At 32.3% G+C, this 142,378-nt stretch overlaps 14 protein-coding genes, 1 long non-coding RNA gene, 2 other non-coding genes and 3 pseudogenes across 22 annotated transcripts; 7 read left to right on the forward strand and 13 right to left on the reverse strand.

Annotated features, from left to right (window-relative positions):
- Positions 1 to 5,376: 5,376 nt before the first annotated feature.
- LOC118050291 (EG45-like domain containing protein) lies at positions 5,377 to 6,382 on the forward strand. Its single transcript, XM_035060605.2, has 3 exons — positions 5,377 to 5,618; positions 5,724 to 6,003; positions 6,081 to 6,382. Exons 1-3 carry the CDS (start codon positions 5,510 to 5,512, stop codon positions 6,085 to 6,087), a joined length of 396 nt encoding a protein of 131 aa, XP_034916496.1. The 5' UTR covers positions 5,377 to 5,509; the 3' UTR covers positions 6,088 to 6,382.
- A 4,681-nt stretch (positions 6,383 to 11,063) lies between these two features.
- On the reverse strand, positions 11,064 to 18,217 carry LOC118050290 (uncharacterized). 3 transcript variants are annotated; one of them, XM_035060603.2, is made up of 12 exons: positions 17,685 to 18,214; positions 17,264 to 17,409; positions 17,056 to 17,135; positions 16,526 to 16,783; positions 16,045 to 16,155; positions 15,664 to 15,786; positions 14,948 to 15,069; positions 14,801 to 14,870; positions 14,153 to 14,245; positions 13,511 to 13,638; positions 12,057 to 12,198; positions 11,064 to 11,339 (listed from the first exon to the last, which is right to left on the reverse strand). In XM_035060603.2, the coding sequence occupies exons 1-12, from the start codon at positions 18,083 to 18,085 to the stop codon at positions 11,205 to 11,207; spliced, it is 1,809 nt and encodes a 602-aa protein (XP_034916494.1). In that variant the 5' UTR covers positions 18,086 to 18,214; the 3' UTR covers positions 11,064 to 11,204. The 3 variants fall into 3 exon arrangements, with proteins under 3 accessions (XP_034916494.1, XP_073266277.1, XP_034916495.1); XM_073410176.1 differs by having other exon boundaries at positions 17,264 to 17,402; positions 17,685 to 17,971; XM_035060604.2 differs by lacking the exons at positions 11,064 to 11,339; positions 12,057 to 12,198 and adding an exon at positions 12,665 to 12,868 and having other exon boundaries at positions 17,685 to 18,217.
- Positions 18,169 to 23,643, forward strand: LOC118050154 (pentatricopeptide repeat-containing protein At4g21065). The gene is made up of 2 exons (XM_035060397.2): positions 18,169 to 18,192; positions 21,290 to 23,643. The coding sequence occupies exons 1-2, from the start codon at positions 18,169 to 18,171 to the stop codon at positions 23,084 to 23,086; spliced, it is 1,821 nt and encodes a 606-aa protein (XP_034916288.1). The 3' UTR covers positions 23,087 to 23,643.
- A 2,971-nt stretch (positions 23,644 to 26,614) lies between these two features.
- Positions 26,615 to 28,188, reverse strand: LOC118050289 (probable sugar phosphate/phosphate translocator At5g25400). Its single transcript, XM_035060602.2, has one exon. The coding sequence runs from the start codon at positions 28,039 to 28,041 to the stop codon at positions 26,992 to 26,994; it is 1,050 nt and encodes a 349-aa protein (XP_034916493.1). The 5' UTR covers positions 28,042 to 28,188; the 3' UTR covers positions 26,615 to 26,991.
- A 10,835-nt stretch (positions 28,189 to 39,023) lies between these two features.
- Positions 39,024 to 46,854, reverse strand: LOC140955707 (lysM domain receptor-like kinase 3; annotated as a pseudogene).
- A 570-nt stretch (positions 46,855 to 47,424) lies between these two features.
- TRNAG-UCC (transfer RNA glycine (anticodon UCC)) lies at positions 47,425 to 47,496 on the forward strand. Its single transcript has one exon. It is a non-coding gene; the product is annotated as a tRNA-Gly (tRNA).
- Positions 47,497 to 48,272: 776 nt separating this feature from the next.
- Positions 48,273 to 50,514, reverse strand: LOC118050153 (uncharacterized; annotated as a pseudogene).
- On the reverse strand, positions 49,851 to 55,658 carry LOC118050288 (uncharacterized). Its single transcript, XM_073409808.1, has 2 exons — positions 50,264 to 55,658; positions 49,851 to 50,027 (listed from the first exon to the last, which is right to left on the reverse strand). Exon 1 carries the CDS (start codon positions 53,712 to 53,714, stop codon positions 52,875 to 52,877), a length of 840 nt encoding a protein of 279 aa, XP_073265909.1. The 5' UTR covers positions 53,715 to 55,658; the 3' UTR covers positions 49,851 to 50,027; positions 50,264 to 52,874.
- Positions 55,659 to 59,885: 4,227 nt separating this feature from the next.
- LOC118050151 (probable polygalacturonase At3g15720) lies at positions 59,886 to 67,245 on the reverse strand. The gene is made up of 9 exons (XM_035060396.2): positions 67,129 to 67,245; positions 66,887 to 67,042; positions 64,072 to 64,200; positions 63,820 to 63,957; positions 63,583 to 63,729; positions 61,665 to 61,872; positions 61,403 to 61,484; positions 60,605 to 60,713; positions 59,886 to 60,493 (listed from the first exon to the last, which is right to left on the reverse strand). The coding sequence occupies exons 1-9, from the start codon at positions 67,243 to 67,245 to the stop codon at positions 60,365 to 60,367; spliced, it is 1,215 nt and encodes a 404-aa protein (XP_034916287.1). The 3' UTR covers positions 59,886 to 60,364.
- Positions 67,246 to 69,513: 2,268 nt separating this feature from the next.
- LOC118050287 (DEAD-box ATP-dependent RNA helicase 15) lies at positions 69,514 to 75,165 on the reverse strand. Its single transcript, XM_035060597.2, has 12 exons — positions 75,005 to 75,165; positions 74,742 to 74,862; positions 74,493 to 74,593; positions 73,714 to 73,886; positions 73,372 to 73,603; positions 73,152 to 73,270; positions 72,198 to 72,254; positions 71,548 to 71,732; positions 70,676 to 70,820; positions 70,473 to 70,556; positions 70,324 to 70,387; positions 69,514 to 69,906 (listed from the first exon to the last, which is right to left on the reverse strand). Exons 2-12 carry the CDS (start codon positions 74,855 to 74,857, stop codon positions 69,896 to 69,898), a joined length of 1,287 nt encoding a protein of 428 aa, XP_034916488.1. The 5' UTR covers positions 74,858 to 74,862; positions 75,005 to 75,165; the 3' UTR covers positions 69,514 to 69,895.
- A 1,542-nt stretch (positions 75,166 to 76,707) lies between these two features.
- On the reverse strand, positions 76,708 to 77,506 carry LOC118050150 (probable carboxylesterase 17; annotated as a pseudogene).
- Positions 77,507 to 79,605: 2,099 nt separating this feature from the next.
- Positions 79,606 to 79,678, reverse strand: TRNAR-CCU (transfer RNA arginine (anticodon CCU)). Its single transcript has one exon. It is a non-coding gene; the product is annotated as a tRNA-Arg (tRNA).
- Positions 79,679 to 79,877: 199 nt separating this feature from the next.
- Positions 79,878 to 82,103, reverse strand: LOC118050286 (SPX domain-containing protein 1). Its single transcript, XM_035060596.2, has 3 exons — positions 81,606 to 82,103; positions 80,963 to 81,089; positions 79,878 to 80,522 (listed from the first exon to the last, which is right to left on the reverse strand). The coding sequence occupies exons 1-3, from the start codon at positions 81,900 to 81,902 to the stop codon at positions 80,083 to 80,085; spliced, it is 864 nt and encodes a 287-aa protein (XP_034916487.1). The 5' UTR covers positions 81,903 to 82,103; the 3' UTR covers positions 79,878 to 80,082.
- A 6,787-nt stretch (positions 82,104 to 88,890) lies between these two features.
- Positions 88,891 to 94,765, forward strand: LOC118050284 (RNA-dependent RNA polymerase 6). The gene is made up of 3 exons (XM_035060594.2): positions 88,891 to 89,028; positions 90,114 to 92,888; positions 93,684 to 94,765. Exons 2-3 carry the CDS (start codon positions 90,171 to 90,173, stop codon positions 94,563 to 94,565), a joined length of 3,600 nt encoding a protein of 1,199 aa, XP_034916485.1. The 5' UTR covers positions 88,891 to 89,028; positions 90,114 to 90,170; the 3' UTR covers positions 94,566 to 94,765.
- A 704-nt stretch (positions 94,766 to 95,469) lies between these two features.
- LOC118050149 (uncharacterized) lies at positions 95,470 to 96,495 on the reverse strand. The gene is made up of 3 exons (XR_012170089.1): positions 96,214 to 96,495; positions 95,806 to 95,930; positions 95,470 to 95,667 (listed from the first exon to the last, which is right to left on the reverse strand). It is a non-coding gene; the product is annotated as an uncharacterized lncRNA (long non-coding RNA).
- A 4,096-nt stretch (positions 96,496 to 100,591) lies between these two features.
- On the reverse strand, positions 100,592 to 102,273 carry LOC118050283 (ethylene-responsive transcription factor SHINE 2). The gene is made up of 2 exons (XM_035060592.2): positions 101,876 to 102,273; positions 100,592 to 101,590 (listed from the first exon to the last, which is right to left on the reverse strand). Exons 1-2 carry the CDS (start codon positions 101,998 to 102,000, stop codon positions 101,095 to 101,097), a joined length of 621 nt encoding a protein of 206 aa, XP_034916483.1. The 5' UTR covers positions 102,001 to 102,273; the 3' UTR covers positions 100,592 to 101,094.
- A 3,182-nt stretch (positions 102,274 to 105,455) lies between these two features.
- LOC118050282 (phospholipase D alpha 1) lies at positions 105,456 to 112,839 on the forward strand. 2 transcript variants are annotated; one of them, XM_035060590.2, is made up of 6 exons: positions 105,456 to 105,555; positions 105,716 to 105,854; positions 109,845 to 109,916; positions 110,031 to 111,897; positions 112,033 to 112,470; positions 112,575 to 112,839. In XM_035060590.2, exons 2-5 carry the CDS (start codon positions 105,765 to 105,767, stop codon positions 112,467 to 112,469), a joined length of 2,466 nt encoding a protein of 821 aa, XP_034916481.1. In that variant the 5' UTR covers positions 105,456 to 105,555; positions 105,716 to 105,764; the 3' UTR covers position 112,470; positions 112,575 to 112,839. The 2 variants fall into 2 exon arrangements, with proteins under 2 accessions (XP_034916481.1, XP_034916480.1); XM_035060589.2 differs by lacking the exon at positions 105,456 to 105,555 and having other exon boundaries at positions 105,646 to 105,854.
- A 4,764-nt stretch (positions 112,840 to 117,603) lies between these two features.
- On the forward strand, positions 117,604 to 121,221 carry LOC118050281 (uncharacterized). 3 transcript variants are annotated; one of them, XM_073409741.1, is made up of 7 exons: positions 117,604 to 117,805; positions 117,906 to 118,028; positions 119,094 to 119,191; positions 119,522 to 119,778; positions 120,104 to 120,191; positions 120,612 to 120,678; positions 120,770 to 121,221. In XM_073409741.1, exons 2-7 carry the CDS (start codon positions 118,020 to 118,022, stop codon positions 120,821 to 120,823), a joined length of 573 nt encoding a protein of 190 aa, XP_073265842.1. In that variant the 5' UTR covers positions 117,604 to 117,805; positions 117,906 to 118,019; the 3' UTR covers positions 120,824 to 121,221. The 3 variants fall into 3 exon arrangements, with proteins under 3 accessions (XP_073265842.1, XP_034916478.1, XP_034916477.1); XM_035060587.2 differs by lacking the exon at positions 119,094 to 119,191 and having other exon boundaries at positions 117,609 to 117,805; positions 119,517 to 119,778; XM_035060586.2 differs by lacking the exon at positions 119,094 to 119,191 and having other exon boundaries at positions 117,610 to 117,805.
- An 11,044-nt stretch (positions 121,222 to 132,265) lies between these two features.
- On the forward strand, positions 132,266 to 136,201 carry LOC118050280 (EIN3-binding F-box protein 1). The gene is made up of 2 exons (XM_035060583.2): positions 132,266 to 132,528; positions 133,514 to 136,201. Exons 1-2 carry the CDS (start codon positions 132,504 to 132,506, stop codon positions 135,427 to 135,429), a joined length of 1,941 nt encoding a protein of 646 aa, XP_034916474.1. The 5' UTR covers positions 132,266 to 132,503; the 3' UTR covers positions 135,430 to 136,201.
- Positions 136,202 to 140,381: 4,180 nt separating this feature from the next.
- On the reverse strand, positions 140,382 to 141,237 carry LOC118050279 (photosystem I reaction center subunit psaK, chloroplastic). The gene is made up of 3 exons (XM_035060582.2): positions 141,017 to 141,237; positions 140,832 to 140,912; positions 140,382 to 140,722 (listed from the first exon to the last, which is right to left on the reverse strand). The coding sequence occupies exons 1-3, from the start codon at positions 141,098 to 141,100 to the stop codon at positions 140,495 to 140,497; spliced, it is 393 nt and encodes a 130-aa protein (XP_034916473.1). The 5' UTR covers positions 141,101 to 141,237; the 3' UTR covers positions 140,382 to 140,494.
- Positions 141,238 to 142,378: the final 1,141 nt, after the last annotated feature.

The raw sequence follows: 142,378 nt of genomic DNA on the forward strand, positions 1-142,378 counted from the left end.
ATTTTTAGTGTTGTTAGATTATTTTCATGTATCAATATTAAAAACATATTTTAAAAAATAAAATTATATTATGTGAATGCATTTTTTAAATAATAAATATTTTTAAAAAATAATCTTCTTACCAAACACACTTTTTAAAGTTTCTTCTAGTTTGTCCAAAGTATGTTTTAATTGCCATAATATCATTCCAAACATTTATTTGTAGATTAAGATAAAGCTCTTTTCCAACCATATTCCAAATATTCCATTCCTTTTTTTTTTTGTTAATGATATATTTTTATTTTATTTTATTATTTTAAATTAATAATTTTTTTTATTTTTACAAATCATTTTAATGCGTTGATGTCAAAAATATTTTTTTAAAAATTAAAAAATATTATTTTAAATATTTTCAAGTAAAAATTAAACAAGGTTAGAGTTGTATTTTGTTTGTGTTTATTGAAATCATTGAATTAATTCCGAGTAGAACAATGAAGAAAAACAATTGATTTAATTCAGACCAGACCTTTATATATATATATATATATATATATATATATATATATATATAAAATCCAACTTGCGTAGCTTTCTCTGCTTAAAAAACAGTTTTAAATGATGAAGAATAAAGGGCCTGGTGTTCATACATGAAAGAAAAAGGGGGACCTATTTAAAGATTTGTCAGTACCTCAAAAGGGTCCAATGAATTTGTTACTCCCAAAAAAAACAAAATATAAATATTTATTTTGAAAATCCCATCGAGACCCCAAACCCAAAGCATAAACTACAGAGCAATGCGGCCCTGCTGCCTCCTGTCACCTGCAACTAGTTTCTTTCTTTCTTTTCCTTGTTCGAGGCATTGTTTTAAGATCCGTATAAATTTATTGGGTTGATTCAGATTCAATTAATCTCGGTTTGGGTTTAAAAAGACTCATTTAGCTCGATTATAAATTTGAATTGATTTAATTAACTCGAGTTTTACATGATCAGAACCGGCTATACTTTAATCTATCAGCTTTTTTTATTAGTTTTTTTTTTTTAAATAATATCGTTTTGATTCTTTAGTAAGTTTGCAATTTTAATAAAAAAATTAATGTTAAAATTAATTTTTTAAAATATTAATTAATTATATTTTTTTTGAAAAACAAGATAGTAGTTATAAGAGTAGTGTGGAAAATAAAATAAAATGAATTTTATTTTGTTTAAATATGTAAATTCAATTTATTTATCAATTGAATTCAAATTAAATATTATAATTAAATTTAATTATAATAAAAAAATTAACTTCAAACGACCTATAAAAAAAATAAAATTAACCACCATTTCAAATCACAATTCAAACCTTGCCCGGAGTTAGCTTGAGGCATTTAAATCAGAGTTTAGAAATTCCATAATAATAATAAAATAAAATAAAAACTGGGCTGGTCAATTATTTTAGTTTAAAATCTTTGAGATAAGCAGAGAGGCCTTGAAGACGAACTCTTGGTGAATAAAATATTTAAAGCGTGAATGATCACCTACCTTGAAAATGACTTGGACTCGGAACGCAAGCACTCACCTAACAGAAACCCTACTGGGAGAAGGAAAATTAGCCTTCAATAAAATATTGTTTCTGATTTCAAGGCTAAGTTATGGGAAAGTAATTTTTGGAAAATTATTAGATAGGTGAAAATAATTTCATAATTAATAGTTTTTCTAACATATGCTCCAAGGTCGACCTTTTAATTAATGTATTTCGAAAGCTCCATTTATATAATCAATAATAGATTTGTTTTTATAGCTTCATAATTTAATATTGTTCGACATGGAAATTAAAATTATTTTAATTGCATCAATTAATTAACGTGTGCTCCTGTGACATGTACAATGTGACCTTGTAAATTAATAATCTTGATTAAATAATATTTTTGACTACTCCCAACTCAAGATCAATAGGGTAGAGGAAATTAACGATTCATCACTAAATTTATAAGATAATATATTTTGAAAAAACACACACATGTCCCCCTAGATATATAAATCAACTTTCTATATAACATAACCTTGATAAATTAATAACATGGATCACCTGATTTAAATAATATCTTTTATATCTCAATGATTAGATTTTTATTATATGCATTTATTCCATAAAAAAAACGAAACCCAACCATTCATTAAAAAAATACATCATAAATTATTTTTTCAAACAATATCAATTCAATGAGGTAATCAAGTAATTTATAAATAAAATAAACTAATCCAAAATGGGTAATTTGAGATAAATAACTATTCAGAAATATCTCTATGTCAAAACCAAAGTAAATTTAAAAAAAAAACTCAGAAATTGCATGTCAACCGAGACCATTGAGCTCACACTTGATTCAATTTTCTTTTCAAATATGTGATTAGAAATGTGGTAGTTTTTGTTTTTTAATACATTTTAAAAACAAATATGATATGAAAAAACATTAAATTAATTTTTTAGTGTTTTTTGATAGATTTAACATGTTAATGTTAAAAATAAAAAAATCATCTTAACATAATTTCAAATAAAAAACATTTTTAAAAAGAATCCTACACTACCATACCAAGTATTTACTAAGTGATTGAAAGTTAGGTATCCTGCCCAGTTGCCACCAACCCTACTTGCTCAAGCATGTGTTCATTCTGATTCTCGACAGATTTTCCATGTTTTCTCCTTTTCCTTCTCTCTTTTATACCTCATCTAATTTTTCGAAGATGGACATTTGTTGCGTCTGAAGCACAGATGCAGTGAGCTGTGGCCAGCAAAAGGGAGCCATGCAAGTATATAAAAACGAAGAGACACCGGTTTACTGCTGGTGACTCAGGACATCCAACTCAACGCAGTGAAATAGAAGCTCGAATATGATGAGAGATTATCTCCTGACTGTATAGAATCACAGATAATCACTGTATCTTCCATTAGAGACTTTCTGAGACCTCTCTTGAGTTCATGGCGTCAATCCAGAGCTTTAAGTTTACGATAGAGGGATGAGGGCTAGGGTGGGCTTGAAAATGGGAGCAGAACAAGGAAAGGGACAGCTAAGTACCCAATATATCATTTCAAGCCCAGAGTAAGGCAATGAGCTCTTTACCTTAGAAAGAAGCAGCCCACGTTTGTATATGTAAATGTAGACCCAGCTTCAATACTACAGAGCCACCCTTCTTCTTCTCAGTAAAAAAACCTATTTATTTTTATGTTGTAAAAGAATTTTTTTAAAAATTAAATTAAAATTTATTTTTTATTTTAAATTATTTTTTTATATACTTTCAGATATTTTGATGTACTAATATTAAAAATATATTTTTTTAAAATACATATATAAATTATTTTAATATATTTTTGAGTAAAAAATACACTTAAAAAAATAACTATTACCATATTTTTTAAACACTTTTTTTTTTTTTTTTATCTTAGTTGAGGAAGTAATGAATAACGTAGTCCAACTATATCTATAATGATGACAATTTCACCTTAAACCGATGAATATAATCAACCTGAGCGAATAGAAACGCTTGATTAGATTTCGAGTAAAATTCAAAAATAAAAAATCAAGTTTTGAGTTGATTATGAGTATTAATTTATTTTAGGAGTGAGAAAAAAAAAAAAAAAAACTGTTTAAACCAAGAAAATTAGAAAACAATAACCGAAAAAACCAAACTGTGAAAAAAAACCAATTATAATTTTAAAAAAACTGACCAGTTTGGTTTTATAAGCCTGAAATCAAAAAAAACTGAACCAAATCTAAAAAAAAAAAAACTAGAAAAAAACCGAGCCATTCTAGAAAAAACTGAGCCATACTGGTAAAAATTAAGCCAAACTAATTTGGATCGTTTTTTTCTCAAAATAACCGAACTGAAACCAGTCAGTTTGAACTAGTTTCGGTTTTGTAAAAAAAAAAAAACTGGTTTTAATTATTTTTTTTTGATAAAAATAAAACAAAACCGAAAATAATCACCCATAATCTACCTTAATTAACTCGAACTCTAAATAAATAAATAACTTTAAAGTATGGAAAAAAAAAGTATATGTATACCAAGCTAATTAATACTAATAATTGTAAATTATAACATTTAGATTTAGATTCAAGTAATTATTTAAGATTCAGACATGGATAATATAAAACTCAATCCATAGATATGCATTGAGATCCCCAAAAGAGATAGAGATGAATATTGCCATCCCCAGAAGAGATAGAGATGAACTTCAAACTTTTCTTATTATAACTTTCCACCAATTAGGAACCGTGTTTATGCAGGCAAAAGACAGCTTGCTTTCAACATTGCTTATTTTATACGCACTCACTTAACTCTAGATAATCTTCCATATTAATGCTAGAAAAATTATAATTCAGACAGATTCACAAGCTTATTATCTCGAATTTGAATTTCAAGATATTAGAAATAATCATTTTTATAAATATATCAATTGATATATGTTGAATGATCCATCTAAAACCATGTTAGAAAGAGGTGAGATGATCTCCCATAATAATAGGAAAAATCATCAGAAAATACTAATCTCTTTGAAACTTTTTAATTAATTACAAATATGTATATTTTAGCTTGAAAAGTTTAAATTCGACTCTTGATCATTTATAGCATTCCTTTTAGTTTTTATGATTGTTATTAAATTTAATCTAACTTAACAAGTTAATTCAATCAAATCTAATTGATTTAATAAATTTGTAATTAGTAATATGATTAAATTTATATGGTGTGAAAAAAAAAAACTATACTATTATTTTAATAAAAATAATTGAAACTTGATTACACAAGATTGTTGTAGTTGCAAAAGAGAGAACAATTAATTAACTAGTTCATGAGAAAGTGAAATTCATCATGTCGGCTTGATTAGTATTTGGAAATGTTGATTGATTTTTAAAATATTTTTTTAAAAAAATTATTTTTAATAATAATATATTAAAATTATTTAAAAACATCATAAAATTAAATTAATTTAAAACTAAAAAAAGTTCAAGAATTTTCAAAAATATTTTTAAAACGAAATAGAAAACTTTCCAACCCATAATTTTTATTGCATCACACTATATATTTAGGGGGTGTTTAGGAGTATAATAATCGTTACAATTTAAAGTGTTTTTTACTTGAAAATATATCAAAATAATAATTTTTATTAAAAAAAACTATTTTTAAAATTAACAAATCAAAAATAATCTAAAAGTATTAATTTTTATAAAACACGAGTTAAACTACTTTCCCGACCAATTAATTAAACCCCTAATTGCTTCGTATCTCAGCAATGAAAGAATCCGGCGACAAATATACAGTCTTATGCTCATCTAGAAAAAGAATTTAACTGATCAACACGTGATTAATCTTATTGGTGGTAGACGATGATAAATGTATCGTCTTTCTCTTAACTTTACAATAATATTGTGGCTACCCTTGTCAGCTACAGCCCCCCGAGGAGAGAAAGAGCTATAAATTGGGCAACTGGCATGCAGAGGGGAGCAAGTACTAAGCAAAGTTTATAGTTTCTCTTCCTCAATTAGCTCTTGTAACCATGGTACTCATAGCCATAACAATAATAGTCGTCAGCTTGCTCAGCAATGAAATACGCTTTGTTCTTGGGGACATTGGGACTGCTAGTTCTTATGAACCGCCATATTTACGTAAGTAAATTCTCCTCTTTTCCCTTTACCATTGTTGTCTGCAAGTTTCTTCTTCAAGCTTGGTTTTCCTCAATTATGGGTTTATATATGCTAATCTTTGTGCAGCTACTAAGTGTAATGGGAACAGACAAGATCAATTCCCACCGGGGAACTTGTTTGTTTCTGTGAGTGAAGGTTTGTGGGATAATGGTGCTGCTTGTGGGAGGCGTTACAGGTTGCGGTGCCTAAGTGGAAATAATAAGCCATGCAAGGATGGGACCATTGACGTTAGGGTGGTGGATTTCTGCAGAAAATCACCATGTCCTTCTACTATTCTCTTGTCAAATGATGCCTTTTCTTCTGTATCATACTCTCCATCCGCAAAAATCAACGTTGAATACATCCAGTACGTAGACTCCTCCCCCTCCTCCTGATCTTATATATGTGCTTTCTTTTTCACTCACATCAAAACTGTTCTTGCAGGATATGATGGAACAATTAAGATATATATGTTCCCGAACTGTATCAAGCGCAATCCGACAGATAGAAGCTGAAAATGGCGTTTCTCTAATCTTAGAAGTAGCTGCAGCTTTGTACTCCCATTTCTGACTGTTCCATGCTGTAATATGAATATCTATCTCAGATAGATGTCACATATAATTATACTAATAACTATTCTCAAGCAAAGATTGTAGAGCAAATCAATAGAATTACGCACCCTTCCTCTGTATGAACAGCCTCCAAGGCCTAGAAATTAAGACTAAAATATCATTTCCCCTATGCCAGATCCATAAAAGTTGTCTAAGATAAGACTTGAACCATGTCTAAATCACTAACAGTAACTCTCGTGATTGCATGTTGCTTCGACTTAATGAAGGTAGAAAACGTCATGATCAGGAAACTTGCAAGTATCTGCTCTTGGACTCTTTCCTTTCTTCTAACAAATTAAAAACCAAAAGCAATGGCTAACCTACAATTAAGGGTTAGCACAGATGATATTAGCTTAGCTCGTGAATTTCTATTTTTTTGGAAATATTATGCATGGGAATTCTTCCCAAGAAAATAAGGTGGACTCCCGTGAATACAAAAGTTCACATGACTTGTCGTTAGGGCAGCCAATCTTGAATAATGGAGATATTAATTCCACAGTTTGTTAATGGTCATCAAAAAAAGAAGAAAAACCCTTAAAACAATGGCTGCTTTCCATCTTCTCCCCTAACATTTCCCATCAAGCACCAGACATGAAACTATGCTGTTAGAATATTTCTTAGACTAAACCATGTAAACACTGTTTTTAATATTGTAGCTAGTACAAAGTCATAACATTGTCAAGAATTAATTTTTTAATAATAATTTTATGATAATGTAAAGGATGCTTTATAATATCAATAATTAGTACGTACTTCGCCGGTGTCCATAGAATTGTGAGCTCTGCTTTCCACTGACCCACGAGTGGAATATGTTTTGGCACACAGAATGATAACACTGTCAAAACAAAGCAGAGGTGACGATCCTTAAAAGGAATAAACTTAGTCATCCAAAACAAATCCCCGCCATAACTTTAATATTAGAAGAACTTATGAGTGCGCACCATCATCTTTGTCATGTTCTCGCATGCTTACTACTTAACTTCAAGGGCTGTTCTTCTGGCTAGTGTTTGGCTGTAATTTCAGCATCAATAAAAATATATCATTCAAACCTTGCCACCCATCCATAGAGCCGTCAAATCTTTGGCTTTATATAGATTAATTATGGGTACCAAGAGGCCCAAGTGACTCTTCAATCTTTAGTTATATCACGGTAATTAGTGCTAGAGTAGATACACTGATGGAGACAAGGATTTTGTAAATGAGGAGATAAATTATTAACAAATATTTATTTATGCTATATAAATATGTATTATATAAAAAAATCAATTTAAAATATATGTACCAACTCAAAGCAAATGCATAAAGCTAGCATAATGCTTTGGGTAGTGATATCCATCATTCCAAATTAGCGGTCATTTAAATCAAAGCAAATGCATCATCCTAGTGGGGTTTCCTTTCTGGTTAAGGCATATTAATATGCACAACATCAGCTATATAAAATGGCATACTTCAGGAGCGAGACAAATAAAAAACCTGCACGAGGGTTGAAAGAATGCCTTAAAAGCTGCAGAAGATCAGGAGGGTTGCTGGGAAGAAGATTAGCCGGAAGATTTCTACTTGAAAACCAAGTCTTTGAGAATAAATTATGTTATTATTTTGCTATGTAATTAGCAGATTTGATTGTTTTTCTGTTAAACAAAAACTCTATTTAAGAGAATTATGCAATCAATAAAATATTATCTTCTACACAACTTGTCTTTCCTTACGTTTTGTAATTCTGCACAATCTGTTATAGGATTCAACAAGTGCTTTAAGCTGATGTAGAGTGGCGCATGATCCTGAAGCTGGCGCGCAAGTGTTCTTCGGGAACTGACAATAATAACAACAGTAAAAGTTCAATAAAAGATTGAGGTAAACAATCATAAAATTATTTTGGAATTCGATTCATCTTTAGCGGTTGATTTAATTACTAAAAATAAGGTTATTATTGACAAAAATTATAATCTAATCAATGCAAGCGATAGATTTATTAGCAAAAAAATAGAATATCCAAGTGATCCATGTCTACAAAAAAACAAATTCAGTAATAAATTAGCTAACTAATTATGATTTGACCAAGTGTTGTTTTGATAGATTTTATATTTCCCTTAATAACTTTCTTGTGAATCTTTACTGTAATTTAATTTAATTTAATAAGGAATTTAGCCTTTATTTCAACCAAAAAAAACAAAACAAAGAGTTGACAGTGGAATATTGAAGGGCTAGGTGAAGGGTGTCTCAGCTTTTCAACAATGAACAAGTTGAGGGCCCAGAACAGATTGACTTTGGACAAAAAAACAGGTTAAAAAGCTAAAAGGAACGAGCACAAATCAGAGATACCAACGTGATTTATGGAGCTCGCTTTCAGACCAACCATGGAGAAATTAAGGACGAATCCCCCGAAAGAATCGATCCTTGCTAGTTAGCTCTAGAAAAACTGACCTCCTTCGGAATCTGCAACCAACCCTATCTCTTATTCTATCGCCATTTCTCTGCATGATAACCTCTTAACGGGTCTAATTGCGGTTACAATATATATATCCACATTCTCAAATAAACACTAATACTTTACATTCTCAGCATAAAAAGTTTTTTGTGCTAGTGAGATTAGCGTAGCATTAGAAGATGTGTTGTTTATTTTTTTTTATTTTTTTCTTAGTATACTATTTTTCCAAATAAATTTACTGACTGTGCTAATTTTAAAGAAATTTTAGAGTTCATAATTTTCATGCTAGTAATCATGTTGGGGACAGGTAATAAATGTTCTGATATGTCTGATTTTCCCGGTAGCTTGGAAGTAAAATCATTAATTCATCTTGATCGTTTTAAGATAATATCCACCATGGTTATTTGGTAAACCTCTAATACCATATGCCCTTCAAGTTAACGAGTTACTCAATTTTCAAATCTTCTTTTGTGCAGAATGTAACCATCTGCATTTGTTGGGAAGTGTTTGCGTGGAGTTTTCAAGTGGTAAAGAATCAATTCAATTTAGTAGTTTTTTAAGCTAGAAATTTATACATCTATATTGTATTTAATTTTTATTAAATAAATAGAAATAATAAAATTTAAACTCGTGACCACTTAATTATTAAAACTCTGATATCATATTAAAAAATCAATTCGATCTAAGATTTTAATATATAATTTATATTATTCTTTAACATCACCATATATAAACTTCAAGTTTACGATGAAGAGAGTGGCCTATACGAATCATTAGTCATGGCTCCAAGTCATCGAAGGGTTGGATTGCATTCTGCAAGGAAAATGGTTTAAAGGAAGGAGACGTTGGTGTGTTTGAGCAGATAGAGGGCAAGAACAACGTACTAAACCAATGCCTTAGGCTTAATTAACACGATTTGATAGGTGTCGAACGAAACAGGTTTTAAGGGTTTTTTCACGTTGTAAACGGGTTTTGGCCTCAATTAAAGGGGAGATCAAACGTTTATGTACCTCTAGATTTTTTGCAGCTGGCACCAATATTCAAGAAACTTTAATTAGCAGATTATGAGCTAGCTACAATATTCAACTAGCCAGGCCTACGCACAGGCATTCGAGGAATAAAACTGTGCTAAACTGGAGGTGGGGATCACAAAATGTAGCGGCCGGTTCATGGTTAGCAGGCATTTTAAAGTGATGCTAAATGAAGGAGAATTGCCAAAATTAACAAACAGAAGCGTAAGCACAATTTCTGCAATAATCTTGGCGGATATTGGATGCTCCCATGCTCATCAGAGTTTGTTTTTACCATTTTCTTCCCAGCTGGTACCAAATACTTTTCAAGGGGCCAATCACGCTGGTCTGCACATCATCATTTTTAGGGATGGTAATGGAACCCACACGGAGGATTCCTCGAGTATTACCGATCAATAATGCCCCGATCAGTGGCGGTGGGTGCCCGTTTGTCTAATATTCCTGTAGCTGGAAGGTGAGGCTATATACCTAGAGAGAGATGAATAATTAAAGCTTCTTTTTTATGAGTAAAAAAAACAATCAACTTGTCCCTTCTAATCCAGAGGTAAAATAAAAAATTCAGATGAGGTTATTCCTGTCAGGTCGATTTAGTAACTAGATGAGAGGTAAAATAAAAAATTAAAATGAGCAAAAACTTGATAAAATTTAATTGACTTGTTTATTCATTTATGATTTAAGTGACTCGATAAAATCTGATTAAATATTTTAAAAAAATATAAATTTTTTTTAATTAATATTGATTTATGGATAGAATTTTCTATGACTCAAGTAACCGACAAAACCTGATTAAAATTTTTTTAAAAATAATATATTTTTTCTTAATTGATATTGATTTGTGGATATAATTTTTTGGGAGTCATCAAATATTATTCTTCAATAAAATAACAAACAAGATTGATATATGAATTTAATATAACTCATTGTCCCATGAACTACTATTTAAATTTTTATTTGGAGTAATAATACACACAAATATTCTTTCTCTTTGGCCAAAACCAAGAGTAATATGAAGAAAGACACAAAAACAAAACTTTTATTGACAAGTACTTGTAAATTATCAATTATCATTATTTTTCATTTTAGTTGAAAATCCATTTTCTTATAAAATGTCAAATATAATAGAATAATAAAACGGGTTAATGCATATATATATATAATGCAACAAAATCATTAAAACCTAAGAAAAAACAATTCCTAAGACTTTCATATATATATTCGTATGGATTGTTTTTTAATTTTTTTCGGGTAAAATATTATAACTTTCAATTTTTTTAAAAAAAATTACAGATTGATTCGAGTCAATCTATATAATTTAGGATCTGGTTTCTTGACCGGGTTGGATTGAATCTGATAACTATACTTACATGAAAAATAGTCGGTGCTTATTCCTTAATAAAAAATAATCAAATGAATTGGAGATGAGGTACAGACGCCATTATTACAATATCACATATATATGTGTTAGAAGGGCTAATGTATTGCAAGTACGATTAATTTGTTCTCAAGATGAAGCTCGAGCTTGCAGGTTGCTTGAAAGAATATTTCCAAATCCTTGGTGTTGCTTCTGGAAATAAGGATGAAGACTACGAACTCCTTCCAAGTACAGAGGTGTCTGCATTTCGATCAAACGAGAAGCCTGCATAGGCAGCTTGTCTTTTAACATGATATCCACTTACTTGTATAGCAAATCTAAATAGTTATAATATTATAGACCCCAAATGATATGATCCCTGATCATTTTTCATAAATAAAGGGCGTAGCATCCGAAAATAACAGTAAGATGAACGTGGCTTGCAGACACCATTCAATTTAATCCTGGCTTCTCTAAACATCATGTATGCATGCTGATAGACGAATTAGATCATGACCTAATGATAACTGCAATACAGTGCGGCTTTGAATTTCAAACTCATGCCCTGCCTGCTATGATAGTATCATGTTCAATTTTCAGGTAAGATTTCACATCTGTGAGCAAAAAGCTAGCAACCCTGCATGCATTCATAGTACACCAAATGTTGCGCTCAAGATAACCAACCCGTTATGTTTCATTTTTGCAAGTCTCATTAAGATTTCAATTTCCATTTTATTTGGATCAATTTGGACCCCGTTACCCAGCAGCTTGCTCATGCTACTCGTCAGCAATACAGGAACGAGGCAACTATTGGTATTTTCTGGCATGTGGAAGGGCTCATTAAGTTTCCCAACTTTTATGTTCTAATGATTCATCTCCAAGCATACCTATTATTTCAACTCATAGATTTATATATCTACTAACAGTGTTTCTTTATGCAGAGAGAGGATGGGAGCATGACAAAGTGGAATTTGTGTTGAAAACAAGTGGAACAAAACTTACTGCTCTGCGGAAGGCAAACATCTCTTCTTGTCCAGAAAGCATAGAAACTATCCCAGATGGTACACCTCCCGAGCCTACATTGCCTTCAGCTAAAACATTTGTGCGAAGTTTGCCACCTTCTGTCTCTGTTTCAAATTGGAAACTGGAAGCCATAAAAGTAACTTGTTCAAATAATCATGAAGACATCTTAATTAATAATACTTCTTGTTATGAAGTCAACTGAACATTAATCAATAGAGGTTGGTGGCCGGGGTTGATACAAGCATGGTATCATATTTTCAGTATTTCTCAAGGAATCATATTTTCACCATTTCTCAAGGAAATAATCAATGAACGTCACAAACAACCCTGTATCTGGTGACCACCAAAGGGCAATTCAATTCCTTGAATTGATTCTCATTCCATTTCATGTTTCAAATAACACAAAATCCCATTATGTTGGCATATGTTGTGCGTTGCTTTTGATTTGTTTTTTTCTGCATGTCATTACAGTCCCTTTCATTACCTAGTCCTCTTCTATGATATAGTGTTGATTTTCAGTCAAGCTGTGCATCACTTTTAATTTCCAATTTAGCAATATGACCTCCAAATATAATGTACTTCCAGCATTGTATAAACCCTATCACCAATTTCAATAATATGGACTCCACATAATGTTATGAGGTGAATCTCACTTCCATATATGGAGTTCAGAAGAGTCTTTTTGATACTCAGTAAGAACAAACATATAAAAGCATCAAAATATTCTTTTGAAATTCTACAGCAGAGCTCTTTTTAGCTGCGGATAGTGGCAAGTGGCAACCATGTTGCACCTGAAACTTATTGTAAATAAAAAAATATAATCAGGGGACTTCAATCAATTTGTCAACAATTTTTGCACCATCACAGCCTCCATGAAAATTTCAAGAAATCACATCATCAGCTTTTTGCATGACGAGCAAAACATATAGTATTATATTGTCAAAGATACGGCAAACATGTGTAATTCATAAGGTACATATAAAATAGGTGCACTAGGTTTAGAACTTTCAAAACATCCATAATCCATAACTAATATAAAAGCACAAACTCTGGATCAAAACATTTGATTCGACTAAAATACCCTTGAAATTTTATTAACTTTATGGTTAAATTAGGAATTTTAATACTTATTTTTCTTCCTTTCTAATAATAAAGCTAATTATTAGTAGTTGTATTAAATTTTCTTTTTCTGTAAAAAGCTAATTATTAGTAGTTTTTATTCAACCCATCTCTAATTAAGAAAGAGACTGAGACAATAATATATATAATTTCTAAAAAATAGTTAATCCCATTTTTCTATTTTCTGCCTATTTTAAACTCATGAAAAATATTTTCACTGTCTTAGAATTAGTTTTAACATTTTTATATCACTTTTATTGATACACATGCAACGCATATGCTAGAAATACTAGTAAAAAGAAAAGAAAAACTACCTTTCCAAGTCAAAAAGTGCACCCTCTTCAGTTCCTTGAAACAAGTCATCAATAGAAGAAGCTGCAGAACAAAATAGGCAGCAATGATGATTGTACAACTCATCAATGAGAGTGATAAATCTGCGTGCCTGAAAAGAAAAGTTAAGATTTGTTATTAATGATGATAAAAACAGTAGAACAGATGAGATATTGCACCATTGTAATCTTATATGATTGTGCAGCTCAATAAAAAAAAATCTCATCTCTGCAACACAGCATTAGATTTCGGGATCCCATAATAACAGTACATGTTTTGTATGAAAGCATGCATATTTTATGGGTTTATGTACATGATTCAGCAAATGTGGAAGGAAGCATGAACATTAAACCAAATAGCTACAATTCCAGTAAAGGTAAAATGTTTTCAAGAAACAAATATATGTCTAAATCTCTCTCTCTCTCTCTCTTAATAATCCAAATTTGAATCAAATATTAACCACATAAAAATTAAAGCAGTATATATGTATTACTTGACCACGCACAAAGCCTTTGCTAGGTCTTGCCTAATCATAAAACATGTTTGGCATCATATTGAATTATATGAGTCTTATATGCACTGCAAACACAATTTTTACATCTTGTGTTGAAAATTAACAGTGGTACCTTGTCACGGTTTTCCATGCTCATCAATGGAATATCAGAAATGAAGACAGTGTGATAATTTTTTGCTAGTGCAATATAATCTGCTGCACCTACCTGCATGTAATCAGGCAGCAAGGTATGTGACCAACAAAAGGGTGAAAAGTAACAATAAGAAATAGAGAACCAATCACTAATGATCTCAAACCAGAAGAGGCATGAAACATCTAGGCTGTCTTTCCACCATACAAGATTGACATTAGAAAAGGAAATAGAGTTTTAAGATCTAAATTGACATTAATGAGCAGCGAGAAAATAGTTAAATCAGTTGCTAGCTTCACAAGGGAATTTCATAGAAAACCTATTTGTCTTTCAGATGTTTTTAAATCATGGCTATGTTTCCTTTTTGAGAACCTCTGTGTAACATTTGGGCATGCCTAACTCTCTTGCATGAAGGAAATAAATCTCCATAGTATCATAATAAGATGGTTTCAAATTTTTGAGGAACTCTTTTGCTTTTCATCTTTCATTCATTATAATTCCTGGTGTTCTTCTTCCAGCTCAGTTGTTGAGGGGTTACATTGATTTGCAAATGTGAATGCCTCACTGAACTCATATCAAGCAACATGAGGAGGAGAGGGGTGCACTGAGTATAAATGGCAATTTCCATACCGTCCGGCCACATAGATCCTCGAATGTGAATTTTGTCACTCCATTACAGCTTTCAGGAACATCCAACACTCTGGTTTCAAAACAAAATCGCAACATTAAATTAGATAAGAGCAGTGGACAGATGAATACAGCATATTTGGGAAGTACCTCCCAAACATAACTGGGATAGTCTCAGAGGTGATTTGTCCTCCCAACTGATTTGTGACCTGACACCACATTTTCTCAAACTCCCTCAGAGCGCTGCTTTCCAAAGGCCAGAAGTAGTTAGCCTGCATCATGCATCTATAATTTCAACCACTGGATACATAAAAAAGCTGAAAAACAGACAGACAATTTCTACTGAACTTTTCATTTCAAAGTAGTTTCCAGAAGAGACCATCATTGATATTGTAACCTGAACTAGTATAAGTACAAAAGATACTAAAAAGAGTCATTGAGCTGCTAAGCAAAGACCATTCATTTATTGCGAAGGGGAATGTGGTCCTAAAAAGTGACGAACAGCCATAGATGAAGTACAAAAAAGGTGGGAGTTTAAACTCATATGAAGAGAAGAAAACCAAAATATATAATAAATCAGAGGGTGATGGAAAACCAGGATTCACCTAGCTAACCACAGGCTTCATTAAGCACTTGGTCTTCTTGAACATGGCAGAACAAGTGAACAAGTAGAGGGGGAAAGTGATATTTGTGGTAATTACTGAAACTTCCTAGTTAGAAAACAGGTATCTGGTATTTTCTATGTTTCTATTTTAGAATTCAAAGAATGTCAAATGGATTATTTGATGAAGCAGAACTAGATGACAGATAAATTAGGACTAAATAATCATCCGAGCAATTAGAATTAGAACTGATTACCATCTTACCTGGTCATTAGATCTTTGTGCTATGAAACGGCGATAATCAATCTCACTTCCAATCAGAATTATCTCACAGTGCTCCTCCAGCTTTGAAACCAATTTTTGAAAGATATCTCGCTGCATGCCATCCTAAGAAGCAACAGGTGCAGATAAAGTTAGCAAATGGTGAACAAAATTTCCAATGCTTTAAAACAGTATTTGATTTTTGCATAGAAGTTTGGAAAAAATCACAGGAGGATCTCACAATAAAAAGAAGATTCCAGCTGCAATCCAGAAATATGTCAGGCAATCATTATTAAGCTACATAAACCTTAAGAGGTTCTCACCCAGAAAACAAAATTTAGAGGAATGAATATGCAGAAAAGAAAGGAAAAAAGAAAAAAAAACCTGATTTAATTCCCTTGGTGCTCGATTACTGGTGGCCACAAGAACTGTTCCAGTAGTCAGCAATCTGCTTAGAATTCCGGATAAGGCCACAATAGCAAATACATCAACAGTCTGTAATATCAAAGCAGAAATTTTCATTCATAAAATGAGTTGCAAATTCAATCAGCCATTTTGTTTGTAACAGCTTCTTGCGGAAGATAAATACCAACTTTCAATACACCCATATTGCCATATTGGACTTGTTGCTAAAATCTAGATAGGCAATCCAAGTAGAAATTTGAAGAAAGTTAACCACAGACTGCCGGAACATTCTACAAGATGCAACAAGATTCTCAACCAATGCCATACCATAAATTGATTCAATCTAGTTATGGAAGCTAAAAAACAAGTTCATAATGATAGGATAGAAGGATGAAAGCATCAACACTTTATGACTGAAAAGGAAATAAAAATTATTATTTTAATAGATTTCTCAGATTACCTGTATTTCATCAAAGCAAAGAATGCTAGCCCCTCTTTCATCTGCTTGCTGGTCCATGAGAAACTCATCTGCTACAGCAAGAAGAATGTTTTTCATCTGCACATCTTGCTTATATCTCTCTTCAGCAGCTAACCACTCCTTGACTTTCATATCAAAGGGCAGATTTATAATCCAACTAGATATGTTTGACTGCAAAGTTTTTCCCTCTACTTGATTCTTCCAAATCTTATGCATATGTGCATTTATATTTAGCATAGCCTGCAAAAAAAAAAAGCACAGTAAAATAAAACTGTTCTTTCCACAGAGTAGCATTAATGAACAGCTCATAAAAATACCAGTAATTAGTCTCCCATTAAACATGCAATACATCCAATCGCTTTAAGGAAAATTACAGGCTTATTATTGATATCTGAACAAAGTGAAAATCTAACACATTAAACTCTCCAAGCTCTCCTTTTCGCTCTCTATCCCAATACACAAGTGATCATAAGAAATTTCACAACATCATGAAAGCAAAACAAGAAAATCACCTCATGAAAGTGAAACCTTCGCCGATGTTTCACCATTCCTTCAGTCACACTATAAAACATGTCCATCAGCATCGTCTTCCCTGTACCAAAGAAATCATCTTCTTAAGTTTATTGCATTCATATGAACAAACAAACAAACAAACTACAAGCACATACTACTTCAAACTCCCAACACAAAACCAGATGAATAACCTTAGCAGCAACATACCACTTCCAACATTGCCGTAAATGTACAATCCTTTCGGAGCTGGAGGAACAATCGGCCTACGACCAACAAGTGAATCCAATTTCCTCTCTCTATTTAAGTATGAAACCCACCTACCCACTCCAGGTTCTATTTCTGCTCCCTTTTTCCTAATTCAAAACATATTCCATTACAAAAATTCACATAATTTACTATAACAAATTCCAAAAATTCTATATCTAAACAAAACAGAATTTACTGGGGAAAAAAATTACCCAAAAATTCTATTCCTCTAAACATCACAGAATTTACAGAAAAATATTTAAAAAATCCGAAAATTCAATCCCTCTAAAAATAACAGAATTTACTGAAAAGCTAATAAAAAAATTTCCAAAAATTCTATTCCTCCAAAAATAACAGAATTTACTGGAAACAAATTCCTCACCCGAAAATAGCAAATTTTTCCAAAATTCGATTCCTCTGCTTGTTCACCGACGTCCAGATTCCTCCTCCGCCAGTTTCTTGCTTCTCCTTCGCTTCTTTGACCAAAAGCTTCAGCCTCTCCTCCTCCCTCTTCTCCTCCCATTCCGCCAACTTTACGTAATAATCCCCCATATCTTTCTCGTATTGCTGTAATCTAGAAAGCAATTTCTCTAATTCAAAAGCTACTCTTTCCTGGTACGGATCATGCTGTACCTTCCCTTGCTCAACCAAATTCTTGTAATTCTCCAATAGACTAGGAGGAGAATTAGAGTGAAAGCGAAGGGCAATCGAGAAGATTTTGTTTGAGATTGTTGATTTTTTAACAAACCCTAGGGATTTTAGTGAAGAAATTCCTCTCCTCATTTTCTTCTAGCGGTTAATTTTAACCAAATTTTGATTTGATTTCCGTGTGAAGGAAGGGAGTGGGAAAGAAGTGTAGAGCGGTCATGGAGAAGGGGAAGGAGAAGGAGGTGGCGACGTGGATGTCAAAAAGGTTAGAAACGTGGATGAAATATGGTGGTTTCTTTTTAGTTTTTACTAGTTAATGCCCTACGCTATGTCAATTATTTTTTTATTAAAAAAAAAATTAAAATATAAAAGTATTAGGTTTTTTTTTTTAAAGTTATACTCAAGAGTCTTAGGTTTGATTGCAAACGCCTAAACCCAAGAATATTATTAATAATAACATTAAACTTGGGTTAACCCTTAGCATAAAAGTGTAATAATTAAATAGATTAGTTAAAAAGAAAAAAAACCAACAAGAAAAAAAAAACTAATAAAAAAAAGAAAAAAAATATGAATTAATTAGGTTAACTCTTCAAACCAGGTTAACCCGTCATACCTTGAATTCGCATCGTGAAAGTTTGATAATTAAAAAGAAAAAAACAAATTAATGGGTTAGCCCAAAATTAACTAGGCTAACTCGTCAAATTAAGTTAACCTGTTAAACCCGGAATCCGTGTCATGAAAGTTTGATAATTAAATAGAAAAAAATTTAACATTAACAATTTAAATTAAACAAAAAAAATTAATTAAAAAAAAAAAACAAAAGGCATCCAGCCTTTTCATTGTGGACTGCACTGTGCAGTCCACTGTCAAAAGCATAAAAACAAAAGGAAAAACTAAAGGTATTAGCCGAGAACTACTTAAAAAAAAAAATTAATATTAATAAACTAAATTAATTAAAAAAATTAATTAAAAAAATAAAATAAAAAAAACCTCTAAAAAAGAAAAAAAAACTAAGATAGAAAGAAATTTAACATTAACAAAATAAACTAAACAAAAAAAATAATTAAAAAAAAAAAAGCAAAAAAAAAATTCAGGTTAACTCGTCAAACCAAGTTAACTCGTTAAACCTGAGATCCGTGTCATAAATGTTTGGTAACTAAATAACAAAAAAATTGAACATTAACAAATTGAACTAAACAAAAAAATTAATTAAAAACAAAAAATCAAAAAAAAATTCGGGTTAACTCGTCAAACCATGTTAACTCGTTAAACCCTGAATCTGTGTCATGAAAGTCTGATAATTAAATAAAAAAAAATTTAACATTAACAAACTAAATTAAACAAAAAAATTTATGAAAAAAAAAATTGACGAGTCAACCTAGAATTAACTGGGTTCACCCATGAAACCAGGTTAACCTGTGAAATTCAAAATATGTGTCATGAAAGTCTAATAAATAAATTGAAAGAAATTTAACATTAACAAACTAAACTAAACAAAAAAAAATTAATTAAAAAGAATAAAAGGCAAAAAAAAAAATTATATAGGTTAACTTGTCAAATCAGGTTAACCCGTTAAATCCGGAAAACATGTCATGAAAATCTGATAACTAAATAAAAAAAATTAACATTAATAAACTAAATTAAACAAAAAAAATTTGTTAAAAGAAAAAAAAAAAAAGTAAAAAAAATCCAAAAGGCATAAAAAAAATAAAAAAAATAAAAAAAACTCACTTAAAGCATCAGTGTTAAAGGAGTCTGTTTTACTGTGGACTGCACAGTGCAGTCCACGGTAAAACACTGACTTGTTTTAGTTATAGTTTAATATCTTAGTCCTGTTGATTTAAAACATGTTCAATTGTATCTCTATAGTTTAACATTTGTACAATGTCAACCTCGAGTTTCAAAGAAGTTCTAATGTGGTATGTTTTCGTTAAATAACAAATGGAAACCAAGACAACCCACCTTTTGATTTTGATTTTTGATGAGTTTTTTTTTTAGGGGTTTTTGAGATTAAATTGTTCAGGTATTTTTTATGATTATTTACTAATTAAAATCTAATAAAAAATCATGCAATGAAGAATGAGAAGCAAAAACAAAAAAATTCAAAACATGTATATATGTAATATATTTTTATATTATAAATGCATATTGAATTTAGTTTTTAATTATTCTTGTTTTTTTAAAATATATATATGTGTGTGTGTATAATAATGTCATATAAATGTTTCTTATTTTATAAAAGAGTGTTTTAGTAATAAAGATTTTTTTCGCTTTGGTTTTTATTTATTTTTCTTCAAATGTAATCCTCTATATTTATCTTAAATATCTATGGAATTATGAATTTCACTTTATATTCATTCTATATCAATAAATCTAAGAAAAGTAATTTATAAAAATAATAAATATATGATAAAAAAAATGATTAAGAGTCATGCGTTAAAGATATTTTTTTTAGCCTTCCTCTCCTAGCTGGGTAATGGGGCTCATTTTATATTATAAGTTTTGAGTTAGTTTCTCTTTAAGATATTTTTATTGTCACTTACCCTTTCTAGTTTTAACATTATATATCTTGATAACCCTAGTTAATTTTTATAAATTATCTTTATATTTAAACTAAGATATATAATAGTTATTCATTTATATAATTGTTATGATAGTTTTTTAAACTCAAATCGGGACAAGTTTCGAGTCACGGGTCAGATGGATTGACCTAAATTAACCTTGTTTTTTTACGTTATAGAAAAAGTTACAAAAAATATTTTTTTAAAAAAAGAAGAAAATAATAAGTTTTGATTGACTTTTTCCTTAGGTATCTAAGTTATAGGTCAGCTTGAATTTTTTATCAAGTCATACCAAGTTAATTTTTTTTATTATTTTTGTTGAAATCTTGCTCAGTTTTAAGGCTGTCAGGTGTCAACTTATAAGGCTAGGTTAGTTTTTAAAATCATGCTTGATATATTTTATTTTTAATTTATATTTTTAAAAATAAAATATTAAAAACCTCATATGGTGCCTGTCAATTAAATATGAAATAATCCTCTCTTGTCGTAGCACATTTTTTTTTAAGTATTTTGCACTTTAATGTTAACGGTTTTCATTTTTGTGTGGATATGATGACATTTATAAGGGTTGAAGGGGAAAACTTGGAAAGGCAAGAGAAAAAAATAAAAGCACAAGTCATCATTAGAAAATTTAACCTGTGGGGTCAAAATAAAATATTTGATATTTTACAAGGACTAAAATAAAGTTTGCCCCGACTATTAGAAGCTTCGAAGCAAATTAATACTTTCAAATGCAAATCTAAACCGCCAAAACCGAGCTGCTAATCCACACAACTAGCAGCACCCCCACCCACCATCCACCACGGCGGCCGGAAACACAAGAGCGGCGGAGCAGAGCTGTCTGGCTCTACTTCAAGCCTGCAACACGTTCTCAAAACTAACCCAGATACACACTCACATTCTCAAATCAGGTCTCCAAAACAACCCATTAGTCCTCACCAAATTCACTGCCGCATCCTCTGATCTTGAAGTCATTAACTATGCTACTTCCTTCCTGTTCTCACCGGAATCCGATACTCGTTTGTATGATACATTTTTGTACAATACTATCACCAGGGCTTATGCCCAAACTAATAATTTAAAGGCAAAAGCTATTGGTGTGTATAAGCTCATGCTTGAAAGAAAAAAATTGCCCAATAAATTTACTTACCCTTTTGTTCTTAAGGCTTGTGCAGGTATCGGGGACTTGAATTTGGGGAAGTCGGTTCATGGATCAGTGATGAAATTTGGGTTTGGTGATGAAGTTAACGTGCAGAATACTTTGGTGCATATGTACTGTTGTTGTAGAGGCGGGGAAGGAGGGATTGAGTTTGCACGGAAGGTGTTTGATGAGATGTATAAGTCGGATTCTGTTTCTTGGAGTGCAATGATTGGTGGGTACGTGCGGGTGGGGAGGTCTAGCGATGCCATTAATTTGTTTAGGGAAATGCAAATCAAGGGGGTTTGTCCTGATGAGATTACTATGGTTTCGGTTTTGAGTGCGTGTACAGGTTTAGGTGCGCTCGAGTTAGGGAAGTGGGTGGAGTCTTATGTTGAGAAGGAGAGGATACAGAAGAATGTTGAGCTTAGCAATGCGTTGATTGATATGTTTGCAAAGTGTGGTGATGTTGATAAAGCAACAAACTTGTTTAGAAGTCTGAGAGAGAGGAACATTGTTTCGTGGACTTCGGTAATTGGTGGTTTAGCAATGCATGGTCGTGGTGTAGAGGCTGTTGCTGTGTTCGAGGAGATGTTAAGAAGTGGAGTGACCCCAGATGATGTTGTGTTTATCGGACTGCTCTCTGCTTGTAGTCATTCCGGGTTAGTTGATAAAGGGAAAAGATATTTTGATTCAATGAGAAAGGATTTTGGCATTGTACCTAAGATTGAACACTATGGATGCATGGTAGATATGTTATGCAGGGCAGGACTGGTAAAAGAAGCACTGGAGTTTGTTCAAGAAATGCCTATTGATCCTAACCCTGTTGTTTGGCGTACTCTGATTAATGCTTGTCGTGCTCATGGTGAGCTCAAGCTTGGAGAGAAAATTACCAGACAGCTAATCAGAAACGAGCCCATGCATGAATCCAATTATGTGTTACTGTCCAACATCTATGCAAAAATGTCCGATTGGGAAAAGAAAACCAGGATTAGAGAGGCGATGGACGTGAAAGGGATGAAGAAGATCCCTGGGAGCACTATGATTGAGTTGGACAACGAAATTTATGAATTTGTGGCTGGAGATAAATCACATGCGCAGTCGAAAGAAATATATGAGATGGTGGATGAGATGGGGAAGGAGATGAAGAGGGCTGGATATATTCCAACCACTACAGAGGTGTTGCTTGATATCGATGATGAAGATAAGGAAGATACTTTAAATAGGCATAGTGAAAAGCTGGCTATTGCTTTTGCCCTTCTGAATACACCACCTGGAACTCTTATTCGGATTGTGAAGAACTTGCGAGTTTGTGATGATTGCCACTCTGCTACCAAGTTTATCTCCAAGATTTATAACCGAGAAATAGTAGTGAGAGATCGAAACCGGTTTCATCATTTTAAGAATGGTCTGTGCTCATGTAGAGATTTCTGGTGATGATCTGGGCTCGGAGATTCGTGATTATTGATGGTTGGCTAGAATCTCACAACAATTTTGGAACATTCTAACATGCAATCATTCTGTCTCGTGGCCATTTGCTGGATCCCACACCTGGCACAAAAAATGACCCAGCAAGATATTTGAACAAATTCTGTGGAACACTTGATGAGATTGTTTGGACCAAAACCTGATCCATTTTTAAATTCCATGACAACAGTCAAGGGACCATAACAACCAGGTGTCGGAGGTGCTTATGGTTTGCAGCATCAGGATGAAAATGGTGCTGGCACGAGTTCATCATTTTGCAGTCATGTTTCTGCATTCTTCTCATTGTAACTTCCAGATTGGGGTTTGGTTTAGACAGGGAAAAAAGATTGTAGTCGTTAAAAACGTACCTTTGTTGTGAATGCCATTTATGTATAATTCAGAGAATAATCAAACAGAATTGATCTTTTATTCTGTAGTATGCACAGAAAAAGGCCTTGATTCTTATTTATTTATTAGCTTTTCTTGGAGCCAACTTCAAAGACAGATAGGGTTATTTCTATCCGAGTAATACTTTAATTTTCTACAAATTAGAGTCAGAGGATAAAGAAAAATTGAATCTTCTTGTTTAAATCTAATATTTTTCCATACAGAAAATTGAAAAATAGAATTTAATGTTTTTCCACTTTTTGTTTATAAATTTTCGAATGTTTTCCAAATGAAAAAAAAAAAAAAAAAACATGAGCAATACAATTTGTTTAGTTTACATACAAGTATTTTTTAGCAATGCAGAATATTAAAGTTATTTTTTATATATATTTTGTTAGTGTCATAAATTTAATTTCTATTATATATCTAATATAAAGATTTTTTTAGAGTTCACAATATATAGTTTCAAGATGATTTTTAATATGAATGAAATAAAATTAATATTCTAATATTAGATTACAATGAATATAAACTATTAAGATGATTATTATAAATTGTGGTTCTGGTTTTTTATAAAAAAATAGTTGTAATTTTGATGTATATTTTTTTCTGAAAAAAATCATATCAAGAACACATTTTTTCAATTTTTTATTAGAAAAAAAAATGAAAATGAAAATGAAAAAAAGAAGAAGTTTTGTGTGAGTAAACAGACCTATAATTATATATCGTTTCTTGGTGATAACGCTCAGGACAAAGATTTACTCCCACTACAAAAAATTACCAGTACTTTTTAAGGCAATGATCTCCACTTATCATGAGCATTTGTGTTTGTGGGGTCTCTCAAAGAAAGCAAAGTTTAGAGAAGAAAATATTCGCAATGAACAGAGCTGAGAATCAAGAAAGTCCTTTCACTATCTTACCTAGCATCTGCTAAGTGCTAATCTATACGAGGAGAATTAGCCATCTGTACAATTGTGATTAGATTGGAAACCCATTATGACACTAAGTTAATGCCCTTTAAGCATTAGGTTTGTAGCTAATCAGCTAGAGAGGAAGTGAGGCATTCTGATCCAGAGTGGTCATCGCTGTCATCATTATTTTACATGCTAGGTTTGAAGTTGTTAATGGTTTAACCTTTTCGATCGTCGTATGTATGAGTTGAGAGAGATCAGATAAAAGAACCTTGAAAGCCCTGGGCATTTTTCTTTCAGAATCCCATTTCCCATGTGCATCTTGTTGACAGCAAATGCCGTGTCCCTTGTTCTAGCATGGCAATCTCTCTCTCTCTCGCTCTCTCTCTCTCTCTCTCTCTCTAAGCTTAATGTGTTTGGACTGCTAGATTGATCCTCTTGTCTCCTTCTCCTGAGTGGGATATGTACAGAAACAGGACAAATTCTCCAATGTAGAACATGAGAGCATCTCTGGTTTTCATGAATAGCAAAAGGGTGTCCTCTTTTCTCATAGAAGACACTTCAAAAACCAACCATTATGACAATGGATAGGGCCTGGGATGTCAAAAACTAGCAGAAATTCTGAAATTTTGTCAAAAGATATGTTATTCTCGAACTGTTGGCAAAGCACTAGGTGTGATTTAGTCAGAAACTTGAAGGAAGACTCCATATCTTGATTTCCACTAGCAACTGATTTTTGCAACACTAGAATGAAGAAGTCAACAATCAAGAGAAATATCAATAATTAGAACCAGTAAACACGCAAGCCTTGTCGGGGAGCAAGTTCAGGCCAAGGAACGGGCATGCGTCTTTGCCGTGGACAGGTGAATTATTTTTTCACCTGCGTTGTCACCTTCACATATTTAGCTTGTACTTTCTCTTCTTTTTTTAATAAAAAGTATAATTTTTTTAACTTTTAAAGATACAGTTTATATTTAAAAGATGTTGCCCTTTAAAAAAAAAAATCAACCACCTCCAAGCCAAACACTCTGCTTTTTATGAAAGCAATTTTCCCCTGAAGTTCTTTCAGAAACAAAATCAAGTGAGTAGGCTGTTGTTGTACGTGTTTTTTCCGTAAAAGGCTGAGAAAAGTGATTGAACAAGCCTTTGCTTTTCCTTGAGCCAATTGACCAAAGGATCATGACATACAGGCTCTTTCTGAAAAAAGGTTAAATTGCTTGGAAAATTCACATTGCTAGGGAGCTCTTGCCACATCGACGAGCACCTATGTCATTGGCTTGACAATTCATCGGCTTGTCCTGTAGAACATTAATGACCTTGCACTTAACAAGATAACGAGGGATTTTTAGTATCAAGGGCTCAAGTTGAGGCCCCTAGGGTTGGAAGGTTCAGGGTTATGGATAGGAATGTGCAAATTGTTCATCATCAAATCCATTTCTTTAAGATGCGTAGCAGATGGTTCTTAGGGATATAAAAACTCTTCGAAATTCCATTAACTAAGCAACTTAGGGTCAGAGTAAAGATGCAGATCAGATCCTCAATCGATGGGAACAGCACATGTCATGCTTTGTAATGATCTGGGATTTTACCAGGACTAGCTTCTAAGTTCCAGGAGAAGGGAAAAACTCATTGACAGAAAGGACAATTTACAGAGCACACTCCTGCGAATAGCTCTATAAGCAAATACAAGAAAGGTGGCTTGATATTTGCCTACAAGGACTAGCATCATCTGCTTGTGACACTATGGTTAGAGCTGCCATTTTGCATGGATGATTTCAGCAAGATATAGCAAGACTAGAGAACCAGTGTTGTCGATTTAAGTATCTAATCAAGCAAGAATTACAGGGATCGGCTTTGGATCAGGTTTGGTTCGTTGTCAATTCTAAATGAAGTAGATGCCACAAGAGAAGTTGCAATGGTAGATCCACATGCAATTGACTTAAACAATGATTTGTCTCTATCAATCAGTTACCAACTCGTTTCCTTTCCAGATCACAGTTTAGAAAGATTGCATTTTCCTGTTTCGGAGAACCCTTCTCTATACCTGAAAGAGGCTCAACTTGAACTGGCAAAATGGCACAGATCAAAGCACAATAAATCAAACAGAAAGCAAAACGCGATTCAAACCACAATAGAATACACCTGTGATGTAAAAATTGCATCTCCACAACAGCATTGCATTGAGAAAAATCCACATAAGTAATGAGAATAAATATGCGCTAAAACTTCATCAATGAAAGATGTTCCTACATGGACACCAATTATATAAATAAATAAATAAAGTAAAAAAAAGGTAAAATACAGGCATTTGAGATTTTTACTCTGTTAAAAGACAACTCGGCAAAGCCGATTGCACAGATCTCAAATCCCTAACATTCAACTAACTAAAACCCATAACTAGCATATGACAAAGCATAAAACTAGAACCAGCATGCCCACTGAGCAAAAGCAAACAGAAGCACAAAACTCCCCGTGCGTCAACACCAATCCTTGGTGGTCCATATGTCCCTTCCGCTCTTATTTCCATGCTCTCTCCATCCAATCTTTATAGCTAGATAAACTCTTAATAGTAAAAAGTTAGTCTTCTGATTCAGTTCTCTTCGTGTTTCCCTCTCCTTCCCTGCCTTCCAACAACCTTCCAGCCTCCTCATCAGCCTGCTGAGCCTTCTTCTGTGCCTCCTTCGCCTTCAAAGCCTGCAACTTTGCATGATTGTAATACGCGACACCCAAAAATGCAAGCCCATAGCCAAACAAATTAATGGGGGTCACAGTATCCTTAATAACCGACCAAGAAAAGGCGATCAACAACCAATCCTTAACCACACCAGCCACATTCATGGTCAAGGCCGAAGTCTTTCCCACAAGCAAGAACACGGCGAGATTCAAGGCAAAAGCACATAAAGAATTGGTCCCGAAGATGACAAAATCAAAATGGAAACTTGAAGACTCCTTCAACACAGGGTATTCCACAAAAATCCAAGGGATAGACAAGAATGCCAAACAGCAAGGCGCGACATAATAAAGAGAGGTAATTGGATTCAATGTAATCCCTTTAGAAGTAAGCAAGATTTGAATCATTACCAATCTTGTAGCCTCAAAAGCAACAGCACCAAGCTGAAGAATAACCCCCCAGGTATCAAATCTAGCCTCTCCATAAGCAGCAATCCCAACACCAACAGAGATTGATATCATATTAGCCATAGTATTAGACTTAAAGCTCTCTTTTTTAAGCAAAACCCCAATAGAATAAACAGCAACAGGCATCAGGGCTTTTAACATCTGAATAAAAGAAACAGATAAGTAAATATAAGCAGAGTTAGAAAGCCAAAGACTCAGAGAATATAAAGCACCAATGGGAACAACAGATTTGAGATAAACATCTCTAGACATGGAAACAGGTTCAACAAATTTGAAAACTTTAATGAGAAGGATGGCAAGAGTGGCACAAAAAGACATGTGGATCATGGTTAGAGATATTGGGAATGGCCAATTATACATCTTTTTGTCAAGGATGTATTTGTTGTAAACGATAACAGTGAAGGAAAGGAAGATCCAGATGGCTACATAGGTGTAGGAAAGCAAGATCTTTTTCAGAACACTGTCACTTAGAGATCCACCCTTGCCCATTTTGGCTGATCTGGTGGAACTGCCCTGGGACGGTGGGGGTGGAGAGATTTGGGAGATAGGGGTTTGCCAAAGGCGAGGAAATAAAGAGGAGAGATGGTGGTCGAGATGGAGAGGAAGAGGGTTTGGACTTTGGAGTTGTTGATGTAGGGGAGAGGTGGCGATATTTGAGTGGACTTTTCTAACATCCAGTTGTTTTCCTGTGCAATTTTACTTGTCAGATTTATGGGCTTGGTTTTTTTCTTATTTTTTTATTTGCATTCCATTGTTTTTTAGTACTCTTTTTTTCTTTAATGTTAAAATAGGACTAGAGGAGTTTTTTTTTTTAAAAAAATATATATTTTTTGATGTGTTTTATAAGTGTTTTTAATTTAGGGAGTGTTTAGAAGTATAGTAGTTGTTATTTTTTTAAGTGATTTTTTTAAATATATTAAAAGAATAATTTTAAAAAAAATTATCTTTAACAATAACATATCAAAACGATTCAAAAAATTTTAAAAAACAAATTCTAATATTATCAAAAAAGCAAGTTGAAAATTAATATCAAACACCCGCTTAAATATTTTATGATGATTTTAAGAAGTTGATATAAGAACAAATACTAAAAAAAAAATTAATATATTTTTAAATGAAAAATACTTTTAAAAAGTACAATTTACATACCAAAAACACACTTAGAGTGTGTTTGAGATTGTAAGTAAATATTGTTTTTCAATTTGATTTTTGCTTGAAAATTCATCATTCAAAAATTTATTTTTACATCAATACATCAAAACAATTTAAAAAATAAAAAAATAACATGAAGCAAATCAAAAATTTTCAAAAACATGGTCGAATCACAAAAATAAATATTATTCTTATTTATTAATTTTTTTTTATCATTGATGACTTTTAAATTCATAAATTTGTGGAAGTAGTCAACTAATTATTTTTTTAAAAAATGGGTTTCTATATATTAATTCTTTCATTTAACTAGTTTTTTTATGGTAAAAAGTATAAAATAAATAGAGATACAAATATAAAAATTATATATTTATAAAAAAAATATGTGATTTTTTTTATTTTAAAATATGAAGTAGAGAGATACCTTTTGTTTCCATTATCTAATCAAATACAAAGACTGTTTTAGTAATGATAATATAATTATATATGTCTAAAAGCAAGTTTTTAATGAAATATGTGTAAAATCGCCTTGAATGTAAACCGAAAATGATAAATTTTAATAAAAATGACTCAAGGGAAGCAATATCAGTTACATAATTAAAATCATTGAGAAATTATTATAATTATGGGATTGAATTTTTAATGGTTTTTTTAACAAACAAGATCTAACTACGAAATCAATACATTAAAAGTTATATAACCTCTTGAAATTGATTAAAGTTAAATGACACTTTTTTTTCATTCTTAGCTCAAAAAATAATATTTTAAATCATAATTTTGAAACCCGATTTAGCAAATCAACTTGAACTCGGCATATGTTGGAACCGGGCCGGATTAAAAAAAACAAAAAAAAAACCTAGTTAACCTAGCAAAACCCGATTAAGAATTTGGTTGCAACTTGTTGATTTATACTTTATTTATTTATTAAAATGATGTCGTTTTTTTTTTTAAAAAATAATTTGACCCAAATAGTTTGTTCAAAATTTAAAATCTAAACCTTGGACCGGATTGGATTGGATTTGAAAACTATGCTTTAAATGCACTTTATACCCGAAAAACAAAATGTTTGCAACATTTGCTAGCGTTGTATATATTAAAAAAATATATCCGCCACAGATCCGTTCGTCCTATCTATCCATGCAAGAGTGGACAACATTCACGAGTTCTAGGAGGATTTATCTATAATTATAAAATTATTTTTCTTGACCATTTTTAGAAGAAAAAAAAAATCTTGATCACATATTTATTTTTACAACGAGCCCATTATTTGCAAAAGGCCATTGTACTAGACCCTGATATTTTTTTGTCACAAGATTCCCATCAAAGATTAATTCAGAAAAAAAAAAACTGCATTGTCATATAAATTCAAATTAGTTATTTATATTAAAAATTATAGTATCCTGTTCTTTATAAATAAATAAATAATCTTAGTATTGACCAAGCAAGATTTAACTTGATTAATCAAATTATTAAAAATCCAGTTAAATCAATGAAGGGGTTCTAAATTATAATTTTTGTGAATTAACTTAACTAAAATTAACATTTATATGTTTTTATTATTTGGTATGTAGCCTGTTTGAGATTATGATTGAGGTTACTTTTAAAAATGTTTTTCACTAAAAAATGTATAAAAATAATGTTTTCAATGCTCATAGACTACTTCAGCACATTTTTTATTTTTTTAAAAATTATTATTAATATTAACACATTAAAATGATCTACAAACATCAAAACATATTAATTTAAAGTAAATAAAAAAAATAATTTTTTTTCAAAAACACTTTTAAAACATAAAAACAAACAAATTTTTAGGTAATGTTTATTTTCCGAAAAGTGGTTTCCGAAAAATCACTTTCCAAACTTTTCTGTGTTTATTTGTCATTAGAAAAGTTAGTTGACGAAAAACTTTTTTTGGTCAACGAAAAATACTTTCCATTCAAAGGAAAAATTGGCTTGGTTTTCAGAAAAGTGTTTTTTTTTTTTTTTGTGCAGAAAACACTTTCTAGAAGTTATGAAAAATTTAGAAATGTCATTATTTGCTGAATATATCAAATTTGATCCTCAAACTTTTGAATTGCTATATATATTTTGTTTTGAATATTTTTTTTTAATTTCATCTCTTAAATTTTAATTTTTATATTAAATTTGGTTCTTATTTTTATAATTGTTATTTGTTTTTTTCTTATATTTTTTTATTTAAATTTTTTATCTATCAAATTTTATCCTCATTATTTTGATTGTTACTTATTTTATTTGAAATAATTGATGAAATGTTAATTATTATTATTTTATTTTTTTATCTTTTTAATTTTTAATTTTTTAGATTTGATTTCTATCATTTTGATTATTATTTATTTTATTTGAAATAATTTATGAAATTATATTTTTTTTTTAATTTCATTCTCATTTAACTTTTTAATTTGTAAGATTTGTTTCTCATTATTTTAATAAACTTGAAAAAAAACATTAATAAATTATTTTTCAGCTCATTTTTCTATGACATAACCAAATACTATAAAATATTTTTCAATTTATTTTTTATTATGCACTAAACATAAAAAAATAATTTATTTTTCTAAACAAAAATATTTTTCAGCAAATAAATGTGCCTCGATGGAAAACGCTTTTATTGTAGGAAACAATGGTTCCAAAAAGAAAAAACGAGGAATCACGTGAGACAGCTATCGTGTTTGGTGCTGTGGTGTTGACTGTTCTTGCAAACTACCGTGAAGTGCGGGTGTCAAGCAATTGCCCCTTTAGTGCTATTTTATTTCCTAATAAACCCTCATCTTTCCAGTAATTACCAACCTGTTTTTCTCACAAAAAATAAAAATAAAAATAAAAATGATGATACAAGTTACAACCTTTGGTTAACACAAGGCACGCTTGTATCTAAACATGTGCCATCTAATGCCGGTGCTGGCTCTGATCAATGGTTTAATTGTATAATTTTAAGCTTAATTGTGTGAAGATTAAGCAAGGTTTAGCTTCAAATCCGGCACAGTTTCTTGTCTCAAAACCAAATGAAGTTGATTCAAAAGCAAGTCATATTTCTATTCACATTTTGGATACCAATACGCAACATTTCTTACTGTGAAGGAGAAATTTAGTTAAAAATAATAAAAAAATATCAACTAGTAAATTATCATTAGTTACTTCATGTGATTCACTTTAAAAGTCAAGGTGAATAAAATAATAGATTTAAAAAAATACTTTTGTTTGTGATTTAAAAAATACTCACTTGGTTAAAATAAATTTAAAAAATAATAGATTATTTTTAGTATGTGTTTGATATCATAGTAGTTTTTATGTTCTTAGATTACTTCATTATGTTCTTAGTATGTGTTTGATATCATAGTAGTTTTTATTGTTATGATTTAAAATAAAAAAATACTTTTGTTTGTGATTTTAAAAATACTCACTTGGTTAAAATTGTTGTGAGATGAAAAACAATCATGTATGGTATTTAGTATGAAGCTATTTTAGCTAATTAAGCAATTTTTTTGCATATAAAATTAAAAAAAACATGTTATTTTAGTTTTTACAAAACCAATGTATAATTATTTTAGCTTTTATAAAATTAAGATTTGAAAAAATAATTATATGTGGTATCTGGTACGGAACTATTTAGCTAATTAAGCAAATGTTTCTCTTTAATTTGACAAAAAATACAAACTGCCACAGAAATATTTTAGTACTTATTATCGTTTGAAATGTTTGCTTTAGGTACATAGAAAAGGATGTAGTAGAATGACTGGTTTGGTGGTTATGTTTTCTTTCTCAATAGGAAGATGCATTTTTAAAATTATATAAAAAGATAATTTAATTCCAAGCAATGCGTAAATTGATTTAAGGATATTCTCTACAATAATATATATATATATATATATATATATATATATATATATATATATATATATATATCAGTAAATTTTAGTGAGTCAAGAGCGTGGACCGGCGATGACTGGGGGTTAAGTATTATCTTATCAGTTCGGTAAGGAACGATATTGACAGCAAAATCATGGGGTCCTTCGAAAAATGTTGATTAGACGGTGCCCTAACTAAACCCAATGGTTTCATGGCAGTGGGTCTCGTTGTAGTTTTGGTTTTTTTCATGATGAACTCGTGTTTTGAATAGGGTAATTGCATTATTTTTTTTAAGTTATGATTTAGGCTGTGAGTTTTTGCAGATTAATTAGGTTTATTTTTAGTTTTTTTTTTAGTTTTTTTAATTAATATTTTTTTTAGTTTTATTTTTAATATTAAATTGATTATGAATTAAAATTTATAATTTTTTCTTTAATTTACATGTCATGAAATTATCATGATTTCTTAATCTAGGTTTGACATGTTAATCCGAATGGAATATAATTATTTTTTGTGTTTTTTTTTTCAATTTAATACTTAAACATTAGGTAATTGAAAATTATGATTTAGGTTACAGATTTAATCAATTGACTCAAGTGCTTTTTTGTGTTTTTTTAATTGATTTTTTTTTAATTTTATATTTCAACATTGTTTTAATTGTAAATTGAGCTTCATAATTTATTTTTATTTGTTTTTTATAGGGTTATCTCGGTTTCATAACCTTAATTTGACGGTTAAACCCGAGTTGAATCGCCATATTTTTCTAGTTGAATTTTATTTTCAATTTCATAATTCAACATTGAGTTAATTGAGAATTATGTTTAGTTTTTTTATTTACTTTCTATAGAGTTATTAGGATCTTATGACATGAGTGATGAATTTTACAGGTTAACTCGAGTTGATTCAAGTCAGTCTAATATGCTATTGTTTCGATATTTAAAACAAGATGTTATCTTAATTTTTTAGTCAAACTATATTTTTATCAGTTTTTTATGGTTGTTTTTGGACTTGCCAAATTAACCAAATCACCTCAAGTCAATTCACATTTTATTTTATTTTTTTTTACTAAAAAAACATATTAACAATACTCGAATATTTTTTTACATCCAAAAAAATTTAATTCATGCAACATTAACATAGCCCAAAGAAATGGTCTAGTTTTAACTAAAAGATTGTACTTTGTAGATGAAACCACGAGATATAACTAAACAAGAATCAAACTACAATGGATCTTTGTGGCAACTAAACCTTGAATTGCCACTCATTTGGGATTTGAAGCTTTCTTTGGTTTAGTTGCCACTCATTTGGGATTTGAAGCTTTCTTTAGTCTGCCATGGCTTTCTATCTTGGAACTAAGTGATGAAAGCGCCATGCTGCCAACCGTATAGACTTCGAATCACGGGAACTCCAGAAAGGCACCTTTCTGGGATCGGAGGATCCAGGGAAGGCATCACCTCCCGTCGCAGTGTACGAGACAGAGAATTAGTGGGGGAAAAAAACTGCAATTAATCAAGTTTTTAATTCTGTAATCAATCCACGCAGTGATGATTAAAGCGTTAATGCATGGTGTTTTTAAAATAAAAATAAAATACTCAACAGACCATCTTATCATGATATTCTATACAAGCATGTATCTATCTATCTCAAATTGACCATGAAAATTATAAAAAAGAAAAAACAGTGCATGTTCACTTGGACAGGGGTCTAACTAAAAGGATATTTAAAAGTGCAGTTGTTATTTTCTAAAATATTTTTTAGTTTTTAAAATTTATTTTTAATATTAGTACATCAAAAATGATCTTAAAACATTAAAAATATATTAACTTAAAACAAATAATTTTTTTTTTTAAAAAGCACTTCCGTGACACAATGTCAAATATAAGATTGTTTAAATGAGTGATGAATTCTGTTTTTTAAAATATATTTTACTTGAAAAAATATTAAATTAATATTTTTTAATGTTTTTTCACGGTTTTTATGCTATACCATCAAAAATAAAAATATGAAAAAATTTATAAAGTAAAAAATATTTTTAAAAAAATAATATGCATGGAACATAGACAGAAAATAACGAGAAAGCATAATATTTTACATGTCGAGCTGCTGATTAATAATAATAAAAAATTATTTCGTGTTGAAAGGGTTGTTCTTGTACATATTTGGTGTGGGGCATCAAGCAACTATCAAGGTGAATATTGCCTTCGAGGCTGCATCGAAACAGCTGAAAACAAGAAAGTAAGGGACAAAAACAAAAAGGTTTGGTGACAAATGGGAAATATTCCACCAAGAAATACCTAACCAAGTTAAGAATTTAGACTTTTTTTAATGCATGGAGCCTCCATTGAATTAGTCTCGTCCGTCACACTGGCGTGATGAGAATATTCTATTCTTTTTTATTTATTTATTTACATGGATGTCCGGGCCAGCTTGCGCACACCACGACTAATCCTACAACTCACTAAACATCCTGCAAACCCAGTGAGCATATAAGACACCACGGGAATGATAGACGTGTATGGTGAGATTTGAACTCAGGATACAGAGAAAAAAAACAAATTCCTTCGACCACCAAATAAAGACCTCAAGTAGGAGAATATTCTATTCCTGATGCACAGCCACGGCAAATTTCTGATTTGGACCATTATTAGGCCACTGACCACTTCTTTAGCTTTGTTATTTTTATATTTTAAAAGTAATTTTTTTTAAAAAATTAAATTTTATTTATTTATTTTTATTTTGTATTAATATTTTTTTTTAATTTTTTTAGATAATTTTAATTTACTGATATAAAAAATAATGGTTAAAAATAAAAAAATTATTATTTTAATATATAAAATATTTTTAAAAATAACAAAAAAAACAACACGTATTTAATCTATCTTTACACCTAGGCAGACCAAAACTAAAACCAGTACCTTTCACGTACTGCCGCAAGACTGTTATAACTTACAAGACTTGGCTTGATTTGACCGAGTAATGTAATGTCTCATTAATCTTGGGTATGGTTTAGATTAGTTTGATGAAAAAAACTTGATTTTTTTAAAAGATATATTAGATAGTGTGGTAATAATTATTTTATAAAATATTATTTATATAAAATTTTATTAAAATAGTATCTTTTAAAAATTATTTTTGATAATAATATATTAAAACAATTCGAAATATAAAAAAATTAATTTTAAGATAATAAAATATTCAAATTTTCAGAAAGTATAGTTTGAATGCAATTCTAAACAACACCTAAATATCATTTTAATTATTTATAAATAGAAATTCAAAACAGGAGTTAATTCATCAACCGATCAGTGAATGTCTTATAACTATGTTTCCTTGACAATGAAGTGGTGGCACCATCTCGGGTCAGCCAAGGACACAGGGCCATGACCGACACTTGCGCACTTGAATCAACATTTCGATCACAAATGTCGGTGATGTTTCGAAGCATGGATCCCATCTAATTCATAGATTCGATTAGTTCATGTTGTCACATTTAAGGCTTGTTAACCGTGCAATTGGTCAAATCGGCTAATCTTCTCGACACTCTTTAAGACTTATTTTTTAAGGCTAAGTTATTGTAAATCATTCTCAATGATTTTCTGTGCTGACAACAAAGAAGGGACCAATTGAGGTACTTGAGGTCTTGGTCCAGTTGTTGAAGGGACTTGTTCTCTTCTTCTGCATCCTGGGTTCAAACCTCACCGTGCACGCCTGTCACCCCCGCGGTGCCTTACATACTCACTGGGTTTGCAGGATGTTCAGTGAGCCGTGGGATTAGTCGTGGTGCGCGCAAGCTGACCCGGACATCCACGTAAATAAAAAAGAAGGGACCAATTGAGCTCATGCCTTGTTTTTTTATTTTTTATTTATTAATGTGGATGTCCGGATCAATTTACATATATTTTGATTAATTTTATAGATCCTGAAATTAATGACTATGTATATATCTAATAATTTTAAAATTTATAACACTCAAATTAATAATTTTTAAATAAAATATAAGATATAACTAACTAAACTATATCTAGTTTCTTGTGAATTCTGCTACTGCATGCTGCATCGCTTTCTGTGTTTTGGTCTCTCTTGAACGAAGTAACATAAATTACGTTCTCACGTAGATTTCTCAAGTCTCGAGCTCCACAATTAAAAATTATAGACATTTCCCAACTTTAAATACTGTGTATATATTTTAGTATCTGCATACGAAGTTTATAAGTTGAAACTTCAAAGCCATTTATTTTAATTGAAACCATATTGTACTGTTACTTTTAATTTTTTTTTAATTCATAAGGATGTTCAGACCAGTTTATATATACCTTAACTAATTCTATAAGTTATGAAGTTAATAAACATGTAAGTCTTTAATGACCATCATATTAGCAATTACATGGTTTAAACATGAAATAACATGAAAATTAAATTTTTTGATCTTAAATTCTTATCATTAAACTATTTATTTTCAAAAAGTTCTTGATATTATGGGTTTGTATAAAATTTAATCAACTTAATTAGATTGAGTGCAACGACAATGATGATTAATATTATTTATAGTTGCAGTACGATTAAATTAATTCCTTATAAATACAAGATACATCAGCTTGGAAATATATAAGCGATCTATTTAATATTCAATTAGGGAGAGACTTCTTCTTTATACTAAAAAACAGGACGTCAGACGATACTGAATGTTAAGAAGGAAAGAAATTAATAATTTTAGTAAATGCCTCCGAACACTTGATCCAATAACATTTTCTTGCACTGCCACGGATCTGATTCACTGCAAACAATCTCATTTCCTCGTCATTTTGAAATTTATTTGGAAGATGTAAAGTGGCCTTTTGTCCCTTTCAAGTCCTCTTCGTCTCTGCAAATTTCCTTTTGTCACTTTGACATTTCCTCCTTGGCATATTCGTATATCGATGCCTTCTCTGATCTCTGCTTCCACTCTCTGTCACAATAATTAAATAAATGAATAAATAAAAAAAAGTGGATTTTCTAACGAAAGTCTTTGCACCAAGTCAAGCCTAAGATTCCACAAATATTTTTCCAAGCCTCTTGATCTTTTTTTTTTTTTTTTTTGTAATGCAGCCTGATGATGGCATGGTCCTAGGGCCATAATTTATGGACCCTAGGTAGAATGGAGGCCCAAATCGACAATGGGTAAAACAGAAGCCCAATAATATCTTAAACTTGATAATCCAACCCAAATGAGATCATCAAGCCCACCAACATCTAATCAAACTAGAAAAGAACAAGAATTCCCAAATTTCCTGAATCAAAACCAAGAATTCCCTGAAATTTGCTGAATAAAATCTGAAAGAAAAATGTATATGGGACAACAGAAAACGCTGAAGATATAACTATCAAATAAATGGGATCTAGGTTAGGCTCCATGTTTGTTACGCAAACTTTGCAAAAAGATTAAAAGAAATTAATTAATCTTCTCTTTTATCATATCAGATTTAGAGAGACTGAGTTAGAGAAAAGCATCCATCAATGGGGGGTCGAGTTAACTCGGACCCATCACCAATCAAGTTTTGCTGAGTTAATAAGTTGACTGTAATAACTATGCTTTATATCCTATTATGTATAACAAAAACAAACATGATCTTGTCATATTTTCTCATTAATTCTTCTGCATGCGACCACATCTCTGCAACAATTTTCTAATGACACATGCGTGAAGTTATTTTACCTTGCTTGAGGAATCCTGACAAATTGTCAAAGGCATTGTAAACTCTACGATCTCTAGATGCTTTGAAAAGAATCAACAAACAAAAGGGAAAATACACCAAGGAAAATACTAGATTTTTGTACAAAATAAGTCCAAGTCTTGAACCTCCTGGAAAATGCGTTGCAGATTTTGGCTGTAAATTTACCCTGCGAGGCAATCGAACTATAGTTCCTCCCACTCTCTGGAGCTTGAAAGTATGCGTGAAAGGCGTAACACAACTCTACTCATATCAGGACGCCGTTTCCAATTGTCATCAACACAGTCCTTGGACAAGAGGGCCATCTTAGAGAATGTCAAAACAAGAAAATATGTCAAGTCAGAGAAGAGTTCGAATGAAAGAGCTGAAACATTTCGACAAAAAACTCAATTTAGAGCAGCTTCTTAGGCCAATCAACAGGCAATGCAAAGATAAGAGATTTAGATAGTTAAAATAGTTTCTTCCCACATTACATATATGTTGCGTTTGTTTTGTATCTCAAGATAAAAGGAAGAGATACAAAAGGACAAAAACAATTTTGATTGAAGAGATAAAGACAAGGATTTAAAATAAATCTGTTCGAACAGTGAATTTCAGAGACATTTTCACTCGGTCTCCCCTGTTTGTGTCTTTTTTTATTTCGAGACAGTAACCACACGCTACGTAGAACTTCAAATGCACAAGAAAAGGTGGAAATGAGTCATACCTCATAGAGTGAATCTTTGTTGTAGGAGGTCAGGTTCAGATCAATGCATTTGGCCAGCTCGTCGAAAGATTCCTGGCTATCATTCAATGCTGACAGCATCTGGATCAACGGAAATATAAACCAAAATTAACTGGTAAATGGCATATGCAGATTAATTACTCAAACCAGCCAAAAAACTCTGGCCACCAGTTTGCGTTTCTTGTTCTTACGGAAAACTTGTTTAAGAGTAGAACCAATGAGCATACTCACGTATTGCACCACAGAACGATGTTCACTGAGCTCTTCATTTTCAGGATTTGCATCTTTACTTAATGCTGGCTGACCAGTAAGTAATTCCATAAGAACAACACCGAAGGAATAGACATCGATCTTTGCGGTCACATGTCCATCTCGAACATACCTAGTTTTCAAATGAAAATTATGTTTCTTAATGGATCATTTATATTGAAACATCAGTAGATGAACAAATGATGATAACAACAAGAATCAAACCAAAATCATCAATGAGAGCTTAAGTAAGTACACACTCGGGTGCAAGGTAACCAAATGTGGCAACAATTCTAGATGCTGCTGCACCTCCAGCATCTGGAGATTGTTCTAATAACTTTACCAGCCCAAAATCTGCAATCTGGTGGACAGAAATTGAACATTAAAGGGCTTGAAATGAGATCAAATCAACCAGAATTGTACCACAATAGTGGAGATGATCTAAACAAAAGAAGATGAATTTATATGCAAGTGCTCAAAATTTAAGGAACGAATCTCTCCCTCTATTCAAACGCTCAATATCCAGAGTATTTCGCCAACCACCATTAAAAACTGCTACAATAATACTTACCTTTGCGTGGAAATTGGAGTCTAAGAGAATATTGCTTGGCTTGACATCTCGATGGACATAGTAAGGTTTTGTGTGTTCATGTATATACTCAAGACCTTTAGCTGCATCAAGAGCAATCTGAACTCGTGTAGTCCAAGGGAGAGGTTTATGACCTACAAATGCATCAAAGCTTAATAACTAACTTGTAAACAATCTGAATTATTATGACCAGGTGCTTTAATACCATCCTTCAAAATAATTAGTTGTAAAGCAGTGATTCTAAGATGCATACGCTCAAAAGTACATACACGCACACGCACATACACGAACACACATGCATGCGATCAGGAAGTATTTTCATATTCATTTGATTGTAGAGTTTTGCCTTATTTTACCAATTGCGGCAAAATAACATAACTAAGCCCTCATATTCTCGGTGTTAGATAGAAGAGCATATGAAGTAACCTCGAGCACAAATATATGAAGATGAAACAGAAAAGGTATGGAGGCATCAAAACATATAGGTCTAGCGGCGAAAGGACTAAGGTGTAGATATGAAGCATAAATGATTGTAATTGAAGTAGAAAGATAAGAAGTTGAAGGCAAAAGATTGGGATACGAGACACCAAAGAATAAAACCAGAGCACAGGGGTATGAAGTAGAAACAAAAAGGCATGGAGTTGAGAGCAGAAAAATGGAGAGGGGGGCGTGAAGATATGATATTGAAGGACAAAGGGCTGGCAAGGAATTTAAAAGCATAGAAGTACGAAGTTCCATCGAAAGGTATGGAGAATTCAAAGCATCAATGTAGATTCGTGAGGCATAAAGGTGCGAAGTTAAAAGAATCTCAATATGCAGTTGAAGCACAATGGTGAAGAGCATCGAGCTGAAGGACAAGTATTTGGAGTTGAAGCATAGCGGTACGGTTGCCTTTTGTCCCTTTCAAGTCCTCTTCGTCTCTGCAAATTTCCTTTTGTCACTTTGACATTTCCTCCTTGGCATATTCGTATATCGATGCCTTCTCTGATCTCTGCTTCCACTCTCTGTCACAATAATTAAATAAATGAATAAATAAAAAAAATGGCTACTTTCTTTATGATCATGAGATGGCAAAGTTTTTTTTTTTTTTCCCCGAATATCATTTAACCTTTATCCTAGAAAATAAGTAATTAACTTTATTAAAAACATGTTAAGATAATTTAAGAAACAATAAAAAAAATTCTCTAGCTTTTATCAATTAAAATATATTCTTATTAAGATATTTATTAGTTGAGTTTCATAAAAGCTATTCATATAATATTTATTAGTTGAGTTTCATAAAAGCTATTCATATAATATAAATTCATGAAAAAAAAGTATGTATGTTTATAGTAAAAATAATTACAATTTAATAATTAATATATTATTTCTAAATCCATTTTAATATGTTTGAATAATTATTTCGTCTCAATTTATTAATTTATTAATTGCCTCAACGAAAGTCTTTGCACCAAGTCAAGCCTAAGATTCCACAAGTATTTTGTAAGCCTCTTGATTTTTTTTTCTGTAATGAGGAAAAAAACTAATAATAAAGAAAGGTTTAAGGAAATTTTCCATTTGTTTTGAATTTATAAAATAGCAAAAATGTTGATGAGATGGTGAATCTTGTGATGCAGCCTGATGATGGTATGGTCCTAGGGCCATAATTTATGGAGCCCTAGGTAGAATGGAAGCCCAAATCGACAATGGGTAAAACAGAAGCCCAATAATATCTTAAACTTGATAACCCGACCCAAATGAGATCATCAAGTCCACCAACATCTAATCAAACTAGAAAAGAACAAGAATTCTCAAATTTCCTGAATCAAAACCAAGAATTCCCTGAAATTTGCTGAATAAAATCTGAAAGAAAAATGTATATGGGACAACAGAAAATGCTGAAGATATAACTATCAAATAAATGGGATCTAGGTTAGGCTCCATGTTTGTTACGCAAGCTTTGCAAAAAGATTAAAAGAAATTAATTAATCTTCTCTTTTATCATATCAGATTTAGAGAGACCGAGTTAGAGAAAAGCATCCATCAATGGGGGGTCGAGTTAACTCGAACCAATCACCAATCAAGTTTTGCCGAGTTAATAAGTTGAGTGTAATAACTATGCTTTATATCCTATTACGTATAATAGGATATAAAGCATGCAACCACATCTCTGCAACAATTTTCTAATGACACATGCGTGAAGTTATTTTACCTTGCTTGAGGAATCCTGACAAATTGTCAAAGGCATTGTAAACTCTACGATCTCTAGATGCCTTGAAAAGAATCAACAAACAAAAGGGAAAATACACCAAGGAAAATACTAGATTTTTGTACAAAATAAGTCCAAGTCTTGAACCTCCTAGAAAATGCGTTGCAGATTTTGGCTGTAAATTTACCCTGCGAGGCAATCGAACTATAGTTCCTCCCACTCTCTGGAGCTTGAAAGTAGGTGTGAAAGGCGTAACACAACTCTACTCATATCAGGACGCCGTTTCCAATTGTCATCAACACAGTCCTTGGACAAGAGGGCCATCTTAGAGAATGTCAAAACAAGAAAACATGTCAAGTCAGAGAAGAGTTCGAATGAAAGAGCTGAAACATTTCGACAAAAAACTCAATTTAGAGCAGCTTCTTAGGCCAATCAACAGGCAATGCAAAGATAAGAGATTTAGATAGTTAAAATAATTTCTTCCCACATTACATATATGTTGCGTTTGTTTTGTATCTCAAGATAAAAGGAAGAGATACAAAAGGATAAAAACAATTTTGAATGAAGAGATAAAGACAAAGATTTAAAATAAATCTGTTCGAACGGTGAATTTCAGAGACATTTTCACTCGGTCTCCCCTGTTTGTGTCTTTTTTTATTTCGAGACAGTAACCACACGCTACGTAGAACTTCAAATGCACAAGAAAAGGTGGAAATGAGTCATACCTCATAGAGTGAATCTTTGTTGTAGGAGGTCAGGTTCAGATCAATGCATTTGGCCAGCTCGTCGAAAGATTCCTGGCTATCATTCAATGCTGACAGCATCTGGATCAACGGAAATATAAACCAAAATTAACTGGTAAATGGCATATGCAGATTAATTACTTAAACCAGCCTAAAAACTCTGGCCACCGGTTTGCGTTTCATGTTCTTACGGAAAACTTATTTAAGAGTAGAACCAATGAGCATACTCACGTATTGCACCACAGAACGATGTTTACTGAGCTCTTCATTTTCAGGACTTGCATCTTTACTTAATGCTGGAATAGACATCGCTCTTTGCGGTCACATGTCCATCTCGAACATACCTAGTTTTCAAGGGAAAATTATGTTTCTTAATGGATCATATATATTGAAACATCAGTAGATGAACAGATGATGATAACAACAAGAATCAAACCAAAATCATCAATGAGAGCTTAAGTAAGTACACACTCGGGTGCAAGGTAACCAAATGTGGCAACAATTCTAGATGCTGCTGCACCTCCAGCATCTGGAGATTGTTCTAATAACTTTTACCAGCCCAAAATCTGCAATCTGGTGGACAGAAATTGAACATTAAAGGGCTTGAAATGAGATCAAATCAACCAGAATTGTACCACAATAGTGGAGATGATCTAAACAAAAGAAGATGAATTTATATGCAAGTGCTCAAAATTTAAAGAACGAATCTCTTCCTCTATACAAACGCTCAATATCCAGAGTATTTCGCCAACCACCATTAAAAACTGCTACAATAATACTTACCTTTGCGTGGAAATTGGAGTCTAAGAGAATATTGCTTGGCTTGACATCTCGATGGACATAGTAAGGTTTTGTTCGTTCATGTATATACTCAAGACCTTTAGCTGCATCAAGAGCAATCTGAACTCGTGTAGTCCAAGGGAGAGGTTTATGACCTACAAATGCATCAAAGCTTAATAACTAACTTGTAAACAATCTCAATTATTATGACCAGGTGCTTTAATACCATCCCTCAAAATAATTAGTTGTAAAGCAGTGATTCCAAGATGCATACGCTCAAAAGTACATACACGCACACGCACATACACGAACACACATGCATGCAATCGGGAAGTATTTTCATATTCATTTGATTGTAGAGTTTTGCCTTATTTTACAAATTGCGGAAAAATAACATAACTAGACCCTCATATTCTTGGTGTTAGATAGAAGAGCATATAAAGTAACCTCGAGCACAAATATATGAAGATGAAACGGAAAAGGTATGGAGGCAACAAAACATATAGGTCTAGCGGAGAAAAGACTAAGGTGTAGATATGAAGCATAAATGATTGTAATTGAAGTAGAAAGATAAGAAGTTGAAGGCAAAAGATTGGGATACGAGACACCAAAGAATAAAACCAGAGCACAGGGGTATGAAGTAGAAACAAAAAGGCATGGAGTTGAGAGCAGAAAAATGGAGAGGGGGGCGTGAAGATATGATATTGAAGGACAAAGGGCTGGCAAGGAATTTAAAAGCATAGAAGTACGAAGTTCCATCGAAAGGTATGGAGAATTCAAAGCATCAATGTAGATTCGTGAGGCATAAAGGTGCGAAGTTAAAAGAATCTCAATATGCAGTTGAAGCACAATAGTGAAGAGCATCGAGCTGAAGGACAAGTATTTGGGGTTGAAGCATAGCGGTACGGTTGCTGATATACTAGATTCACACTTGCCTTTCTACTAAAAAATCATTTAAAGAAAATTTAAGCATTCCACTCAACTCTTGTTGCTACCATAAGCTGTACAACATACAATGCATAATGACTGATGATATACAATCTGACAACCATGTGATAACGAAGATTGTTCTCACAGTAATTTTGACACAAACCAATTCCAAAAAACTTTGAAATCATAAAGAAATTCCATCATTAGCTGTAAGAAGTTGGGAATTCCAAACCTCTTAATGCAGGATTGTGCAGATGATTACTCAATGCACCGTTTTGGGCAAATTCATAAACAAGAAACAAGGACTCTCCACCAGCCACATATCCAATAAGCTCGATCTAATTAAATGTTAGAAAGAAGTAGGACAAAAACGGTCAGCAATATATAGAATTGACAAAAGTATGCATGGTGAATCTTGACATTCCAGACAAACTAAATTAAGGGCATTATTGAAGAAACTCTGACAAAAAGAACCTTACTAAGTTTATGTGATGAACTTTACAAAGAATATTTAACTCTGACAAAAACTCTTTGGAGCTTGTATCTTACATCTGCTTGATGGCCACATCCTACATACATATGCAAAGAAGCATGTATGGTGAAAATGGTTCTATACAAACGAATAAGTCTTGCACAAACATTAGGGGGGGTTCATTTTAGGCACATTGGCTCTCTTACTGTTCCTCGTATTTTTCCGAGGTAGACTAATCCGTAAGATCCTTGGCCAATTATTAAAGATCTGCTAAAGTTGGAGGTGGCTTCACGTATTTCATTGTACGGTAAAATAGTGGCTTTGTCTGAACCGATTGAAGAAACCATGCTTTCTTCAGATTCTGCAACAAAATATCTCATGAATCAATCACCTTATAGGGATAAGACAGTCTTTAACAAGGCTCTACTACACTGTTCCATCTGTACTATAAAAAGGAGGAATAGAAAAGAAAATCCATTGCTTAAAATTCAGATGCTCCACAATGAACTGTATTTACTTCTATGCTGAGGACATGATGCAAGATAACAGTGCAAGCAATTCAATCTCCTTGAGGAAGCTATCGGTTGTCGAGCTCGCTTCTTCATATGGTTTTTCCAAAATACAAGTAGGATCGACAATAGTACGACAACTAAAGCAGCTGAAATGGCTCCAACCACAATAAAAACTCGAGATTTTGGTGTTTTTTTGGTCTTCGTATCTGCAAAGCAGCAAAAATTAACTTACAATGACAATGTGCTATATGTAAATAAAATATCTACTACGAGAGGTTTCACTCATTCATTAACAGAAGCACGTTTTACAGTCAGGATTAGCATCTTAAAATATATATATATATATATATATATATATATATATATATATATATATATATATATAGATGAAGGCTTCAAGACCAAGAGATAAAGAGAACATGACGTGCTTCACCTTAAATTTAGACATGTTAAAGTTTATGACTGACCTTGGTTGTGATAATCAATGGAAGTGAGGTTATTAAAGCCAGCTGCACATAAACATCCATTCAAAACAAAACAAGATGTAATTAGGTTATTAAAGCCAGCTGCACATATACCAGAAGTTTCAACTGTAAACTAAGAAATGTAACCTTCTAATTCAATTAGCAAAAATTTACCTCATATTCTCTTTAGTACTAACTCTAATACTGTTAAATAATGACCAAAGAGCAATTCAAACAACATGTAATTCAGAGGGCAGCTCTTATATATGTTCAAGTTACCAGCCAAAGATACTGACATTTATCAGATGAAACAATAGAACTAGTAGAACCCCTTTATCTTAACCTGTTACTCATTGTCTCACTAGGGCTGAACACAGAGTCATTCTTCCATCCTAGTTTACGCGTTAACAGTATATTTGAAAACAGAGAAAAAAGTAAATATTCACAAAACAATGATCTTACATTGTACTAATCATCAATGTCTGGATTGTCTAGCCCATTCAATAAGACAGTCTTGGTTTCCTTAGCTTTAAACCGAGAACAGATTGTAAACACAGTATCTCCATTTTGAACCTTGTATGTTACCATGTCTGCGTTGTTAGAACAGCCACATAAAACATCAAGAGTCACAATTACCGATGGAATCAACACGTTTTCTGACATTGCCAGCACAAAGAACCCGAATTTCGACGAAATGCTCTCCCATGTATCCCCATTTTGGACCTTGTAATCCATGTGCCAAGTGAAGAATCTGTGCTCAGCCAGACAGCTGCAATTTATCATAATCAGGAAACCATCAATACTTCTCTTTACTGCATCATTATCCACATTGAATAAAGAAGCTGTTTCATCAAGACTTCTCACTGTATTTGGAACATAGTACAATGAAGCAGGACATGATTCATTTAAAGACACATTGCATTGCATTGGAGAGGCATGAAAACTATGGAAAGAACTCAAGAGAGAGATCCAAATCACAAAACTAACAAAAGGGTTCATATTTACAAAATACGGAGAGCACATTTTCTCTAGTATAGCAGTCAAACTCACTTCCTGACAACTACCTCAAGCAAACAATAAATACTACTACATGGGAAAGTACTAAACAAAATCTTCAGGCCTCTCTCTCAAAGATTTAGCACAAAGACTTCTTTATTTTAGCAAAATGATAACTAGAGATAGAGATGAGAAAAGGGTCTCTAAGTGTGAGTGACTGGAGATGGAATTGAATATTGATGATGTTGAAAGGGAAGACAGAAACATGAAAGACAGTCCAAAGACTTTTGTAGCCATGAATTTGATTGGATTCTTGACCAGCTTGTCCATTTGGTGTACTGTGCCCTTCCTTTTTACTTCGACGTCAGTGTCTTTGGACCATGTTTTCAATATTCCAACAACATAGCCGGCTTCTGCCTGTCTCGCTGTTCGTTTCTTTGCGGGACTGATGTCCAAATATTACTTTGTTAATAAATAATTTAGTAGCCTCAATTTCAGAAAGCGTTTGTAGTCCAACGGTCAGGATAATTGCCTTCCAAGCAATAGACCCGGGTTCGACTCCCGGCAAACGCATTTTTTTCCTTTGGACCCCTTTAAAATTGTCAATATTACATTTCGGCCTCTAAAGTCTTGCAAGTTTTTACTTTCAATCTTAGGGGGAATCAATCCATTAACTTTAAAATTTTCAACATTTCATTTTGTTCTCTAAAAATGAATTTTTAACCCATCTTTATATTATAATTAATTTAATTTTATCCTTACAAAATAATTGTGTTTTTAATTTATCATTTTTATAATTTTTTTTCTTTTAAATTTACTAAATCAGCTATACACATGATTAAATATTATACTGAAAATAACCCTCAACTCTATGAACATATCAAATCACGTGTAAAATACGTGACAAACAAAAGATAATTCTTTTTGAGAAAAAAACTAACAGCAAAACCATGAAAAAAACAAACTTTTAACAACAAACTTCATACTATACTTTTTAACGGCAAAACCATGAAAAAAGATTATTTTTAAATACAGTAAAATATGATTCTTGATTTAATCAATTCATTATAAAATACACTTGAACCAGGAAATCTTTTTAGAAGAGTCAAGATTATGAATATTGTTTTGGGAGGGGATAAAACTTAGCTCTAAAATATTAAATTGTTCAAGAAAAACCAATATCTTTCTTTTTCAGGGGTCAGACCTCTTAGTCTTTTTCAGGATTGTTTGAGAACGTAGTTCAATCCATATTCTAAAAAGTTTTTAATTTTTTTTTTGTTGAAAATTAAATATTTTTTGGTGTTTTTAGATCGTTTTGATGCATTGATATAAAAATATTTTTTAAAAAAGATGCATGACCAAATTAAAAGCTACAAGCATGCACAAAATGAAGATGAAAATAAGAAATTTCAAGAATGGAGTAAAATTCTGTCTTTAACACCCCCAAGGACCCAATTCTACATGTCACAATCTTCGTGGTGTGTAATAATCTTATCAAGCACCATCTCTTCAGGGGCTGACTGCAACAAGGCACTGTCACTTTTAGACCCAAAACAGCTGTAGACCTTGTGGTTGACACAGCGGTAATGGCACAAAAATTGCAGTCGGCCGCGATTCAGACACCTTCATTAGAGGCTCATTGGGTTTCAACAAAATTTGCTCTACTTTTCTTATAGTTGGACGACCCTTTGTGTCAGGATGCAAGCATGCCAGGCCAACAAGTAATGCATTCTTCACTTGTTGCTCATCATATTTTCCTTCTAGCATTCTGTGGACGCCTTCAAGCAATGCATTTCTTCCTTGTAAACTACATGCATAATTTAGTAAACTATTTCTTCGAAAATACCCTAGAACCATTGTCCTGTCACAACTTCTATTACAACCTACCAAGACTGTAGACATCGGATTCTGAGGTAGCTTTTTCTGTGCAGGCTACTTCAGGAAGCACTGTTGTAACTGCAGAATCGCTTCGTGGCAATCTGCAAGGGTGAAATTTCCAAAATCAGAAAATCAGAGTCTAACATTACATTATTTGGCTTGACATCTCGGTGAGAGATAGGATGACCATGCTGCTCATGGAGCTAAAGTAATGCTGATGCCAGGCCTGTTAATATTTTGTACCTAGTGTTCCAGTCAAGAAAGCGCTTGCTAATGTAGCAATCAAGGCTTCCATTGGGTTTGTGTTCCTAAACTAAAAGAAGGTGCTGGCGCTCGTGGCACCAGCCTTGGAGTTGCACTATGTTCTTATGCCGCATATGCCCTCTAGTGCATATTTCTGCCAAATACGCCTTTTCACCTACTCATTATAATGCACTTGGAATTAACTGTTGTTTCTGATCACAGAATCATTTGGAAATTTTTAAAGCAATAAACAAGTAAAGCTGACCTTGTCTTGAAGTTTCTGAGATATTTTTTACTGCTAAGATCATAGGAGGATATGAAGAAACGACACCTTTGTAAACACTTCCAAATACACCAGTTCCTAACATGATTTCTCTGCAGAATTTGCGAGTAGCCTTTGAGAGTTGTCTACATGTATGCATTTTAGGTGCGTTTGCTGCTCTCATTGACCGGCTTTCAATACCAGCTCTCCTTTTACTCCTCTTTTCTCTTCCTTAAAATCCTGTAAAGCAGGCGGTAAAGTGAATAGTATCAGTACCGCCAATCTGCCGCAACAATAATCAAGATGATCCTTTTTCCATCTTCTTTCTCAAGAGCTTTCTTGAATTCTGGCAATGGTGTTGATCAGAAAGTGCAATTCAGAACCTCATGAGACTCCAAGAAAGGTCCTGTAGTGGATGTGAAGCCTATACAAACAGAATTCAGAACCCATGTTGACATGTCAATAGACTGATTCAGGAATATCATTAGTGGATTCCCTGCATATGCAACAATAATTTGGAGCTTCTTTTCCGAGCTATCATCATTAATTTAAACTGTGATATCTCTTCCACTTGTAAGGTAAATTCCTGTGTTGTTGATACTCTTGCTGCAACTGGATTTGTTATGCTTATTGCACCAATGCCCATATGTTTTCCGTCTGGATCAAACTCATTCAGGTAAGTGTCAAGTTCCACAGCTATTTGTCGAGTAACACCATCTATCTATTTCAAAGAGTGAAAATATTCTTATGAATTAAGTTCTTGATTAGGATCAATCAACGGCAGCTAGTAGATAACAATTCAACTACACCAAATTTCAATGTCAAATTAATTGGATTGAGCTACATGAATTTGCCTCCTGATACATTTAGTTTTTTCATGGACTAAACTATGCAGATGCACAACATCAACACATGATCGAGAACCTAATTTATTCATCGGTTATAATGGAGATTCACCTTCTGTTGACCTATCCAGGATTCCTAGATATGACCCCTTGCTATTGGGAGGAGGAGGACTATTATTCTGTGCCATAATAAATGCAATCCATCTCCAGAGACGGATTTGAAAAGGTGAAAATCACAGGCTGATGGAATAGAACCCTGCCAATCTGGTCAACAGGCACAGGTTGTGTCAACTTAGAATTGCCTGGTAGTGGTTCTGTGTAAGTTTTAAGTGCCTGTCGCCAACACTTACTGAGCCCATACATATCAGAGTACTATTACCGCTATCAGCATCAAACAAAGGGCACGGGAAGGATGTCTCCTTCACGTTGAGGTCTACAGAAGCTTGTTTTAGAGTTGCTTCATGGAGAAAGATGCAGATTAGGAAGAGAGGAATAGCCAATGGTGTGGCTATAGAATAGAGCCCAAGACCTTATTTATCTTTTCTTAGATAGACATAAGTTGTTACTTGATTCTATTAATACTTGAAGTGTCTATCAACATAGTATTGTTTTCTAGTTGTAAACAATGATGTTTGAGGAGAGATTCAGATTATTGGACAATAGACATTTCTCTTTTTGTATGCATTTGGAAAGTTGTAGCGGCCAGAAGTAATTTGATACTAAAGACCCAAGAAATGCAATCAGTCCTCATCTTCTCATCTGCATTCTTTTGAAAAATTGAAATTTATGTAGACAAAAGCTCATTCAACAAGAAGAACAAACAGAAATCTTACCAGAAGAATAATAAACTAAACTACTTCTAGTTTCGAGCTTATTTATTTTACCTAGGTCTTATCAGTTCAGGAAGAAGAATTATCAAGAAACTTCTGTAGATATTTTTTTCCGAGCCAGATTCCAGAGACACGCATCGAAATAGGGTCCATTTTCTAGAATGCACATTGATCAAATTTTATGTTCTATAAAAACATGTTCGTGTCATTAACCAAATACATAGCCAGTATGAATTCATCATAGGAAACAGACAGTACAGGATGACACAATGTCTGTCTTTCTGTCCTGATAACTGATATCAGCAATAGCATAGGGTTGTCATGAGTGTGAAACTGAATATTTCAATACTAACAAATGGATATTCATTTCTGAAACCACAAAAGTGGCTTGTACTTTATCCATGTTGACACATACTTAGATCAATTTATCGATTGGCGATCAATATTGATTCCGAACAAAATAGCAAGTCCTTATTTTCATGCACAAGTAAAAATTATGATCAAGAAACTAAGAAGACAAGAAGCCAATCATTGCATTGCATGAGAGAAAAAAAGGACAGAACAAGCCTAACTAGACCTGATAGTTCAGCAGCTAAAAGTGCGGCAAGTCCTGAGAGCATCATAGAAGTGTCCCATATGCATATTGGTCTCAGGTAAGAGATGAGAAAGAGGTAGTAACCAGAATAGGAAAAATGACTGAATAGAAAATGAATAGGTCCAGGACATGACTACCTTTGGACTAAGCACTGAAAAACAACAGGTTCAGGAGAGCATTGGAGCAGGTAATAGCAACTGAACAAGTCTCGTTATTCAATGCACACAATCACAAATATTTGACACATGCAAACTATCAATTTGCCAAGGACTAACCTTTCTTTGATAAATGGCATAACTAAAATAACATTTTCAGCTAGTTGTCTTTCAAATAATCTACTGGAAATGAATTCTTTTCAGCGAGCAAAGTCCAAATCAGTACCAGAATGCGAACAGCTCTTCCTGATATTCAATAGGATAACTACCAATGTAAAAATGAACAGCTAACAAGAAAGAAAGGAAACCTGGTGCTCAGAACTTCTCTTCCTACATTTGGCTTCTCATCATTTCTAAAATATGGACAGGAACGTGTGCTGAAATGAGTGAAATTATTTGGAGAACTGATATTTTTCACCAAATGATTCAAGGACTGGATGGAACCTGTAGGCTGAAATTATCAATCATTAAATGTGCTTGTTGCACAAAATTGGCAAAAAAATGGATGCTAATGGTTTTACCAACTGCGGACTAACTACTTTTTTTCAACAACTAATCAATAGCTAACAATCAAAATTGTCTTAACTGCTGTTTTCATCAGGTGTTAATGGATAAGTATCATGATTTTCTTGTTTGTTTATTAACCGCTATTCTCAAATACAGAGTAATGGTTAACTATCATAGTTGTCGGTGAATCGATGATTAGCCGATATTTTCAACGAGTACTATTACTGCTTAACAATCATAATTGCCCCAACTCAGTTGATTAGCCATTGCATTGAACAACAATTTACTGCTAAATGTCACAATTGTATTTATCTGATGGTAAGATACTTTCAGAAAAGGAAGCAACGTGGACTTGAAAGAGAAAATCTGTTCATTTCCTCAAGCACAAGCTTTTCTTACTGAAATAAGCTATGATTAATTAATTGTGACACAAAGTAATGGCAACCGATATAATTCATAATGCATGCCAATGACACACAAATGGAAAAAGTTTTAAGAGAAAAGTTGAACAAACCAAATTAGGAGAGAACCGATATCACAATAGAAAACAAATCTGTGGCCAAACATTGATTTTATTCTGCAACAACAAAGGGTGAACCACAATCCTATGCAATCATAGAATTAGGCTCCCTCGAACTACTCCCTGCGTTCATACTTCCGAGCCCATATGTGCTTGCCATTGATCCGAAACTTTGCCACACGTTTCCCACACAGGACCTGATCAACAGCTGTGACAGTGCGCATAATCATTTTTGCATACAAAGGCTGTTCATTAGATTGAGAATTTTCTTGCATTTGAACATTAACAACACAATCACCACAGATACTTGTAAAAAGTTCTGTCACTTCCTCATTCGTCACAGGAAAACCCCTTGAGAAAGTAAGAAACATTGTCCTGTCATTCTCAGGAACAGTAAGAGCAGGGTCCCAACCCCAGAGTCCTCCTGCAGGAAAATCATTGTCAACAGACCTTGCCAGTATAGTGACATCACCAAATACTGGATGAGGAAAACCAGGAACAACAAGAGGTTGGTTTCCAATCAATTCTGATGTGCCTGCTAAAACACACTGCAAAATATCAGTGAATACACGAGCACAGACTGTGTTAAGAAAATTCTTTATTCTGCTTATCGCAGTAAATTTATTCTGAAGGAACATTTCCAACGAAATGTCCTTTCCAATGACTATAGAAGTAAAAGGGAGGCCACCACCATTAGGTATGATCAGAAGGTTGGTGGATTCTAGAAAATTCAAGCATAGAGCAGCTTCATTAGCCACGATGTTCAACACAGTATCCGCTAGGCTCGTCATTTTTGCAATGACATTAGGATAACGCTTGTCTTCCAGCCATAGCCACACAGCTATGACCAGCAGAGATTCAGCAGGGTTTCGCTTAAGATTTATCACCAATCGAGAAAAGACCTCTCGATCAATGGTATGATAAGCATGTAACTGGTCAACTGTGATAGAGGCCATTATGGTAGTATAGAGTGTGTGTGTGTGTGGAATAATGAATAGAAATGGTGGTCTGAATTCACTAAGAAAGCAGCCTTAATATAGCCTAATTTGTTTTTCCAAATTGCGTAACCTATTAAGTTCAGGCGCAGAAATGTCAATAAGAATCAGCTGAATTGAGCAGGTCCATCGAAAATATAGGAGCGAAAGAAAATCCTCCATAGAATTCCTGAAAATCTATAATAAGGCTGCCTGAGACTTTATGCCACACGTGGAAGAAGAACGTAAGCTACACGCTCAATTATTACTCTTTCCCTTAATCATCATACACCCTCCATTTACTAATCTCTTCTTGGTTAAATTCTGATGACAACGGGTGTTGGCTACTGAGAGTAGGTTTTCTGTAACTTCCACTGCGTTTCAGAATTAAGAAAGTGACAAGTGACACTACTGGTTCTGTTGTGGACTTGCCTTGTTTGCCTCCTCCCATTTTAATGTCATCATTAGCCTACAATGGACATTAATTTGCACCTGGTTTATGATTCATGACAAGAATTTGCATTTTTGAATTTCAAACTTATCCTGACCATTTTGCCTAGATATATTTGTAATTATAGTTTTTGTCATCTAAATTTTGTTTACCTTGGATTCTGAAACTATTGCTCCAGTCTGAGAAATGAAACTAAGACAGTATGCAAGGCATGACATAGATCATATTAGCTAACTAAATCTAATTATGTCCATGAAATTTACCAAGGTTGATTAATTTTTTGGCTGGTAACAGCAAATTTAGAAAAAAATCTAGTCTGTTACAACTTAATTTATCTCAAATTTTCTTTACTTTTATTTTTTGTGCACATTGGCATTATCTAAACTGGTGAGTGCATTGGATTCTAGGCAATTTCAGTTTCCAGTCAAGACAAATTCACCATGTGGCATATTTAAGCAAATAAAACCGTTCTTTCATCATTATATCTGAAGAAAGGTTCAAAAAATATTGCTGTCCAAATTGTGCTCAGCCTCTAAGAGTTGCAAATGTCTATCATTTCCTGCATTTGCATGCAGACGCCCTATCTTTGCTTAAACTACTTGTTTTTGGTCAACCAAGACTCCAGTCCTGTTCAACCCCACAGTGGATTCGTTATGGCAAGTTGGCTAATAAGGACAGGAATCTGTGTAGTAAACAATCTTATCTGGACATTTAAGTTTTCAGATATTAACAAAGCATAATAACCATCTAGGGTATCAAACAAAATCATAATTTATTTTCATGCCTATCTCTGCATAGAGTTACTAGATACCACGAACCTTCTGCATTCACTAAATTTGAGCAAGTTCAGACCTCCTGAGATAAATCTGAATAGGGTTGCATAAGGAAGGAAATCTAGTTGGATTCTGATAAGGACTAAACTAAGAACTAAATTAAAACATGTTAACTATGCAATCTACTTCAAAAATGCCCACACGAACTCTTACTCTGAAAGTTATGAAATGTCAGGTTGTGAGTTTTGTATAGGAATTTTGTGAGAGTCTAAGTGACTATTTTCGGTTGAATAAACTTAATGACTACTGAGTACATTCATATGCTTTCAGAATGATTTGTAGACCATAGTTTTATAGAGTGAGAGTCCTCAACATGTTTCAAACCAATGGAAAGTATAAAATGAAATACAAGTTCACCTAACAGTCTATTCTTTCCTGATAGTAGTGCTGGTCATGAACCAAACTTCGTGAGGTCAGGTGTTTGTTTTGTCAGATTCTGAATGAGTCCGGCTAGCAAAGGGGTCTAATTTATACTTCTAAGAATGAGTTTGTACTGATATATTTGAGTGCCTAATTCCTAATTGATTGAAATTTAATTGGCACATGAAACTTAGTGCTAGCAAGTGAGACAGTGGGTCTGATATTTGCATAAACACTAGCAATTAGCAAATTGCAATGCACGATAAATCTTGTAAATTAAAATTTGCACTAGCATTTCACTCTGCATTTAGAATTTCGGGGTTCGAAATCCATGCTTCGACGAACAATAGTTAGAAACACTAGCAGCTTTTAGGGAATAAGCCTATATTGGATTGACGAAACAGTTTCTTGAAGTGCAGAAACATCTTAAAAATGGAGTACAAGGTTAATTATTTGTTCAATAAAATTGAATTAATCACCTTTTCCAAATGTAACCAAGGATTTAACTACACGGCAATTAATGTACTAAAAAATCCTAGGCAATTTCTCACTTTGAGAGACAAGGTACAGGAGGTGCTGTAGTGACAGGTGTTTCACAGCATTCCTGCGAAATGCAGTAGTTTGCTTTCCAGCCACCGATGAGGCAATATCTTCTTGATCCAATCTGATGTTGTTGCAACCTATTGCTGCACAGTCCAACGTCATTGCTTGCACAACTGAAGATGTTCCTCGGGCACCAGTGAACGTCAGTCTGGCTGTGGATCATTAGTTTTGCAATTAGCATTAGCATTATATTCTCTTAGAACTTCAATAGAGCAGTAAAATTCAGAATGATAACCAGTTTACCTGCTCTGGGCAACGTGCTCCATTGCAGTAATGTTGGTCGATTATGGTAGGGTTTCCGGCTCCATTAAGCGTAATGCCGGCTGTTACCGGGCCTTTTTGTGTTGTTTGACGTGATCAGGCCATCGTTGAGGGTTTAGTTTTTATCCGTGTCTCGTTGTGGTTTATATATTTTTTAATAAAAAATTAGATATATAAACTTTTTTAATTTATTTTTTCAAATAAAAAATTTCATTTATAAATTAAAAAGTTTACATAAATTTTTAATTACATAAATCAAGAATGTAAATAAATAAATAATAATTAAAATACAATTAAAAAAATTAAAAATAAATATAAATTAAAATATTTAATTTTACAAAAACTGTTAAATTTATTATATAAAACTACACCAGAAATAAGAGTGATCATTTTCGGTTCGGTTTGGTTTTTATTAAAAACAAAATAATCAAACAAATTTTTTTTTTTTAAATGGAAACCGATTCAAACCAACCTGTTTCGGGTCGGTTTGGTTTTTAGGACAAAAACAGTTCAAACCGGTTTGGCTAGGTCTTAAGCTCGGTTTTTTTCTAGTTTGGCTCTTTTTTTCGATTTAGCTCGGTTTTTTTTTTTTTTTTTTCCAGTTTTGGATTCGGTTTGGTTTTTTTCAGTTTCAAGTTTATAAAACCGAACCAAACTTATTAGTTTTTTCAAAATTTTAATTAGTTTACTCAGTTTTTTTCACAGCTTGGTTTTTTCGGTTATTTATTTTTCTAATTTTTTTAATTTAATTAATTTTTTATTTGTTTTTGCTTATTTCTAATTAGAAGATGATATTTTCACATAATCCACCAAAAAAGAAAAAAACTATTCTTCAAGATTTATTGCTGGCACTACACACCATCAATACTAAATGCACCACTGCACATTCTATTTATACTAGCAATAAAATCATTTCAAAGTCATATACAGATTCTAAATTTCTCCAATTATATTTTTTTCAACAGCTTATATATACATGTGGAACATTTGCTTATCGGGTTCACTTTTCCAAAAAAAAAAAAAAAATCTACCAAAACAAGATTTAAAATGGATTTTCTAATAACTATTATTCATTATTTAATCATTAGATCTTTTCTCCAAATGCTTTCACTGGATATTACAAATAAAACTAAAACTAATTGGTGTTCCATAGCAAAACAACTAATGAGTTCTTCAATGATAAAAAAAAAAAAAAAAACAAACATAAACTTAGGAGTAAAATTGTACAGCTAATATTTGAAGGTGTTTTCATATTTTCACACTCTTTATATATAGTGTAATTACTGTGTGTAATCCTTATGGTCAACTTTTTTTTTTTTTTTGCCTAAGATCAAAGGGTACTTTAGATTTTTTAAACTTGGTTTTCTTGGAATTATCATGTGGGGTTAATGGTGTTCTGGCCTTTCTATAATTCAAAATAAATATATATAAGTGGTGCATGTGGCGCCTCCTAGCGGCCATTAGTAGCCTTCTACGATAATATTCGAAGTATCGTGTCACCCTATACATAGTGGGCCAACACATGTTGGCCTCTATAGAACGAAGGAGCTCTAATGATATTTTTTTCCCTCCCCTCTCTTTTTCTCTTTACCTTAACAGGTGTCCTGACCTTGTAAAGTTGTATAAAGTGGTTTTTAATTTTTAATTGTATTCGAATTTGATTTATTTGTTTTTAAATTTTATTTTTCGACATTTGATTTGATTTTATTTTTTTATCAAATTTGATCCTCATTATTTTGATTCATATTTAATTTGCTTTTAATCTTTTTTTTATTGGATTTTATTTTTCAATTTAATCCCTAATCATTTGATTGTATTTTTTTTTTAATTTGATCATCATTTTTATTTTTGCAGTTTCTTTTATTTTGAGTTCTCTTCTTGATTATTAATTATTTTTTTGTGATTTCATCCTTTATTGTTTAATTTCATTAAATTTTCTTATCATATTTGGTGCTTATTTTTTTTATCATGCATTTAAAACCTGTCCCTAAAGTCAACCCCCATCATGTCTTAGGTTGGGTCAAATAACCGGGGTTATCAGAGTCAATAATTTTTTTATTATAAAGAAAGTAAAAATAATATTATTTTGATAAAAAAAAATAGTGATAAAAAAAAAATCAACATGTATTGATATGATTTTTCATAACTAATTGCTTGATTTTTTATTAAGCTAAAAGGTAAAAATGATATTATTTTGATAAAAAAAAATAACGGAGAAAAAAATTAAATTGTGATCTTTTTTTTTTTATTGTTCTTTCTTTGTTTTGGATTCTTTTTAAGATTTTTTTACCAATTTTATCACTTTTCATTTGATTTTGTTTTGTTTTTATATTAAATATGGTACTTATTCTCTTGATTGTTGCTTTTTTATCCTTTTCATGATTTTTTTTTTAATTTTTCCCCTCAATTTTATTTTATTTCTTCTTCTTTTTTTTTCAAATTTAGTTATCATTCTTTTAATTTTTTTTTTTTAATCATTATCTTAATTTTTTTTTATCTTTCAATTTTTCTCCTCAACATTTTATTTCATTTTTTTCATTCAATTTTGGTTCTTATTTTTTTAATTGCTTTTTTTTTATCCTTCTCTTAATTTGTTTTATCTTTCAATTTTGCTCTTCAACATTTTATTTCATTTTTTTCATCCAATTTTGGTTTTCATTTAATTGCTTTTTTTTATTTTTTTTGATTGAGTTTTTTATTATTTTTTTGTTAGTTTTTATATCAGATTTGGTTCTCATTGTTTTGATTATTATTTGTTTTATTTAAATTTTTTAATGGTTAAAATTTTTGTTCTATATGTTTTTTTTTTCTGAATAGTAATCTTAATCTCGTAAACATAGTTTACTAGTTTTTCTCATTTTAACTACAATTTTTTTTTAAAAAAAAATTTCAAGATCTTATCGTTAGCCAAGGCTCAAATGACAAATCACCATCCTCCTTGTTTGGGCCAAATGGCAAGGCACCATTCACATTCACACTGTTTGGATTCTAGCCTAAATGCCTACAACTAATACCACAATTTGTTTTTTAATTGATGGATTCTTTGAAATTATAAACTTTTATGGAAGATTAACTAAGATAATTTCTAGCCAATTATTGACGATACAAATATATATTATAATATTCTATGTAAATCACATATTTCATTTTTTGACAAATTATTATTTTTAGCTAATATATTACCGATAATCATCACCTTTATAATTATTGATAAACATCAATATTTTCATTAATTAATTATTAATATGACCTTACTTGATAAAACTTTTATAAATGCCTCGAGTTACCCAATAAATATAGAGACTAAAATTTTTCAGATCCAACAATTTATTTTTACATTTTTCTCATATATTTTTTTGTACATTTATTAGCTTAAATATCAAACAATCTCTCAGTCCATGAATTGCAGCTCATAACCAAGTCCAACACCAAACTCATATTCGAGCCCACACGTCTTGACTTGGAATTACAGCTCATTGAAAACCCAACCTGTGTAAATTTTTTCATGATTTTATTGGCAAGCATTCGTCAATCATAGAAAGGGAGTCATATATCATTGATCAAAATTAGAGAACTCAACTTTTAATTGAATAAATATTGAGGGACTTGATTGAATATTTGAAACAAAGACAAGGGGTGTTTTTTTTCTTGTTGCTGACCTGATCTTGACATAGAAACATCTAAAAAGAATGTGGGGATGTGTTGAATAGTTCATCGTGTGATCAGAATTGTAAAGAAATTAATTATTTGTTCAGCTAAACGTGAAATAACAATTAATTATCAATCTGTCAAGAACTTCCAAGCAAATGCTCTCCCTGAGAGGCATGGAACCGGGGGTGCTGTAGAGACGGCTGTTCCATGAGCATGGCTGCAAAATGCTGTTCTTCGCTTCCCAGCAACTGATGACGTGATAGTGACTTGAACCATTCTAATGTTATTGCAACCTATTGCTGCACAATCCAACGTGATTACTTGCTCATCGGAAGATGTTCCTCGGAAACCGGTGAATGTCACGTCGCTCACCGCTACTGCCTTTGGCTGTGGATCATCAGTTTTTCCATGAGTGTAAGCTTGCATTTCTCTTGAAACTTCAATGGAAATATATAAAAACTTCAAAATGCGAATCAGTTTACCTGGTCGGGGCAGCCCTTTTTCTTCCCGTCGCAGTAGCGCTGGTCAATTATAATAGGGCTTCCAGCTGCATTAAGCGTTATTTGCTCGAAGGTGATCCTCCTAACATACCCTGATCCCCCCTGGAAAATAATAATCATAATATATGAACAAGATATTTTGTGTTAAGAATTCTCTTTATTATTTATTTATTTCTTGCATTATTATTGTTGATGATGATGCTGTATATATACCGGGACTGTCTTGATTCTTGCTCCATTCTCAGTTCCGGTGAAGTTACAATTTCGCACATGGACTTCCTCCACTCGTTCAGTAGCTCCATTCTCTCCTATACTTCCTATGCTAAAAACATATGCATATCGCAAAGGTCACATAGTTAATTATTTACAAATCCCACAACATCCAAACGTTTTGTTTGCAACTCTATTAATTATCTATTCATTAAATGATTTTTAATTTTGGTTGAATTCTTACTGCAGAGGAAACACGAAAGGAAAAGGGGCTGATTAACATGCTACTAGATAAGAGGATAACAACGATTTAGTACTTCTAACCATGTTTATTAAACTCTGTAAGCTTGATTTGATCGATTCGAGATCCAATCAACCCGTTTTATAAATCAGACAATTTTAAAAAAATAAACTCGAAGTCAACATGACAAGTAAATTTATTATTCGACAAAACTTGGGTAGATTTTTTTTTTCTTATAAAATGATATTATTTTAATTTTAAAAAAATAAAAAAAATATCATTCTGGTTAATAGGGCTTAACAAGATTAATCAGTAACTAGGATTTTGAACTAGACTAGGTTGAATTTAATTACTATATTTTTATCTGTTTTGTACATTCTAATTAATGTGCTTTCAAATATGTATGTATAATTAAATTAATTGTCATTTCGTGATTAAAAGGGTATTTCTATATAAAAAAGCAATTTTAATGAAGTGTAAAAGTATACATACTTGAATAGAAAAAAAAAATAGTAAAGTATTTGGTTAATTCCAAAATATAACTCGGGATTTTTACAAACCTAATTCCATGGCCTGGTCCGCAGTTGATGCCAGTAATATTGATGTTGGAGCAGCCCCCCTTTATAGCAATACAATCATCACCTATATATAATAATCATATATTATAAGTAACAAAAAAATAAATATTTTAAGTATACGTGAACAATATAACTTCTTTATCTGAATTTATACACAAGTGTGTGCCTGTACTTATATGCTATAATAATTATAATAAAAATAAAGCGAAAAAAAAGACGTTAGGAAATGAAGAATTCAAATGACCTGTTCCTATGGTAGAGTCTACTATGCTGACATGGCTTGAACTAGACACGTCGATCCCATCAGTGTTAGGACTGTTTCCAGGTGCAGTGATTTTAAGGCCAGAGATAGAGACACCCTTGCAATCGTTCAAGCTGACGTGGCTCCTCGGACTGTTGACAACATTAAGTCCACTTAATTTAAGGTTGCTGTTGTTGTTGAAGAGCAGAGCCTGCCACATTAATTGCCAGTAATTAATTAGGCTGTTTTGCGGTAAGAAATTAAGAACTTTAAAATCAACACCAGGCGGGCTTCAATAATTCCTGGGGGAGGGTGCGTGCATTAGCCAACAACAATGGGAAGTATGTTTGCACATGATTTTATACTTACTTGTGTACACTTAACCCGTGTTAAGTTGCGAGTTTTTCTTTTTTAGGAAAAAAATATTGGATATACTACCTGTTTTAATATGTTTTTTCATTAAATTTATTTATTTAAATTAATAAAAGATAAATTTGTATCTTAAAAGTTTCATGATATAAAAATTACGCACAAATAAAAATAACAAAATAAACTCATGTCATGTCAAGATTACACAAGGCCAAACAAATCAACTATGTTATTTAAAAATGAATATTTTTTTATTTAAAAAAACAAACTTCATTTGTATAAATTTAAAAAATATAAATAAACTAGAATAATATCTTGAAAAATCACACACAAACAAAACAATTTTAAAAAAAATCTTATATTAAAAAATAATATGCAAAATCCGTGACCTGGATCATAAAACCAGGATAAAATCATAAAAAAAAAAAATAAAGATAATTACCAAATTACCAATATTCTCCATCAAAAAATGTTACAAATCCCGTGTAAAATATGCAAAAATTAATTACAAAACAAAAAAAAAATCATCCAAGAGAGACTTACATTCTAAATAATAATTAAGATCAACAAGCCGATTAAATAGAAATTGTAGAAATTAAAGGTAATTACAAAATTATTTTTTCAACAAAATGTAAAATAACAAAATCATAAGACAAATGAGGGAAAAAATAATTCCTAACCATATTTACACTTAAAGCTTGTGACCCGTGAAAGAAAATTATAGAAACACGTCAAATTATAAAATTAAGATATGGATACAGATTAACATATTGTTCTATCATATAAAATGAATTATTCACTTGATTATGATTTTTTATTGTACAATTAAAATTAAAAAGACTAACATACCTGTTTAATCTTTTTAATTACCAATGTGTATATAAAAAAATCAAAATATCCCTACATCAAAGACTTTTATTTTTTCAATCAAAGAGCAGAATGATAATTTTACTTTATATAAAGACAAAAATACCCCCACCTCAAGCCTTTATAAATGAGAAAATTCACTATGTAAGTTCCCAGTAAACTGTGTTACACTCACATTAGTTTTCCCATATGATTTTAGAGTTTTTGTTACTATGTTTGTTTTAATCTAGTTAAAATAAGTAAATTTGGTGATCCGCCGAACAAGAGGCTAGTCCAAATATATAAGATTTCATTTTGAACCAAGGTTTTTTCATTTTTTATGTTTACCTTCGTTTTGAATTTAAATTAACAAAACATGCTTCAATATTTCATTATTTTTATTTTTATTTTTTAAAAAAAACCCTTTGTTTTTGTAAAAATAATTTGGTTAGCCCACCGACCTACCCGTGAATCGACCGAGTCTTATATATAATTACGGTGAAGACAAGTATTTTTCCATTTGAATTATACTTGAATATATGAGTTTCTTCCTCGTGAAATATATATTGATTACCTTTTCCGGTGCCTGGCACTGCTGTCCCTGGAAAAAGGCAAAACTTAATTCTTGATTAATTCGATGAAGACCTTAAAATTTGAGATAAAGATAGTATAATACATATATAAAACTGGAAAAAGGATACATTACATGATTCCACCACTGCGAGCCCCGACCATCAATATGGCCTGATCCATCCAGGACCAGGCCGTTTACGTTAGAGAAACATAGCCAGAACAGAATTCCACAGCCACCCCATGCGGCAACGGTGCTCGGAGCTACAATGTTCCCCGCTACCTGTGACAATTATATATACATAATTATAAACTAATTATATTGATCTGTAAATTGAGGATAGGATTTCAAGTAAAGTATCGTCGTTTATACCTGAATGTGAATACTGCTGGACTTGCAAGGACCTTCAAATTTTACAGGTTTCAAAGAAAATGCACGGCCAGGTGGTATTACAAGTGTTGGTGTGCCTCCGCTCGCTCCACACAGAGCTCCCCATGCTTTTGTAAAAGCCTTTTCCATGCACGCAGTCATAGTTAATGGAAGTTCTCTTCTTCATTTATTAAAAAAAGATAGTTTTTTTTTTTTTTTTGAGAGAGAGAGAGAGATTAGGGTTAGAGTGTTTACTGGGGAATCATCAGTTTTGCCATCTCCAACGGCACCAAAACTCAACACATTGAAGGGCTTCGAGGCATCTCCAAAGCCAATATTAGATGTAGCAACACAAAAGATAAAAAAGGTGGCAAGCAACAGCTCCTGCTCAAGGAAAAAAGTTTCAGCTCATGTATAAACATTATAATAGATACAGTAAAGTATACAGATGATCATATGTATAGCTGAATATGTTCTTTTTTTTTTAAAAAAAAAAAAAGTGGGAATTAATGCCTGTAGAACATCTGTAATTCGTAGAAACAGAACAGCAATTTCTCACCATTTTATAGAATAAACTTGACTGAATGTAAAAGTACTGTTATACCATCTCTCAAGAGTGAATACCCAGTATACTTCTTCATGTTCTATATATAGGGATTTTTCGGGCCAGCAACCAAAGATCAATCTTACGGGATTTTGTTCAAGGAATGCAACCACAACTCTATTACTTTTTTACTCACAGATATTTTCCGTTTATGTAAGGTATGCTCTGATTTTTATGATGTTTGCATGGATTTTCAGAGCCTGAGTGCAGAAGGTAAATTAATAACGTTATTGCTGGGGAGATCTGCAGTGGGAAGACACTCTTGGACTCATGACAGCTTGGGCCTGTATCTGTGTGATCTTATAAGATGATTAAATCCTGTTTGAAAATATAGATGTTGCTATTTTTTTAAATATTTTTTTGTATTAAAATATATTAAAATAATATTTTTTTTATTTTTTAAAAATTATTTTTGATATCAATGCATCAAAACAATTTAAATATACAAAATAAATAAAATTTTAGTAAAAAAAATAATTTTTTTTAAAAACACGAGTACAATCATAAACACTCTAATGGATACGACTTTTAACCTAAAAGCCCATATTATTGGGTTACATGTTCATCTTATATATAATACAAGTACCTTTACTCATTCTTTATTTTTTTTTTAACAATGGTGTAACTAGGAAACAAGATTTGAGTTTTTAATTTTAAGAGAAAATTAAACGGTAGTAATTAATTTATAATTTATATGAAAAGATTGAAAACCCCTTTTGAATTATCTCAAGACATCCTCCCTTCTTTATTGATAAATCTTGAAGAAGGTGACTAATTAAAAAAATTTACCGACAAAAAAATAAAAGTTAAAGAAATGAATCTTGTTCCAAAGGAAAAAAATCTGTAGTTGTTGTGACTTAAAAGGGATTATATAAATTTGAAATCTTCTTTAACATCCAGTTTAATTTAAAGGAAAAGTTTCTCATTTAGCATAAATATAGTACGATTAATATTATCAAAAAAATATAGCATGATTAAATTACATAAATTTAATTGATTTTAAAGTCAATTAACTATATGGAATCATCCTAACTATCTATTAGAATCTAAAGGATTAAGATTAAACTAACACAATACATCATATTAATTATCACTAATTTGAGGGGAGCTATCGCAATTCAAGATGAACTGATCTTATATGCGGATTTTAATTAACTTGAACTTGATAAAGAAACGAATGTTATGTATAATATTTCCTAACATGAACATGTATGACTTGAGTTATATTTTTTGATCCACGTGGATATTTAATTTGAAAATCTGCATGCAAAATCTTGATTGGATTTTAGTTTCCCTTCTAATTCTAGTATTCCTACTTTGAGGCATCATTGTATAATTAATTCAGCATTATTCATAATTGAAGTTATAAATTCATTAAAAAACTTTATATAAAAATTGGTTTTTATAAGTTCTGATTTTGGATCAAGATATGTGGGCTTGAATATTAGCTTTTTGTCCAAACTTAGTTGTTCCTAAAACAATAAGTTCCTAGTGGAAATAAAGTGTCAAAGAACTATTCTAATTCAAAATTTTAAGTTTTTAGATAAATTTTTAAAATAAAATTTATATTATTTTTTAACATATATTTTCAAGTAAAAACCTTTTAAACTTAAAATTTATACATACTCATGTATTGGACAACTTTTATGCTGATAATTTGTACTGGGTTTTATTTAAAATATCATTTTTTTTCTTGTATCATCATCCTCCCACAAAAGAGAGAGAAAAGTTACAAAAAACTCTTGATTGGAAAATTAATTTTAAAAAATTAATGTACAATAAAAAATTAATTTTAACAAACTCTTAATTGATATGTTTTATAATCTAAAAAAGCTCTTAATCTCATATTAAAAAAAAAATGACAATATTTTTTATAATTTATAGAGTTAGAAGTTAAAAAGTCAAAATTAAACCTGCAGAGCACCCTAAGATTTTTGAAGAGACGAGACCTAGAGTACTTTGAGCTTAAACCACAGCCGTACGTGCACTCACTTGCATGACATAGCACGGTCCTATGCATGAGTTTGGAGGCTTTGCTTAGTTTTTTCCTCCTTTAGATAGATGTCGACTTCAAGTAGTCCTTTGGTTTATAGATTTTCAAAAGAAATGCAGTTTTTAAAAGTTAAGTTGTTGAAATTCTGAAAGATTATTAATTTGCAAGAAAATCGTTCGCCAGGTGCTGTGATTTTAAGATTAGAGACAGAGGCACCGTTGCAATTACTGATTCCTATATGGCCTCTTGGGCTGTTAACATGAGTTAAACCTCTAAGCTGGAGATTATCACATTTCTGGAAGTACAAAGCCTGCAACATTATCGATCGCATGTTTAGTAATTTGACAGTGTTAGAAACTGGAAAACGATAACGAGGCTCTCTCACGGGATCTTATTGGCCTGAAGATTAACAGAAGAATGAGTTTATATTAGTTTTTAGTGATAAACATCTTGATGGACTGAGGAAAGAATACCAGGAAAGATTTTGCAAATTGCACGTCTAAGTTGTTAGCTTGCTTATTCAGCCACCTTGCCGAACCCTGGCCATCAATGGTTCTTGATCCATGCATATTGAGATTGGCAACGCCTCCAACACCTATCCAGTAAGCTGCGTGAAAGTTGTTCCATGCCTGAACGGTGTTGAGAAATTACAAAAAACTCAAATCCTGATGCAGGTTAGAACAGCGAGGTCAATTTCACAGGCAGTGTGACCTGCCAATTTCTTGCCTGGACTATAATATTTCTGGAGTTGCAAGGACCCTGGAATTTCACGGGCTTCAATAAAAATGTTTATCCCCCAGGAGCTCCATGATCTCCACGCAGAGCTTGCCATGCCTTTAAAAAGGCCTGAATATGCACATGATCGATAGTTGAAGTTACAATAATAATGAGCTAGCATACAAGACTTGGAAATCCTGACTGAGAAATCCCCTCCATTAATTAGCAAGAACAAGGGGCGGAGGAGTGTTAAAAACATAGGGAAGGAATGTAAAAAGAGCTGAAGTATTTACACCAAAATGAACCACATCATAAGCTTTCTGGCCATGTCCAATGCCAAAACTAGACACGGCGATGCATAGGATAAAAAAGCTGATAAAAACAGTAGCTTGCATTTCAAGTTCTAAAGCTTGTATTTATGGGGGGGGGGAATAACAGTAGCTTTCATGGGAAAACAAGAATATAAAGTGAAGGTTACCTCTCCTTAATTATGGTTTTGAAATTAAGAACTTCTTGCCATCATCTATCTTTCTAACTAATTAATTAAGGGACTAAAGTAAATGTAGCGGTAGCCTGATGGGCAACAGCTTCTTTAGATCTTTTGTGAGCAGCGGACAAACTATCTCATTAATGTATTTTGTATACAACTAATTAATTTAATTTCATGATTTTTTATGAATCAATATAACTATCATGCTATATGTGCGCATGGATATGCTTGGTATCCTCAGTACAGAAATAAATTATTACCGGACAATGTATAACTCCAGATTTTGGTTCTTTCTCCTAGTTACACTTCATTAATTATACATCAAAGATTCTTATAAAATTTCATGTCTGATTCATAAAAAAAAAAGAGGCAAATATCATGGAATAACCTCTTCAATATATACATGGTGATATTTGATTTATTTTTTTCCCCTGAATTTTGTTCTTTATCCTAGATTTACTTCATTATACATCAAAGTTTCTTAGGAAATTTCATGCCTGATTCACAAAAACAAGAGAAAAAAGGGGAAATTCCATTCCTTGATTTCACTGGACACATCGAACACTAACATGTTGTAGTTTTTTTCTCAATTTTTTCTTCATAAGGTGATATTTGATGTGAGTTACGGCATTTTTTTCTTCATAAGGTGATATTTGATGTGAGTTACGGCATCGGCCATGAACTTGATATGTAGAGCTGGAGAGGAGATTCTAATTGAGAAGAATGCACTAGCCATGATAGATAATTATGGTTGCAAAGAGGCAACTTGGAACAAACCTTGCCGAATGTGATAAATAGAATGTAAAATCATAGCTTTTACAAGCAAATGAATGCAGGCCAAGAAATTCCGTTATAATACCAATGAGATGGTAATAGCTAAATGTAGCCATGGGAGATTTCAGTGCCTTGATTTCCAGCTTTGGACCTTGAGCGTGATGTTCTAAATCTCACCATTGTATTTTGGATTGTTTTTACCCTTACCTCCCATGTTCTTAAGAATTATAATTCTTGCTCTTATATTTCAAAAATATTTTTCATAATTTTTTTTAAAAAAATTATTTTTAATAACACATCCAAACTATCTATTCATAATGTTGAAGCTGCAAGCCAAAAACAATCAAGGATCCCAAAGCTTTCAAGACACAAACAGACAGAGGCTATCCGTTTAAAAAATCAGAAAAAGGAACAAAAAAGGGAGCAACTAACTAATATATTGTCTTGAAATCTTACCTAGAGTACCTATAGAAGGGGATGGAACAGCAGTTTAATCCATTGCTAATGCTCCACAGCCTGTCCACGGCCGAATATTGTTCAGGTTGCAACATCTTTATATTTAAAAATATATTAAAAAATTATTTTTAATATTAATAAAATAAAAAATTATTTTTGAAAGCGTAGACAATTCAAGAATTCAAAACCAAATCTGTTTGATAGGCGGCCTTCAAATCACCATGGAAAACTGTATCTAGATAGGATGAAAATACAAGGACCGGAATATTCAAGAAATATTGATATGAATAAGAAAAATACACGCGCTCCCTGATAGGAAGGCAGGCACATCACCACACGAACCGTGAATTTCTGCTGTGAAACCAGATTTCTGGAAAACCAAGTGATGCAAAACAACAATTTCAAATTAAGGAATCATCAAGACATTCATGTATCCAGAACTGAATTTCTACATACCTGAGCAGCTCTCTAGGTCGCCTGCAGCCCTCTCTCTCTCTCTCTCTCTCTCTCTCACATTTATCTACATTGATCACGAAGGCATTGCTAACTCCATTGTAAAAGGAGACCCAATTACACAATTACTAATTTTAACAGCTTCCAACAATTGCCTTGAAATAAAGAGCCATTGATGAAAACTAGATCAAGATAACTCGAACCTCAACAAAACAACCAAAAGCCTTCAAGGCTCGACTAATACACTAACAGCAAAACCACTTGGACAAAATGAGGCATTCAGTGCTAAAAATACTTCAATTTTAGCATCTAGAACATTGATACATGATAAAATGGCCGCCTGTAAAACTAAACTAGTTATACTGCATATAGATACTGTTGTACCGATGTTTCATGCACCATAATAGCAAACTCTACTTAATTCTCCAATAACCAGAGCCCCGAAAGCTACAACAATTCAAAAGCTGCATACATCATTGGGTAAGATCCACCAATACAAGAGCATTAGGCAGAGCATAGTCTGCAGAACATATAAGATAGAAAGGGGGACTCTAGCACCATCAAAATCTACATCATGCAGATTGAATCTCCTTTAAGATGGCACTGCAAAAGAAAATGGATGAAAAGAATAAGCAAATAATGTCATCTTCCACCTAGGCCATAAAAGGTTTCTGTGATGAAAACAATAAAAGTAAACATAATGCCATGAATCTTTATTCACCCGCAGAAATTTTTGGATTTTTTGTTTAAAAAAATACCAATTGGCAAAACAAGAAATAGGAACTAAATGTTGACCCCGTCCAAAAAAATATATGAACAGGAATAAAGATTACTGGTAAGCAAGGTCACTTCTTATTTGCTTTTGGTTGAACATTGAAAAATTAAACAAAATCACTAGAAAAAAAAATTCTTGATGTTCTTTCGGTAGTCAAAATTCAGAATAGCAGGAAATGAAAGTGAACATTGAAAGACACAGGGGAAGCAATGTATTAATAACTTATAATAAATTGAGAAACGTACTATATGTAGATGTATCAATTTGCTCAGGAAGCTCCTTTATATCCACCTCAAACCTCTCTTGAACCTGCAATCAGCCAACAAGAATTAGAATGGACAAGAAATTTAAAGAAAACAATACAGATTTGATGAAAAAAGGTAAATAGTAAGACCTGGTTGAGAACATCAGAATCCGAAGCTGATGATACAAAGGTAATTGCAAGGCCTTTTGTGCCAAACCTACCAGCTCTACCAACCTGTCATGGATTTGACAAGAAAGCAACAGTGAGAGCAGTGTGACATTTCACCAAAGACAATAACACTGGAAAAAAAAAGCCAGCAAGCAGATTTGTTGAACAAATTTCATTGATTTTACCCTGTGCAAGTAAGTGTCAGCTGAGTCTGGCATGTCATAGTTAATGACAATGTTGACACGTTCAATATCAATACCCCTGCCAACCAAGTCAGTGGCAACAAGAATCCTTTTATGACCCTCCTTGAAACCCTTGTAGCGCATCAACCTGCAAATGGCATACATTCAGCATATAGCTTATCACTGCTAAAGGTATACTATAACTACACTATACATGCTAAAAATCTTCCACCTGCTAGAACAGAAATGCATTACATTATTGAAAGTAGGATGCCCTCAAACTAACTTGTTTCTAATTCAAAAACTGCAAGAATCACTTTCAACTAAGTCATAAAATCAAAACAACCTTTAAAAAGAAAATATACCACCCATGGAAGGTGAGAAAAACAAGGCAAATTGCAATTCCATGTCAACCACGAAGATTCCATAAAACAATCAAATCATTACCAAAGAAATGATATAGAATACCAACCAAACACATACAGAAGAATAAGATATCTATGCGTATTCTAGATGTTCAAATGATGCACCCAAAACTATACAACCCGTGTTTGAAAAGGCAACCAATAACACTAAATTTACAAATCATACTGGATAATCCCCAACAACGGTACTGATATGTAATTGAACACCAAAAAATGATTCAAGCATCAAAGCTGTTCCTGTCAAAACACGCCCAATCTCAAATAGCCCTGGAGCAAAATTAAATAAAGGACCAAGAAACCAATTAAAGCAACTATCATAGTCCAGACAGTTACCAGAAGACCTAGCTAACCAAAGGCAAAGCACAGTAGGACACAACAATGAAAGGAAATAAACTACTCCGAACAACTGAAGCAGTGTTGCTAATGATATCAAATGAAGGATATACATACCTTTCTTCCTGTGACATGCCAGAATGTATGCAAATGGAGGGGAAATTACACTCCACGAGTAACTTGTTCAGCTCAGCTGCTCTGCTCACACTTTTAACAAAGATAACAACTTGATTGAAGTCCAGTGCATCAAGAAGATCATTTAACTTTCTGTTTTTCTCCAGCTCAGTCAGTTTGATGTAGTGCTGCATTTCAATTTTGATAGTCAGATAGATGTCCCATAAACTGGTACAATAATGTTTTTTCGAGAGAGCTATGGTACAATGATGTTGTCTATGTGGAGCAACTGTTCTAAAGAAGCAAAGGGTGAACACAACTCTTAACAAAGAGCCCAGCCTGTCAGCAGTTACAAGCCAGAATGGGTGCATTATCTTTCTTTCTTCTCTCCACAAGGTAAGCCATCCGCTCCTCTTCCCATCTTTTTCACTCATTCTTCATCTCTCCCTAGCATCTGCTCTGTCCAGCCCCTCTTTCCATAGCATCCACTCAGTCCAGCCCCTTGTTCTCCTCCCTACCCCTCTATCTCATCTCTCAACACATCTCTCTCATCACTAGCTTCCCACTCAAACCCCATCCCTAGCATTATAACCTGGAGTTGCCTTGCTCCTTTAAAAACAATGTAAAACATCATATAAGATCTGAATGCATACCTGCACAAGACCATGGAGGGTCAACTTGGCTTCATCATCAACGTAAATTTCCATCGGCTGAAAGGAACAAATATCATTGTAAATCATATTAGGAGCCTTCATGAAGCTAATGATATCCAGAAGGACATGAATGATGGATTCGCATCCCTTCAATTGAGATTCCTGTCCATCTGAATAGTCTCCTTGCAGATACTTTTTTAGTCATATCAAGCAAGTGCCACCGCAGGTCGATACAACTCTATTTGACAACAGACGTCACCACAGAGAATGGAGACCCCTCCACCCAATCCCATTGCATTTCCATTCCCCAGCAACACCAAAAAATAAAAAAAGGAGCAATATCCTAACAAATGTAAAAAGACTCAAAATAAAAAATAAAAAAAAAAACAAAAAAAACATATAGCCACACCCCTCTTAGAAAGGAACAAATATCATTGTAAATCATATTAGGAGCCTTCATGAAGATAATGATATCCAGAAGGAAATGAATGATGGATTCACATCCCCTCAATTGAGATTCCTGTCCATCTGAATAGTCTCCTTGCAGATACATTTTTTAGTCATAACAAGGAAGTGCCACCGCAGCTCGATACAACTCTATTTGACAACAGATGTCACCATAGAGAAAGGAGACCCACCCACACCCAATCCCATTGCATTCCCATTCCCCAGCAACCCCCCCCCCAAAAAAAAAAAAATCTAAAATAAAAAAGGAGCAATATCCTAACAAATGTAAAAAGACTCAAAAATAAAAATAAAAAGGCGACATATAGCCACACCCATCTTTGACACATGCCCCAACAGATGTCAAAACACAATTTCCAGAAAAAGTGACCACGTATTGACCTTCTAGATGGACTGGATCTAAATATCTGGAAGACTCACAGTGACATCTGGCATTATTAAAAACAAAAAAACTTCTAAATTCAAGAATAACTGGTCATAGGACATTACATCTTGCATAAATTTCTTGCAAACTGGGCGGATTTCTTTGCTGAGCGTTGCAGAAAACATCATAACCTGCTTATCATGAGGAGTCATCTTGAAAATCTCCTGAACATCTCTCCTCATGTCTGCAAAAAGATTGCGAGAAACACCCACAAGCTTGATATCAATATCTAATCAAACATGGAGAGCAAGAATCTTGGACGAAGGTTTTAGGATAAAAACTTACCGAGTGATTCAAGCATTTTGTCACATTCATCAAGGATAAAATGTCTGACGTTCTTCAAAGAAAGGTCCTTATCTCTAGCAAGTGCCAGGATTCTTCCAGGTGTTCCAACAACAATATGAGGGCATTCATTTTTCAGTAGATCCTTGTGAGTTTTGATATTGACACCACCATAGAAAACAGCAACCTTGGTGTCAGGCAAGTAAGTACTGAACCTCTCAAACTCGTGGCAGATCTATAAAGAAAAGAATAGCCAAAAAATGAGGGAAAACACCTTTATATATTCCAATATGGAGCAAAGGTTAAGTAATACACAGGTAAGTGAATTTGGTAACTTAAAGATACCTGGTAAGCCAACTCTCTAGTGTGACATAGAACAAGGGCAATAACTTGTCCAGAGGTCGGCTCAATTTGCTGAAGAGTAGAAAGAACAAAAACAGCAGTCTTTCCCATTCCAGATTTAGCTTGGCAGATGACATCCATCCCCAAGATGGCTTGAGGGATACATTCATGTTGCACTGATGAATTACCAAAGAAAATTGTACGGAAGGAACCCTTGGTAAGTAAAACATAACCTTTCGGATCCTTTAATTGAAAGGTTTACCATAGCAGAATACAGCTCCAAAATCAAGAGTGTGATAATTGTATATTACCTGAAAAAAACACCACAATGACTTAGGTGGGCAAAAAATACATCAACTAACTTTTTCCAAGCTACAAATTCAGTAAAGAAAAGTGCCCAGCATTAAGATGAAAGCAAGAAAATTAAAATTTGACGCTATGCATGCTTGAATTTACAAAACATGGACTTCATCCACGGACACAGATAAATATATTAGACTACAGGAAAAACAAAGACACGAAGAGATATGCAACTTCAGAAAATTACTGAAATCTATATACTTGTAAGTTACTCCAAATCCTCCAAAAAAACATAGACAAAACAAACCTTACACCATTAGAGTTTCTGAGGTGTTGAAACCATGCGTACCACCAAAATATTTACATTTTACTTTTCAAACTTGTTGAAAAGTAAACATAAACATAATTTAAAAAAAAATCTTTAAAACTAGAAAAATAATGGTACATTAAACACAAAATAGAAGTACAAAGCAATAGACTACCTTCAGAAGGATGCTCAAAACCCGAGTCGACAATAGACCGAAGAAGCTCTGGCTTCAAAAGGAAATCTCTGAATCCCGAACTGTGAATCCCAACATATCCTCTATACACCCAAAAATAAAACAACCACATATGTTAAAACCCATAAACAATCCAGCTCAAATGCACAGACAAAAACTTTTACTACAGATCTAACAATCTCCAGAAAAATCCACAAAAAAACAGCCATTAAACATAAAAAGAACACTCACTTCTTAACGGCTTCGCCGTTAACTTTAGCGCCGACGGAGTCAGGTGCTTTCTCGTCTTCTTCTTCATAATCTAGAAGCTCCTCCTCGTAAGTGTCGTTGTCTCTTGTTTCTCCCATGATTTCTATAGCAAACAAATATAGATCTCAAAGTTAGTGATAAGAAAACTAGGGTTTTTGAAAGAAAACGAAAATTGAAGTGATTAATTACGGTTTTGCAGTGAAATTGAGTAGAGAATTAGATAGAGGGAAGGAAAGAGGAAGTACCTGTGAAAGTAAAATAAATAAGAGGATTTGGGGTTCAGGGTTAGGGTTTGCTGCAAAGGAAAAAGGTTAGCGAGAAATTTAAAGAAAAGATTTTTCTTTCGAGAGATGGAAAATGAAGACCAAAGCGGAGACCTCAGCAGGTGAGAGTGATTAGGGTTCTATGGTTCTGAATGTCTTTATACTGTGGAGGGAGATTTTTTGCGTTGACCACAGTGACCCTGTGACTTGTAGTTAATTTCGATTGAGCTTTTTTCTCGAAATTATCCTCCTTTTATAATCTTTTTACACTTGTTTTTTTTTGAAAAATTATTATCATTGGGTTATATTTTTAAGTACAATTCTGAATATATTGAACAGTTTCTATTAGTTTTAATTTTTCTATTAAATTTATTTTGTTCAGATAGGTAATTATTTAATCACAAATTAAAATTTTATATATATTAAATTAGTTTGCATGTCAATTAGGGGTGATTTTTTTTGTTTAATTTGGTTTTTGTAAAAAACAATCGAAACCAGTTCAAACCAACTGATTTTGATTCAGTTTTATTTTTTCATAACAAAAACTAATTTCAATTAATTTGGCTCGGTTTTTTTTGGTTTAGCTCGTTTTTTTCAGTTTTTTTTGTTTGGGTTTGGTTCGGGTTTTTTTTATTTAAAGTTTATAAAACCGAAACTGAACCGATTGTTTTTTTACAATTTTAATTAGTTTAATCGTGATTTTTTTACTGTTCAGTTCTTTCAACTTAATTAGTTTTTTAATTTTTTTGCTCGATATCAATTGAAATTAAGTTTTTTTCTGGGATAATTTTATGAACATACCATCCATTCTCCTGCCAATATTCATGCTTTTTTTGTTCAAAAATCCTAAATATAAATCTCCAAAAATACTGTATTATATTAATGAAATCAGATTTGCATAATTTGAACAAAATACAAAGCATATATCAAATCAATAATAACAAAATTCAAGGTCAAGCATGTGTTTTTGCATGAAGACGATGGAAAAGGGATTTGATTAAATGCAAAAACGGATCCAAAGATCAAGGGTATAATTACTATTAAACCCCCCCAAAAAATACAGTAAAAAATAGCATTCATCGTTGTTTTTTTAAAATATATTTATTAAAAAAATTAAATTTTTTTTTACTTCAAATTCATTTTTTTTCTTATAATTTTGGATCATTTTCATGTATTAACTTCAAAAATAAAATTAAAAAATCATTTTAATAGATTAAAAAATATATTTTAAAAGCAAGGCATCACAATCTCAGAAATTATCTTCTTATACAAAGCTAATTTTTGAATTTAAAGAAGCCCAAACCATCAACAAAACCGATTTCTGTTTTTATCTCTTTGCAAAGAAAATGGGCTTATATTTCTCATTTTAGGGCACGAAGGCCCACCATCTCTTCTACTGCTAGACATTGCAGTATTTGTAGTTAAGGTCAGACCCTTCGTCCTGTTTAAAAATCAAAAGCCTTGCTTATTTACCAACTTCACTTCTTTCACTTCTTTTTTTTTTTTTTGATTCGATGTAACCTTGTTCCTTAAAAAACATATTTTATGAGTCCAAGTAAGTGTGAATAAATTTTTTAACTATTTTAGATTTTTATAAAAAATATAACTCAAACTCGAGACTTGCTATATACATTTCAAGCTCTTTGTTATCACGTTTTGCTATCACATCATGTTCTTGAAGATGTTTAAATTCTGACTGTCCTGAGCTTTATAAGATATATATGTACTGACTTGAAGTCTGCTCCCCTTTCATTCAAGAAATCCAAGCCAGCCACATAAACTATAGCCACTGGAACTCACTCCATTCAGCTGCTGCAGATACATCTTGCATCTCAAAATTACAGCCAAAGTAATCACGATTTGATCCTTCAGGTATGCTTAGACCCCAGAACATATCATTCATGGCCACGTCTCTTGCTGCCCCTTCAGCCGTCTCTTTCAAGGTCCTTTTCTCACTCCCGAAACAAGGATGAATCAACATCAATCCTTTGATTTTAACCTGACAAGTATTACTCCTCATTGCTCTGATAGCAACATGATGTGTAATGTTCCCTCCAGCACTGTCTCCAGAGAGAAACACTCGAGAAAGATCTGCCTGCTTAAGCCAGGGTTGAGAGCTCGCGTTGTTACTTAGCCATTCAAGTGAGCTGAAGCAGTCATCATAAGCTATTGGAAGGCGATTCTCCGGTGCCAAACGATAGTCAACAGATAGGACAAAGGACTGAGATGCCTTAATTAGACAGGTCTCCAAGAAAATGATGGAACCCAAACCATGTGGTTGAGCAAGAGCAAAAGCAACCACCATGAAAATAAACCACAACAGGAAGCTGACTCGCTGAACCCTGAGTATCAGGAAGGAATAGCCTTGCAGTTATCGGAATATGATTCCTCCGCCGCGGCAGGCACTATTTCTGGGGCAAACCGTTTTACCATCCCATCAGAAAAAACTTGCAGGAAGCCAGGTATTTCTGCAACATTGAACATCTTGGTTGTAGGTGATTAAGCCCTAGATGTTTCACACAAAGCAATGGAGAACTAGTGTTGGGATATAAAGGATTATATGGCTATGCTGATACGTAATGGTAAAGTGCAAAGTCAGAGTCAGGAGGAAAAGGTTGGTCACATGGAGAGGCATTGGTTAACACAAAACTAATCATGACATATAAGCTGATATCATGGTGTTGAAACTATGCTTAAAAAATTCATTGAAATACGCTCTCATGAAATTAAAATTGGGTCTAGGACTAGGTAGTTCAGATTGCTTTTTTCCAAAAAAAAAAAGAAGGAAAGAAGGAAAAGTAAGTGTTATTCAGATGTGTATGGTCTCCCTAAGGCTCTACTTGGTATTTGCTTCTCAGCCTGGTGTTTTTAAGACAAAAAGCATTGAAAAGCATGGAGCTCTCATATGACAAGAAAATATTATAGAAAATAATATAAATTATATTATGAGATTTTATTTGATAGTTTAAATTATTGGGTTGAGATAATTTTTTAATATGATATTAAAGCCTTGATGACCAAGCAATCACGGGTTTAAATCTCACCATCTTTCATTTATTTGATAAAAATTAAGCACAAGGTAACATAAATTTATGCAAGTTTCAAGCTCAAATAGCTTTCACTTGAGACAGTGTGTTATAAGGAATAGTATAAATCATATTCTGAGACCTTACCTAACAGTTTAAGCTATTAGATTGAGATAATCATTTAAAAACCATTAATAAGAGCCAAATGCATTAACATGTTTCTTTCCTTTGAGGTTGAGATTTCAAGAACATAGATTTTTTAATATTGCCTTTGAATGAAATTCACACAAACTAAATCTGGATAAAACCTAATATGTTCGTTACAGATTTTAAAACTTTGAGCGTTCTAAACAAGCTTAATATTACGAGTAAAAGAGCTGTTTTTTTAATTATATATTAATCAGTATTTGATTGGTTAGTTTGTATGGGGTTATTGACAAAAAAAATATTATTAATTCATTCCTTTTTAAATTTTTGTTCAAGTTTTTTTCTTTTTTTTTTTGTTTAACTCACTTTCTTTTTTTCTTATTAAGTTGAAAGGTCTAAATGATCAACTCTGCAATTAAATATTACAACCTAAAAAATAAAAACTATTTTTATTGGATGACCATGATACTTCACAAAAGTAATAAAAAATATCAATGGAGGGAAAATATCACATTTTTGTTTAATAACATATCATTATATTTCAATTATTGATATTAATTAAAAAAAAAAGTAAGTGATGCTAGGTGCGCGCACTTGACCTACTACTAATGAGGTAGGCGATGAGCCTAACCTTTTTCTGGCTTATTATTTCTTTTTATATTATTTTTTTTCTTGCACTCTAAATTTTTTTTTACTAGAATTTGTGTTGTAGTTTTAAAATGGTTATTGAATACTATTATAAGTTTTTATTTGAATTTTAATATATTTTTAATTATTATGTATCTGATGTGAAAATAATAAATTGCTCATGAAAGATCGATTCAATTTTTTTTTTAATAAAATAGATTTTAAAAATGATTTTATTACATTTATGATTTTTTTAGTTTTCAATCATACATGAATTATGGACAAATTATTTTTATTTTTTTATTAATTTGCTTTAACAATCATAAAATATATATATTTTAATAGAAATAATGAATCTAGTTATAAATTTTATGTTTGTCAAGATAAATAAGAGATACATTAATAAAAAAATAAAATTTCAAAGTGATTATATTTTCAAGTTTAATAACAATGTCAAAAAAATTTATAAAACCTAATTTTTTTAACATTTAAAAAATTTTGATCCCCAGTAGTGCTACATATGAACTAATAAGTCTTAAAACAATAAAGATCAACTAAAAGAGAACTCTAAATTATTTTACAAAAAACAATAATCAATTAAATATATTTTACAGCCAATTTTTAAATTTGATTTATTTACTAAAAAATATTTTAACACATAAAATTCTATAAAATATTTTCAATTCAGTTATAATATCATTAAAAACATATTTAACAATAGATCCACACTCCCCAATATGTATTTTTGGCAGAAACTGATGTGGTTTAAAAGAAGCACACGCTCGCGCCAGATAGGGGTCGAACCTATGACCTTCTGCTTAGGAAACAGACGCTCTATCCACTGAGCTACAGGCGCAGCTTGTTAATACCCTCAGTACAATATATTCATATACACACTCACACATAATCAAAACAACGGGTTGAGGCGAAACCATTCAAGTCTTGACAGATGCCACCGATAAGAGATTCACCTTGTTGTTCTTAAGATAAACAGCCATCGTCCCTGAGATATAAAGTACATGATAGATAAAAATGATGTGATTATTTCGTTGTCAAGAACATAACAGCCACAGCCACATTTATATTCCACAAAGAAGAACTAATAGGGCATCATTCCAACATTCAAGAATTTACAAAAATAAAAAGGAGTGATACAGACAGCTATGGCTCAAGCACACCACTGCCAATTCATGTGTACAATAGAGGCAAAGAAAAATTAACAAGTTAGCAATTCTGATTTTCTGGAAAACAGAACAAAGTCTATTTGGCCGTTTGTTCCAAGACAGTAACTTTCTTCCAATCCCCATCCTGAGTATTGCCTTGCAAAGGGGGCAATGAATACACGTTTACAGTTGAGCTTCCACTCCGAATCTCCTTCAAGACACGAAGTGCTGACAGTGTTGGTTTCACGTACATGCTCTCCGTATATTCTATTTCTGGGAGTTTGTTGGGAACTCCGAGTGACCTCTCTGCAATTGCATTTGAAGTTTTGTTGTCAAGGCTCTCTACCTCAGTTGCATGAGGTGCGACTGATGGTTCATTTCTAGAGAAAACTCGATCAAGCATCACCTCACACTCCTTAATAAGCTTGGTAAGTACATGAGTTGTGTAGAATGGCTGTTGCATTACCCTTTGGATGAAGGGCATGCGAACCAGAGCTCCACTTCTCTTATCATATTTTTTCAATATCTTCACTAGTCCTGCGCACAGAATACTTCATAAGAATAATTTCAAGTTGTTGAATCAGAAATACTTCCATTCAAGCAATTCGACAACTTAAGCCCAGTTTACAATATGTAGCTGCCTCGGTAGTAAGTTTCTTTGTTCCCTCCAATTAAGTAAGCGACCCTCATCCATGCAACTATTAGAGACTTAGCTCTATATAAGTTTGGGTAAAGTTGGGTCACAATTTTGCCATCAGCAGCTTGCATCCACCGTAATCAATTTCTATCAAGTGGCACTCCATAATCATGTCAACTCAACAAAATGGTTGCCAACATATGTGTTCTTATTAGCCATAGACAGTCATTTTGTAAGCCATTTATCATAGCATTAACAATGTCACCGAAAAAACTGTCCATCGTGTTCAATCCACACAGACAATGGGGCTTCACCAACCACAGAAAAAGGAAACAATTACCTGTGTAGTTAAGGGCACTGTAATTCTCCAACAGCACCATTTCTCCATGAAAATCCACTATCTCCCTCCCTACTCTCATCAGCTCTTCATTCGAATCCTTCGCCTTCTCTACTCCATCTTGTAGCTCCTGCATGACAAGCACAACAAAAAAAAACACACACACACAGTTCAATTAGAAAAAAATCAATTCCAGCCACATTTTCTAAAATCCAACCGCTTCCATAAAAAAACAATGCATTTCTAGTTTATAAAATTACTCTTATTTATGTTCATGTCAACGAATCACTTTCAATTCCACATCAACCACAGAACACAGGATTCCTCATCTTCTAAAATCCAATTCGAAACCCCAAAAATTTATTCAATATACTCAGCATTACTCGCTCCCACTAGCAAAGGAGGGAGTATAATCCAGCCTCATTAAATAATTTTGCATTTCATTTTTGCAAACAACCATTGGCAAATCCATGAAAATCATAAAAAAATAAAACACAATTCTAATTTCTACCCAAAATTCAACACATTATTCGAATAAAAGATAAACAAAAATTAAGCATCTGATATCAATAAAAATCAAGACCAAGAAAATAAAACAAAATTAATTTTAAAAAAAAAAACTAAGAAAAAAAATAAAAATTTATACCTTCCATTTGATAACAGAATCCTCTTCTTTCTCAACAATAAAAGCATTAAACTTTTCCATCTCATCCTCCAAAACCCTAACAAAATCAATCACCTCCTTCTCCACCTCACCGCCATCGCCATCCCCACCGTCCATTTGATCATCATCCAATCTCGGCCGTTTATTCAGCGGCTTATCCCCATCTTTAGGATAAATTAACTTCAACTGTTTCTTCAAGTCTTTATAAGATAAAAACTCATCTCTCCAATCCGGCACCGTTTCTTCTATTAAATTACTTAAGCTCTTCCAGAACTTCATTCTGCTACTCACCGCACCTGATCACCGCGGCCGGAGAAGACAAGATCGTCGAATTATCGTTAATTGCCCGTGAGATTAGCGATTAGGGATTTGATATGTTGATTACGAGAGGCAATGATGAGAGAGAGATTAGAGGTGGCTGTTTATTGGTTAGAGAGAGAAAATGCGGGAGAGAATCAAATAGTGAAGAATAGAATATTCGACAGAATTATAATATCCTCTCTCCTAGAGAGTGAGACGATATAATCTTTTTGGATGACTACATATTGGTCCCTAAACTATATTTTAGTTTTCAATACTGTCCCCTGAATTCGAGATTAACCAGTTTTAGTCTATAACTATTAGATTTTAATCAATTTTGTTCCTATCAGTTATCAGGAAAAAATTAAGAAAATTATGTCTGGCCATGGGGCGCTGGCATGGTTCCCGTGGGGTTTGTGTGTTGTGATTTCACTCAGACAAAAATGAAGGGCCTTGTACTTATAAATAAAATTTTTTTCATAGCCTATTTCAAAAATACAAATATAATTATTTTTTAAAGTATTTTTTATTTAAAATATTTTTTTTTAATTTTTGATATCACCACATTAAAATATCTAAAAACACCAAAAATATATTAATTTAAAGTAAAGAAAAAATTAAAAATATATATTTTTTAAAAAAACATTTCTAAAACGTAAAAAACAAACAAATAATTAAAATATGTAAAAAAATATTAAAAGTTAAAAGTTGGGTTTAGAAAAAAAAATCAATTTCAACTTGAAATTCATCCAAATATAAATTACACATTACCTCAATTTCCATTTTTAATTAGTATTTTATATCGTTTTCTAATTCATCTTTAATTACTACTCTAATTTGATTTTTAGAAAATTATTTATCATGAAAATATCTTATATGACTTCATTTCCAATTATCAAATTACTAATTTAATGGAACTAGTATTTGCATGTGAAGGGTAAAAAAAAGATAAATAAAGTTTATGGTCTTCGTTGATTTCTTTCGATGGGTAACGAATGATGGTTTTGGATAAAATTGCTTAACTTCAAACTTTGGGTTCTTAATTGAAAATGTGTTTATGGAAAGGGGATTTATTTACAATCATCCCTTATCTTTTCATGGTTAATATTCTTTCGTGCGGGGGCCTATCAAGCCGTCAAGGCTCGCCAGCTGCCAGGGTACTTTGGCCCTTTCCTTTTCTTCACTTTTTCAGTCAACTTTTTGTCATTTACATTTACCTTATAATTATATCAAATTTTGTTTATGATGGTAAGCATCGAGTTTAACTAAAGCTTATAATTATATCAACTCTTTCTTTGGAATAGATGTTGAACCTTTTCTTTTCTTTTTTGTTAATTTTTTTTAAAAAAAAAATTAGTTTTTTTAAATTTTTTTAACATGCAAATGTTAAAAGTAAATTTAAAAAATAAAAAAATTATTTTCAATATATTTTCAAACAAAAATCATTTTGAAAAAACAATATTTATCAACTTTCTACTACACCCAATAAATTTTAGTGAGATGTTGTTTCATTCATGCCTATTCTTTTAGAATAGCAGCAAAATTTTATATATTTATCTGAAAATTTAATCATTAATTACCAATAATATCAAAATAAATAAATAAATAAATTTGTCCCATCCAAGCTACAAGGTAGCTTGGTGGAGCTGAATTTACCAGCCTATTCAAGCTACCTTGGGTGGGCCAATTCTTAGTATTTCATGATTATAGCAAGACTCATCTTTTTACTATTTCCCTAAATAGTACTATTCCAACATCTTCCATAAATATTACTATTTCACGTCTCATTATATAAATTATTTCAACCTCGTTTATGAATTGCATCACAATGAGGCTCGTTTATTTACTATTACAATAAATAGTATTATTTCAATATCTTCTATAAATAATACTATTTTAAGTTCATTTATGAATAATATTATTTTAGCCTTATCTATTAACAGTACTATATTAAGACTCATTTATTTACTATTTCAATAAATAATACTATTTTTTATTATTTCATGAAGCTCATCCACAAATAATATTGTTTCATATTCATATTTAAGGGTTATCCATGAACAATATTATTGTAGGCATGACCATAAAGTTCATTAATGAATAATACTATTTTAGTTTAATTCATAAATATTATTGTACTGAGTCAAGCCTTTTTTTCTCTCTCCTCCCTTTCAATCTCTTCTCTTATTTTTTGAACTACCACTTCATCAAGTTGTACAAGCTACGACTTTAGCTAAAGCTATCATAGTGGAAAATATCACTTTTCATGGTGAGATGCTCCATATATTTTCTATATATTTTTTAGGATAGGCTATAAATTGCTAAGTTTAGTGAGAGAGAAGCAGGATGATTCATTTCAACAACACTAAAAAAGACGACGCTCCATTTATAATATCACTCAACAACACTCAAGGTCACATCTCCATTATGAATAAACAAATCTATTCACCACAAATCTCTTATCTATAAAACATTATTTTTATCTTCTTAATTTTTTACCAAATTTGTTTGTCACTTAAAAATCAGAGTTTCCCTCTTTCCAAAAGGAACTTGTTTTGCAAGTACAACCCATGCCCAAAACTCATCTAGAAAAAATATATTTACGTATGGAGTTTTTATACTACATCATCAATTATTTTATCCTCACCAACGAAAAACATTTTGTTTTCAATCATTTAAAACATTAAGAATATTTGTTTTAAGTTATGCTATCATTATAGTTTTTAAAACATAAATTTATATACATCAACCCTGAAAGAGGCCATGGAAATGCTTGGATTTCACTCAATTTTTAGCAATGTCTTAACTATTAGCACAAATCTAGCTCGAGTGTAAATCCTCATTGCTATTATAGGGACAAAACTCTCGTGTATATATGTGAGATTTATTGTAGTTTTTTATAATATATAATATAAAAGTGTGATGTAAATTAAGCTAATTGTTTATCTATAAGTTTGTTTAATGGTATTAAAAAAGAAAAAAAAAGAAAAAATAGACAGGAGTGCATAAATATGTCATCTTTGGTTTCTTGTCGAGATAAATGCATAATTTTCAGACCTAGTATGGCGCAAAAAGTTGACTTGACAAACTCACAATCCAGAACTTGACTCATATCAAGTTTTAATTTAAACTAGTTTTGACATTGACTTGTTTAAGTCTAGGTAGCCCACGCGAGTTGACTCATAACTCAATTGACTTGTCTAAACTCGGTTGAGTCAAAACCAAAGATTGTTTTTTTTTAACTCTTGAAATAGTTGTGATGCAAACCTAGATAGTAAAGGCTCTTGACCTCACAACACAGTAGATAACAAATTCAGAAAGCTAAGAACTAGGTTGCGTAAAGAAATTTAACCCAAAGATTACCTAAAACAAAGAACTAAGTGTATTGGAATAAACCTAAACTAGTTGATTATATGAACCAAGAACCACAAGTATAAGAAGGATGCCACAAAATCAGTTATACTTTGATAAATTTAATTGTTCTTTGATAAATAAAGAGATAGATGTTGCTCTTAAGCAAACACAATAATTTTATTCAAATAACAAAGATTATGATTATAATACATATCTTATTCTAAACATGACATCTCATGTGGAAGATGTTTTCTCTTTCTTTCTCTAAATCAGTCACCTTAACTTGCACATTCAATACTCGTCTAACCACAAACACCTCTCCATCAACCAATACCTGGCACCATCATCATTTGCATCTTCAAATGACGGTATCTTCTTTTTATCACTATCTTGACTATCGGTCACAACCTTCCCATGAACCTTTATAATCATTGCTTACTTGTTTGGACATTGGAAGTAATATGATTTGCTCTCAAAATAAAAACATTTTATAAAATGGTTGCAAGATATATGAGTTTCAATTTCAGCTTTCTTATCTTTAGAAAGGTCAAACATATTTCCCATGTTTGATTAAAATTAGGCAACCCCCACATCCACCTTCCAAATAGGTTTCTATAATGATGAAGAGCTCAAATATTGGTTTGGCCATGAGTTACCCTTTCATGTAAGCTGGCTCTCCACTTTGGTAGCCATATAAAACATATCCTCCAACTCTATATAGTATTGTAACTTTACAGTGTTTATAATCTTGCATTTCAACCCATAATAAAACCTAGCCATGGTGGCTTTACTATCCTCCACAACATTCATCATGATCATTGCGATCTTAATCTCCTAGTGGTATTCATCAATAATCATTATCCTTTGAGTCAAAACCTGTGATTTTCGATACAACTTCCTATAATAATGATTAAGGACAAACGTCCTTCTTATAATAACCTTCATCTCCTCTCAGGTCCTAACATGCCTCTCATGATTCCTCTTCTTATTTATTATAAGCTGATCCACTAGATAATAATATAATTAGTAAATTCAATAATGACAAGATGTATCCTTTTCCTTTTAGAGTAGTGGAGATAATAATAATAAAAAAATAGCTTAATCTACCTTTTCCACTCTAAATAAAAGCCACAAGATCATTCCTTCCTAAAATACCAAAGTCTTCATCTTGACATTACCCAAACTCCTATCAACCTATCACAATGCCTAAAAATCTCAAAATCATTCATCTGGCTGAATGGACTACCATGTAAAAAACCCTTATCCCTTCAATTTCTAGGTTATCGTAACCCATCTCCATGGTCCAGTGATGAATTATCATAGTTCCCATCTTAACTCTCATTAACTTCTTCATCAAAAAATGGATTAACACACCCTTTGTGCTTCCTACCAGCCTCACCTTGCAAACTAGCAATCGTGACCTCTTGCCTCTATATTTGGTCTTGTGCCTCTTTAAAGACCAAAGTCATCCTCTTTGATTATTTTTATAGGGATTGAAAACTAAAATCTTGATTGTTCTTATACAGTGATGATAATGCTTCATTAGAAGATATGTCGTAATCTAAAAAAATTCATGTGTAAAAGAATTATATGCTCATTACTCCTTCACATGTTTACACTCCTCATATTTCACTTAAAAGGCTTTTAAAATAAATATATAATTTAGGTGTTGAAATTATAATTGCAACCTTTGTCCTGTATAACAAAAACAAAAACAAGAAATATAATTATATAATAAAACACGATAGGAATAAGAAGTTTAACCTAAATTCAATATTGAACCCTATACACCTAAATTGACCGAGACCATAAATTTAAAAAAGAACCGAACCACTAAACCATGTAATAAATTGATTTAAGAGCCAAAAACCCGAACCTTGTAATTTCATGACAAAACCCAATTGTAACAAACTTATTGTTTGTTTGTGATTTCATGACAAAACCCAAATAACAACTTAGTTTAGTATGAAACAACTTAAATAACATAAAATAAGTGTTTTATTTGCTTTAAAACTCTATATAACCAAGATCAATATCCTAAAAGGTCTGAGATTGATGTAGCTGTCGTTGATGTCCTAAAAATGCTAGGAAAACTTGTGTTTTAGTTGCTTAATTGATTTACATCTCTTGAATGTCATCCTTTTGACTTCCTTGAATATAATAAAATCCTTAAAAAACATGAAAAAACAATAACAAAAAATGTTCTTTTTTGTTGTTGCCTCTACTGCTATCCTTTTACCACATGAAAACTTTTAAAAAATAAGCATATAAATATCATAGCCAATCCTTTTTTTTTTTTTTTTATAGTTAGGATACTTAAGAAATTTTTATGATAAAAAGACTTTGAAAATTAACTACTATGGAATTTAACCCCCATAACCAACCTAAGATAAAGCTTAAACATATTTCTCATGTTGTCATTACGCAACCCTAATGAGATTTGAACCAAATTGAATCTAGATTGACTTGATTGAGTCGAGAATATCATAAACTTAGTTAGGTCTAATGAATATTCAATCCGGACTGTATCAACTTAATTAAATTACACACATTTATTATACTATTATCTCTTCTTAATTTCAAGTAACTAGTATAAATGAAGTCTACATCAACTTACATGCATCAATTCAATTTCAATACATAAATGCATTTTTAAAATTATTAAAAAAAGTTAGGATAAATAAATTGACTTGAGAATATATGACAAATAGCAATCATTGTTGATAATATATTGATCTGAGTAATATTTAGTTATATAATAATTTAAATTCACTTAAAACAACATCATAATTTATTTTAAGATCCCCTTTTTAATTTTTTAACATGTAAATATAAAGAATCTCGGGTAAAAAGATAATTTTTGTTACTATTATTTACCTTTAACTTTAGTAGTAAGATTGAACCAAAACCAATTGATTTGGTGTCAAAATTAATCAATTGATACTTGTTTGGGGGAGTGGTTGCGGATACTTTTTAAAATGTTTTTTTTATGCTGAAATAAATTAAAATGATATTTTTTTAAAAAAAATTATTTTTAAGATTAGAAAAATCAAAATGGTTTAAAACATAAAAAATATATTTTTTTTAAACACGGTTTCACTGAATTTCCAAACGCTTCATAATTCACATAACGCTAATATCCCATAATGAATATCTTGTCTCCTGCACCCATTTATTTATTACTGAATTTAAATCTATGGTAGAGTTGAAATTTAATATATAGACACACACACACAATTAATGATAAGAATAGAAATTGAAAACTTCTACTTGAATAAATTGGCGGACTACGTGGTGAGCCAAACTAATTTTTTTAATAAAAAAAAGTGTTTAAGCGTTGCAAATATAATTTGAAAAGGTATAGAAAAATCTACAAGTCGGGTAATAAATCCGACTAAGTCAAATAAACTAGTATTATTTAATAAGATAATAAATAAAAGACAACGATAATAAATTTATCGAATTAAATCAAAAGAAGTAATCATAATAATCTGAATAAAAAGAACGCTAGCAATTAAAATCATGTTTTAAAAAAAATAATATTTTTTTTAAAAAATATTTTTTTATATTTTAATATATTAATCTTAAATATATATATATTTTTAAAACAACCGCCACAGTAACTCCCAACCAATGCTTTCTTTGTTTACCAACTCGCACAATCCTTACTCTCTGCTCACTCAAAACCCATGAAGATCGTCTCAATTCTAGCTCGATCAGGATCAAAACATTGAAAGAGGAAAACCGAAAGGTCAGTACTTTTATTCTGATGATCTATGATTATGTGATGCATCGTTTAGATCGTGCACTTGTAAAGTAGTATGTCCTGGTTTTTTCTATGGAAAAATGGGGCTTTTGTATGAAATGGGTTTATGGGGTTTGTTAAATTCTGTTTGGTTGCTGAGAAAGAGTAAAGAAAATGGAATTATTTTTTTGGGTTAAAGCTAAAAACTTTCGCTAATGGGTTGTTACTATTTGGTAAATTTGTTACGAGCATGGGAATTTTTTTTTATTTTGTTATTTTAATAACATATGATCATGTCATACAATGTTTTAGATTGTTTATATGTTAATTTGTTTGTCCTGGGTGCTGCTATGGAAACATGGGGCCTTTTTTATGTAATGAGTTTATGAGGTTTATTGAAATTCTGTTTGGTTACTAATAAATTGTAAGAAAACTGGAATTTGGATGTTGTTTTATGCTGAACTCCAAACTTTTTCAAACGGGTTGTTTCTTTTTCGTAAATTTGCGACAATGATTTTGCTTAAAAAGAAAGTGCTTTTATTTTGTTAGTCTGAAATGTATGATATGAGATACGTTTGGTTTATATTGTTTATGTGTTAACTAGTGTGGGGCTTTTTGTGAAGTGGATTGATGCGGTTCATTTGAAAGTCTCTATGGTTTCTGAGAAAGTGGAAAGACAATGGAATTAGGTATTGTTATAGATTAAATCCCCGAACTTTCAAATGCGTTGTTTCTATTTGGTGATTTTGACAAGTATTAGAGACCATGTCTGTGCATTACATGGTTGTTTGTATGGGAAGTTAAATACTTTCTTTTACATTTGAAATATATTGCCAAAGAATGAAATTTTGATGTTCTGTGTTATAAGTGATTAATGACATGGCACATGCCTTTGCTGGTTATTACATTTCCAAAATTCTGTCTTGAAACATTGCCAATCTCAAGATTTATTTTGTTTAGTTGTTGCCACTTTTGAATTTTTTCTTTGATTTGTTTATTTGGGAGAATCTGTGGGATTGATGTTGCCAGCGTTTTACAAGAAATCATATGTTTTAATATCTTCGTTCTGTTTGTCATGTTTTCTTTAACAGGTTCTTGTTAGAAGATCTTCCCATAATCTTTAGCAGCGGTGAATCTTTAACAATAGAATGGAGACAGAAGGAAGTGCAAAGGAAACAGTGGTCACCCAAGTTAGTCTTGGTGGGTTTGACATTCATGTCACTGCAAAAGATCTTTTGGAATACTTGGAAAGAGAGATTGGACTTGTTTGGCGGTGTAGATTGAAAACATCATGGACCCCTCCTGAGTCCTATCCCAACTTTGAGATTACTGACATCACAAAGATCAGAAGAACAGAAGATTATAGGAGAGTGGAGCCCCATGCATTTGTGCATTTTGCATTGCCTCAATCAGCAACTTGGGCTATTGATGCTGCAGACCGATGTGAGCTCTTCTTGAATAACAAAGGATTGAAGGCTAGTTTGGGGCCTGAGAATCCTTTCACCTTGAATCAGAGGAGGAGGAAAACAACTCCCTTTAAGCTATCTGATGTGGGTCTTGAGATAGGGACCTTGGTTAGTCATGACGAGTTCTTTGTTGGTTGGAGAGGACCTCCTACTGGTGTTGATTTTCTAGTGGATCCTTTTGACGGAACATGCAGGTTTTGTTTCTCTAGAGATACTGCTTTCTCCTTCAAAAGTACAGCTGAACATGCTGTTATAAAATGTGATTTTAAAGTCGAGTTCCTAGTAAGAGACATTAATGAGATCAAACAGTACACAGAAACATCATGTCTAGTTCTCTTGCTGCAGCTGGCTTCTGCACCTTGGGTCTGGTATAGAACTGCTGATGATGATATTGAAGTATCAGTTCCTTTTGATTTGTTGGATGATGATGATCCTTGGATCCGAACCACAGATTTTACAGCCAGTGGGGCTATTGGTCGGTGCCATTCTTATAGAGTTTCAATTCGACCTCGTCATGGTCCAAAGTTGAGAAAAGCTGTGGATTTTCTCAAGGAAAGGAGGGTGCAGGAGGAATACCTCAGACGACCGATCAGGATTCGGGATGAACCAGACTTTGGAATGCCCATGACAGACCCTTTCTTTTGTATTCATCACAAGGAGGGAATAGCTTTTGATGTATTGTTTTTAGTGAATGCTGTCATGCATAAAGGCATATTCAATCAGCATCAATTATCAAATGACTTCTTTGACTTATTGAGAAATCAACCTACTGAAGTCAATGTGGCTGCACTGAAGCACATTTATCCTTGCAGACGTCCAGTGTTTGATGCTTATAAGAAGCTGAAAGTTGCTCAAGAATGGTTGCTGAAGAACCCAAAACTTTTTAAAAATCAGAAAAAATTGGATGATATTGCAGAAATTAGAAGGTTGGTCATCACTCCAACTAAAGCTTACTGCCTTCCACCTGAAGTTGAACTCTCGAATAGGGTTTTGAGGAAATACAAGGATGTTGCTGATCGGTTTCTCAGAGTTACCTTCATGGATGAGGGCTTGCAGACAATGAACTCAAATGCTCTAAACTATTTTGCTGCTCCTATTGTCAGAGCCATCACTTCTTATTCCTTCCCTCAGAAAACAAGAATCTTCAAAAGAGTGAGGAGCATTTTGACTGAAGGGTTTTATTTATGTGGTCGGAGATACTCCTTTTTGGCTTTCTCATCCAATCAATTGAGGGACCGTTCTGCTTGGTTTTTTGCAGAAGACAGAAACATAAATGTGATGACTATTAAAAGTTGGATGGGAAAGTTCACCAATAAGAACATTGCAAAGTGTGCTGCAAGAATGGGTCAGTGTTTCTCCTCGACTTATGCAACTATAGAAGTTCCACCAGAGGAGGTTAATTCTGATCTTCCTGATATTAAGAGGAATGGCTATGATTTCTCTGATGGCATTGGCATGATCACTCCAGATCTTGCCAGGGAAGTTGCAGAGAAACTTAAATTTGATTTCGATCCCCCCTCTGCTTACCAAATCAGATATGCTGGTTGCAAAGGAGTCGTGGCTTGTTGGCCAGAGCAAGGTGATGGCATCCGCCTATCTCTGAGGTCGAGTATGAACAAGTTCCAATCAAACCATACTATTTTGGAAATCTGCTCTTGGACTAGGTTTCAACCTGGTTTCTTAAACAGGCAGATAATTACATTGCTATCAGCTCTCAACGTTTCTGATGCAGTATTCTGGAAGATGCAGGAACTTATGGTCTCCAAGCTAAATCAAATGCTTGTGGACTCGGATGTTGCATTTGATGTCCTCACCGCATCATGTGCTGAGCAAGGGAATGTTGCTGCTATAATGTTGAGTGCAGGTTTCAAGCCTCAGAAGGAACCTCATTTGCGAGGCATGCTAACTTGTGTAAGAGCTGCACAGCTTTGGGGCCTCAGAGAAAAGGCTCGAATTTTTGTTCCATCTGGGAGATGGTTGATGGGCTGCTTGGACGAGCTAGGGGTGCTTGAACAAGGTCAGTGCTTTATCCAAGTCTCCAACTCATATTTGGAAAACTGTTTTGTGAAGCATGGTTCAAAGTTTAGTGAGACCAAGAAAAATCTTCAAGTCGTCAAAGGGACTGTGGTAATAGCTAAGAATCCTTGTCTTCATCCTGGAGATATAAGGATTCTGGAAGCGGTTGATGCCCCAGGACTTCATCACTTGTATGATTGCCTTGTCTTCCCCCAGAAAGGTGAAAGGCCCCATGCAAATGAAGCTTCTGGAAGTGACCTTGATGGGGACCTCTACTTTGTCACTTGGGATGAAAACCTTATTCCTCCTAGTAAGAGGAGCTGGATACCCATGCAGTATGATGCTGCAGAAGCTAAACAGCTTACTCGCCCTGTCAATCATCAGGTAGCTATGTGCTTTATTCAAATTTCCTCTCTGAAGTTTGTGGAATATTGTGGTGCTCGTTATGATATCTGAAAAACTTTGTTAATCCTGTTACCCTTGAGAAACACTTTCCTCACCTCCTTTGTAAATTGACATGTGGCTCTTGAAAACCTTAATGTCAGTTTTAACATTCGCGAACATTCTTGAATGCCTTTTCTTCCATTTCCTCTTTTAATCCAGGATATGTGAATGCAGTTCTCAAGTTTAATATATCATCTAACTTTCTGAATTACAAGTGTTCTAACTGCACCTTAGATGGCACCACACCAATCATTTTTACATTTCTTTCTTAATCAATTGCATGCACCAATCATCAGGGGCCATTGGTTCATGTAATGTTTGAAGTTTTGGGCATTATAGCAGTGCAGGTTCGGATTTTAATAGCAATTACTCCGTGGAAGAATGTTGAATGATGGAACTTTCCAAACTGTCTTTCCGTGGATAGGCATGGGATAACTGGGTATCAGCCTTTTTCTTTTTTAAAAAAAAAACAGAAAAAAAAGAGCATTTGCTGCATAATTCTACTATATTGTTGAACTGGAATATTAGATATGAGGGGAAAAGCATGCCTTAAAGAAGGGTATATATTTTCTGTTGTGTCCACAAAGTTCTATTGGATTACTTAATGTATTAACTGTAGTATACACTTTCTCAATTGTAGTTCATTTTATTAATTCTACACTTGGGGGATAAACCACATAGAATTACATGTTTGCCACCGAGTAAATTACTAATGATTGTATGTTTGGCACACAGGACATTGTAGAATTCTTTGCAAAAAACATGGCGAACGAGAATTTAGGGGCAATTTGCAATGCACATGTAGTTCGTGCTGATTTGAGTGAGTATGGTGCTTTGGATGAGAAATGCCTAACTCTAGCAGAGTTAGCGGCCACAGCTGTTGATTTTCCCAAGACCGGGAAAATTGTTTCCATGCCTTCGGACTTGAAACCGAAAATTTATCCAGATTTTATGGGGAAAGAGGAGCACCAGTCCTATAAATCAAAGAAAATTTTGGGAAGGCTATATCGCCAGATAAAAGATGCTTATGATGACGATGATGTGGCTGCATCTTCTGAGCGTAATTTTGTTCCTGCTGCTGATATCCCGTATGATTTGGATCTTGAAGTTCTGGGAGCTACTGATTATATCAGTGATGCATGGGATCGGAAGTGCTCATACGACGGGCAGCTGAATGGCCTTCTTGCTCAGTATAAAGTGAAGAGGGAAGAAGAGGTTGTAACAGGGCATGTATGGTCAATGCCGAAAGGCAGCAGTAGGAAGCAAGGGGACCTGAAAGAGAGGCTTAAACACTCTTACAATTGCTTAAAGAGAGAATTTAGGCAAGTCTTTGAGAAAATGGATTTGGACCTTGGGCAACTCGACGATGACATAAAGAACATGCTTTATGAGCGGAAGGCGTCCGCTTGGTATCAGGTTACCTACCATCCTCATTGGATTCAGAAGTCACTGGAGTTGCAAGATTCAGATGGTGCTGGTATTTCAGTTATGCTGAGCTTTGCTTGGATTGCAGCTGATTACCTTGCTCGGATCAAGATTCGGCATAGCAGAATAGGAAATGCTGACTCTGCTAAGCCTGTCAATTCACTAGCCAAGTATCTTGCTGATAGGATATGACCAGCATCTGAAGGTGTTATTGAGTTATATTTTGTAGCGGTCATACTTTTTGGCTGCAGGGCCACTCTGCCATAATATCGTTAATAGCAAAGTGTCGTGTTTTTATTGTGGTATAAGATGATGGATTTTGAACTGGCATTATCACTATTGTTAATAGTGTTCCTCTTGCAATAATAGTCTTTTCAGTTGGTTTCTCTGTATGGAATGATCTGGTGGTTTTTTTCCCCCAAGGTCAGATCAGAAAGTCTGGTTGTCATTTTTTGTCCAGGCATGAATATTTGGCTCGAGAAAGTCATGTTGATTCAGTCCACAACATGGAGCAGTAGGGTTGAACTGCAACAATCTTCCATGTAGCCATTAGGGTTCGTGCTGTCGTCAAGGACCGCATCTGTTCTTAATGGAACCTGTTTTAATTAGTGAAACTTAGTTTCTCACAAGTTCGTGTTGCATGTGATGTGGATTGCTGTTGTTCGGGGTTTATAACTTCTTAGTTGCCTGGTTAAGTTTACCAGCAAGCGCTTGAATTTAGGCATTTGGGTCTTCTGCAGGAAGCCAGAAACAACTCATAATAGTACAAAGTAAAAGAAGGATCTATCAGCTCTCTTTTAGAGATCTTCGTGTCTGCATGTTTGTTGCCCTGCTATAATCCTTAGAGATATGGAGCAAGAAGAGAATATTGATCAAATGGTCAGTGTGTAGTGTAGCTTCTTGTCCTGAATCAGGACTGATAACGCGTGCACTTGATGCCAATCTGATCTATGCCGTGTTGCAGGTCTTAACCTAAAAATGCAGATGAGTTTACACGATAACTGTGCATAATGCTGAAGGGTGGTGGGAAACCAAAAACCAGAAATCTCGCCTCTTATTACACGATAATCCAAAACATCAAAAGAAAGTAAAACCATTATATTATTTCTCAGCTGAGCTTTTTGGTTTCAAGTTTCAAACTTGAACAGAAACCACTGCTGGCTCAGACTCCAGGGGATGAACATAACTGAGATGGCAACAAGCACTTCAATCAGGTTTCGGATCCGATATTGGTGGGAGGCTTCAACCTTGTCAGCCTGTTGATTCTTTCTTTCTCTGTGTTCTCCAGGACTCCCTTCACATTAAAAAAAAAAAAAAAAAAAAAACATTGCGATGCAAAATCAAGAAACACACTGCAACAAAACAGTGACAGAGAACATGGTGTCTTGCAATCATGCAAACCATCTTTAAAGTGTACAAGAACAAATCATACCTTCCAAACAATTTCTTCCAGACATAAACAAATCCTTTCATACTTGTCCGGAAACAACCTCTCACTTGGAGGTTTTTGGCATACATCCCTGATTGATGCGGTGATGATGAAAATCACTTCAGTCACTAGAGGACAGCAAACGCACCATGAGTAAAAATGTTCAACTTACACACAAATTTCAATCATAGAAAAAAGAAGGAATTACTTTGGTTTCAATAATATATTTTTATTTTTTTCATATTAAATAGTACCATTTAATCAGATAAATTAAAATTAAACTAACCTGATCAAATTAAAAAAAAAAAAAGATTTGTAAGTATATAAGTGTGTGTGTGTATAATATATGGGCATTTCAAATAACAATTCAAGTACTCTCTATCTATCTATCTATCTATAAATTTTACGTACTTATGTGAAGCAACAAAGAGCTCTTCATTTCTTGCTCCTTTAAGATTGTCAGCACCCCATTTAACCATGAAAAAAAATCTCCAATGTGATCTTTCCTCAGCTGGAGCTCCATTAAATCTGCAATTTAATTATGCTTGAAGGAGATCTACTTCTAACATTTATAAAATACCAACAAATCCTATTTCCCACATGAAGCTTCATTAGCTTAAATCTACAAAATAACCCCTTTTATAAATCAATTTTGATTTTAAAAAATAGAATTTATGATTTTGTTCATTGATATCTGCAATATTTATCAACACATGTTCAATGAAATTACAGGGAGAAATAAATAAATAAATAATGTGGTCTTCACAACACAGATGAGAATACACAAATGGTACCGTAATTCGATAAGAATGTTTCCCTTAGAATTGGAGATGAGGACTGCCAGCAACATAACCCTTTTCGAATTATTTGTTTGTTTATTTTTTCTAACCTTTTATTTTCATTTTTTTCTTAGGGTTAACAAGAAAATACTTTAATTTTCTAAAACACTTCATTTTTTTTTTTGTTTTACAGCTTAACAGTGATCTGCCCTACAAATTAAATGGGGTCATAAAGATGGAGGGGTCTCCTGGACAAGCATTTTGAGAAGGATCGATTGACAAGAACCGACGAACACTTAAACATTATTACAAAATACAAGTCTACAATCTACATCAATGGCTTGCTTCTTTATTGACACCCACCCACCCACCCACCCATTTTTCTTTGAAAACCCTAATTAACAAGCAGCGATGTTATGTATTGTTCTTTGTTGTTGCCGGCAGAAGGAGATAGCTTACTACCATCAGACATGGAGCATTCATTTATGATTTTCCAACTACTTCCATAAGAGTTGTCCCTTCCCATTGTCAAATCCATCTTTATTACTTTGCTAGAGCTTCTGGGATCGTGGTTCTTGCTGTGAAATTAATTTAGACCTCTCGACTTTTATCATACGAAACAGAAGAACTTCTAACTTGATATATAGTATAATTATTTATAACATCTTTATTAACTTGATATATAGTTTTTATGAGGCAAAAATGATTTCCAAAACTTATTTGTCCACATGCATCTCCCCCTGTAATTAATTTCCAAACCCTATTTATGACACGTCAAGCCACTTCTTTCTTTTTTCAAAGTGTTATTAATTAATATTTTGTGGAAATTAAAGCACAAGTACAGTATTATTACAAAGCATTGTTACAACAGTGATGGTACATTTCGATTAATTAGCTGTCTGAAAAATGCTTTGACAATGTGAAGGGATATCCCTAATTTTCTGTCACGCATCAAGTCAATGTTTTGTAGAAAAAAGCTTATATAATTCATGAACTCCCTGCATAAATTAAAGCTTCTCATGTGAAGCTTGTCAGCTTGAATATGAGCTTTATGTTCCTGAAAAAAATAGGCTTTTTTTTTTTTATATCAACGAGAAATCCTTTAATATTTAAGTCAGTAAATGTAAAAAAATATAAGAAAAAATATAAGTATTCTTGAATTGTTGTATTTTTTTTGTTGATCTGACGTATTTATTATAGTTCTTGAATGGGGTTGCAGTAAAATTGATTGCCGGAGAAATTCATTCTCGCCATTGGTGGTAGTTTCTAAAATTACAATGATGAAGAGGTTGACGATGATTAATAATGTCATGTGAGATGACACGTAGGCACGGCATAACAAATGGCAGAAGGTGATTGCTCTAGCCCGTTTGGCATTGCGGGGGTTAAAATTGAGTGCGGGGATCGTTTTGAATGTCAAAAATGATTGGCATGCTTTTCGATACGAAAAGCTATTTGAAAAGCAACCGCTCTCCCAAACACTCTCTACGAGGATATTGAAATACTTTTATGCGCGTGTGGCCACATGCAGCGCCACGTTCTAGCTTCTTGGAACTCGAAAGGATATTGAGATACGTGTCACAACTCACAAGTCTGTGATAGGGAGAGGAGAGAAAGGGAGAGTTGGCTGATTGGGCCTCGGCTCAAACAATTAGAAATTCTTGGTTGTTTGGACCATGTGGCCCAAATGGCTAGAAGTACACGAACAACCAGGAATTCGCAGAATTATTATTATTATTATTATTATTATTATTGAGATAAGACAGTCTTTTCATTATGATTCAATTGTTATTTTAAATTGTGGAGAGGTATATTAGTTTTTATTTTTTTTTTATTTTTTTAACACAATAAAATGACATAACAACCTTAAAATAAAAAAAAATGATGATGGATTTTTATTATTTTTTTAGCATAATAAAATTATTTAATTACCCATAAAGAAAAAAATCTATTGAACTATCTTTCGGGAGTTTTTTTTATCTTTTCATTAGGGTTTTTTTTTTGTTAATGTCAAGTTGACTCTGGGGCAATTTTATATTTAACTAAATATTAAATATTATTAGAAAACATAATGGCCTGTATAGCGAACGTGCCATTAAAGTAGTGTATGCCACTATTTGGTGACCAAACATCACCTTTCATGACAATGTTGGATTCATCTCGGTATCCCTTCCATTATGAGATGACGCGTGTATCTAATGTTCCTTCCGGTTTGGCACCAACAACAACCTTTTCTTTTGTTTTCCATTTCTTTTCTCTCTTTTTGATTTTTATGTCTTACCCTTTCAAAACTTTAAAGCATCCCTTCAATTTGTTATTCCTTTATATATGGTCTATATTTTTTTTGTTACTATTTTTTTATTTGAAATAATTTATAAAATTATAATTCCTTTTCAATTTCACCCCTTTTAATTTTTAATTTTTTAAATTTGATCATCATTCTTTTAATTATTAATTGTTTTATTTCAAATAGTTTTTAAAATTATTTTTTTTACAATTTCACCTCCTTATTTTTTTTCCTATCAAGTTTGATCCTCATTTTTTTTATTTTTTTTAAATTGATTTTTTTTAAAAAAATCATCATTAAACATTAAATTGGTTGAGAATTAAATTTTTTTTTAACTCGACTGTAGAATTTTACGGGTCATGTGTTTTAGAGATTAACCCAAATTTAAGAGATTCAACTGATTTTGCTTGTTTTTTTTTCTTTGTTTAAAACTCATGTTTTTACAATTTCATCATTTAATATTTATTCAATTGAAGATTGAACTATGCTATTTTTATTTATTTCATTTCTATTGAATTTTCCATGAATTTTGAAAATAACTTAGGTTATCTTAGTTTTTTTTTAGTTTTTTTTATTTGTCGTTTTTGTTAAATTTACTTTGGCAAACTTTTTGAATTGATTTGTTTTTTTTAATTTTAATCCTCCAACATTAGATTGATTAAGAATTAATCTTTTATTTTAGTTCTATCCTTCAAGGTTGGAGTTTTTAGATATTGAGCTTTGTGATTTTTTTCAATTTCTTTTCTATTTATTTATCCTAATCCTGTCACTTAGCCTTTTTTAGGATTTTTTTAATTCATAATTTTTTCTAGTTTGTCTTCTATTGTATTATCTTATTCACATGATTTGGATTGTAGAATTTGGTTAGTTTGGCCTGATTCGATAATTGTTTTTTTATTTTTTAATTGATTTTTTTTTAATTTCATCCATCTATGTTTAATTTGTTTGGGATTAAGCTTTGATTTTTTTATTTGTTTTATGTTAGCTTATCATAGTCTCATAAGTTGATTTACATATTTGGCATGCTCACATATGTTGGCCTAGGTTTTTTTTGTTTTCTTTTTTTTTGTATTTTAGAATCCTAGCTTTGTTATTATTATTATTTTTTTTAAAATTTCAGTGATTGTTTTTTTTTTTTTCAGGTTCCAATGATGCTTTCGTTGTGTGTATCGATCATTAACTATTGTTATTTTTTTTTAAAAAAAATATTATCCGATTAGATTATATTTTTTTTAAGTCGGTCGGGAGTCAATTTTTTTTTTTTACTTTTTCAAAACAGGCTTACATATCCCCATTTAACCGATAAAAAAAAATGTCCTGGCTCGTAGTGTAGTGTACGGACCCACAAATGTGCTTCGTAGGATATAAATATAGGTTATTTTGGCTGGATTTCTCTTCAAAATACACAATCAATTGGACAGGTGTCACTGTCTTTTGTATAATCGTTTCACGAGGCTCTTTTTGTGCGCGCGCGCGTCCTTATTTTGGAGCGTGCATGTCTTTTCCGATGCAGGTTAGTATATCATTAATATCATAAGCCAAATCTTGTCTCATTTTTTTTTTACCCTATTAATAATTTTTTTATATTATCAGCATCATATTATATGGAATATAAATAGAAACACATATATATAGTACTCAAATACTTACATTTTTATGAGTAAATTGGCACACCTATAAACAAGGGGGTATAGGTATAAGGTATGTACGTATACCCCACGTCTTAAAAATGAAAGAAAAGGAAAGATCTTATATATATATATTTGCTTTCCACAGATATTTCTGCAGTTGTAGATAAGAGATGATATACATCATGAGAATTCACCATGTTGGCTGATTCTCCTTGCACATCAGGCAAACTGGCTTTATACACACTCCACAAGTTATAATACCTAGGCTTGTGGCGTCTAATGAACACAGCTTGCATTGAGAAATAAATGGTGTCTGGGCTTAAAGCAGGTGTTTATTGGTTTGTAGAATATATATTTTCCAGTCACCAATCACGAAGACTAAGTTCCTAAAGCCATGGAGATTATGAGATTGGATTCTATGATTGGCAACTGTATAACTGTGAGGAAATTGGCAAATGCATGTATCTATGAGGTGATGATCTGGAGATATAGGGATTCACATACTATCTGGCTACTGTACTGTAGGGGACGAACAGGGGTCAAGGAAGGTCCGGTGTCTAGACCCCACAAGAAATAGAGGTTCCATGGAGGTCAACTAATTACAATTAAGTAGCTCGTCTATCATTTGCATGGCAATTCTATCCTCTTCATCCGTACCATTTTCAGGCTCGATCTCAACTCTTGACGATGATTCTGATGACAATGAAGGTCGTAATTCCTCCATAACCTGTGTGCTCTTCCTGTTGCTATTTCCAAGCTCGACCCTCATGACCCAATTCGAGCTCGAACAAGAGCCAGCTTTCTTTTGCCACACGCCAATATGAGAGTTATCATTGTCGAGCCTCAGACAAGTGAGTGAAGGAGAAGGGTTTTTTCCACAACACTTCCTTAGCTTTGAGTAGAGAAGCTCAGCCAGAGCCTTGGCAGGCAAGGGAGAGTTGTTGTCTTTGCCAAGCTTGGTGTCTTGATCAAGATGACTTGCTGGGAAATTGGTCTTGGCATTCTGTCCGTTCATCAATATAGCTGCTTGATCATATGCTCTTGCTGCTGCCTCAGCTGTCTCAAATGTCCCAAGCCATACCCTCCTCTTCCTACACACAAACATTAAGAAAGTAAGAGCTAAAAATCATTGAAACATCCCTAGCTAGCTAGCTAGCCCATGCATGTCACACTACTCTCCTCTCTCTACATTCAAGAGAAATGCAAAAGAGAACGAGGGGTCATAAATAACAAGAGATCTAGCTAGAACATTACAATGTGGCCTGCTATCTAGGTACAAAACACACAGATTCTCACACCCTAACGTTCTTTATATTTTCCTCAGGAGGCAGATGATCTTATTAATGAATCAGGGAGTAGGTGAAGGCAAGGCTTACAGTAAAGGGTGGCGAATTTCAGACACCCAAGAGCCCCACTGGCGTTGCCTGACACCTCTGAATTTCTTGGATTGTACCATGATTTGGGAAAGAAAATTTAGAAAAACACTGCAAATTAAGATCATATACAATAACAGTAATCATGCAAGTACGAGAGTGATCAGAGAGACTAGGGAGAGACTTTGTGTAGAGAAGAGGTAATGAGAAGCAGACAATGCACTAAATAAGTAGACAGATTTATGTGAACTGGAAGGGAAAAGTCTAAAGTTGCAATAAAGATTTCACCTAAACAAGTGTTGGTGATACAGAAATCAAAACGCTGGCTAGCTAGCTTCATAACAACTAGAATAAATGATAGCATGTGTTCATTGCTTTTGCCCAGCTAAAAAGGATAAACCAAGTACCCTCTAACATGTTCGACCAATCAAAACCAAAGGAGTTAAAAGGATCTTGTATGTAAGTCTACGTACGTACATCGTATTCTGTATGTCCACACGATCAAAATACTATAATGATCGGGTTTACATGGATCAAAAAGTTTTTGATTGAGTTAAAGGATCTTGCATATAAGTCTGGTACATAAATTATATATATATATATATATATATATATATATATATTATTTATGTTATAAAGTATTGAAATATTATTATATTTACATGTGAAGGGGTACGGGTGCGCATTTAAGTTGGTGAGGCACCCGTTCCTGAAAAGCAAGCATGCCCTCCATTGATTTGATGCCCCTCCTTTTACTTTTCTCCTTTCCAATTTTTGCTAGAAATTAAAAATATGACAGTGTACGTTTAAATGGCCGTTTTAATGACAAATTGAATCATCTAGATGGGTATATCATAAATAGTAACATTAACTTTCTATTTTTTTTTTTTTAAATGAAGTATTTTCGATCAATTTTCTTATCTCGAGACAAAATATATTTGCCATTGCTCTTAGATAGATTACTCTAACATAATTGATGCATCTATATATGATAAAAAAATCTCTTGTAATTTATTTTTAAATTCGAACAAAAATAATAAGATAAATTATACACGTAGCAGAACTTGAGCCACTACCTTAGACTTGAATTTTAATTGCTGTTAAATGTTTATGCATCCTTCCAACCGGAGCCAGCAGCTTTCACATAAAGAGTTGGCCACATAATGATCATGTGGTGTCGAACCTTCCTAACATTTATATATGTCCATACACAGAAGCTTTAAATAAAGTCAATGGAGATTCTAAAATAATCCATATATGTCTTTTACTTTGTTTCTCGATGGTGATATATATATATATATATATATATATATATATATATATATATATATATATTAGAATTAGTTTACATGGTATATAATTAAAATTAAATTGATTTTCTAAGCAATCTCAAGACATCCTCCCAGCACCTTGACGTATTTAAGAAAAAAAAGATCTTTAAATATTCAAATATTCGGACTCGATGACTGCAAAACTATGACTTAAACACTAGGTATTATTAAATTGTTTCAGATCTACAAGCACCCATCGCACTTGAACAACGTGGCATTACTTTATTTCACCTAGCCATGCATGCCGAAGGAATGAATTGCAGCAGCAGCAGCAGCAGCCGCTGGTTTAATTAATTCAGCTGGAAGTTGATTAATTAATTGACATTGAGAATCGGTGCAGACAGTAATTTAATATATAAATTAATTTGTGGTCCTCTTCTTGATGGTCTTGTAGTTATAAGTGATTCTTTATAAATTATTTTAAAAAAAAAAATGCCATGGTTGGAACTTGTTGGATTTGCTGGCAGATATTGTCAAACATTATGGCTAAGCATGTTCAAGAGGAAACCAATGTCGTGGTGCTTGTTCGTCGCTTCAATTCACAAATCAATGATATGATTTATAGTAGTAAAACCGAGCTTGGGTTCATTGGATCACTTACTTTAACTCACAGGTCAACGGAATCAGTTTCGATTGATTAACTTTTTTTAAAAAATTTAAATTGGATTGAATTGGATCAATTTAATCATAAATAAATCAATTAAATTATCGAATTTCCTCGAATCAGTTTCTTTTTTTATTTAAATTAAGACTCGTCTGGAATATTAATTTTAAATCAACCTACCAGTTTAATAGCTATAATCTAATCTACTTCTTTTTTTGAATTAGAGTACTAATTTTGGCGATCAATTGATCATTATTTTTTGTTGCCATGTCCTTTAAGAAAACCATCAATTTATTATGTTGCCATTTCTGTATTTATAAAGAACATGAGTGAAACCCGTGGTTTTCTTTTTTTGGTGGCCCAGTCTAAGTAATTGGACCGATCCTAGCAGTCTCCTTCCATGCGAGCTTGGTTATGGCGGACCACATTTCAAAGCTGTGTTTATATTATGAGCCCAATTTTCGAAACCCACTCATGAATAATAGGAAGTTTTTTTAAAAAAAAAAATGCACAAGAACGTGAAAGAAATTGCAATTCCATTCACTTATAAATTATATATATGAGAATCTAATCCTGAAGATTATGTTAAGTGGACAAGAAAGTTTGTTTTCCTTGTTTACGTTTTGAGAGATTGAACCTTAAAACTGGTATTTATATAGAGAAATTTATTTGTTTAAATGAACCAAATCGAAATAGATATAATTTTAAGATTATTTAAAAAAAACAAACGTTTAGTTTTGATTGATGAAAAACTTTTTTATCATGATATATCATTCCAAATATTTTTGACAAGTTTAAAATTCCAACAAAAAATATTTAATCTTGAAACGCAAATACTAGCCAAAAAATATTTTTGTGATCATAGTTGTAAAATTTAGATAAGCCTGATGGATTATTCTAGAGTTTAAACTAATTTGAAGTGAAGAAAAAATAGGGAAAACAAACTCAGCTGATTTAATTAAAAATCAAAGTTATCAAATGACCTGGTTAGTTGACATGGTCAAAACATGACACTAAACTTGTTGATTTTTTAATATTTTTAAATCAAAATAACATATATATATATATATATATATAACATTAGATAAACCTTTTCGATTTATGACCCTGGGCCTTACTTTAGGTCAAGTTTTATAAATATGTGTTGTGAAAAACCTAGTGCAATTATTAATGAATATTGCAATGAAAGAAACGAGAAAGAATACAAGATTTATTGTGGTTCGACAACATTCATAGAAGCCAAGAGCTTTTATATTTTACTATGTTGAAATAGGATTCCATGATATGTATTTATAATAAAAAACCTAGCTGCTAAAGAAACCTTAATCATTCAAAGAGTAAGAATAATTTTTTCTAATAAATGGTGTGGGTTCAATTAGATGAAACTTTCTTTCTTTTTTTTAATCATTTTGTTGATGTGAATATTCATTGATTCTTGTTTGGTTAAAGCTTGTCATCTATCTTGGAGCTATATGCCTGAAGTTTCATCGAGAAAATAATCTAAGATATATATATAGGGGCCCGTATTGTAGCAGAATGCCTTGCTTCGTTACCAGACAAAGGCTGGCATTGATTCTAACTTGAAATCCATATTTGCCTATTTGAGATCCATATATATCTCTTCCTTCCCAGCGCCTCCTAGGAATGCTAAGATTCCAAGCTTCTTCTCTCCCTATATATTTTCCAAACGCTTCCTTCTCTTATAAGCATTTCCTTCAAGGGCTAGCTGTGGCAGATTCCATCTCCAGGTATTGCCTGATTTTCTAATTACAGAATAAAATTCCAAGTACTGATGAATCTCCTGGTCTTTAACATTGCAGTATTTACAAATTTGTGTTTCTCTAGACTTGTTTCTTGAAGTGGGTGGCCTGAGTAACCCTAGCCATGCTCTTGTTCTTGGTTTAGCAGGCACACAAGTTCTTGGGCTTGAGTGTTCTTGAGAGTGGAAAAGGTGAAAATGACGCCACGATTGCTTCATGGGGCACTTGATGTAACAGTATATGGGGTTGCTAATCTGAAAAATGGATGTGGATTCAGTTTGTTGAAGGTAAGTATATATATATGCCATTTGAAGCTGTAAGGTTTTTGAAGTTTTTAGCATTTTTGTTTTTCCTTGTTAATTAGCTTTATGAAATAAATATTGATTTATTTGATGAAGTTATATTTGATGTTATCTTAGGAGATTATATATTCATATGTGAGGAGGAGGGCGAGGCTAAGATAGGATCTTGGATATAGAAAACATGTTAGGATTTATTTGATAATAAAATAAACAGATGATGGCTGGATAATGATAAATAATGGAGGGGTAAAATGCATTTCTTTTAAATAAGTTTTAAATTATTTAGGACTAGAATGAAAAAAAAAAATTGTCAACAACATTTTTCTATGTCAAATTTAAAACATTGAACTAAATTCAATTTATTTATTTGCTGAATTAAGTTATATTTAACTTTTATATTAAGAGATTATATTTATATACGTTAAAAAGGGTGAAAAAAGATTTAGGTATAATCAGCTACAGCTAGGATGTATTTGAAAATAAAATAAATAAATAAATAATGGTTAAATGATAATAAATAATTATTTGGAGGGGAAAATGCATATTTTCTATTAAATAAATCTTAAATTCTAAAAGTTTCAGGACTAAAATAAATTTTTTTTCAAAATGTAATGATGCCACAGCCCAGCCATGTTGTAGCCGTGCTCGTGCATGGAAGATGATGGGCCAATGGTTAAGTCATGCTTTTAGCTTGAACGGTGTTTAAAAATATAATAATAATTATGTTTTAAAATATTTTTTGTTTTAAAATATATTTAAATAATATTTTTTAATTTTTAAAATTATTTTTTATATTAGCAGATAAAAAAATAATCTGAAAAAATATATATTTAAAATTTTTTAAAAATATTTTTAAAATGTAAAAACATAATTCGGTGCAACCTTAGCTTTGGAGAATGACCGGCCCAAGGCTTGAGTCACAAGTAGTCTTGGGTTATCTTGAATCAATTTTTTTTTTTTTAAACATCATAATAATGTTGCTTTAAAGTTTTTATATATAAAAAAAACCAATCCTATATTAATTGGGCCGCAAGTTAACTTGCCATGTTAACTCTAGTTTTACTTGTTTGACACCCAGTTCTAGTTTGGGGACAAGGTTCCAGAGTGCCTAAAATATTAAGGTTGGGAGTCTCAAACTTGAGCATTAAAGTATGAACTAAAAGAGAGGTTGCATTGTAGTTATTTTACTATTCATCTTTTTATATATTACTGTGAATTTTAATAATGTATTTTTTTTAAAAAAATTTGATTTGATTCTCGAATTTTTATTTTGCATAGTTGAGCCTTTTTTTAGCACAAATTAGCATCTAATTGCATATTTTTTTGAGAGGAATGATTGAATTGAAAGATAGAGGAATTAAGTGAAAAAGACATGTAAAATTGGTGGGAGCTTTGAAACTTGTTTGAAAATATCATTTTAGTCCTTCATATTTTTTAGTTATTCGGCAATTAGTCCCTTTAATTTTAAAAATTCAATTTCAATACCAAACCTTATTTTCCTCTTTTTTTTTGTTTTTTTTTTTATGGAGGAAAAAGAAAAGGGATTATCGGATTCTAGTATAAAGAGAGAAAGTTTCTGTTGGAGATAATTTTGGCCACTAAACGATCAACTTTTTATGTCAAATTGTTTCATGTAATGAGAGGAGTTAAGATTAGGTTTTCATTCTTTACCTTAGATGCACTAAAAAAAATATCTAAGTTCAGGAAACTTTTTTGTTTGAGATAGTTTTTTGTGTTTTTGGAGGTTATGAATTGATTAAAAATTGGCTTGAAAATAGATTTTTTGAAACGTTGTTTTTTTTGCTACCAGAGTGATTCAGATATAGGGAATTATAAATGACACGTCGGTTTTTTTTTATTTTATATATGGCCAGGTGGTTAGGCTTTTTCCCTGAAATTTATGTTTTAATTAGTACATCTTTCATGTGACTTTTTTTTTTTGCTTATTTAACCTTTTTAAATATTAATTATATTGAGTATGTTTAATTTTTTATGAGGTTAGTATGATTCATCAAAAATTTTTTATTTTATATAGACTAAATATTTATTTTTTAATTATATTTTTAATATGTGCAGCTTTGCATATTATTTTTTTTTATTAATAAATTTTATGTGTATATCAATTTCTATACAAATTAATTTTAATAAATAAATTTAATAAATACAATCAGGTAAATTATTAGTCTTTTTTCTCTTTAATAAAAGTGTTTTTCTCATATTATCGTGATTATATATATATATTCTTATTATTTGTTATCATTGTTTTTTTTTCTTCATATGATTCAAATAACTTATTTAAGTAGGTGGGACAATAACCCAATTTATTAGATTTTTTGAAAGAAAGGCATTTATAATATCTAAATACTCTAGTGGAAAAATAAAAGAGATACACAGTGTAGCGCGGTCACCAATGAAGCAGCCTTCTGCCCAGGTAGATGAGAGACGAAGCCAAATTAAAGGAATAAAACCTATTCTAAACCCATAGGAAAGCCTAAAGCTTTCTCCAATTTATTTTTATCCATCAATAACCATTTACCTACCATTACAATTGAGTATGGATTATACATGAATTAGCCCTAAAAAAGATTAAATGATGTAGAAAATGTTATCCAAATTTATATGAATTTAAGCTGCAGTACTACTCATTCAACCTAATTATAAATATAGCTTATTACGAAATCTAGAAATAATTTTGTTCATGCATAAGCTTTTCTTTTGGGTTCCTTGTAGATTATTAATTTTTTTCAGTGGGGTGTTACATGCTACTAAATTAATAGAACTTGAAATAAACGCAGTTAGGCTTATTTGTATTGTGTTGGTTTTTTTTATTCAACATGGGTCTTATTTATTTTTATATTTTAAAAGTATTTTAAAAAAATTTAACATTTTTTTATTTGCTTCAAATTAATATTTTTTTTGTTTTTAAATTATTTTAATGCATCGATAATAAAAATAATTTTTAAAAAATAAAAAAATATTATTTTAATATATTTTAATCCATCAAACCGCACCCATTAGTATCCTTAGATGTTACATGTAAAAGTGTGTGTATTTTAAAATCGATGTAAATTGAATTAATTAAATTTTATTAAATTAACTCCTCACTACATCGTTTTATATACACATGGATAAGAGAGAGGGGAAACATAATTAAAATATATTGAAAATAATAACATACTTGACCTTCACATTTTTACTAGAAACAAAGTGCTGAATGAGGTTCTTGATGCTGATGTGAAACAATTGCAGTGTTGCTTCTCCTTAAAATTCATTACACCTCCCATGTTCTTCACTTTAGATAGGAATATAATGAAAAGAGATAGAACACTGAGTTGCTCAGTGTTTTCTCTTTAATTCCATAAACTAGGAGCTGATTAGAGGCAGTAAAGCTTTGATTTACAGAATGGAGTGCATCTCATTTGCTTTAATTGAGATTTTTGTCAATGGACAGAGTGTTTTGAATTCATGTCTGGCTTGACTAGGTGATTGGCAATGAGAAAATTCTCCTGAAATTCTTGATCTTCATTGCTATTATTGCCATGTTACTTTTCACTGCTTTGAAGCCGGTTACTGGGTTAGTTGAGTTACCTAGGCTGCTCTACTTGCAGCATTTTAATTATCTGAATCGAAAGATCGGCGAGGGGTTGGTAGCTTTTGAAATTCTAGATGGGTTTTCAGTTCTGTAACCCTAGTTCAGGAAATGAGTGCTGAAGAAGGACATCAGAAGTCATGCATCAGTTCTCATTTCAGGTTTTTCTTATATGAAAAAACCTTTGAAACATCTGCAAGTGGTATATAGTCAGGATGTTTGCGTGAGAAATTCTACTTCCTATAGCCAGTTATTGGATAGATGATGAAATTTGTTATCACATTACTATAGATTTAGAACATGAACTCGCTAATAATCTATTGTACCTGGTATCTTTTGACACTAACTCCTCCCACCATTATGCTTTGTGTTCTTAAAATCTGGAGACGGAGGGATTTCTGAAGTTTGGGAAGCGATGTCTAGTCAACCTGAAAAGATCAATGTCTTGCCTATCGGAGGTATTCCTTTCTTGTTTTGCAGCAAAACAGCTTCGGTGTTTCAGAGATTTCTTAGTTGACTTTTGCTATGCATTAAATCTTATGTTTTCTACGTTGTTGTAATATTTGGAACAGAATGTTGTTGGTTCTAGACTCTATGCAACAGTAGATTTGGACAAGGCAAGAGTTGCAAGGACCAGAATGGTAGGAAAAGAGCCTCATAATCCCGAGTGGAATGAGTCCTTCCACATATACTGTGCCCATTCAATCTCACATGTTGTATTCACAATCAAAGATGACGACGCTATTGGAGCAACATTGATTGGAAGAGCTTATCTTCCAGTTGAGGATATCACTAACGGGAACATGCTCGAACGATCGGTTGACATAGAGGATGGAGATCGTAAACCTATACCAGGAGGTTCTAGAGTCCGCATCAAGCTGCAATTCTTTGATGTTAACCAAGACAGTCATTGGTCTCAGGGAATCAAAAGTCCGGAGTACGAGGGTGTTCCCTACGTGTTCTTCAATCAACGACGAGGTTGCCGGGTTACTTTATATCAAGATGCTCATGTTCCAGACAGCTTTTCCCCAAAGATTGCTTTGGCAGCAGGAAAGTTTTATGAAGCTCACAGATGCTGGGAGGACATCTTTGATGCCATAAGCGATGCAAAACACCTAATCTACATAACTGGATGGTCTGTGTATACTGAAATTACCTTGATAAGGGATCCCAATAGACGAAGACCGGGAGGTGAACTTAAACTCGGGGAGCTGCTTAAAAAAAAGGCTGAAGAAGGCGTGACAGTTCTTATGCTTGTTTGGGATGACCGAACTTCTGTTTTGGATTTTAAGAAGGATGGACTCATGGCAACCCACGATGAAGAAACTGAAAAGTACTTCAGGGGCTCCAAGGTGCATTGCATTTTGTGCCCTCGCAATCCCGATGTTGGCAGAAGCATGATTCAGGGCTTTCAAGTCTCCACCATGTTTACTCACCACCAAAAGACAGTAGTTGTTGATTCCGAAATGCTTGATAATGTATCTGGAAAGAGGGGGATTGTGAGTTTCATTGGAGGCATTGATCTTTGTGATGGGAGGTATGATACACAAGACCATCCCTTGTTCAAGACTCTGGACTCAGTCCATCACGATGATTTCCACCAGCCTAACTTTACAGGCTCCTCAATCAAGAAAGGCGGTCCAAGAGAACCTTGGCATGATATTCATTGCAAATTAGAGGGTCCTGTGGCATGGGATGTCCTTTACAATTTTGAGCAAAGGTGGACGAAGCAAGTTGGGGATAAACTTCTGATCTCACAAAAACAGCTTGAAGCAACTACAGTTCGCCCATTGCCAGTGTTGCAGCCAAATGACCCTGAAACATGGAATGTTCAGCTATTCCGTTCTATTGATGATGGAGCTGTTGATGGCTTCCCTCAGGAACCTGACAAAGCAGCTGCATCAGGCCTTGTTAGTGGGAAGAACAGCGTCATTGACCGAAGCATTCAAGATGCTTACATCAATGCCATTAGGAGGGCCAAGAATTTTATTTACATCGAAAATCAGTATTTCCTTGGAAGCTCATTTGGCTGGAAGTCAACAGATATCAATGTCCCGGATATCGCCGCCCTGCATCTCATACCAAAGGAGCTATCACTTAAGATAGTCAGCAAGATTGAGGCAGGAGAAAGGTTTACTGTCTATATTGTGATCCCAATGTGGCCAGAAGGTATACCTGAGAGTGGCTCTGTCCAAGCAATCTTAGATTGGCAGAGAAGAACAATGGACATGATGTATTCTGATATCACTGAAGCACTCGTGAAAAAGGGGCTCAACACAGATCCTAGGGAGTATTTGTCATTTTTCTGCCTTGGAAACCGAGAGACTACGAAAAATGGAGAATATGAACCTCCAGAGGTACCAGAGCCTGATACTGATTATAGTAGAGCTCAGAAGGCCCGTCGCTTCATGATCTACGTCCATGCAAAGACGATGATTGGTAAGTCAAGAGTTATGAACTCATTCTTGCATCTTCCATTGTGTTAAATTCAGCAAGGATCTGTGCTAATGTCATTCCTTTAGTGACAACAAATGGAAATAGGATTTAACCTCCATAATCATGTTGCCTTTTCAGTCGATGATGAGTATATAATCATTGGATCGGCAAACATCAACCAGAGATCAATGGATGGGTCTCGAGATTCTGAGATTGCAATGGGAGGATACCAACCACATCATTTGGCAACTAGCCAGCCAGCAAGGGGTCAGATATACGGTTTTCGAATGGCGTTATGGTATGAGCACCTTGGAATGCTTGACCCTTCCTTCCAACACCCTGAAAGTGTTCCATGTATCCAGCTAGTGAATCAAGTTGCCGATGAAAACTGGGAGAAATACGCCGGCGAAACTCTCGAACAGGATATGACGTCTCACCTGCTCAGGTATCCCATTCAAGTTGGTAACAATGGAGTTGTTACAACCTTACCAGGGGCGGGTAATCATTTCCCTGACACCAAGGCTAATGTCCTGGGCACCAAATCTGACTACTTCCCTCCAATCCTCACCACCTAGGGTACGTTATAGAATCATTCACATTTTCATATAGTTATAACATCTCCCCAGAGGCACTGCAGTATTTCCTTCTTGTTCTGAATCTGTCTATGTTTCATCTTGCAGAATATTGGTGATAACTTCTCTTGCTCAGGAATGTACACAGGCGCAAAAAAAAAAAAAGGGGGGACTTGGAAATCATTTGTTGTTTTTCTGCCAGTAACTTCTTCCAGTTTATGATTTATCTAGCACAGAGAACGAAAAACTCAAGAACTTCAACATAAATTCTCGACAACGTAGAATCCCTGTCAAATGCGTGACCTATACTGTGTGTTAATGTTAAAGAATCCATAGATTTAAACTTATTTAACTCTGCTAATGATTATTCTTCTCTTAGATTAATCACAACATGCTTTTACATTGCTTCTCTGTTGAATGAGAATAGGTTGCTTGAGCAGCTATTTGCCATGACTTGAATTTGGCAAATGCAACTGTTTACAAGTTATAAATGCCAGTGAACAGTGATGCTTGCCATGCCCTCCCTCTTCCACTTCTAGCAGCACCACCTCCATCATCACTGTAGTCCTGCACTGTTATTGTCTATTATTACATGTGAAGGTGCAGAAAATTCTATGCTACTGGCCCAGAAGCCACATTCATACAGCTTGGTTTCAGAGAAAAATGTCTTGTCATGATAGATAGGGTCATGGTTTATCATTGACCTTAAACAAACAGGCCCTGAAGCCATGAGGTCCCTGCTAGTGCTAGGGCCACAAGGTCATTTAGGCAAGGTACATTTAACACCTAGGAAAAAATATCCTTTTTTCACAATTTTCCACTGGCTAGGTTATGAGTGGAAAAATAATAATCCTGATCACCTAGGGCAAAACTAAAAGGGTGTTCACTACAAATTCTAAGTTTCTTGCTAATCTCGTCGCTCTCTTTGATGATTTGTTTGCAACAAAGTGATAAAAATCAAACATGTTTAGTTATCGGATTATGAATTGAGTGGAATAAATTAAATTAACATAGATTAATAAAAATAATGTTATTTTCTTTTTAAAAAAATTCAGTTTAAATTTTTACTAGATGGATGAACTATGAAGTTTAAATGAGTCAATTCTTTCTAATTAACTTGTTGGGTCATAATATAATTAATAACAATAATAAAACCTCTTTTTTTGTAGAAAAAAAAGATTTTTTTTTTTAAATAACAATAATATATCACTTTTGATTATAGTATCTGGGGGGCATCACCTTTCTCGTATTAAATCTCATTAATAACAAAAAAAAGAAAAAAGAGAAAAGAAAGGTATCCACTTGTGATTAATAAATGATGAATCCACTAATTGCAAACCCCACATGGAAAAGCAGGATGTTCAAATCTAATTGACAATGGAAATTGATAGCATTATTAGGGATTATTTTAATTAAATACTAGGAATTGGACTTGAGGTAGATTCAAAGGTAATGATATTAGTTTCAAAGAATATCAGTGAAATAATTACTTAAATTTTGAGGGGAAAAAACCTCAATTTAGTTCTTACTCATTCTTAATTAATTCCCAAACTTATATATCTTATTAATTGAATCTCAAGAGTTTCCAAAAAAAATTACAATCATGTCTTCTTCTAATGTTTATCAATTCTTTCTCATCAAGTTTTCTTCAAATCCACACCATTTTAGTGATAAAACATGCACATTAAGATGAAAATTTTAGTTATTATCCAATTGAGATGTGTAAGGAATATTAGGATCTAAATGATAAAAATTATAGTTTTAGGACTTATTGTGATTAGATATATAGGTTTAGCACCAAAGTGAAGTTTCCCTTGAATTTTTCATGCCATTTCATAGTATTTGATAACGGTGATCATTTCAGTTTGGTTCGGTTTTTATAAAAAAAAAGTAACTAAACCAAATTTTTTTTATAAAAAAATCAAAATCGAATCGAAACCGGTCGGTTTGAACCGAACTGGTTTCAGTTCAGTTTCGTTTTTTAGGATAAAAACCGGATCAAATCAGTTTTGACTCGGTATTTTGGTTTGGCCAGGTTTTTTCCGGTTTGGCTCGGTTTTTTCGGTTTAGTTTTTTCAGTTTCGGGTTTATAAAACCGAAACCAAACCAGTCGATTTTTTCAAAATTTTAATTGGTTTTGTTTTACAGTTCGGTTTTTTTAGTTATTTTTTTTTCTAGTTTTTTCGATTTAATCAATTTTTTGATTTTTTTACTTATCCCTGATATTTGATTGTAATAGTTGAAAAAAAAAATGTTAATAGAATGATGATAATGATACTAGATAATATTGTTAATTGAATAGTATCCACAAAATATTTTAGAGTTTTATAAATTGTAAATATTCTTTTATTAGATAAACTAAGTTTAAAGATTAATGACAAAATATTTTTAGCTAACAATTTTTTTTATAAGATATTTTATAAGAAACAAACATAAAGAAAAAAAACATTTTTATGTTAAAGAATAGAATATAATAGAATTGCCCATTGAATGTAGTGAGAATGAAAGCTCTATGGCGATGAGGGTGACATTTGAATTGATTATATTAAGAGTCAATATCAACGTAAATTCACAAGTGGTACCAAATAGATAAATATTTGTCAAAAATCTTAGTGCTAAAGTTAACATCATCAAAATCATATCACATACAAACTTACCCTTAAAATAATATTTTTATTTTTATTTTTGTCATATAAATTTGCTGCAATCTCCAAATTAAACTATAACTAAAAGTGATCAGTCTTTTACTGTGTACTCTACAGTGCAGTCCACAGTAAAAGCTGAGCTGTTTTTTTTTAATAGAGCTGTCTCTTTTTTTTTCTTTTTTTTTTACTTTTTGCTTTTTGTTTTTTTTAAGTTTTTTTTTCTTTGTTTTTTTTAATGGATATTTTTTTTTTTTTTTGTTAATGTTAAATTTTTTTTGTATCTCAAACTTTTATAACATGCATTTCGGGTTTAACGGGTTAACCCATATTTTTTTTTTCTGGTTTCATAGGTTAACCAAATTAATTATAGGTTAACCTGTCAATTTTTTTTTCTATGCAGTTATCAAACTTTCATGACGCGAATTCCCTGGTTTGACGGGTTAACTTGGTTTGAGGATTTAACCCAATTAATTCAAATTTTTTTTTTTTTTACTTTTTGCTTTTCTTTTTCTTCATTTTTTTTCTTTGTTTTTTTTAATGGATATTTTTTAAAAAAAAAAATTGTTAATGTTAATTTTTTTTCTATCTCAAACTTTTATAACACGCATTCCAGGTTTAACAGGTTAACTCAAGATTTTTTTTTTCTGGTTTTTCTTTTTAATTAATTTTTTCATTTCCACAGTAAAACATTGATTCCTTAGGTGTTTTTTTTTTTTTTTTTTAAGTTGTCTTAGTTTTTTTAGTTGTTTTTTTTTAATGTTTTCTGAGATTTTTTTTTGCTTCTTCCTTTGTTTTTTTTTAACAAAATTTTTTGTTTAATTTAGTTTATTAATGTTTAATTTTTTTATTTAGTTGTCAGACTTTCATGACACGTTTACCGGATTTAACAGGTTAACTTAGTTTGACAAGTTAAAATATAATTTTTTTTTCTTTTTATTCTTTTTAATTAATTTTTTTCGTTTAGTTTAGTTTGTTAATGTTAAATTTCTTTCTATTTAGTTATTAGACTTTCATGACACATATCCCGAGTTTCACGGGTTAACCTGGTTAATTCCGGGTTGACCCGTCAATTTTTTTTATTATTATTTTCATAAATGTTTTTGTTTAATTTAGTTTGTTAATGTTAATTTTTTTTTATTTAGTTATCAGACTTTCATGACACAGATCCTGGGTTTAACGAGTTAGCATGGTTTGACGAGTTAACCCGGATTTTTTTTCTTTTTAATAATTTTTTTTTGTTTAGTTTAGTTTGTTAATGTTCACTTTTTTTTTATTTAGTTACCGGACATTCATGACACAGATCCTAGGTTTAACGGGTTAACTTGCTTTGACGAGTTAACCTAAAATTTTTTTTGCTTTTTTTTTTCTTTTTTAATTATTTTTTTTGTTTAGTTTAGTTTGTTAATGTTAAATTTCTTTCTATTTAGTATTTTTTTTCTTCTTAGAGGTTTTTTTTTCTTTTATTTTTCTTTTTAATTAATTTAGAGTATTAATATTAATTTTTTTTCTAAAGTAGTTTTCGGCTGATGCATTTAGTTTTTTTTTTTCATGCCTCTGACTGTGGACTGCATAGTGCAGTCCGCAGTGAAAAGGTTGATGCTTTTTTTTTTTTTTTAACTAATCTATTTAATTATCACATTTTTATAACACGACCTTGCAGTCAGACCCATGTCCAATGCTATTGGATCTGGTATTGTAGTTCAAGACACTTTTATGCTAAGGGTTAACCTAAGTTTAATGTTATTATTAATATTATAAACATTACTCTTGAATCAGGCGATGCAATCAAAACCGAGACTTTTGGGTATAACTTTACAAAAAAATCTAACACTTTTAGATCTTGGCTATTTTTGAAATGCAAAAAATAATTGACCCGCGGTATTGCGCAGGGCATGTAACTAGTGATAATCCTATTATACTACATGAAACAATGCCATCCTAACCTCTAAAATTTATTTTATAATTTTTTTTTGGCATTATTCATCAATTTTTATTGAACTAGTTTCGTTCAATTCCACTAGCTCTAGCTCTATAAATTAATCTATCTATTTCAAGCTTAAATTTTAAATTAAATTAAATTATAATTGACTTGATAAATTATAATTTTATTTAATAATAAAATTTTAATTTTTTTTAAAATAATATTTTTTACCTAACCAAATAAAACGCTTGTTTTGTTCTTTAAACTTGTTTGAAAAAAATAATTAAATTTATTTTTAAAGTATTTTTTTTTAGGAATATTTTAAAATAATATTTTTTTATTTTTAAAATTTTATTTTTTATATCTGTATATTTAAATAATATAAAAATATAATTAAAATTCAAAAACATATATAAAAAAATTCAAAAACACAATTAAACGATAAACAATACAATACGGGAGAGTTGCTTGCTGCATGCAGTAGCAGCCGATTAGCAGCATCTCAACTGTGGACCCCATTAAATCCTCAAAATCTGAATGGTGCTTAAAAGTTAAAACCAGCCCTCTTTTTACAAAAATAAAAAATAATAATCCGTTCATTATTGTTTTTTTCTAGGGGAAAAAAAAGTAGTAGAAGAAGAAGAAGAAACGGAGGCACAGACAGAGAGCATTTGGTTGAATCACTAACCAGAGGGTGGTCGATTTTTTCCAGGAAGGAGAGTAAAACCCATCAATCAATTTCCCTTATCTAATTCAATCATGTCATTTTTGAGGTAATCGCAAAACACCCACCTTTTTCATGTCATGTTAATGTTCAGATCAGTTTTTTTTTTGTGATTATTGATTTGGTTTTATTTTTAATTTTGAGTGCAGAATTGATAGTCCTCTCCTTCCTGGATTTAGTTTTTCTCTGCAAAAATATATCTTGTCACGCTTGTAAATGCAATTGTGTGGACTCCTTCCTCCCTGGATCTCTCATCTTTTTGCATGCATGGGGTAAGCTTTTTGATTCCCTTAATACAGGGCCTGTTGTTTACTTGTGATTTTTTTTTTTTCACTTTTTGCAAAAATATGGTTTTTTGTTACACGTTACATGATATTTTGTTTACTTATGGAGAAATTCAGTTTTCTTGACGACTTTCAAGAAAATTAAATGAGAAAAAAAAAAAAAACTGTTGAATACTGAGTTTATTAGTAAAAGCTGAAGTTTTTTTTTTAAAAAAATTGACACGATTGATGGGGGTAGGTGCTGTTTTTTAATACTGTGTTGAATAGAAGGATTTTAAGGTTTCTTTGTGTGGTTTAAGTTGTCTTTTTTCTAAGATTTGGAATCTCATGTTGTTGTGTTTGCTTGTCTTGTAAGCCAGCTTTATGTGGAGTGAACAAGAGAATCCTGTATTGGCTTTTCTGATTTGCCATTCTTTCCTTGAAGTGATGGCTAATTGGATATACTATACATAGGGTTATTCTTTTGAATAGGATTTTTTTTTCCTTGTAGGAGGTATGTATTCTAGGTGTTCTTTCTTGACTCAAACTGGGAGAAGCTTCGGGAAGAAACCTTTTTATTCATTTGTATTGTTTTCCGGAGCTTATTTTCGGGCTCTTTTGCTTTTGGGGATGAAATCGTTTAAGAGAAAATGCAAGTTTGTTTCCAGTGTGAGGAGATTTTTTTCTTTGTTTTTTTTATCTGTTTGTTTTATTTGGGTATTAGCTAAGAAATGAACTGATGATTTAATTTTAAAGAACGCATAGCTTGTATTATTAGCAGTACACTCATATTCTATGTTTAGGAATGGCCTGAACTGATATTGTATCAAGGGCATGTGAGTGGTTAAATTTGCATCTTTTCTGATGAATGATCTCTGTTTGTTTTAATGGAATTGAGTACATTTCTATATCTATGATTTTTTTTTCTTTTTCTCCTTTTTTTTTTGTTTCAGAAAAGGAATTAGGAAATTATGATGTTGAGAGCTTTCTATCCTGGCAGGTTTTTATGAATGCTGAATGTTACTTTGTATATTGCAAGTTGAAGTGTTGATTCAATTTGATTGCAATATATAGGTTACTGGGTTTGCAAGATCAATGGTCATGCATTTCAAATATACAAGTTTTATTGTTTTTAGAATTCTACCTGGGTTGGTATTTGTGCTCATCATCAGGTGAACAATTAAAACAATTTGATGCCATTGCTCTTTTCTGCCAATCAATTTGCAGCAATTGCACATTATCCTTTGTAGCTTGACTAGTCCTGCCTTTCTGATTGCTATTTATCCTATGAAGCTTTGCTTATACTTCGAGTGAATTATTGATCCCTATTGGGTGATAGATACACTTGCAACTCTGAAACTGATTTCTTAAAAAAGATGTTGAAGGTTGATAGTTGCTTATACTTCAATGTTTTTTTACCTCTGCTGAAATATTTGAGCATCAAATTGTTGATAGTTGGTACTAATCATATCTGTGGTGAAACCTGATTTGTAACAGAGCAGAGGTTGTTTTGGATGCTGTGCTAAACCCCCAACCATTAGTGAGGCTGATGCAACATCAAAGGGACTGAGAGGTCAAGAACGATTAGTAAAAAAGTATAGCATGTCGGATGATTTCTGGAGCACTAGTACAGGTGAAATGGAGAATAGCGCGGTGCATTCCCAGGGAAGCCTTTCATCAATTAGCACATTAAACCAGCCGCTTGATCCCTGCTGTAATGCTGGAAGCACTAGCAACCCTCCTGAATTTATTAATCGTGGCAAGTTCAAGTCTTTAACTGAGTAAATGTTTTGCTTAAGCTGACTGCTGCCTGTTCTGTGTGTAACTGTTTGCTTTTGTGGAGTCTCAGTTAACATGCCACTTTATCCTTTTTCCACTCGGAACTTGGATTAATTGCAACAAGGCTACAGGCTGTTAGAGTCTTTGCATGAGTTTTTCTGTTGTGTATGTGTTCAGGAGTTTCTTCTTGGTAAAATATAAGAATTTTGCAAGTCTTTCTCCTTTTTTGTTTCATTCCGCCATTCTCTTTACTGATGCATCTGTCAGGTGAAGTATCCAAATAACAGAAGCAGTATTGGTTGTAGGTCTTCTTCTCTGGAATCAAACAAGGCAGCAATGGCTTGGAAATAAAAAAACTCAGAACAGGACTCAAGTTCGAGAGCCCATGATAAGGTGAAATATCATCCCTTGTTTTGGATACTTTAAATATGTGAAGCACTTGGTTGGCATGGAGCCATTTAAAAACCAAATGTTCTTGCAAGTCTTCTTAGTTTGTTTGGTCGATGCTCCAAGTTAACTATTTGAATTTCAAAATATGGACACAAATTTCCAAGTTTGGACAATTGCTTGACTTTAAAGTTTTTAGTTAATCACATCTCAGGGCTTAGAACTGATTTTTTCCTGCAAAATACAATATCCACATGAGGTTTATCCATCGCAAATGCAACAACACCCTTGTGGAATTTGCCTATCAAACATCCCTGCAATAGTAGTGTTTTTGATGTTTTGAGAACACTTTGTTGTCTGCATTTATGTTATGGCATTCATTTTTGCTTTTTGTTAACTCATGTTCTTTTACTCTATGTTTTGCAGTTGGAATGCCACCTATGAGAGTCTACTCGGGAGTAACAGGCCTTTTTCTCGACCTGTCCCTCTTGCTGTAAGTCAAAAATCTTCCTGCCCAGGTCTCTGCTTTATCATTTGGAAATCTAGTTCACCATTCCTCGTTGCTCATTGGATTCAAATGCCAGGAAATGGTGGATTTTCTTGTTGATGTCTGGGAACAGGAAGGCTTGTATGACTGAATAAGCTTGGATATTCTTACGGATCCTTTTTCTTTCCTCGTTTGATTCCCATATAGTTCTTCAGTGCAAATATATTTACAGGTGCCTATTTTTGTTCTTTTGTTGTTTTCAAACCTTCTGGATTGCCCAGAAAGGAAAATGTATAACTGTTAGTATTTTCAACGAGCTCATCTGCCTTCTGCCAGAGCACCATTACTTACTAGTAACAGTTCTTCTGAAACCTATCAAGGCATCACCATTGTACCGCGCCGGCATTCGTGTGGCAAACTTTGATCTAATTTAAGGATTGTTTTTTTATCTTGAACAACCACGTTACAAATTGCTTGCAACTGGAAAAATGTTGCATTGTTCTTGTTCCAGTATCAGTATATATTATTGATTTTAATTTTCGATGATCAGTCTTGTTCCAGGTTCCTTTTTTCTGTAGAGGGTCTTCTTGGAGAGGGATTGTGCCTGATCCCAGATCACTGTAGGAGTGATACAAGTTTACAAAGTGTGGCTTAATGATCTGGGCTGAAGACCACATCAACCTCAAAATTACAATTATCTCTATGCGACTTCTCATTATATCGAAACCCTAAGTGAAGTTTTCTCTCTAAGTAACAAATTCTGACATTGATCATAAAGAAGAAAAAGGGAAACAAGAAATTCCATTCTAGTTTAAGTGGTAAAAAAATGAAGCCCTGGACCAAATTCTCAGTCTGTTTTGAAACTGCCTTTCCTTGTGTTCTTCAAGAGTTCGATATCGTTTGGCATTGTGTTTGTACCTGTATTTCATTAAATTTTGAATTTTTTTTTTTTTGCTAAAATTAAGTGCGGTTTGTATTTTTTGGATCGTTTTGATGTGCTGATGTTAAAAATGATTTTTTAAAAATGAAAAAAAATCATTTGCATGTATTTTGACACGAAAAACTATTTGAAAAGCAACCGCTACCACACTTGTTTATCTCCTGCAAAATCTCCACTCTTAGTAGACTGAAACGTATAGACCATTCTATTATTGGTGAGATAAGAAGTATGTATATATGCTCCAATGTGCTAGCTTTTATACCAACCAAACACTTTCTTCATGGGAAGAAATTTGAAACTTCAGATCCTCCTTCAAGGAATATGAAAAGTTCTGCAAGCGAATGCTACTGTATGAGAGTGCGGGATGTGCTAAAATTCAAAAATAAATTATTTAAAATTATTTTTTATGTTTTTAAATTATTTTGATGAAAAAATTTTAAAAAAAACAATTATTACAACCCTCACAAACACCTAAATGTTACAGCATGAATTCTAAACTAATATCTTTTAATTAACTAAAAATCTTTTAATTTAGTGTAGGAACTATGATTCAAAATAAAAATAAAGAACAGGGGCATGAATTCTAAACTATTATCTTTTAAATTTTGTAATCACCTGGTAATCTCATGCTAGTTTTCGAACATCTAAACTAGAATCAATTCTCATATAACGAGCAACAAAACTAAATTCTCCATTGTTAGGATCTTCAAGCATGGGAGTGTTGAATCATTGATAATCAAACAAAAAACAGAGATAAGAGTGTTGAATCATTGATAATCAAACAAAAAACAGAGATAAATATATTGTTGCCTGTTGACTCCCATTTGCATGTAGCTTAGCCTCCTAAATGGACCTCGTCTCATGGCTCTAATTAACCATGTGATTCACAATTCTCTGTAATGGTTTATTATCAAAGATTATCCAGGGTTTTATGAGCATGTGTTTCTTCCCAGGCAAATAGAAATACTCTGACCTAATAATTGAGAGCGTGGAAACGCTCTGCTTTTCTACTCAGCAAAATTAATAAATGCCCTCTCCAAACACATGCAGACATTGAATCTTGACAAGAAATCGTGTCCTCCTGCAGAGAAAGTGGGTGTGGAGCACACTTGTTTTAATCTAATCTTCTTTTTTTTTGATGGAATGGAAGGCATCCCTTCTCGTCTTCACACGGTTTCACTTGTCAAAATTAATAATTTACATTGGAAAATCTGTTTCTTTTAAAATTATTTTTTATCTAATTAAAAAATAATAAAATTTTCCTTTTTTTATTCTCTTTCACACAGCTTTTTGAAAAAGACATCGTGGGAGGCCCCGCCTAATAAATAGTAACTAACATTTGAAAAATAATTTTGATTTTGGAGTCAGGATGGAAGCATTTAATATATTGTTTGGATAGTATGATTATAATTATTTTTTAAATAATTTTTTATATTAAAATATATGTTAATATTTTTTTATTTTTTAAAAATATTTTTAACATTATACATCAAAATAATTTAAAAATACTAAAAATATATTTTAAAAATATTTTTAAATTACAAAAACAAACATATATATATATATATATATATTCCATTAAATTTTAAACAAAAAGGTGAGAGGGAGAACAACGTTTTGGACACGTATGGAACTCATGTGGTTGTCTTTGCATGGATAGGGATGAAAAAGGGTTGAACACTTGTGATTTGCATTTGTCCACGACAATATTCTTCAAAAGAGCCTCGAGATGGGGTCGACGCCATTAATTCTTGTGGGCAAGCTTTGATTCGTCGTCCTCAAAAACCATTTTCTACAGGAAAAAACATGATGAGAGCTAAATATGTGTGTCTTAAATTGCTGTCTTTTTATAGATGATGATTAGGGGGAAAAAATTATAATTTAGAGATTAATTTTCTATCTTGATTTATAAAATGCTTTCACAATTAATCCAACCGCTACAAACTTGTTATAAAATATCAATTTAAAATATAAAATGTATTTTCGAAATAATCCTTGTCAAACCGTTACATTTAATTTTAAATTACTTTAACAAGAGAATAGCTTACTCTCAATTTCAAAAAAAAAAACTTCCTTTTATGGATATTTTTTTGTTCAAACATGATATAAAAAACAATTAGTATATTTCTTGCATCAGTAAAAGTTCTTAACCTTTTGCCCCTCTTCACTTGAAACCCTAGCTTAGCCACTGCTTTCGATTATAGCAGTAGAAGAAGCCGGTACATTAATGGAGTTATGGTCTTGCATAATAACATTTTGTGAGTGTTTTATAATGATGTTTTTTAAAATTATTTTTTAATTGAAAATATATATTTTTAAATAAAAAATTATTTTTGACGTTAATATATTAAAATAATCAAAATATATTTATAAAAGACATTGATTTAATATTTTTTTAAATAAAAATTAATTTGAAAAACATAAGTTCCCGGGGGAACCAAAGGGGAATGTATATGCAACCAAGATGGGTAAGGTGGCCCTGCACGACAGACTAAAAAATGGTTCAAGTGGGGGGTTTAATCAATATTTAACCCCATAAAAAAGTAATTAACGAAGAGTTAACAATGTTTAATCAACTTGACCAAGAAAAGAAAATATAAAATATGCATGGAGGATTGGAACCAAATAGTCAAATATTTGAGCGAGTGCATGAACATACAAATCTGCTGAGTTGGTGACACCAAATAGTTCATGATTTTGAGGGTGTAGGAGAGGGGCAAAAATAATTTTTATAATATTGGGCTCGTGGATTCCATGGCAATGCATATCCATAAAAGAAAAAAGATATTTTCAAGTGGATATTAATTCTTAATTTAAGGAAGGGGAAAGACCAAGTAGACGGGAAAGAAAGCATAAACAAAGGCAAGTGCCTGCTTTTATTGAAAGGGAATTGGGAATGTATGGATCCCCTAGCTAGCTTTAGTCAAGAGAGCTGGATAACAGAGAATCCCTAATGCCTTGGCCAAACTCAACATCGACGACCCTTAATTCCTTGGCTTGGTCATGAATCCAAATATTCCAGTGTTCACATTTCAATGGTTAGGGTTAGTGATTAGAGAAGTAAGTTTTAAGGGGGAGCTTGATATGTTTGAAGATGCTAGTCTACACTCGTGCTATACTGCGACTCAAATTAAAAAAAAAATTGAATGTAAAAGAACATTTAAGTTTTAAGGAACTATTTGATATTATTATTAAATTCAGCTAATAGATCAATCTTGAAATCTCTCAATCCTGATTCATTGTCTAACCTGAATTTAAAATTAAATCGTGTGTAAATTGTCCTGATATAACCCAATCGACTTGATGGGTCTAGAGATAGCATGGGCAATAGGTAAAATGTGTGGTTTGGATTTAAAAAAAAAAAATAAGACGACAACATATTAATTTGATCGGCTAGCTTCGTAACTTAACCTATCAAATCCGTGATTTGTATAATGGATTCCATTGAGTTTAAGGATTTTATTTTTTAACTATTTTTTACTTAATTATACGATTATAAAAATAAATGTCTATAAAATTAAGCATAAATTAAATACTGAAATATTTATTGAAAACTGCAATAACTTTATAGAAAACAAATTGAAATGATTCATGAAAATAAATTTAAAATAAAAAAAATATTAAATGATAATGAAAGGAGAAAAGAAGAAGAAGAAGAAGAAGAAGAAGAAGAAAGGAAAATGCAAAAAAAAAAAAAGAAAAAAGAAAAAAAGAAAGTCACCTCCTCCCATCTTCACATGAACAATGAAGAATATAAGTTGGCATCTCGATTATTTTAAATTTATGAAATAATGTTCCTGAAATCTCTCTTACTTTATGGTATGAAATTAATTGCAAATGGGTATTTATATATAAAAGAATTACACATGCATGTACAAGAACATTGGGTGCTGGAATTTCAGATCAGCATCAAGATCATGGCCATACCTGCACATAAATAATGCATCCATGCTAATCAGTGCTATCATCATCATCATCTCTGTGTGTCCGCTTTCCTAGAATGTGTTCATAAATGGGGGTATGGAGGTCCTCATCAAGCCCCACAACATTTTCTTAGTTTTTTACTTTTTTTATTGACAATTTCTTATAATTAAATTAAAATTAAATTTATTTAAAATAAACTACATCTCTTTACAACCAAGGATATAATTAAATTGATGTTACTTTCTTTTAGAATGTGTTAATAGATTTGATTTGATTGGAATTTATGAAAAAAATTGAATTTATTTTGAAAAAATATAAACTTTAATAATCTAATTAAGAGCAAAAACAGCAATTAAAAACCTAATAATTATACATATGTACGTACGTGTATAGTATATTCTAAAAAAAATTTTAAAAGTCGGGAATCCACTAGCCAGCTTTCACGTATCAGAGACCTCCTTGACCTCTTCTTAAGCAAGTCATACGTATAATAAAATAATATAAGCCCAGAAAATAGATTGCTAGAAGAGAAAAGGATCGATGCCCGTGAAATACCGTATAATAATACACTCTGTCAAGAGCAATATTGCTCTGTATAATTGTATTATCAAGTACTGCAACGTAATCCAATAGAAGAAGCTCACATGCATGCTCTAGCTCTGCATAATATATATATATATATATATATATATATATATAATATATATATATATAATTTGAAGTTCCTGTCAGGATGCAATGACATGATCAGTGCACAGATACAACTGGATCTGTTGAGCTGATTATAATAAGATCAAGTTGAGTAGGAAAAAGCACAGGATTTGACGAGATGGACTTCTTTGCATGTATAGGATTTCTAAATTGGAGACATATGTTTAGGAGAACTATGCGTTGATTCCTTCAACCAAGATAGATAGGATGCCTAGAAGAGATACGTTAGGAGATTACGAGGTTGGATCAATGCATGTACTGGGAAAATCATGGAGCAAGAACACAAGTTGTTGATTATTATTTTTATTATATTATAATAATAAGATAGTATTTTTTTACTATGATAATGGTAGAGAGAGAGAGAGAGAGAGAGAGAGAGAGAGAGGTGTTAGGCTTGTTCATGAAGGTAAATAAAATGGGGGCCTCAGCAGTCAGATTCCTAGAACCTGTCCTCACATCTCATCAATGCATCAATTATTGCTTATTTGCAAACTATTAGTCAAGATCCTTTCAAGAGGGTCCAACTTTATATCCACCGTGTTTTTCGAAAAAAAAAAAAAAAATTTAACTTTTCAAAGTTTGTGGCTGTGTATAGCAAGCTTGCGTTTCGTTAGATTTTGATTACTATTTTGGGATAGAAGAAAGCAAAACAGTAAAAATAGAAAAAAGATATATTTTGTTATACTATATGTTTCAAGAATACATGAATTTATTTTAAAAACTTATTTATTTTATATTTCTGTTTTTGTTTCTTTTCAGCTATATATATTTATGTCTTTATTATTTATATCTCTTCTAGTGAAAAACTTTATTTAAACATAATGTCTCGTAATATAAGTGACAAATACATGAAAAATAAGAGTATAGCTTGTTAGAAATGCATTAATAATTTTTTAGTAAATTTCTATACTTTTAAAATATAAAATACATAATCACACATCCATTCTATCACCGCCATAATATTCTAACCAAGTAATTAATACTTCTTGTTTTCTTTACCATGTTAAAGTTTTTTTGTTATGGATTGTAAATATGTATTAGACACTGTAGTAATTGTTGTGAATACTATTTGAAAATTAAAGTTTAAAAAGATCTATAAATTATAGATTTTTTATAATCACGATTTTAAAAGAGATTTTTCAATAAGACTCATGCAAAACTATAGTGTATATCAATTAATTAAATTATGTTAATACTATAATTGAAATTAAATATTATTTTAACCCAGCTTCATCATCACACGACTTAATTGAACTTAAATTAATAACTTGGAATTCCAAATCTTGAATGCTTCAAAATTAATTACAGAAATGTGTAAGAGAATATTAGGGAGAACTATTCTCCATTGTATGATCCAAGACTTTGGACCTCCATGCAAAGAAGAAATAGCTACAAGTTTGTTGTTTTCTCCTTTGTAAACATCCATTTGCTGTGACTGATTAATATTCTTCTACTGTATTTTAACCTTTCTTGGCCATTAGTCAAAGTTTAAACATAAAGAAAGCAAGTGATCTTGACATGGATCATTTTTTTCAAAGCTATCATCATTGTTAGCATTTTAACTCTTGCTTAATTGGTTTTCTAGCTTCCAAATTGAAAACACTCCTTCATCGTGAGGTAATTTTCAATTTTCCAAATTGAATCACACAAATCTACTGAGTTTATATTTTAAATTGCAGTAAATATTGTTTTTAAAAATATAAAAATGATATTTATTTTTTATTTTTATAAATCAATATATTAAAACAATCTAAAAATATTAAAAAATAATTAAAAAATATTTTTAAAAATATAACTGAACTACAATACCAAAATATAGGACATAAAAAAAAAAAACATTCAAGTAGCCCTTTCATGTGTTTTCTCCAATATAAATATATGTTAAGCATGGATGTTTTTTCAAAGTAAAATGAGTGTGGAGCTTTTAATACATCAAAATTAAAATTTTCTAATATCTTATTAAAATAAATGTTATTTAATTTTAACTTGATCACACCTGTATTAAACTTGATCAGATCATCTTAAATAATTTATTATTTTATTTCAAATAATATTATTTGAGTTTTTTTAAAAATTAAATATTTAATTTTTTTAAAAGAGACATTTAGCATCCTTGTTTTTCCTTAAAAGATTCAAATTATGTGATATACTAGCAATTCATACCTTGAATAGGATAAATGAACGTGTTTGAGATTGTAGTAATTTTTAAAATATTTTTTTACATGAAAAAATATTAAATTGAAATTTTTTTATAATTTTAATTTATTTATGTAAAAAATAAAATAAAAACTAAAAAAACATGTTATTTTAATATATTTTTAATAAAAAAATACTTTTAAAAAATATTCTATACTATAATATAAAACCCGATAAAAAACATAATTTTAATCAGATCACCCTCTCATTCTTAAAAAAAAAGAAAGAAAAAAAAAAGGAGAGACTAAACTCGAATTTAAGAAAATTCAACATCCACTTTAAAATCAATTACGCGTTCCTAAGACCAGAACTGGTCACGTCTTCACGGGTAATTAATCTTTCCATTCCATGTGGTTTGAAATCAAGCCTTCGTGGACCCCAATCTTAATGAAAGCCACATGAATTTATTTTTTAAAAACTATTTACTGTTATTTTTTAAAGTATTTTTTATATTAAAATATATTAAAATAATATATTTTTTTATTTTTAAAAAATTATTTTTAAAATCAACATATCAAAATGATCCATAAAATTTCAAAAAATAAATTTTAATAAAAAAAATTATATTTTTTAAACATGAATTAAACTGTATTTTCAAATACTCCCATATTTTCTCATTTTAGCTTCTGTAAGCTTGTTAGTTTTAGAACTTAACTCCCATGCAACTTCAAGCAAGGTCGAGTTACAAATTAAAAAAGTTAATTTAGATTGATTTATTATTTATTAGAAAAAATAATTAAAATAAAGTTTTTTTTTTTAAAAAAAGAAATTAATAGGTTGATGGCCATGTTTGGATCAACTCATTGAATCTTCTTGAACTTTTAACCGGATTAATAATAAAAATTATTTTTTTTATTAAATCAGTTTAAATTTCAAGTTGATCTCTTAAGCGGGTCTAAGTGTTTGGTATTGCGGTAGCTTTTGTAGTTGTGGTTTAAAAAAAGTTGTTTTATAAAAAGTACTTTTAGTTGAGGTTGGTTTGAAAAAATAGATGTTTGGTTAAAACTGTGGTTGAAGTTGAGGTTGAAGAAAAAGTAGTTTAATGTGTTTGGTTAAAAAAATGCTTTTCAAATTGAGGTTATAAAATAATATATATATATATTAATACTAATGATTTTTAATTTAAATATTGTAAATTTAATTACTTATATTACATCATGAAATAAAAAATATTTTATATAAAATATTTTTTATTATTCCATTAAACTATTTATAATTCCATTATGTACAAAATTTATCTGATAAGAATTACAGTTTTCATAATTTTTTTAGCGTAGATAAAATATTATCAGGTATAAAATTGATATTACAGTGCGAGTGAATTTAATTCACTCTATACTAGTTTTTTTCGGGAAAAAAATATTGTTCACATTACAGTACGAGTGAATTTAATTCACTTTAAACTAGTGTTTTTTTTTAAAAAAAAAATGTTTAAAAAATTTAATACCCTGAAAAAAAAAAAGGTGAACAGTGCATTAGTGTACACTGTTTAACTAGTGTTTTTTTTTTTGAAAAAAAAAAATGTTAAAAAATTTAATACACTAAATAAATAAATGAACTGTACATTAGTGTCCACTGTTTTACTAGTTTTTTTTTTTTTAAAAAAATAAAAATGTTAAAAAATTTAATACACTAAAAAAACGTGAACAGTGCATTAGTGTGCACTGTTTAACTAGTGTTTTTTTTTTTTTTATATATAAAAAAATAAAAATATTAAAACATTTAATACACGTAAAAAAAAGTGAATAATGCATTAGTGTGCACTGTTCATGCTAATTGCACTGTTCAGTGAACAGTGCAATTAGCATGCACAGTGCGTGAAAAGCATGATTTCATTGCTTTTCCTTACCTGCGGTCCGAACGTAAAAAACATGTGGGACCCATGAACAGTAATTCGCTTTTTTTCATTATCAAACGGCTGCCAACTGCGTTTTAAGTAAAACGCAGCCGCAACCGCTTACCCAAACACCATCTAAGTTTTAAACAAAGTTACAACACATCTTGTAAACGTAAAAAGTAATCTTTCCTTTTTTTTTTTTTTAAATGTTGTTGATTAAAACTTCTTTGTTAGGTTGAATGATTTTAAAAGTTATGAACATGGGGCACTGACCAAAAGCAATTCCATTAAAATCTAGCAAGAAGGGATCGATGGCTACTTTTCTGTTATGATTCTAGGTTGTGTGGACAAGGGAGACTTCATGCAATTAATGGATATGTTGAATGCCTTTCAATTTGCCTTCAAGATGCCGTTTTGAATCGCGTTGCAAGCGCGTTCCATGAAAATATATGTTTTTTTCATAATTTTAATATAAAAAATATTTTAAAAAATAATTTATAATTATATAATGTATATCGAAGCTTGGTGGCAGTGACGGACTGCAGTGGTAGGGTTACCGAGATGCGATGGTGACCATCGATTTTCTCCCTTTCATCTTTTAAAGAATCCATTGCTCGCTGCCTGTCCATAAATGGGAAGAAATTATGTGCGAAAAACTCCCCATATTTTGCTATAAATTAGCTATGAAAAAAAATCTAATGTGCCATAAAATAATTCCACCCTCTTCAAAAATCATGTGAAGAGGATTAATTTATCTTACTATATATATATATATATATATATATATATATATATATTCACAAGTACAACGCATGGCAGCACAAGTAGGGTTTCAAAATACGTACATGGACTTGTATTTCTTTCCTTTTATTTTGTATTTTATAGAATAATACTTCTTAATTGTGTCTGCATTTGCATCATAAGTAGCAATTTATTAACTCACACACGTTCAAAGTTTCTTGATTTTCTTTCCCTTTGAAAATCAAGATCTATTTCTTGATCTCATCCGTGTTCATGATTCTAGATAATTCCAGATGCTGTGAAAAAACTACTCTATAGAAAAGAAATCACGCAGAAGAATCCCGATAGCAATTAACACAGGGATGCGATAAAATGTATGAAAATAATTTATGAATACATTTTTCATACTGAATTTATATATAATTGGTGAAATACGATTTTTTATAAATTTAAATAAATACTTATCCATAAAAAAATTCTAAAATTTATATAACAGTATATCATAGCACCATGTATTATTTAAAAATATATTAAAATGATATATATATATATTTTTATTTTTTAAAAATTAATTTTAAGGTAAAATATCAAAATGATTTTAGAACAATAAAAAAATATTAATGTGAAACAAAAATAATAAAAAAATTTAATATATTTTTTAAAAAAATTTAAAATGTAAAAATAAACAGGATAGTATATTAACTTACAAATTTTTTTCATATAATTATGTCAGTATGCAAAACTTTTTTCAACCAAAACAACACAAATTTTTTATTAATAAAATATTTTCCTCGTATACAATCCATGATGATAATGAAGAATAATCCTCATCTTTTTATATATATATATAAAAAAAAACAGGTATTTTTATTAAAATAATATTATTTTATTAAAAAAAATTAAATTAATCTTGATGAATTCGAGATTAACTCTTGACTGAAAGTTAGGCTACAAGTTAGGTTTTATAAGTAATTACCCAAACTAGATATCCTCGTAGACATAACTATTCTCAAATAAATAATATATATATATATATATATATATATTTTTTTTTTTTTGAAAAACCTCAAATTTAAAATAAAAATAAAAAGAAAAAGCAAAACCACTATCTGTATTCAATGAATCGAAAAGTGGAAAGAGAATATTAACATAACAAAGCAACCCCACCTCCTCTCATGTGCAAATTCATTGCATGTGGGATGTACTGGTGTGTATTGTCATGTACCATAACCCCCCTTTCACTTTCTGTAATAAAAGCCTCTCATTAGCTAAAACACATATTCTTCATTCATTTATCTCCCCTTTTTCCCCTATCTAATAGGGTTCACATGTCCTTGCAGCTCAAACATCTCTCATGAATTCTTGTTTTTCTGATATATACAGTTTTTTTCTGGTGTTTATCTTCTCGGCCTCTCTTTTTTTTTCTCTCTTTGGAGGGTTTTTGGGTGGATTTTACCTCTCAGGGTTTTTTGAGCTGCTTCCATGTCTAAGGTCTTTGGATTTGCTGGTAAAGACTCTGAATTTTTCTTTTATGTTCTTAAATTCCATGTTTTTTTATTTGTTTTGTTTTCTCTGCTGAATTATATGTCTAGTTAGCTTTGATATAATCTTTGCTTTGGTCATATGGAATTGTTGATGTCTGATACACAAGGGTTTCTTTTTTGGGATTTTTTTTTGTTGACCGTATGGGTTTTAATGAATTTTGCTATTGGAGAGGTTATCTTTAGAGCTTATTTTGGAGTTCTTTTGAAAGTTATAGGTTTTTTAGACTCGGTTTATAGGATAGGTGCTATGTTTGAAGATAGATCTTGAAGATAAAGGCTTGTTGTTTGCCTTCAAATGTATTTATTGGGGTTTGTTTTGGTTTTTGGTATGTAGCTGTAAATCAGGTATGTTAGGATTGACCTGAGGGTTTGTTGTGAGAGAAATTGTTCTTTGAGATTTGATGATGCTGTCTGTATATGGGTCTAGGGCGTTTGATACTGTCTAAGAAAATCAGACATTTCGTAAACTGCATGTTGTTGTTTTGGGCACGTATGAGCAAAAGAAATCTGTAATCTTATTATTCAGATTCGAATTCACCATGGCTTGTTGATTTGTATAAACAATTTACTGGTGGAAAAAGATAAAGCCTTTCAGATCTTAATCAATGAATAATTGTTGATCGGAATTTGCACATAAGATCAAGATTGAAAAGTTTCGTTTGAGATATGTGCATGTTGTTGTTTGACCAATAATCATTTTGATAATTATTGGTAATGATCTGTTTTAACTTGCGTTTCTTGTAAGTTTATTAGTCACTTGTAGTATCGTTAGTCTTGAAACTCATAAAGAACCTGTTTTGTAGTTGTTAAAGGAATTAATTATCAACTTAAAACATTTGTGCTTTTGGATTTTGGAGGATACTGATTGCAGTAAATTTATTGTATTTGTTTGATAAGTGCTGGCTGGATTTACTTTATTAATGGAGGGTATTGATTTTTGTTTTTTAGGTGAAAATGAATTTTGCCCCGGGGGGCCAATTTTCACAAACCATAAGGAGCAGAACCTCTTTTTGTCTATCAGCCGTCCTGTGGACGTGTACTTTCCTTCACGCAAGAGGTCTCGCATCAGTGCTCCATTTGTCTTCACTGAAGGGAGATTTGAGCAGAAAAAGCAAGCTTCTATTGAAGTTTTGCCAGATGAATGCCTCTTTGAAATCTTCAGACGTTTGCCTGGAGGCGATGAGAGAGGCGCCTGTGCATGTGTTTCAAAGCGTTGGCTTAGTCTTCTAAGCAATATCTGCAAGGATGAGCTTTGCAGCCAGAACGAATCAGCTAAAAAGAACACTCAAGTGAAAAGTGAGGTTGAAGATGAGGAAATCGAGGGTGATGGATATCTGTCCAGGAGCCTGGAGGGGAAAAAGGCCACAGATATTAGACTTGCAGCCATTGCTGTTGGAACTGCAAGTCGGGGAGGATTGGGCAAGCTTTTTATCCGTGGAAGCAATTCCAGTCAAGGAGTGACAAAGGTAGGCCTGAGAGCAATTGCTCGTGGATGCCCATCTCTGAAGGTTCTTTCCCTGTGGAATTTGCCATCTGTTGGGGATGAAGGTCTATCAGAGATTGCAAATGGCTGTCACAAGCTAGAGAAGCTAGATCTTTCCCAATGCCCTGCAATTACTGACAAGGGTTTGCTTGCAATCGCAAAGAGCTGCCCCAATCTGACTGATCTAGTGATAGAATCTTGCACAAACATTGGTAATGAAGGTCTGCAAGCTGTTGGCCAAAATTGCACCAATCTAAAGTCTATTTCAATTAAAAACTGCCCAGCTATTGGGGATCAAGGAATTGCAGCCCTAGTATCTTCCGCCACAAATGTTTTGACAAAGGTGAAGCTCCAAGCTTTGAACATCACTGATGTGTCCCTGGCTGTTGTTGGACACTATGGCAAGGCAGTAACTGATCTTTTTCTGACAAGCCTCTCAAATGTCAGCGAGAGGGGTTTTTGGGTCATGGGTAATGGCCAAGGGTTGCAGAAGTTGAAGTCCATAACAGTTGCATCCTGTGTGGGATTGACAGATACTGGACTTGAAGCTGTGGGAAAGGGTTGCCCAAATTTGAAACAGTTCTGCCTCAACAAGTGTTCCTTCTTATCTGACAATGGACTCGTCTCATTTGCAAAATCTGCAGTGTCACTCGAGAGCCTGCTTTTAGAGGAGTGCCACAGGATCACCCAATTTGGGTTTTTTGGTTCCCTTTTAAACTGTGGTGCAAATCTGAAGGCTGTTTCTCTCGTGAATTGCTTTGGGATTAAGGACTTAAAGCTAGACTTGCCTGAGCTGTCTCCTTGCAATTCCCTGCGAGCATTGTCCATCCGCAACTGCCCTGGTTTTGGTGATGGTAGTCTTGCTTTGTTGGGTAAGTTGTGCCCGCAACTGCAGAATTTGGAATTGAGTGGGCTTCAGGCGGTAACTGATGCTGGGTTTCTCGCAGTGCTTGAGAACTGTGAGGCTGGCTTGGTGAAGGTTGACCTCAGTGGTTGTGTCAATTTGTCCGACAAAGTGGTGTCAGTGATGACTGAGCAGCATGGTTGGACTCTTGAAGTGCTAAATCTTGATGGATGCAGGAGGATTACCGATGCAAGTTTGGTGGCAATAGCAGAAAATTGTTTCTTGCTATCTGACCTTGATGTCTCAAAGTGTGCAACCACTGATTCTGGTATTGCAGCCATGGCTCGCTCAAACCAGCTCAATCTGCAGGTCCTCTCTATGTCAGGTTGCTCTATGGTATCTGATAAGAGCTTACCTGCCCTCATAAAACTGGGTCGGACCCTCTTGGGGTTGAATCTCCAGCACTGCAATGCTATTAGCAGCAGCACTGTTGATGTGCTTGTGGAGAGGTTGTGGAGGTGCGATATTCTTTCCTAATTGGTGAAAGGTTAAAAACTTAATCCAAGATTAGGGTTGCAGATGTAAAGGTCGGGGGTTCAGAGTAAGCAGGAAGCAGGAAGCCTCAGATAATAGTCAGCTTTTGTGAGCAGCAGCGCCCGCTGCAGCTCTGTTTAGTTTTTGGGCCCATCAGCTATGGGTCTTTCCACTACCATCAGTACTTGGGTTCCCTTTTCCCGGGAATGTGGCCATTTACCCTCTTTTTTTCTCAGGTTTCCGTTCACTGGGAATCTGTTAGAAGTGCTAGTTTCTTCGTGGCCACCGTTCCCTGAGAATACAGTAGCCAAGTTCTGGTTCCAGGTTTCATTTCTTTTTTTCTTTTTTTCCCTAAATGTTTCAGGGTGTTATCACTCGGTGTTTTAGTTCAGCCTCATGACTACCATGCTTGGCTGAAGCTTTTTCGTGAAGTACCAGTGTCAAGTCTGTCCATATCAGGCTTTCAGTTCCTTTGTTTTTGTAATCATGTTTCTGAACGTGATGGTTGGGTCGCTGTTTTCCTCGAAGGGTGGGTTACCACTACTGGTCTGTCTATCTGGTTGCTTTTGGCAGTTCGACTTTTCGGTGCCTCGTCGTCTAGGGTCTTGGCCGTGGCAGCAAGTTATACAGTCTGCCATGACAACCTCCTCTTTCATGAGGGGTTGCTTTTTTTATCCAAGCCCTAGTTTTTTACAGGCTCCATTTCTTCATGAACTGTATCTTGCAACCTTTTTTATCATGTAATGAAATAAATATCCACCCTTTTTGTGATGTATGTTTTTATCTTAATGGGAATGATTATGAATAAAAGCTTCTGCATCAATCTATCATATTTTTTCTTCTGATGATAACAGGAAGCCATTTCATAAGAATTACAGTGGAACCCTTTTCAACAAATCCTATCACAAAACAGTATCCTTTGCTTCTGGTATCACTGGGGGTCAAGCAAGCCATAGTTGAAAGAAGCTTGTTTGCGAGAAGGGATAGTTGAAGAAGCTTGTATGCGAGAAGGGTCATCCACCGTTGGATTGGTCATGATGCGTATAAGCTGGTACGGGCACCATATAAAAAAAAGAAAAAATAAACCTTGTTTGTGACACATGAATTAACGGGAGACATGGTGGTTCATGTGGGGTTGCATGTTTGCTTGACTGGAAATTTGGTTTCAATTTGTTAGGTGTGACGTCATGCTGAGTTGGGTTCAATGCATCCAGCAGGTGAATTGAATTTGCTACTTGCTTTTCTTCTGTGGTGTCTAGACTTTTATAGGAAGCTTCATAGCTGTCTTTGTCCATGTACAATGTCTGGGAAATTTTCAGCTGAAACTGGTGACAAGATGGCTACCTAAGCTGATAACTATGTGATTAAAAAAAGAAAAACCTCAACAATACACTATGAAAAAGGAAGGTTCACACCCACCGAGTAGAATAGTTAATTTTTTGAAACTAATCAAGACAAGCACTTTTAAACTGCGGTTCACCGTAAAAAGCATCATGCCAATTGCAGTTTAAAAACGTGGTTGATCACTTGGACAAGCAAGTTTTAGTTTGATATCCTTATCCAAAAAAAAAGTTTCAGTTTTATGTTGATGATTATGTTGAAGCATGTAATATAATCAAGAATGGATCTGAAAAATCTAGAGTGGTTAGCTACATAATCTCTCAGATGATCATGGCGAGACGTGCAAGGGCAGCATAATTCAAGAAGCTGATCATAGAAAAATCTGTAGTGGTTAGCATAAGAATCCAACTTAGTGGAAACCTATCTCTTTGCCAGCTTTCTTTCACCATCTCAGTACTGAACTTTTGACTTGGGAATCTCATTTTTGTGCTTTGTTAACGATTCGAGTTCTCAAATCAATCACAAAAATCCATTAAAAATAAATTAAGCAGTGCTATATTCAAAAGATCTCATCATCACTAACAGGATATCTCATGTCCCCATGTGAAATTGGCAATTTACAAATCCCACCATGGATTTGACAGATCTTGTCACATGAGAGAAGGAGCTTGGAACTGGGCCTTCCAAGTTTGACAAATTTAGTTGAAACTTTCAAGGGCTGCTTAATGAGGGCTAATCTGATAGTTCTTGCCTGTTTGTGTAGACCCTCCAACAGTTGAAGTATTTTTTAGACTTTTTGTGTATCAAGATCAAATTTCTTTTTAGTTAAGTCTTAAGTGGGATATTTATAGCTTTGATTAATGCATTCACTAGAAATTATGGATTAAAAAGGGTGATATTTAAAGCTTTAAGTATTGATTTCAGACCTTGCATTTAATGGTGGCCAAACCATAGTTATAGCATCCAATTTAGGATGTAACCCAGCTCAAAGGCCAAGGTCATGTTTTGGTTCGGTCAGTATGAAATCAATAAGTGAACCTCTGAATTTATTCTAAAATGACACGACATTGCTTTGATTATTTTTAAATGAAAAAAAATATATTATGACAAAAAAATTTAAAAGAGAGTGAGAGATATCATTTTTGACAAAAACAACAAACATAAAAATCCACAAAGTTAACCTGGTTAAAATCCACTTAAATTTGACCAAGTTAAGTAGCGGGTTGACTTGTCGAATTATTCAAGTTTAACTAGATTAATATCTTATCCAATCTAAAATAAACCGAGCCAAAACTTGATCAACTAGTTGTACCAAGTTTGATAAAAAAGAGCATAAAGAATCATGAAAACTCCTTTTAGTATTCTTCAAATATTAATTTTTTCTTCCTTAAAAATGCTTATTGGACCTCAATTTTGTAATTTCAATGGATATAACAAATAGATTTTGAGGCGTGAAGATCATTATCTTTAAGGTATTAATTGTTTCCACTATATTTGTTGTAGAGTTAAATCAATATACATTTAGAATACAACAAAACCTTAAACTTATACACAATAACTTTTATAAGTTTGTTAAGAAGTTATGTTTTGTTTTTTATAAATATAAACAGAGAGTTTGTTTAGGAAAATGAGAGAGAGAGAAATATTGTTTCTAATTAATTTATGTCAGCATCAAACTAGTATTTATAAAAAAAATAATATTTTTTTTCAAATCAACGTGTCTGTAAAGTTTAGAAACATACCTCTTCAGACCATAATGTTTATAAAATTTAAAAAAACAACTTTTCATTCAAATTATTTGAACAACTTAGCAGAAAATGTCATGCATAATGATACTGTAAAAAATGTATGCCATACATTAATTAATTATGAAAATAATAATAAAAATCATTTATTTTACATAATGTTATATATATATATATATATATATATATATATATCAATTTTAGCCTTCCCTTTAACATTTAAATATATTGATTTGATGTCCCTCATTTTATAAGATACAACAAAATCTTTTACATTTTTAATGTGGGATAAAATTCTCTTTAACTATCTAATATACTAGTTATATTTTAACAACAATCCTCATATTAGCTTGGCACCATGTTTCATGCATAAAAAAAGATATATCTAGATTTAAACATCTCCTTATAATAAGCATTTCAAAACTCTAATGAAATCATGATGGCAAAAAAGCTAAAATTAGGATTTCATTCAATAGAATTGAAAATAGCACACACATGATCCAATTAATCCAAAACAAAAGTTCACCATTATTTTAGCACTAATATGATCTTGTGCTACTTCTTGAATTCATGAATATTTACATAGTTTTTCAAACTTTTGTTGAAGCAACACCATTTTATATGTTCATAAAGGTGAAATTTACTTCTTACATTAAGATTTCATTAAAAGTGTTAATCATTGAATAGTAATTTTTTTAGTCTCGATTTCATACACAAATTAGTATACACCACTCGTACTAATAATTTGTTGTTACCCATGAAACTCTTAACTAGTAAAGGTACTAGTAAAAGTTGGGTTAGTGTTATTAATAAGTTTAATTAAATGGTTGTAATCCTATATTAGCAGAAATGTTTATAACTAAATCTCCTAAGAGATCTTTTAGTGAAAAGATCTACTAGATTATTACAAGATATGACATACACAATGATAATTATACCGTCAGAAATTGATTATCTTATATATTCATGTCTCAAACTGATATGTTTAGATTTTTCATTGTAAATTTTACCAAATATCTTAGACATAATTGCTTGACTATCATAATATAAAAAGATAGATGACATCGGTTGTGGTCATAACCTAATATCCAATAACATATTTCTCAATTATTTTATCTTTGTACTTGCTATTGCTAGAGTTATGAATTTGGATTACATTGTAAAATAAGTTATGCATGTTTGTTTCTTTGAAGTCCAAGAAACAACACCACTTCTTAAAATAAATATTCATCCAAAGGTTGACTTATTATCACTTGCACTAATTATTCAATTAGCATTAATAGAACCTTAAAGTATAACTAGAAAATTATTATAAAATAATCCAAAATTTATAGTGTTTTTCAAGTAACCAAACACTCTTGTAATTTTTTTTTTCTAATTTACTTATGTATCTAGACAATTTACATATCATGAAAACAATATTTGATCTAGTACAATATATGACATACATTAAAATAACAATTATATTGGCAAATTAAATTTCTCATGCCATTGCTTATGTGATTTTTTTAACCATATAGAGATTTAATCAATTTGCAAATTTTATGTTCATTTTCTAGTAGAGTAAAACCCTCTAGTTGTTTTATATAGACCTTCTCATCTAATTCTCCATTAAGAAAAGCTATCTTAACATCAATTTGATGTATATATAAATTATAGATTGATGTTAAAATCAAAATTATTCTTATAGATGTTAATACAAACCACCATAGCATATGTACTTATTTAACTAGCTAGTACACAAGGTATATTTTAACAGTTTTTGGGCTATTTGCAGCTTCATTTTTTCTAATTTTTTCTCTTTAGTCTTCACTCTTTAGCCATCTGGTATGTTCTATCTTAACATGATGCTGAACAAAATTTGATAGCTGACGACAAGCTGTTCCTCAAAATATCAGACAAAGAAGCATTTACATGGGGAGGAAAACGGTACAGACAGAATTAAAAGCAAAGTACTTCAATCAAGATGCTTATAAAGATTTTTACAATGCACCAATGTTCTTAAGACCAAGAACAACTCCAACACCAATTATGTGACCAACAGTCCCACATGCCAAGGTATCAGCAAGAGTGAAACCAGCTGGATCGCCAGTCTGTAACCCCGAGTCCCTCACTTCAAGCTTCAATCCTGCAGTTGCCTTCCTGTTTGCTGATGGGGCTAACCCAAATCTCCCAGCGAATAGCATGAGGCTTGTGCTAGTCACCATTATCTGACAATTTAGAGAGCATAAACTGCTTCAGACCCTATTTAATCCTTGTAAGAAGGATGTTCAATTCTCTTGCAAGATAACAAATAGATAAAGCAGTAAAAATCATTACCAGATTTGTGGGTGAACCAATGAAATCCATACGAGCACCCAGGGCTCCATTTCCCTTTCGCCTTGTAGGCTGAACAGCTGCCTGCATGATGTACAAGAAGAAATAACTTCGATCAATATTGTCTACATATGTTCAAGAGAAGATAACCTTAATTACCCTAGCTCTTGTTAGTATATGTCACTAACCAGGGATTTTACAGGGGCAGCTGAGGGTCTCAGGCCACTGAATTGTGGGAGAGAAGTAGCCGTCATCATGGTAGTGGCTGCCATTTTTGCTTCTTTGAATGAAAAAAATTGACCCAGGAAAACCGCTCTCCTCCCTTATTTTATAATTTTTTTTTTAATTTATTTACAGTACAGTTTGGGATCTAAAAGACCATAGCCACAAATTGCTCTTGTGGCTTCAGAACGTTAGAAATGGATACAATTAGATACAGGTAGCTGACTTGGCGTTAGGCTATAGGACTGCTCAGTTGGATAAGGTTTCTTGCTGAGCTTGTTGGCAAGATATCTGTCTACCCAAACTAGGAAAATTAGTCCTACGGTTAATGTAAATATAATGGTTAATCATCTTTTAAGCTGATAAAGCTTTGATTTGAGGCCCTTTTGGATGATCTAAAATGGATTGAGACGGTCCTCTTGTTCATATTGCCCACTTTGATTTTTCTGTGATCTTGTTTCTGAAAGCAGCTGGTATTGTGAGTTAATCTCACTCGTGTTAACTAATGATGGTTTGCGTGTTTATGTGGTTGGGCATGTTGCTATACATACATCCAAATTAAAGGGTGTATGATATTGAAATGGAGAGTAGTTTTTAAAAATATAATTTGTTTTAAAATACTGATTTGCACAGTAAAATACTAATTTATACCTTGGTGGGCAAATTAATAGGGCTTGGGTTTAGGGGTAGAAGAGTGTTTTTCACGTGATATATTGGTCTTTACTAGAAATGGAAGGGTTTGATGATATTTTTACATTTTTTTTTTGCATAATATGATTATTTAATTGCCCTTGAAAGATATTAAAAAAAATAACTTAGGTCAAGGGCTTTTCAGTCTTTGACTTAATTTTTAAATAGGTACATTACTTCATTGCCTTTGAAAAAAAAAATGATGTTCTTTTATCATTTAGATGTGATTTGGTAGTTATTGAGTGTTATTGGAACATTAAAGTGATTTGATAAATAAAAAAATAAAAACAAAAACAAAAATGTATGAATAGCATTTACTGCTTTCAAACGGCACATACGGAGCTATCCAGCGGTCAAAACCATATTTCTAGGGTGGAAACCAAAGCAACCAAATAAATAGCGTGTGTAGCTCAATTGTTGCTGTGGTGGCCCATGAGACCTTTGTTTTTTCATTTTCTTTTTTACACGATTTTTTTCTTGGCTTTAAAAAAATTAAATCAACCCCTAATGTTTGTTGTACTTAATATTTCATCTTTATTCTCTTTATTACAAATTTTAGAATAATTTATGAAATTAAGGTGTGTTTTTATTTCTTCATTGTTCTCTTTATTGCATTTTTTTTTATTTAGAGTAATTTA

The sequence above is a fragment of the Populus alba genome, chromosome 6 (assembly GCF_005239225.2).
Source record: "Populus alba chromosome 6, ASM523922v2, whole genome shotgun sequence".
Lineage (NCBI taxonomy): Eukaryota > Viridiplantae > Streptophyta > Magnoliopsida > Malpighiales > Salicaceae > Populus > Populus alba.

Coding starts and splice junctions, on each gene's coding strand:
- LOC118050291 (XM_035060605.2), top strand. CDS start 5,510: ATGGTACTCATAGCCATAACAATAATAGTCGTCAGCTTGCTCAGCAAT. Junction 5,619..5,723: donor TTATGAACCGCCATATTTAC/GTAAGTAAATTC, acceptor ATCTTTGTGCAG/CTACTAAGTGTAATGGGAAC.
- LOC118050290 (XM_035060603.2), bottom strand. CDS start 18,085: ATGAGGAGAGGAATTTCTTCACTAAAATCCCTAGGGTTTGTTAAAAAA. Junction 12,199..13,510: donor GCACTTTTTGACTTGGAAAG/GTAGTTTTTCTT, acceptor TATGGCTTCCAG/TTTCCAATTTGAAACAGAGA. Junction 11,340..12,056: donor TGTTTGCCTTCCGCAGAGCA/GTAAGTTTTGTT, acceptor CTGCCTATGCAG/GCTTCTCGTTTGATCGAAAT.
- LOC118050154 (XM_035060397.2), top strand. CDS start 18,169: ATGGAGAAGGGGAAGGAGAAGGAG. Junction 18,193..21,289: donor AGAAGGGGAAGGAGAAGGAG/GTGGCGACGTGG, acceptor CCACACAACTAG/CAGCACCCCCACCCACCATC.
- LOC118050289 (XM_035060602.2), bottom strand. CDS start 28,041: ATGGGCAAGGGTGGATCTCTAAGTGACAGTGTTCTGAAAAAGATCTTG.
- LOC118050288 (XM_073409808.1), bottom strand. CDS start 53,714: ATGGCCTCTATCACAGTTGACCAGTTACATGCTTATCATACCATTGAT.
- LOC118050151 (XM_035060396.2), bottom strand. CDS start 67,245: ATGGCAAGCTCTGCGTGGAGATCATGGAGCTCCTGGGGGATAAACATT. Junction 67,043..67,128: donor ATAGTCCAGGCAAGAAATTG/GCAGGTCACACT, acceptor AACACCGTTCAG/GCATGGAACAACTTTCACGC. Junction 61,485..61,664: donor AGACTCTACCATAGGAACAG/GTCATTTGAATT, acceptor TATTATATATAG/GTGATGATTGTATTGCTATA.
- LOC118050287 (XM_035060597.2), bottom strand. CDS start 74,857: ATGGGAGAAACAAGAGACAACGACACTTACGAGGAGGAGCTTCTAGAT. Junction 73,271..73,371: donor CAAAATGCTTGAATCACTCG/GTAAGTTTTTAT, acceptor ATCTTTTTGCAG/ACATGAGGAGAGATGTTCAG. Junction 70,821..71,547: donor GGCATGTCACAGGAAGAAAG/GTATGTATATCC, acceptor TGCCATTTGCAG/GTTGATGCGCTACAAGGGTT.
- LOC118050286 (XM_035060596.2), bottom strand. CDS start 81,902: ATGAAGTTCTGGAAGAGCTTAAGTAATTTAATAGAAGAAACGGTGCCG. Junction 81,090..81,605: donor ATTCTGTTATCAAATGGAAG/GTATAAATTTTT, acceptor CTTGTCATGCAG/GAGCTACAAGATGGAGTAGA. Junction 80,523..80,962: donor CAGTGCCCTTAACTACACAG/GTAATTGTTTCC, acceptor TTCTGTGCGCAG/GACTAGTGAAGATATTGAAA.
- LOC118050284 (XM_035060594.2), top strand. CDS start 90,171: ATGGAGACAGAAGGAAGTGCAAAGGAAACAGTGGTCACCCAAGTTAGT. Junction 92,889..93,683: donor CTCGCCCTGTCAATCATCAG/GTAGCTATGTGC, acceptor TTTGGCACACAG/GACATTGTAGAATTCTTTGC.
- LOC118050283 (XM_035060592.2), bottom strand. CDS start 102,000: ATGATCTTAATTTGCAGTGTTTTTCTAAATTTTCTTTCCCAAATCATG. Junction 101,591..101,875: donor GAAATTCGCCACCCTTTACT/GTAAGCCTTGCC, acceptor GTTTGTGTGTAG/GAAGAGGAGGGTATGGCTTG.
- LOC118050282 (XM_035060590.2), top strand. CDS start 105,765: ATGACGCCACGATTGCTTCATGGGGCACTTGATGTAACAGTATATGGG. Junction 105,855..109,844: donor GTGGATTCAGTTTGTTGAAG/GTAAGTATATAT, acceptor TAAAATCTGGAG/ACGGAGGGATTTCTGAAGTT. Junction 109,917..110,030: donor CAATGTCTTGCCTATCGGAG/GTATTCCTTTCT, acceptor TATTTGGAACAG/AATGTTGTTGGTTCTAGACT.
- LOC118050281 (XM_073409741.1), top strand. Junction 119,192..119,521: donor GTATTTGTGCTCATCATCAG/GTGAACAATTAA, acceptor GTAACAGAGCAG/AGGTTGTTTTGGATGCTGTG. Junction 119,779..120,103: donor TCCTGAATTTATTAATCGTG/GCAAGTTCAAGT, acceptor TATTGGTTGTAG/GTCTTCTTCTCTGGAATCAA.
- LOC118050280 (XM_035060583.2), top strand. CDS start 132,504: ATGTCTAAGGTCTTTGGATTTGCTG. Junction 132,529..133,513: donor TAAGGTCTTTGGATTTGCTG/GTAAAGACTCTG, acceptor TTTGTTTTTTAG/GTGAAAATGAATTTTGCCCC.
- LOC118050279 (XM_035060582.2), bottom strand. CDS start 141,100: ATGGCAGCCACTACCATGATGACGGCTACTTCTCTCCCACAATTCAGT. Junction 140,913..141,016: donor CTGCCCCTGTAAAATCCCTG/GTTAGTGACATA, acceptor TACATCATGCAG/GCAGCTGTTCAGCCTACAAG. Junction 140,723..140,831: donor TTGGTTCACCCACAAATCTG/GTAATGATTTTT, acceptor CTAAATTGTCAG/ATAATGGTGACTAGCACAAG.